General features: G+C 42.6%; 1 protein-coding gene across 1 annotated transcript; it reads right to left on the bottom strand.

Annotated features, from left to right (window-relative positions):
* Positions 1–3,891: 3,891 nt before the first annotated feature.
* On the bottom strand, positions 3,892–114,837 carry LOC136849174 (uncharacterized). The gene is made up of 9 exons (XM_067122285.1): positions 114,701–114,837; positions 89,693–91,238; positions 77,932–78,177; positions 69,781–70,330; positions 63,900–63,973; positions 50,160–50,273; positions 47,888–48,015; positions 29,631–29,886; positions 3,892–9,176 (listed from the first exon to the last, which is right to left on the bottom strand). Exons 2-9 carry the CDS (start codon positions 90,714–90,716, stop codon positions 7,792–7,794), a joined length of 3,777 nt encoding a protein of 1,258 aa, XP_066978386.1. The 5' UTR covers positions 90,717–91,238; positions 114,701–114,837; the 3' UTR covers positions 3,892–7,791.
* Positions 114,838–144,179: the final 29,342 nt, after the last annotated feature.

Consider the following 144,179-nt stretch of genomic DNA (forward strand, 5'->3'; position numbering starts at 1 on the left):
TCCAGTCTGGGTTGAGCTTTCCTTAGATGTTTTTATCTTAAGGATTCAAGGCAACAGGAGGTGGTTAAAATGGGCTCACCTGCTTCGAGGTAAAAAGTGAGCTTTCAGAAGTAAAAGAACTAAATATGGCACATAGTTCCGATAATCTTTTCCTTGTTTATTGGCCAACGTCTCATTGTAAAGGGTAAAAAGAGGACACATAAAATAACGTGAAAAGAACTTTGTTTGAAAAATTAGTACATTTCAATAACATAAAACCAGTAAAGAAAAATTTTACAACTACAAAATTGAAATTTGTAAAAATTAAGCAAACTTAAAAAGCAAGGCATAGCCCAAATTCATAGATTCAAAATAAATACACTTAAAACCAATACCATTAAATAAGTAAAATCGAGTCAGCAAAGGAGACTAAGACTAACTAACCAGCAACAGTAGAGCAGCTAAAAAGTCTTGGAAATAGTCAGTTTAGGCAATATGAGGAGACTGCAAACAATTACTCGTTGTTGCGCTCTGGTGCATGTTCAGCTAACAGACTAAAGTCAGCAGAGGAGTTATCAGGAATGGAACTAAAAATAAAATTTAGGCCAAAGGCCAAGCGCTGGGACTTATGAAGTCATTCAGTGTTGAAAAGGAAAGACAGTAAAAAGGTTTTAAAAATATAACAGGAAGAAAACCTCGTAGTTGCACATTAAACAATTGTTAGCAGAGGGTGGAGAGTAAGGTGAACAGAGGTACAGTAAAAGGAATGGAAGGGCTTGCAGCTAGAGGCCGAAAGGACGTTGCAAAGAACATAAGTAATGCCTACAGTGCACCGCGTGACGTGCACTGACGGCACTACTATTCTGCAAGGCACTGGATATATAATTATATATATGTAATTAAGAGTCTTATATGTAAGAGTGGTCAGATTTTTATGATTTGCACAAATTGATATTTAACTATTTATGCTGTTATAACTTAGTTATATTTTTGTCGTTTTGTAGAAATTTAATTTTTCACAATTAGTTCAGTATTCTTGGGTTTAAGTCCCAATACCAATTTCTTTTTATACCATTTATCTTATGACATATTTTTGTCATTCCATAAAAATTATATTTTTGGCAGTTAGTGGTGTATTCTTTGGTTCAACAGTTTCAATACAAATTTAATTTAACTTTGTCTAATTTTTTCTAGCAATTTATCTCCAGTATTTAATTTTTTTCTATATAGTTTATTAAATGGTTGATGCATAAGCATCCTTTTATATGAGTTGTCAGCTTTATTTCACTAAACTTCTCAATGTATTTATTAGGCTGTTTCTAGTCATATTCTTGTTTATAACTACAGAATTCAATAAATCATCCATTACAGTTGCTTGAGTTATGTTTTTCTGTCTCTTGTTTCTTTCTATGGATTTCTGTTGTGGTAAGTACTGCTGATGGATTGATTACATCACCCGTATTAATTTGAGCTGCAATTTGTTTTTGAGTCGACCCCTGGGATTCACAGGGGATAGGGACCAAAATCCAACCCCGCCCCCCAATGAATAGCTACAGCCCGCAAATACTTGACGCCCCTCTCAAAATGCTTATAACTGCCCATTTTAATAGTTCAAACACCAAAAACCCCCTCTAAAAATGCTTATGCCAACCTGTTTTAATAAGTTTTACCACTAAAAATATATTTAGTCACAAAGATATGAAAATACAGTAATTAGTGAATATTTCTCTATGAAAAATTCCGCAAATAATGTAGATATACGTTCGAAAAATCCATGAATCCAGAACCACAAATAGGCGGAGGTTGACTGTATATATCTTGATTTTGAGATGGAGCTTCTGTTGGTTTGTTTGTTATGTGATGTTGATGGGCTCGTTTTGTTTTGTTTCTTGATACTGGTTGTTTTTTTTCTACTTATTTTGGTTTGACAGAACAGATTGTCTCATTGTGGTCGTTGGTGCTTTGTTTCTTGGTTTTAGTAGAACAGCATATGGAATTTAGGCCTAAGGCCAAACATTTTCACTGAAAGAGAAACTGATAGTGAGGTTTGAAAGGTGTAACAGGAGAAAAACCTCACAGTTGCACAATGACTCAATTGTTAGGAGCAGGTGGAAAGTCAGATAGAAGAAACAGAATATGAATATGAGAGGTAGCAGCTTGGGGCCGAAGGGACGCTGCAAAGACCCTTAAGTAATGCCTACAGTGCACAATGTGAGGTGCACTGATGGCAATAACCCCCCTACAGGTATTTTGGATTTCTTTCTGATGGTCTTTTCTAATCTTGCAGCAATTAAGAAATAATTGTTTTTGCGGTTTTCTTCTGGTTCTTCTGTGATGATTCGGTTATTTCCTCAACTTCCATCAGTGATAGTTTATCACATGGGTTTGGGTTTTTAATGCTATATTTTTCGGGGCCTGTATTTTATTCATCTACTCTTTGTTCTAATATTTTTTAATCTTGTAATTTTTTTGTTTGTTCTGTTTTACATGATTATTGTGATTTTGGTTACCTTTTTGTGTTAGGGCTTTGTGCATAGGTTTTTGTATTGGATCACTGGACCCTCTTACTTTGTTTCAGTTAAGCTTCTCTTTTGGACATTCCAGTTCTATCTTGAAGTATTTTCAAGTCTGTTTCATACGCAACATGCACACTCTTTAGACCTTGCATGGTGAACCTGACCACAGCTTATGCATGTTGCTTCACCACAGTTCTACTTCTCTGTGTGACCATTTGATCCAAAGCATGCACATCTGGAGCTGCTATGGCTTTTTTTGCTTTGAGACCACATTTACTGCAATTTTTGCACTGTAAGGGTTTGGGTACCTATGGTATTACTTCGCTGCTCTGATATAAAATTTTGATTTTCAGAGGAAGATGATGTCCTTCAAATTTAATTTTCGCTACTTTTAAAGATGTTTCTTCGTTTTTCCCACATATCATTGGGTGTCTTGATGCTGCTGATATAAGCAGTTGGAATTTTTAGTAAAACTTGTTAAATTACTAAGAAGTACTTTTTCAAGAAAGGCTTTGCTTTTTTCAAGGAATATCATGGTAAAACATTTGACTGAATCTTAAAGATGATTTTGATATTACCCTGTATAAACTCTCCTGAGATAAATAGTTCTTGTATTTAATATGATATGCTGGTAATTACACAATTTGTGTGTATTTGCAGTCACATATGTTGGCTATATAACATTCTTCTTTACAGTTTTCATTCGCTTATAACTTGTAATAAACCCTGCGAAGCATCTTTGAGTTGTTGTCTTCCCATTAAACCTGATGTCATACCTACATAGGCTACACTCTTCAGTAATTTCAGTTATGCATTATACACACAAAAATTTACATAAATTACAATTGGCATATGTTCAAAATCACATTTATGCATCTGAGGTTGTGGGAAAGCATGCTAAAGCATGTTCCCCAAAATAAATAAACATTACGTAGCTAGTGTTACTGAACTGTTTTGATCTATAACACAATTTGTATAAACAATTTCACACACAAATAAAGAGAAGTGATAGTCACTCAAATTATAATTGCTGAAGTTGAGAAAATGGTATAGCAAAGGATTCTCTGCCAACATGAAACATTTGCTCTTTTAAAAGACTGTCAGAGGAATTATTTAACTACTTAACTACCAGCATACAAGCAAGAGGATCCTTGGAATGGAAAAACCTAACTGAAGTCACATGCAAATATATCCTGGTGCCATTTTGAAAGTTACTTCAATTTTGAAGTATCGAATACTACAATAGTTTTCTTTTTTCAATGATTTGATAAACTGTCAGTAATTAGAAATATTTACAGGGTCTACATCTAACAACAAATATTTACAGAACTCTGCTTATGGGCTAAAACACTGAAATAATATGCAGCTCAATCAATTGGAAACAAAACACCGACTCTCAATAGTCATTTTCCTTTATTAAATTGTTATACTATATACAGTAGCACACCTGACTTTTGCAAGACATAAAAAAAACACAAAATACACAGAAGTAACACAACATGACAGCTTCAATAAAAACTCACAATTGCTGGCACTTAAATGTACTTTTGATGATAAGGATTTCACTGGCAAAAGATGAAGAAACTCCCAACAAGTAATGTCCTCCATTAACATCTGTATAACTTTCCCTAGGATCGCTTGAAAGATTTAGTTTTAAATGAGAGGTAAAAGCTGGAAAAAACTAAGCTTACAAAGTTGGAAAGCTGGGCAGGAATGACCAAAGGGCCTGGATAAGGAGTACTATCTTCAGTACCATCTATGGTACACCATACATAACAATTCAGCCCCATTCTATAATCATATTGGGCTTGTATGAAGGATTCTTCTTAAAAATTAGAGCATGGAAAAGTTGAAAAAGTTGTACAGCTAAGTAGGAGGAGAAGAAGGAAATAGATGAAGATAAGCAGAATGCTATCTACTATGTGCCAAACAGGACAGTACGAGTGTGAGCCACCAGGATAAAGCACACAGTAAACAGCAACCCACTGAAACAAGAAAAAATTATCTATCACTTGAACATTTATAAATCTACACGATTAAAAGTGATATATCAAAATACTGATTAAATTCAAGGCCAATTACTGGAGTTCAGGGAGCAAAGAATTGATACCACAACTTATATGCTCTCCCTAAATCATACAGAATTTAGGAATGAGCTTTTTTTACATAATGCACTCTAAATATAAATATCAACTATCATTACTGGAAATTGTCTTGCATAGTTTCTCACCCCATGCAATATTTCTTACAGGCAATCATCTAATGCAACTTGAATAAAGCCTCATCAAATTCCTTTTCTCACTGCACATCATTAATTTTCATCATATTCAGGATTTTATGACTGATACACTAAAACAAAAACTCAGGTGTATGCATAATAACCAAAACAATATCTCAGGCCAATTTGAATTTCACAATAATTTAATTATTGAAATTCTTCACAGAATCTAAGATTCCACAAAATATAAAAAGTATTTATATATGAACGAAAATTTTTTAAAAACACTTTTTTATAACCATATAATACAGTACATAAACAGAACAATATCAAATAACAAATAGTGCTACAAAACTAAGTGAATATCAGCGCAACATTTACACCATATAAAGAGCGATGTAATTGTTACAGTGCTAACTAGTTGACATATCTGATCCCACAAGAAAACTTCCATCAGTAATGTAATGCAAGGAGTGCAATCATGAGTTTTAAATAGCTGCTCAATTTATTCTGATTTATCAATTGTGGTTCCGATTCTGGTATCAATTACTGAATTAATATCAAAATCAGGCTTGCATATGGCTAGAATAAATCTTAAAAGCTCCATTTTATAACACTTATAATTGATACCGATTAAAAACATATTCAGTGTGTTTGTCAGCTATGATTTCAAGAAAATTAGAATTGGTTTAATAATCATTTTAAGAAAGGGAGGTGGGATTAAAATCTTTGAAATATACAGTAATGCAAGGATAAAATTCTTTGGCAATGTAGAGTGAATGGGCAAGTGAGGCAATATTATCAAAATATACTGCCGTATTATTACGTATTACTAAATAATTTCGTCAAGTACTGAGGAAATGGGTGGCATGACTCAATTATACAAGTGAGACATGAAAGTAGCAGATAATGACCAGTTGGAAGGTACACAAGGTCACAAAGAAAGGATGTAAATGAAAACTTGGGCCAGCTGTGAGTTTAGGCTGAACATCTGAAAGATGAAAGAGAGTCGAGAGAGCTCATTATCCATTTAACCCCATAATGGAAAACCTAAACTTCGAACAAAATATAGCTAATGGTAGTGGTGATAATGATTAATGATAAACTTAACCAGACCATAAAGCTACGGCTCACATCTCCACTAGTGCTTGCCCAAAGGGGGTTCTTTTATCAGTAAATACATATACGTTTTCAAATTGTGTAAACAAAATACAGAAATATAGGACCATTAAATTGAATTTAAGAAATCAATACAACTCTTTGTAAAAACAAATATCCTAAAGCATTTCTGCCTATACAACAACAGTTGTTTTATACTGATAGCCACCAAGACTTTCTACTGAAAGTAATTAAAATTCTGTCAAGTTTTACAAGAATAAAAGGGTTGCTGTTTGGGTAGTTTCTTAGCTAATTCACTGTATGAAAAATCTGAGTGTTTAATTATAACTCTTTGTTAGAAAGGAATAAAATACGGTAAGTTCATTGAATTTTTTTCTTATAAATATAAGCTGTTATTGAAGACACCGTATATGTTGTCATGAGTAAAAATGTAATCAAGTTCTTGACTAATATAAAATCCATATCGTGACAGCAGCTTTTTCCACAAAGGGAAACATATTTAAGGTTTCTTTAACTAAACACGGTCTATAAAAAGAATATGGTAGAAACCTTATTACAAATCCCACCACCAGTGTATCTAACAAGTTATTTGAATTCAATATGTACAAAGAATATGTGATATGCCAGTTTGTCACTCATTCAGATGACACCTTCATTAAACACCATCTCTCATAATGTACACACAACCAAAGACCAAAATTGGTTTGACATGTAACTTTTTATGTAATTTTCACACTGGGGCTGCTGTTTGTAAGTGGTGAAAATCCTCTTGGATACTGCCGAATTCCCACAATTATGATAAATTATATACTTCAATTTTTATCATACATGCCACATCAAATACTTTACTAGTAATGGTACCACAACTTTATTTATGAATCACTATACAGAAATCTCATAAGCAGAATGGAATTAGACTATCAAATTACTGCAAAGAATTGCAGCTTGATCTGTCACATTTGCAGGCTCTCGCTGGGCTTAGCAAAAGGATTTCTTTAATTACAGGTGAAAATTAGAGAAAGCCTGAGTTAAAGGAGTTGGAAAGTAAAGGAAACAGATAAAAAGCTAGAGGCTGAAAGGAATGAATCTAGAGCAAAATAGGATGGTGCAAAAAAAATTCAATACTACCTTTAGTGTGTCAGGCAAGGCACACTGAAGGTGGCCCAACTGTGGAAAGGTGTAAACAGCATGAACATTTCTTGCAGCCTGCAAAACTCCCAAGCTCTAAATTGCATTCAATTTTTTATCAGTTCCTTTTGTAGTCTTACCACCCAGCTGCCCACCTTAAAATTTTTCTTGCTACTGAACTACAGCCACACACACTTACTAGAATGTTGGCATCATATTAATATTATGCCATGATTAACAGTAAACGTATTAATATTTACAGTAATGCCTACCTTCTGCAGTCAATTTTCAGCCATCAATTTGGTACTTATTACAATATCCCAAGTCCCTTGGTTACTCTTATTCCAAACAAATCATTTTCTTCTATACCACAATTATGGCAATACTGTAATGGTGTAAGTGCCATTTTTACATTGTATTGGCATTATTCTACTATAAACCTATTATTAGTCAGAAAAAAGTGCATTAACATTTCAAGAATCATCTCACCCTTCACTTTCAATTAACAGATCATTTGAGCCAGTTTAAAAAATTCTTTACTTTGCTACATTTTAGTGCATGTTTTTTCTAAACAAAACTGCATATATAGCTATTCTTTTAATATAAAAATTTATAACACTATTCTTTTTAGACATACTGTATACTTTAAAGAAATCTTTGGAATTCATTTAAAACCAGTGTACACTTTAGGATAGCATATTCAGCCATGCAATTTCTCCAAGTACTAATTACTTATTCCAGGATAAAAGGTAAAGAAACATAGCAAAAGATCAAAATAAGGGTAGTTACTTTTTAATATTCATTACTATACCCACATCATAACCACTTTTATTATCCATTACCATCTGTTGTTGAAAGCTCCCTGTAAAACCCAAATCCAGTGTCACCAACATTGCTATCTTTATTATTTTGAATGTTTTCTGTATTATAATGGAGACGACCAGTGCTTGCTGATAATTGTAAAGTATCAGCTTGAATTTGACAAATTCTTTGCTGAAAGCTAAGTCTAGTATTCTGAATAACAAAATTAGTACCTAATGATGGTTGTGATGTACCTTGAGTCACATGAAAAGTACTTTGCTGGGTGGGAGCCAAAGAACTTAGTGAGTTATGAGGTGGGAGGGGTTGCATTCTTGGTTGCATTATTGGTATTTGTGATGCCACAGGCAACATAGCTCTCACAGAAGCAATATCTGTATTAAAATTTGCAGGCCTTATAGTCGGATTAACTGAAGGGTAAGGCAGCAATGGCTGAGGTGAAGAAACACCAAACACAGGGGCTGAAGATCCTTGAGATACAACAACCTGTGTTCCAACTGATAATACTGGAGAATGCCAAACTGGAGCCAAGAGATCAGGCTCAGATCCTTTTAGTACTTGACTGCTATTTTGGGAACTGAAACCTAAAACAACCATTGGCTTTGGCTGTTGAGGGCATGTGTGTCCACTGCTTCTCTTGACTAAAGAATTTCCACTCCCACTGGCTCGTTGCGAAGATTTTCCTCCAAGAACTGATGAACTGCATATAGGTGTCTGCATAGGAACACTCTGAATGCTTTCACTTACGCAATTCAAATTTTTTGAGGTTCTGGGTACATCTGCAAGTTCTGAAAAACATTTAACCCTGATTCGACAAACAGATTTTTCACGAGTGGTTGATTTTGGTTCTGGTTCTGGAAACAGCCTGAGATTTAATTTTGTACCTACTGGTTTTTTCATGAGATTACTGTATTTCTTCATCCCAACTGGCATGCTGTCAAACATTTTCTTATCCGAGTTCCTTTCTCTTATAATTTTTCTTTTTTCATACTTATCTATTATATCTAACCAAGGGCTTTTTAGAACTTGTCCTCCATCCTGATGGATATTTGGGATTTTCCCTTTATTTTGGCTGTGACTTTGCACTGGGGTATTTCTAGTTTCAGTGTTAAGTCCTGTCGACAAAGCTCGTTTTCTTATTTCACCACTAGATTCTGATGTACTAGGTTTTACTGGAGGAGATCCTTTGCCATGTATGCCACTAAGAGTTGTGGCTTCCACTCCTTGCCCCTTATCAACTGAACATGATCCTGCAATTTTACTTTTTATTACAATCTTGTGCACTGGTTCAGCAGGTTTTGTCTTCTTATGTGTAGAGCTCTGGTTAGTTTGGTTACTTGTGAACCACCCTTCATAGCCTGTTGTTTCACCAACCTCATTGGTAATATCCACTTCATCTGAAATGTCAAAAGTTGACTCGTAATAATTTAAACTTACATATACAAAAAGCAGAGCAAAACACATGAACAATCAAAATTTTCACCAATGCAGGTGAAAAGGTACTGACTAACAGTGAAATAGGGTCTCAAAAAATTAAGTTATCATAATGCAAAACACTTTTCAAGCAAATTCATCAATCATATAGAGCCTAATTCATAGTTCAAATGTTCCCAGGCACTTGTTCTTATGTCTAGTAGATACAGGCTATCTAGGAGAAGAGCTAAGAGTGACTATTCACATGTGAGCTTTTGACCAGTCAGTAGGTAGTCACTAGTCTTCTTTGTTCACAATGACTGGATGTAACACAGCAAGAACAAGGGGAGGGGGGGAGGTGGGCACTTATTTTTGGATTACCAGTTTTGTATAAAAAATATTTATTTTATAAAAATTATTTTCATCACAAATCCATAAACCATCAGCACCTAATTCACAATTTACTTGGGACTGAAAAACTCAGATTTCCAGATTTTTGTGAGGGTCCAATTGATCCAATGGAGCACTTGGGGACAGTATACATCAAGAACCAAGGCTCAATACGTATTCCTGAGAGGTTACTGTATGTAGCAGAACATTCCGTGAGTAAAGCAAGAAGTGTGTGTAAAATGTACAGTCAGCGAAATAAACTAACCATTCATTCAAAATGTAGAAGTTCATAACCCTGGAAGACTACATCTTTTGTGGATGAATGAAGAGCAAACATGGGTGGTGGTTGCAACTAACGGTCCCTACAACAACCAAATCTCCTTGTGCACAGAAACTGGCAAATATAATATGACACCTCCTAACATCTCTACTGTATACAGCTATAATCTCAATGTTTCTCCTGAAGGCAAAGACAGGTGACAGGGCCCTGACCTCATGATTATACTACCCATATCATAAGAATCACCATATGCACCTGAAGGATAAATTGTCTCAGCAAGAATGGCACTGTAGTCTTGACTTTCTTCAACTGCTGCTTTGCAGATAAGAAATCTCTGGGGTAGTGGCCTATGACTGGCAATCTGAACCTTGGGGATGAAATCTGGAGCAAAGGTCAGACCCATAAAAAACCAACCTCTGATATGAGTAACTGCCCCGACAGGGTATGCAGTTCATTCAAGCCTCTGGAAGATTCAAAATCTAGCAGGAAAGGTGTTTTCAGGGTCAGGTGGTGAAGGGACAGACCTTGAAGCAGTTTACAGGAAGCCCTGGTAAGACTATGGAGGACTAGAGAAAATGATATTTTTATGATAAAATAAAGTTTGTTCATACTTACCTGGCAGATATATATATAGCTGTATTCTCCGAAAGGGACCGACAGAAATTCAAAAACTTACGGCACACGCAGTTGGGCCAGGTGATTAGTACCCATTCCCTCCGCTGGGAGGCGGGTATCAGGAACCATTCCCATTTTCTATTCAGATTTTCTAGAATCTAGAACTACTGTCTCCTGAGGGGAGGAGGGTGGGTACTATGATTATATATATCTGCCAGGTAAGTATGAACAAACTTTATTTTATCATAAAAATACCATTTTGTTCATGACACTTACCTGACAGATATATATATAGCTGAATCCACCATTGGAGGTGGGAAGAGACAGAATAGGATTTAGGAAACAAACATATGTAGGCGATTGACGCCTTGGTTCCTTACCTGTTAGCATTGCTGACTTCGTGATTACTGTCACCCAAGTCTGCTTCTGCTTTACTAGAGACTCCAGCGAGGTAGGGACCTATAAAGCTGGTGAAATCTAGATGATCTGTCAACGGGGCGACACCACAATGTGACTAGACCATATGACCTTACTGTGAGGGCAAGTGACAAACGAAACAACCACCTGACCAAGCCTAGTTACATCATGAATAAATAACATAAACTAAGGACTGGGATGACCACCACTGGTGGAGACCCAACAACCATAAAAAAACAACATTACTAATATATTAAAAAAACACATAAACAAAATTAAAGGAGAGGATGAGAGTCGCTTCCTGCCCCCAAAATCGTATTTGCGGAAACGTAAGGCCCCAGCGCACAGCAATTCTCATAGGATGTCTTTACTTCTGTAAGATAATGAGAAGCGAAGACAGAATTGCTTCGCCAAAAAGTGGCACCCAGAATGTCATTGAGAGACTGGTTTTTCTGGAAAGCCACTGAGGTAGCAATGGCTCTCACTTCGTGAGCCTTGACCTTCAAAGATCTCAAATCCTCGTCTAGCACACTGGAATGGGCGTCTATGATGGTGCTTCTTAAAAAGAACGCCAGGGCATTCTTCAAGAGAGGTATATCAGGCCTCTTAACCAAGCACCAAAGATTGTTAGAAGGACCTCTACAATCCTGGGTCCTCTGTAAGTAAAATTTCAGAGCCTGACAGGGCACAGGGTTCTCTCGGTTCTTGTCCAGTGATGTCCGTCAAGCCCTTAATTTCAAAGGACCTGGGCCAAGGGGAAGACGGGTTTTCATTCAGAGAGCAGACTGCATCAGGGCCTCTAAAACCTATAATCTTGCTGATCGCTTGAAGTTCACTAACTCTATTCGCCGTCGCCAGAGCAGTTAGGAAAATAGCTTTCTTGGTTACGTCCTTGAAGGAAGCAGAATGCAAAGGTTCAAATCTCTTGGACATCAGGAATTTTAGAACCACATCTAAATTCCACGAAGGTAACTTAGGGGCGGCTACCTTAGACGTCTCAAAAGACCTTAGAAGATCATGAAGGTCTTTGTTGTCCGATAAGTCAAGGCCTCTATGCCTAAAGACAGCTGACAGCATACTTCTGTAGCCTTTGATGGTAGGGACTGCCAGCTTTAAATCATTCCTCAAATAAAAAAGGAAGTCTGCTATCTGGGACACAGAGGTTGTGGTAGAGGAAATTCCCTTAAGTTTGCACCACTTCCTAAAAATGACCCACTTTGACTGGTACACTGCGCTGGAGGAGGCTCTCCTGGCGTTGGCGATAGCCACTGGTTTAGAAAAACCTCTCGCTCTGAGCAACTTCTCGATAGTCTGAATGCAGTCAGACTCAGAGCGGGAAGGTTTTTGTGGTACCTCTCGAAGAGGGTTGTTTGAGAAGATCTGTTCTCATAGGAAGCGTTCTTGGAAAATCCACCAAGAGAGTCATGACCTCAGTGAACCACTCTGCTGAAGGCCAAAAGGGGGCGATTAATGTCATTCTCGCCCTTCTGAAGCTACAAACTTCTGATGACTTCCCCAGAATCTTGAACGGGGAAAGGCATACAGGTCCAGACCCTTCCAGTCCCAGAGAAAGGCATCTACTGCTAGGGCCCCAAGGTCGAGCACGGGAGAGCAGTAAAGAGGCAGCCTTGTGGTCCTTGAAGTTGCAAAGATGTCCACCAGGGGACGTCCCCAAAGCTTCCAAAGCTCCTGACACACTTCCGCGTTCAGAGTCCACTCTGTTGGAAGAAGCTGATGCTGCCGACTGAGAAGGTCCGCACGTACATTCTCGACCCCTGCTACTGGCGCGTGAGAATTGTCACCTGACGAGTGTGCCCACAGCAGGATCTCTTTGGCAATCATGAACAGGGACCGAGAATGAGTACCTCCCTGTTACCTGAGGTACGCCAGGGCCGTGGTGTTGTCTGAGTTGACTTGAATCAAACGGCCTGCAACTTGATCTTCGAAGAACTGAAGAGCTAAGAAAATCGCTCCCAGTTCTTTTAGATTGATGTGCCAGGACACCTGTTCCCCTTTCCAGGTGCCTGACACTTCCATCCCCCCCAAGTGTTGCTCCCCATCCCGACATGGACGCGTCGGAAAACAACACTAGGTCGGGGTTCTGAAGAGAGAGACCCCTTCTGCCAACTTTACGGGATCGAGCCACCACCGAAGATGGTCCTTGACAGAGAGAGAGATCCTGAGAGACTCCTCTAGATCCTCCTTGTTCTTCCAGTTGTCCGCAAGGAAAAACTGGAGGGGTCTGAGATGCAACCTCCCCAGGGAAACAAACTTCTCTAGTGATGAAATGGTCCCCAGCAGACTCATCCATTCCCTCACTGAGCATGTTTCTTTCCCCAGGAAGGCCAAAACTTTTACTGAAGCAGTGCTGCTGACGTTCCTGGGATGGAAAGGCTCGAAAAACCACTGAATCCATCTGAATCCCCAGATAAAGAATGGACTGAGAGGGGATCAGATGTGATTTCTCTAAATTCACAAGAAGTCCCAGGGACTTTGTCAGCTCCAAAGTTGAATGTAAGTCCTCCAGACACCTTTCTTTCGATGAGGCTCGAATGAGCCAGTCATCCAGATGGAGCGAGATCCTTATGCCCGCAAGATGAAGCCACCGGGCAACGTTCTTCATCAGGACTGTGAACACCATAGGAGCTGTACTCAGTCTGAAACAGAGAGCTCTGAACTGGTACACTCGTCCCCCCAGGACAAACCTCAAATACTTTCTCGACCGAGGATGAATGGGGACATGAAAATAAGCGTCCTGGAGGTCCAGAGAGACCATCCAATCGCCTGGTCGCAGCGCATTGATAACAGACTGAGGCGTCTCCATTTTGAACTTTTCCTTGATGACAAAATTGTTCAGTCTGCTGACGTCCAGGACTGGTCTCCACCCCCCTGACTGTTTTGGAACCAGGAAGAGACGATTGTAGAAACCCGGAGACTCCAAATCCAGGACTCGCTCTATGGCTCTCTTCTCGATCATTTCTTCCAGCAGATCTAAAAGGATCTGTTGCTTCTCCGGACGGTAAGAGGGCGACAGATCTCTGGGAGTTGAGGACAGGGGGGGGTTTTCGAGGAACGGGATCCTGTAACCTTTCTTGATTACATTGAGGGACCAGGAATCCGCCCCTCTTACTCTCCAGGCTTCCGAAAACAGGAGAAGCCTGGCTCCTACTGGTGTCTGGAGGTGTAGAAAGTCACTTCTTGTCCCTTTGGTTAGAAGGGGCTCCGCCTCTGGAGAGGCCTCTTCCTTGAGAAAAGGATCTAGAGGAGGAAGATTTCCCACGAAAGGGCTTCTGTCTCTTAGAGGTTAGTCCCTGCGATGACGTGGATGGGACACTAGGACGTCTGGAAGACTGTGCAAGGAGGTCCTGAGTAGCCTTCTCCTTAAGGCTGGAGGCGAGATCCTTGACTAGCTGCTGGGGAAGAGATGGCTTGACAGAGGGGCGAAAAGTAATTCAGCCCTCTGAACAGGAGAAACCGACTTTGCTGCAAAATTGCAGTATAAAGCCCTCTTCTTCAGGAGGGTTGTACCAAAATGCGAAGCCAGTTCATCCGCGCCATCTCTGACGGCCTTGTCCATGCAAGACAGCACACTGGACAGCTCCCCCAGAGAGATAGAATCTGGACTACGAGTCCTCAAATCCAAGGCCCCCAAGCACCAATCCAGAAACTTAAAGACCTCCGTAGTCCTGAAAAGGCCTTTCACATGGTGGTCAGTCTCAGAAAGCGTCCAGGACACTTTCGCCGAAGAAAGGAGAGACCTCCTCGAAGCATCAACGAGACTCGCAAAGTCGCCTTGAGAGGAAGAAGGGACCCTTGAGCCAATTTCCTCTCCCCGTCTCATACCAAATTCCAGCTTTCCGCACAATCTAGACGGGGTAGAGCGAAGGAAGATTTCCTTGAGACTTCCTATCTTCCATCCAAGAGTTGACTTTCTTGAATGCTTTCCTAGTAGCAAGAGAAGTCTTCATTTGCAGGAAGCCGGCGATTTCCTCACCTTCGAAGAAGCTAACTGTGAAGGGGGAAAGAGGAGCAGAAGGCTGAAATTTATCTGGAAATAGCTCCTTCAGCATATTAGCCAAAACCTGGTAGTCGGAGAAAGACGACAAAGGGGGCTGCTCCTGCTCTGCAGAGTCCGACTCCTGAGACAAACCTCCCTCTTCGACGGGAGCGACAGGAGAGTCTTCGGGGTTTGAGGAAGACTAAGACCTTTGGGTCCGATTCGGCCAAGAGACCTCTTCTTCGTGGGAAGAAGCAGAAGAAAAGTCCGAACAACTCGCACCGGCGTCCTGCTGAGCGTCCTGCCTCACAAGCTGCCGAGCGTCCTGCCTCACAAGCTGCCGAGTGTCCTGCCTCACAAGCTGCCGAGTGTCCTGACGAGAGTCCTGACGAGTGTCCTGACGAGCTTCCTGACGAGCGTCCTGACGAGCGTCGTGCAGAGAGTCTAGACGGGAAGGAAGAGAAGCGTCCCGGTGAGTGTCCTGCCGAACGTCTAGACGAGCGCGATGAGAAGCAAGAGGAGTGTCAAGAAGAGCGTCTTGGCGCGAACTCTTACTAGTGGCTAGCCGAGCTGCAAGAGGGGCGTCCTGATCAGCCAGCGAGAAGTCAGGAACAGCAGCCTGAGGAGCGTCACGACGAGGCAAGGAAAGCCGATGATCCGACAAACGATGAGGACGACTACGAGAACCCGCAGGAGAGAGAGAGACGAACGAAGAGCAGGAGAGGGAGACCTCTTAGATCTCTTAACTGGCAGCGTCAAATCCTTACGGCGCCTACGAGGCTCCGACTCCTTAGCAGCGAGAAGGGAAGCTAACTGCCGCTGCATATCCTGGAGAAGACGCTTCGAAGGAGAGGAATCCCTCTCAGGAGAAGGGCTGCTCTTATGAGAAGAAGAGGGGGAAGGAGACATCCTTCTCCTTCTACCAAGGGCGACGACAGCTCTCTTCTTGGAGCGGCTGGGACGTTCAAAAACGTCCTCCTCAGAAGAAGTCCTGGTCCTCTTCTGCTGCGGCAAGTCGCGCAACCAGTCGGGTGAAGACTCTAAAGCACGAGAAAGAGGAGAAGAAGCGTCCTCCTCAACGAAGCTCCTCTTGAACGAACGAGAGTCCAACCGAGAACGCGACCCCTTGCGTGGAGAGGGCGCCTCGGAGGACGAGAAGCAGTCTATAAGGACCCGTGCGCGAGCACGATCCTTGGCAGCCTGGGAAACGTCAACAAGGCCTGCCGAAGGGACGCCAGATCGGTGGGGGGTCCCCGTAACCCTCTTGCGGCTTTCGACATGCCCATTCCCTAAGTCCTGGGAGTTCGGCAGAGGTCCAGGCCTAGAGGCATTATAGGGCCGATCTGACGCCCCCTCCACAACACTGGGGGGATCACTGCACTTCACTGCATTTTCAATAGCCAACACCTTACTCTCCAAAGTACGAATGGAGCTCAAAATCTGTGCAAGGCATTACCTTCCACAGACGCAATCACAGGGTTCAAAGGCGACTCTACAGGGAAAGGTGAAGCATTAGTAGGATTAACAGGAGATACATTAATACCCTGACTCCCACCAACTGACACACTCCTGGAGGAGGACCTCCTTATAAGCACGGTCACGCTCTAACTTGCGTACGTAAGAATCGTAAGCCTTCCAATCAGAATCAGGCAACGACTCACACTCCTTGCAGCGATCATCCAACAGACAGACATGCCCCCTACATCTCATGCATACTGTGTGAGGGTCTACCGAAGCTTTCGGTAGCCTCACCTTACACTCCTTCACAAAACACACCCTGAAACTAGCAGAACTAGAACCAGACATCTTGTTCAAGAAATAGCCAAAACCAAAATTAAATCAGTCCACAGAAGCGTATGCCTATCCACAAATCCAAAGTCAAAAACCAAAAGACAATCAGAATACTCAGTGGAAAAGTTTCCGAAATCCAACGGCGGAGGTATTGACAACAGGTGTTGACAATACCGGCGACAGAGAAAATCTGAATAGAAAATGGGAATGGTTCCTGATACCCGCCTCCCAGCGGCGGGAATGGGTACTAACCACCTGGCCCAACTGCGTGTGCCGTAAGTTTTTGAATTTCTGTCAGTCCCTTTCGGAGAATACAGCTATATATATATCTGTCAGGTAAGTGTCATGAACAAAAGTCCCATTTAGGTGACTATATTGCTCTACAAGGAAGCCATTTTTCAAGATGGTGAAAGTGTCTTCTCAAATCCCTGAAAACTGTCTCTTCAGTACCTAGGAGTTCTAGCATATGTGAGCAGTTCACTGTAATCTTTCACTGCATAAAACCAACAGCCTTCTCTTGGAGGCATGGATGGAGAGAGACATCTGCAATCATGGGAATAAAAGCACTGAGTACACTGATGTCCTTCTCATTACATTAACTATAAAACCATCCCACTCCACCTGGTAGAATTGATGGTCAATGAATCAGCAGGACTTTTGAGACCTGGAACTGTCCACTATAAGCCAAACAAGGTCAACAAACAAATCCTGCTATGGCTCACATGGAGCAATGAACATCTTGGTGCTCTGGGAGGTCCTGACCTTGGCGAGCACCTGCCTGATCAGGCCAGACAAAGAAAATAATCATCGAAACTGTCCCAGGCTAAGAAGACACCTAGTTTCCAGGCCACAGGTTTGTCTTTACTAAGCAATAACCTGGATGCTTGTGGTGCAGGCGTGTGAATGTGTCTACTATATGCATACCCCACACAGTTGCCATAGTCTTACAGACTTCCAGATCCAGTGCTACCTCTACAGAGACCTAATCCTGCAGTAACTGCTTAGAACAAGATTTTTCAGGGAAGACATATGCCCTATCAGAGACTACCACTGTTTGCATACAGGATTTGGCTGATGCTGGAATTCTTGGTTCACTTATGGCACTCTCCTTATTCTGTCTACTGAAGGCATAGAAGTGTTGTCAGTGTTGATCTCCAAACCCCGATAGGTTGCCTCCATGGATAAAGATAAATCTTTTGGCCCAGTTCTATGAGAGCTGAATAATTCTGATCAGTAGTTTGGTTAAACTACTAAATAATAATAATAATAATAATAATTCTAATAATAATAATAATAAGTGGAATAATTTCATAAAAGTAATAATTCTGCTTCTTTAATAATAATAACAATATGGATGGCGAATTCTGATTGGTTGCAGGTCTTATTGAAAAGATCTTCGGATTCATTCCAGCGTTCCCATTGGCCTGACTGCAACCAATCAGAATTCGCCATCCATGACCCCCGCTGAAGCCGTTTATCTTTCAGAAGGACCTATGCCAGTCTTTAGCTCCATTGGAGAATGACAGAAGAGTCAGCCGCACGCAATTCAACAATTGTATATAACTAACTGTATAGAATATATAAAGAAGCAGAATCAGATTTTGACTTTTCCCATGAAATGACAAATATAATTCTGTTAGCACGCACCTCCACTGAAGAGAAGTCCGCTCAAAATAGAAAAAGTTGGTAAATGCAGTAACTGGCTAATATTCAATATCTTTAAAAGAGGGTCTGCTGCCAAATTATAATAATAATAATAATAATAATAGGTCTTATTGAAAAGAATGGCGTTTTTATTGAAATATTAATTAAAATCCATTTTCAGGCTCAGCAATGTTGGTCAGTAACTGGCTAATCTTCATTCGGAAAAAGGGCAATTTTGGGATCTAGAAATATTAATTCTTTTTCTTCGTGGTCTCATTCGGTGGTCTAGATTCTTTTTCTATTTCGGGTTGTGGTACCGTCGACATGCTTCGACCAGCTCGATGGTCATCCTCTGGAAGAAACATGTTGACGGTACCACAACCTGAATAGAAAAAGAATCTAGACCGCTGAACAAGACCACAAACAAATCTATGGATTTTGAATAAATATTTCAATAAAATCACTTACCAAATCCCAAAATTGTCCTTTTCCAATATGAATATTGGCCAGTTGCTAACCAACATCACTGAGCCTGAAAAGTAAATTATAAGGAAAATAGAAAAGATCCTGTATAAAACAAATTCGTAAAATACAGCCATCCTTTTCAATAAGACCTGTTTGAGAGAGGGTCTACTTCCATCAAAATAATAATAATAATTATCTTGGAAGAAGACCATCTTTCAGGCAAACTTCTTTGAAAAGAATGGCGCTCTGTGTGCTGCTGAGCTTGCATTGAGCCTTATCAACTTGGCATGCAAGTTTCTTCATTTCAGCAGGTAGATCATAAAGCAGCTGTCTGAAGTTCATTTATTGTCCTGACGTTTTGATAGTCTGTGCTACCACTTACTAAGGGTGAATGGCACCAGGGGTAACCATATGGAATATTTTTAATCACAAATGGGTATATAAAGAAGGGGTGGCAATTTCTGACTGGAAGGTCATAGTCAGGAAGCCTTCCTACTGGCTGTGAGCTTGGCTGACTGGTAGAGGCACTGATTGGTTGATGCCGGGAGCTCTGCTCACCGCTTGAGGAGGAGGACAGCTAACATGTTGTTTTAGGGCACGCCTTGTTGTTCTCCTCATGGTGGCTGGGAGGAGGGGGGTTTCCTGAGCAACATTAAGTGTGGGTTTCTACCAAACAATGGCAGAGGCAGTAGTGGTCTATGTCATCATCAAGGATTGGGGTATTCCTCACAATCTACTGGTGCTGGGAAGCGTTGTCGTGTTCCCACATCCAGTGGTGGTATACCCCCTCATGTAGATTGGAACTTCAGAAGTTCAAGCAAAGATGCAAAGCATTACTACCATAATATTATTATCCTTGCATTTTAATACATTTTTATCTACATTTATTAATCTATTTTTTTCCTTTAATATGTGGGATCTCTTCTTTCTGTATTTCCCTTTACTTCCTCTTACTCCTTCCTAATGAACACCATATTCTTTGGAAGCATGAATTTCAAGTCAATGGCCCCCTTGGGCCTGTTCCATATGAATAGGTTTCATCTTCTGGATAAAAATAATAGATGGATGGCAACCCTCTGACAGAGGTCATAAAAACCACCGTCAAGAGAATGAGGCGCTTTCTTGAGATAACACAACAATCTCCCTCCTCTTCGAGCACTGAGCAGATCTCCCATAACGCCAACAAATTAGTGCTCCCTCACTATGACCATCCAATGAAAAATAACCACCCCTTCTCATATCTGCCTAGGATCTATTGAGGCAGAAGCCCAAATCCATTGGTTTTCTGTGACACTGCTGTACACACATATCCAGGAAAGGAGGACACCGTCAGCACTCTTCCCACATAAGGTGGAGCACAGAGCCTGCTACAAAGTTGTACTTAGGCTCACAAACAAAACTGGTATGATTTTACTGCCATCTGAGGGCTATCTGGAGTCCAGATGTGCAGATGATGTGATGGAACCTTTTCTTCTGCTTTTGAGCATGTCTAGAAACAGCATGCACATACTCATAGTTACTGCAAAGTAATGATATTTTTATGATAAAATAAGGATTTATATATACTTACCAAGTAATTACATAGCTACTAGCTTTCTACACGGCAGTCTAACAAAATTCAAATTTTCGCGGTGGTGCTACCATTGCTTGTGTAGGTGACAGGGCCCCACCCACATTCGGGTCTGATAGGTACAACTCAGCAGAGAGCTTCAATTCATTTGATGCCCAATGTCCACTAAGGGGAGGAGGGTGGGCTCCGATTATGTAATTACTTGGTAAGTATACATAAAACCTTATTTTATCATAAAAATATCATTTTTATATAAGTGACTTACCAAGTAATTACACAGCTGATTCCACATTGAGAGGAGGTGGGATACATGGACATATTCTACTCCAAAACATTAATAAAAGTAGTGAATTTGGAATAGAAAAGTTGCTAGCATTAGTAAAATGCTTTTTGTTCCTTACCTGGAAAGAGAGCCGCTTCAGGCGGGTACTACCACTGGTCGGCGCTCATCTTAACCTGTAGAGGACATATGCTTAAAAACTGAAGAATGCACTGACATATACCCCTTGATAGTGGAGGGAGACAACTTCCTGTCGGTCCTCAGGAAAAGTAAAAAGTCAGCTATCTGGCTTATAGAGGTTTCAGAAGATGAGATTTTATTATGTCGGCACCATCCTCTGAAAACTGACCACTTGGATTGGTACAGTCTGCTAGAAGATCTCCTGCACCTAGCAATAGCTTCTGCAGCTTGCCTCAAAAGCCTTTCCCTCTGACGAGGCTCCTGACAGTCTGAAGTGGACAATCCTTCATGGAACCTGAGGAAGTGGGGCTGTCTGAGCAGTGACTGTCTTTGTGGCAAGAGTCTTGGGAAGTTCACTAACAGTTTCAGCAGATCCGGAAATCATTCCTTCCTGGGCCAGAACAGGGTGATCAGGGTCACTGAGACGTTCTGGTGGGAGAACTTGTTGATCATCTCTCTGATCAACCTGAAAGGTCAAAATGTGTAGACATCCAGGGCCATCCAGTCCAACAGCATGGCATCCGTTGCCCATGTGAGAAGGTCGGGGACTGGGGAGCAAGAGAAGCAGACGATGATTACTTGACGTTACGAAGAGGTCTGCAGCTGGTTTGCCCCAAAGCTTCCAGAGATCATTGCACACGAGGGAGTCCAGGGTCCACTCCGTCGGCAAAACTTGATTGCAACAGCTAAATTCGTCTGTGAGGATGTTCATTTTCCCCTGAACGAAGTGAGTGATAACCTTCACTTGGTTCTGCTCCGCCCAGAGAAGGAGGTCTTTCACCGTCTCGTACAGAGTGAAGGAGTGGGTGCCCCCTTGTTTGCGGGCATAGATTGCTACTACTTTGCTGGAAACTAGAGGAGAGAAGGCCTGGAGACCCAGGTGAATGGCCTTTAGTTCCTTCACATTGATGTGGAGAGCTCTCAGATCTACTGACCACATCCCTGAGATCTTCCAACTCCCTAAAAGGGCTCCCCAACCTAGATCTGAAGCGTCAGAATAAAATTCTAGGTTAGGGTACAGAGGTAGAAGAGACTTCCCCTCTCAGTCTTTCTATGGACAACCACCATCGAAGGTCTGTCTTAATCTCTGAGGAGATGGGGAATACAAAGGAGTCTGGTTGGGATTTCCTGTTCCAGCACGCTTCCAGATAAAACTGAAAAGGCCTCATGTGAAGCCTGCCCAACTTCACAAATGGTTCTACTGAGTCCAAGTTCCCCAGCAGACTCATCCACTGAACCACTGAGCAAGTCCTGAAGTCTAGGAACTCCTGGGGAACTTGGCCTCAGTAGAACCATTTGTGAAGTTGGGCAGGCTTCACATGAGGCCTTTTCAGTTTTATCTGGAAGCGTGCTGGAGACATCCCAGACTGTCTGGAGACATGAGTCGATCCGTTTGAGAGAGAGCAAAACCCGAAAAGTCTGGGAGTTCAGAATCATCCCTAAATAGGGAATCTTCTGGGTCAGAACTAATTGCAATTTCCGAAAGTTAACCAACATGCCCAACTCCTGCATCAGGTGAAGAGTTTTGTTCAAATCCTCCACGCACTTCTCCTCCGAAGGGAAGCGGAGCAACCAATCATCGAGATAAGCAAATGTTGACATCAAGAAGGTGAAGCCATTTCCCAAGAGGAGCGAGGATCCAAGTAAACACTTGTGGGGCTGTGGACAGGCTGAAGCACAAGGCTTGAAACTGGACAAACTTTGCCCCTAAACACAAAACGCAGGAACTTTCTTGAATCTGGATGTATCGGGACATGGATATAGGTGTCCTGCATGTCCAGAGTGACCATCCAGTCACCCTGATGGAGAGGACATGACAGAGTGGTTGGTCTCCATATGAAACTTGGTTACCAGCATGAAACAGTTCAGGGCACTGACATCCAGAACTGATCTCCAGCCCCCCGATTACTTGGGGACCACAAAGAGACAGTTGTAAAATCCCTCCGAACCACGATCCAACACCTTCTCTACCACCCCTTTGCGAATAAGGGACTCGACTTCCTAGAAAGGGTGGCAAACCTCTCGGAGAGTGCTGAGTAAGCTATCAAGTTGATCTGCTACTTGGATAAGGGAGGCTTCTCTTGGGAAGGGATGGAATATCCTTTCCTCAACACTGGGACTACCCAAGGTTCTGCCCCTCTGCGGCTCCATTCCCCAAAAAGAGGTGCAGCCTGGCCCCAACCAGGGCATGAAGGACTGTGTTCTCATTTCTTAGCGGCTGGTTTAAATGGCAATTTCTTGACTGATCTAGACGGGGGCACAGATTAGTCTGAGGTCTCGGTTGAGACCTAGATCTTCCTCCTCAAAAGGGCTGAGGCTGCAGAGGAGAGAAGGGCTCGGTTCCTGTTGCTAGAGCTTCCTTTGGTCGCCTGGAAGATTCTGCCAGAACATCGGTAGTGGATTTCTTCTGTAGGTCAGACAGGATCTCCTTAACAGTGTCTTGGGGAAAAAGAAGTTAAGTATACCTTAATTTTACCAGACCACTGAGCTGATAAACAGCTCTCCTAGGGCTGGCCCGAAGGATTAGACTTATTTTACGTGGCTAAGAACCAACTGGATACTTAGCAACGGGACCTACAGCTTATTGTGGAATCCGAACCACATTACAGCGAGAAATTAATTTCTATCACCAGAAATAAATCCTCTAACTCTTCATCAGCCGGCCGGGAGAATTGAACTCCGGCCCATCAAGTGACAGTTAGCAGCTCTACCGGCTCACCCAACGAAGAGCCAGTGTCTTGGGGAAAGAGATGGGATCTGTCTAATGCAGAGAACAAGAGAGCTGACTTCAGTGTTGTGGTGACTACTTTAGTGTTGAAGGAGCACCACAGCTCTCGCTTCTTCAAGATCCCCATCAAAAACAAGGAGGCGAGCTCGGAAGAACCATCCCTGACTGCTTTGTCTGCGCAGGACAATACCCCCAACCAGTCAGAAGAGAAATCTTTGGCCAGGACTGCTAAATCCTAGATTTTCCTTGCCAAAGCCCCCACTGTCCAACTGAGGAAGCTAAAAATTTCTAAGACCTTGAACAGGTTCTTGACGAGATGATCAAGCTCAGGCGAAGAGAAGGAAATCTTGGCTGTGGCGAACGCTGGATGACGTGTAGTGTCAACCAATCCAGAGAAGTCCCCCTGGGAGGAGGCATAGACTCCCAAGGAGGGAGCTTCCCCAGTGGCGTAAAAGCGATACTTCTTCTTGAGATGTTTAGGAGGGAAGACAAAAGTAGATTTAACTTGTTCCTTCTTCATGGCCAGCCCCTCATCTACTTCCCGAAGAACTTTATTCGATGAAGAGGAAAGCACTAACTTAGGGAGGCAAGCAACGTCAGCAGTCCGTTTCCTCATAAAGAAGGTCGAGGCTGGGGAATCAGGAGTGGCAGGCTTGAATAAGTCTGTAAAACTAGCCAGGAAAAACGTCAGAAAAGACGAATAAGCACATGAAGGAGCGGTATCCTGTTCAGGTTCTTCCTCGTCAGAAGAGACGGGGGATAAGGTGTTCTTACTCTTAGAAACGACTGTCTTCTTTACAAAGTACATGAGTTTCTCAAGCTGACGCTTAATTAGGGCTAAAGCAGTCTTCCTGAGCTGATGAAGAAGAAAGAGGCGCCAAGTGTCCTATGGTTGGCGCCGAGCGCCCAGATGCTGGTGCCGAACGCTCCACAGTTGGCGATGAACACTCCACAGTTGACGCTGAGCAGCCAGAAGTTGGTGCCAAGCAGTCAGGTGCAGAAGTCTGAAGCGGCGAAGCAGGCGCCAAGTGAGCCAAAGCAGAAGGGTGCTCTGAGCTGAGAGAGCGCTTAGCAGGTGATAGTGCTTGCTCGAAGCATCTTGTCGCTTGGAGACCAAAATAGGGCGCTCGCAACTCAAAAAGGGTTCCAGACTGTCCCACAAAGGCTGAAGACAATGAGCAAAAGAAGCGGCAGGAGGCGGAACAGCGAAACTGCTGGAAGGCTGAGGACTAACACTAGCCTCACTGTACCTCTTGACAGGAGGTGGGGAGCTGTTTGCATAGAGGGAGTGTCTCTTCATTCAAAGGCCGAGAAGCAGAACAAAGCCATTGACGCTTCTTGTCGGGACAGAAGCCATCAGAATCTGACAACAGGCGATTCACACCATAGGAGACGCCTTTCCAGTGGTGCTCTGTCGCAGCCTGGGAACTTGCAACAGGCTTGATGGAGGGGGCAACTGTCCCTGGGCAAAGCCCACTGGCCTCCCTTGGACCTCCGGTATGTCTCCTCCCCAGTGCGGGGAAGCGGGACAGGGACCTTCGTCTAGGAGCACCAGTGGGACGGGCAGCCACCTCCTCAACTCACAACACTCACTAGGCACAACACTGACACTTGGAACACTGGAAGACGCTTTCATCACAAAATCCCTGAAAGAGGTACCTAACTCCATAACAGTATTAGCCAAAAATTCAAACTTATCAAATTTCACTTTGAGAATGGCAACAGTGTTGGGATCGGAAGCACGGGAACCTGGTAAAGGAGTCTAAGGTAAAGGTGCAGGAGGGCTAAGGATGGGAGAGACAGCCTGAATGGAGAAGAAACAAAGCTATCTTCTACCACATTAGGTAAAGAAGGCATCTCCTGACTAGCTCTACTTTCAGCTCTAAGGGCTGCCTTCCTTTTTCTATCTCAGTCTAATTTGTCCAAATAGAACTTCAAAGCCTTCCATTTACTATCTTCCCAATCATGACATTCTGGACATGTAAGCTGTCTACTACATTCCTGCCCCCTACACTTAACACACTTAGTGTGTGAATCACAAGTCACTTTACTTAGTCTAGTCTTACAGCCCTCAATGCAATGTTAAACGGGAGCTGGCAGAAAATTAATTGAAGCTCTCTCCTGAGTTGTACCTATCAGTCCAAACATGGGCAGGGCCCTGTCACCTACACAAGCGATGGCAGTGGCCCCAAGAAAAAATTTGAATTTTGTTAGACTGCCGTGTAGAAAGCTAGTAGCTATGTAATTACTTGGTAAGTCACTTATATAAAAGACACAATTACATTACAAATACATATGTATCTCAACTTAAGAGACAGTTCACGGGTCTGGCCTCCTGGTAAGTTTTGAAATCTATTAGTAACAAAGACAAAAGAACCTGCAGTATAGGATTACAAGGTATTCCATTTTAATCAATAAACATATTGGAAGTATATTCAAACAGAAAAACTGTAAGGCCAAATCACAATTAACAAGCTTCTAAAATAATATCATTAACCATGAGGGACAAAGAAAAAAAAGGAAAAGAGAAAATGTGTGGTGAGTATGGCTTTATGCATTGTATGTGGCTAGTGAGGGAATGATCACCCTCTACCCACACAGATCAATGCCCCTGGGAGCAGGGGGGATGTTTGCTTCTCAGGCAGATAAACTCCTTGAGAGTGAAATGGCTGGGAAGCACACCAGCATGCAATTGGCCTCAGCATAGCTGAACCTTTTGGGTGTGGGCATGCAGGCAAGATAGCTGCCTACTGTGACTGCAACGCCAAAGAAACCTTGATGGACTTTGACAGAAGAGGAACAGGCCCCAGTCCCGTGCAGCCCTTAAATAGGCAGGGGGTGCTAAGAATCTCACGGTCTCCTAATTTTTATTCATGCTAAAAATACTATCAGAATTGGCAATTGGAAAGTGAGAATGCTATATCAAGACAGCAAAATTGAAGAGTTGGTGACAGTTTTTCAAAGTTCTGAATTAGACATTTGTGCTGTAAGAGACAAGATTAACTGGATCGATAAATTGAATTTGGGGATTAATTTACGTTTATTGACATCTGGCCGATGGGATGGAATGCATTATCAGGGAGTAGGATTGCTGCTGGGATGCAAGGCAAAGAAAGCTCTATGTGAATGGGATCCTATGGACAAGTGATTGTTGTATGCACGGTTCAAGTCAAATCATGGTAACATCAGTCTGTTTGTGTGTTATGCACCCACTAATGATGCACCTGATGAAAGGCAAGACACATTTTATGGAATGCTGCAGGAAGGAATAGGAAGAATTGCTAGACATGTTTTGATTTGCATTGGAGACTTCAATGAAATAATGGGCTGCTCAAATGAGGGATTTGAGGCTTGTATGGGTAAGATGGGTGTCGGTGGTAGGGTTAATGAAAATGGAGTAAGGTTTGGGAGTTTCTGTCTAGCAAATGACTTAGTCATTGGGGGCCCACTTTTTCAGCATCACAATATACACAAGACAACATGGGTGTCACCGTGTGGAAAATATAAAAATTAGATTGATCATATTGCTGTTAGTAAAAGGCATAGAAGCTCTTTGCTAGATGTTTGTGTTAATCGGGGAGCAGATATTGGTAGTGATCATCATCTCAGCGCTGCATAAATAAGACTTATGCTAAAAAGTCAAAGTGGAAAACCTGTTGTTGATAGGTACGATACTGATATGCTTAGAAGGGAAGGAGGAAAAGGAGGAATTTAGAATAGAATGCACAAACAGGTTTTTGGTGTTGGAAACATTGGAGGAGGGAAGGAGAAGTGTAGAAGAGATGTCAGGGGATGTGAATAAAGCTTTGCAAGAGGCTGCTAGTTGTATGATCAGGAGACTCAGATAGAGGAAAAGATATAGATGTCTGGAAGTAGCAAGAACTAAGTACTTGAGTCTGGATTCATAAGTTAAAATACTAACTAAGAGAGATAAAAGATCTGTAAATGAAAAGGTTGTGGAAACTGAAAAATTAAATAATAACAATGATGGTCAGAGTCAAAGGATAGCATATAAAGCAATTGGAGAGCTGATTCACAGTGCTGGTAAGCGTAAGGATATACCAGTCAGGGATATGGAAGGTAATTTATTAACCAAAATGTTGAAACCAGAAGTAGGGGAAAAGAGTGCTGCTCAGGTAGATTTAAATATTGATGAAGGTGAGATCAGGCTAGAAGTGGTTAAAGCAATAAAACAGTTAAAAGAATTGATAGGCACCAAGAGAGGATGGTTTATTCCCAGAAATGTTTAAAGTGGAGGAGGAAAGATTAGTATTTGTCTTGAAGACATTATTCAATGTGATATGGGTGATGGGGATAATACCATTAGGTTGGAAGAATGGTGTGATCAATAAAGTTCCAAAGAAGGGAGATCTAAGTAAAAGTGGTAACTGGAGGGGAACCACTTTGTCACCTGTAGCCTTGAAAATTTTCTGTATGATGAATAGGTTGGAGCCAGTGGTTGATGGTACAGGTATTCTGAGGGATGAACAGGCTGGTTTTAGAAAGGGGCGGGGTTGCAGTGCTTAGATCTTCATAGTTAGGCATTTAATGCAGTAAGCAAATGAAATGAAAACTCCATTAATTCTTTGTTTTCTTGATTTTGAAAAGGCCTTTGATAGTATTTCGAGAAGGACTATGGGAAAAATCATGAGGCATTATGGAATACCTGAAAAATCTGTGATGGTTATCATGAACATGCATAAGGACACATCTTGTAAAGTGATGGTTGATGGGTGTTTGAGTGATCCATTTGAAGTCAAGTCTCGTGTGATTCAGGGTGGCATTCTGTCTCCTCTGTTGTTTGTACTGGTCGTAGATTAAGTTATGAGAAGGGTTAAAAGAGAAACAGATGCAGGTACACTCTGGGGAGAAAATGTGAAACTTCTTGACTTGGATTATGCTGATTATATGGTTTTGATCTGCGAGGGACCAGAAAAGATGCAGAGTGTGTTGGACTGTCTAGTGAGTGAAGGTCAAAAGGTTGGTTTGGTTATTAACCGTGGAAAAACTGAAATCATAAATATGAATATTGAAAATGCACAGGATTGTCTACTTGAAGGCTTGGTTGTAAAGCAAGTGGATAAGTTTAAATATTTAGGTATTTATTTAGGTAAGGATGGTTCTCTGAGCACAGAATTTATGGAAGTATTAAAAAAGGCTTATCAGGCAATGGGAATGCTTAAAAATATTTGGAGTAACAGCAATTTTTCTGCACATACAAAAATAAAAATTTATAAGGTAATGGTTTAGTGTATTTTGATTTATGGGCATGAGCAATGGCACAGTACAGTGACTTCAGATAATAAATTCTTAGCATTTGAAAACCAGGCACTCAGAAGAATATTAGGAATTAACTGGAGGGATAGGATATCAAATAACAGAATTAGAGAAATACGGAGGTGCACCCAGTCGATGAGTATGTTAGGTTCTCACACGGGAAGTGGCTAGACCATGAGTATAGAAGAAGGAATAGTACGAGATACACTGGGATGGGTTGCCCTTGGTAGACGAGGTAGGGGTATGCCAAAGGAGACATGGTTAAGGACAATGAGGCAGGAAGCAGGAGACAAATGTTGGGGAGATTTTGAGGAGTTCACCCAGGACAGAATGTGGTGGTGTGAGTTCATCGAGGCCCTGTGCATCCCTGTGGGTGCCACAGGAAATGATTATGTAACACTGACAACAGATAAAACTGACAAGTATTAAAAATCAAAACAATGTTACATAAACTATGACCTGGAGCTGCAAGGTTAAATTGCAGCCTTTATTAAGCCTGCAATGCCAACTTCCAAAAGAGTGCTAAAATCCTGAAAAATGAATGAAGGGTTTATGGTACTGGGCAGTACAGAATACTAACCAACGGATGTGAAAGGTTTTCCAAAAACTTAAGAGCCATATTTCTTGATCACTCTACAACTAAACCTGGTTACCAGATACTAGATGATGGACTCCTGCATCTTAAAGAAGCCTCCTTCAACAAGTAGTATACTATGAAGGAACTTGGTGATGTACTGTATCATGAACATGAAACAAAGCAAGATGGTCATATGATACTGTAAAAACTAAGTTAAAATCACTAACCATCCCAACTTTCATTCAACATTCTTGCTTGTGATTCATTCACAGTAGTTGAATGTATGTTGCCAGTAGATGTAGGTGCTGCTGGATGCAAAGTAACATTTACTGGAGCTTCCACTTTCCTTTTACGTTTTCTCTTTTGTTTTGGGCCACCTGTCAATGGTGTTAAATTCAAACTGAAACTTGCTGGAGATAACTTTAATTTCTTCATGGATGTATTTTCCTCTACAGGTGTTTCTGGGCTCAATGTATCATTCTCCTGGAATACAAATTATTACTACAATACATAAAAAACTTTATATTACTTACAACATAATGCCCAGTAGGCAGGGTTCAAGATGAACACTAAATTTTTACATGTGAATGATAAAGACCATGCAGTTCCTAGGTTTGCTCATATATCAGCTGTTCCCAAAAAATTTCTCTATTCCAACTTTCTTTTATTCCTTTCCAGCGCAGCAATTTTGTTCATTACTGATATCAGACCTCATACTTTCAATGTTGTGATAAACAATAACATAAAGTTCATGTGTTAAATATTCAATTTTCTTTTAGTGACAGAAAACTGTACTGTCCAAATCCAACTCATATTGCAAGAAAGTGGTGTTAGGGGCTTCTTTTCTTAGTGATGACAAAGCAAAATCTTACAATGAGGCATATTATATAATTCTGGAAATACAAATAAAGGTAAAGAATTCTCCACTCTGGAAATCTACCAGCATGAAGAACCAATGAAACAGTACTGGTAAGTAATTCGTAAATTTTGTGCTTTCATCCACACCCTTAGGATTTGGTCTTGCTGTGTGCATTTCCCATCTTCCCCCCGCACCCCCCAACACTTTTTTTTTTTTTGGTTTCTTGGGTTGGTGAGCCTTCTTTGACTACCACTGCCATAGATGTGTTATATTCTGTGAGAAATGGCATAACTTAATTGTAAATATTACTGGTAAGCTTAAAATTTTTGTTTTATTTTCATCATCCATCTGCAGCAGCTGCAGATGTTATCCAAGTGTTTTCTTTTGAATACTTGTAACATTACTTGTACCATTCAAGGTTTGGGATTTGGTATATTTTTCATCTGTTCCCAGCAGATGCTGGTATTTATAAAATAAATTGTTATAGTAATTAGTATTTTACCTAGAAACATAAACCACTCTTTTATGTATGAACATTCCTCAGTGTGAACTGAAATCATATTTTAAACTTGGTAACAAGGTAGTTACTGGTGGTAGGGGGTACCTGCCAGTACTAAGCACTTTTTCCTTTGGCATCAGGGACTAAGCAGGGTGGCTTAGATGGGACTATGATAAAAGGCTCTGTATACCTAAGAAAAATACAAATTATTCTAAAAATGTTTTTTCCCATGGAAATAAAAGCCACTGCCTATTATAAAGGTGACTCATTCCTATGATGGGTGGTGGACTCACTCCTTCAGTGGGTGGTGGTCTTTCAACTGACTGGCAAGTTTAATCTCCATCCAGAAAGTGGGCTGGGGAACGATAACTCTTGTAACCTCCTGTTGGTCTAGAACAAGGATCCCACAGCATTAGGGCCTGAGGCAAAGTGAGAAAAGTCTAAATTCTCGTTCAAGTAGGAAGATCTTGGCGAACCAAGTGTTGAGCACCCAATTCATGTCCAAAGGAGAAAATATCTAGGGACTTGTGGACAACATCCCTTTGAGTAGAATGAGGTAAATGTGGTTTGGTGTCTCCACACACCTGCACTCATCACCTGTGCTACTGATAAGTTACTCAAATGCCAGGGACAGTCCCACTCCCCAGGCTCTGCAGACTCTTCCCTGAACTGTACAGCTGTCCACTTCATTGGGTAAGTTGCAATGTTCAATCACAGCATGAGGCTAGAAAGAAAGGGTGTACCTGGACACCTTGTGCTTTCCAGTGCTAACAAAGAGGTGCCAACATCAGCCTTAGGGGTAATGTCCTTCTCTGGTTGTAATGGCATTATTTAGAAACATAGTTTAGCTTTGTGTATAAATATGTCTGTTTCTGATTTTGTTATTAGTATTTTATTAATATTTTTTTTAACAAGTCATTGTTCACCTTTCCACACTAATTGTGAACCTTTCTAATATCAGAAAGAAATAGTAAGCTTTTACTCCTTCAAGTTCCTTCACGTAAGAGCTCCAAATAAACATATGAAAGAGAAGCTTTGATGTATCAGACTGTTAAGAAGGAGCCAATGACTGTGATGGGAATGTCAGTTTCTAAAAAATCCTCAAGGGAGCTATATTTGAAGTGTAAGTAAGAATATACAGGAGATAGATTCCTGTGTTTTCATGCATTTTGAGGTAACAGACATTTGTCAAAATTCTTACTAACGTCTCCTGGGAGTCACAGGAAGCACAGGAGGAAGAGCAAAATGTCAGTCTTGACTACACAGTTGATCTGGAGGAAGGAGAGGAGGAGGAGGAGGAGGAGAACTTGTAAACTTTGTCACAAATTTCTAAGTCCGGCCATCGCAAGTGCCAAAGGCACCCACACAGGTAAATGACAGAGAATATGGCAAATTTTCAAAGTAATTTGTATTTTTCCTAACTATACAAACCTGAGGTCTTTACAGAAGGAATATGCTTCAGTGCAGCTGGAAACAGCCATTTAACTTTTAAACAAGGTGGTTAGCTAGTTAACTACCGTTCGACTGGTGGGAGTCCTGCCCAACCAGATGGTAAGCATTCACTTTGCCTTTTGGCCCAGGTATCAGAATGAGGGGTGGCATGAGGTTGGCATTTAACTGTAAGACCTCAAGTTTGTATAGTTTTAACTGTAAATCGTTGGTCTTTACATAAGGAAGACTTACTTACTTGGAGGGTGGAATCTGAATAAGTCTCTAAACTGACTGGTAGTTTGCTACACATGGGTCTTCTTCCTGGTCGAATAGATCAAGGAAGAGGGCCATGCCTCTGACATGTTGAATGGCATATGGAACTGCATGTTCAACTTCTGGGCCTTTTCAAATTTGTGTGTTGTAACCAACATCATTTGAAAAGGGGCTAGGTTGAATCTGAGTGTTGAGACAATAAAGCAATGTATAAGCAGTGGGTTTGTTTTGTTGCCGGACCCTCTCTCTCCTTGCTAGAGAGAGGGCAGGACTTGCTCCTATACATCTATAGTATATAGATAATAGAATGGAACTCAATTGTGAAACTCACCTACATCAGTGCCAGTTCCAGCATATGACAGCTTACCACCTACCCTCTGCCACAGAGAGAGGAAGGTTGATGAAAGAGAAAGGGAGGGAAGGCCACTCACTCACACACACACACACACTTTCTCTTTCGCAACTGAACACCTTAGGCGAGATGCTACCTGTCCTCTTTGAGGAGCCAGGTAAGCTACACAACTTGTTGACCAGCCACCATAAGACCCAGGAAAAGTGTCCAAGGACTTGTGGGCAATGTTCCAAAGGTAGAAGGTTGTGAAGGTGGTCTGGCGCGACCACACCTCTGCCTTCAGTACCTGAGGAACTGACTGATTCTTCCTGAATGCGAGGGACAGACCAATGCCCCTGACTTTGTGAGCTCTCGCTTGGAATGTACTTGTGTCCTCCTTGCCAGATGCAGAGTAAAGTCGCCTGATTGTTTCACAAAGCCAGAAAAAGACAATGTTCTTGGACACCTCTTTTTTGGTTGAGCCAGTACTAACAAAAAGTCGTCGACACTCAGGCTGGAGATGTTGAGTCCTCTTGCAATGGTACTGCAGCAAACAGTATAGAGTAACATCTCATCTGGATCATTAGCAACAAAAGCCAGGATGAAATCGAGCGTAACTGATCCCCATCCCCTTGAGTGTTTAACGTTGAAGGAAAATCCATGAAGTTCACTCACTCTCTTCGCTGATGCTAGGACAAGCAAGAAGACAGTGTTTTTTTACTTGCAGTTTGCTTGAGCGAGATAGTATTAAGATAGGCTCCCCTCCCCTTCACCTTACCCGTGTGAGCTTGAAGCTGTTACAGGATTCTTTTGGCAATTAACAAATCAGGTGAACAGCTGGAGAAGCCAAAACCAGCTGATTATGTCTGCGGAACATCACATCTTTAGCCACTGTAATCAGAAAGCACTGATGGAATAAGAGGACGAGAGATAATAATTTTCCGAAGGCTCCTCTTGTTGGGGTCTCCTTACTGAGCCATAATAGGGCTTAATACATCCTGTGACTGTTTCTCTTGAAGGGAGGAAAGAAACACTATGTATATGCTAATAGGTTCACTTGGATGTTTATATACAAGCAAACTGAGAGACATCCATCACGGGTGAAGACTGAACGATACACTGAAAATCGTGCAATGGCCAGAAGTGGGAAAATACAATGTTACCATGTCCTTGGGGCATTGTCATATTCTTAATGAAATACAGAAATATAATGTAAAGTACATACGAGGTGTATTTATTATACATCGAGACATCAATAATATTCATAGTGGGTACATAAAGGGTACATGATAATGTAATGAATACAAGAACAGTAAAATAGTACTTAATGTGCGGTCTCACAATTCGTTTATCTACACCTCCCTCCCCCCCTCACGCTCATAGTTCCATCTTGAGTGGGCTCTTTTTCATTAAGCTTCTGAGGTTTGCGTGGGACCACCGGAGGGTTAGATGCGAAAGACTTTTCCATGTCCATGCAAGGGGCCACAGGGACATGGGGAAGAGGGTCATCACCAGGGGGTGGCACTGGACGTAGAAAGCGGCGATTACGCCACTGAACTCAGTCACTAGGGAGACGCACTTCATAGTCCCTTGATCTGCCACAGCTCATAATGACACCAACCTTGTTCCAGCAGTGGGAAGTCGGATCCTGGATCCTTACTGTTTGACCGATATTCAACCTGGGAAGTGGGCAGGCATGCTGATCATACTGTAGCTTCACTTGTTCAGTGCCGGCAGCTGCACGACAGTTGCAGTCCTCCGACTTGGCCTGCAACTCCTTTGAGAAAGACTGTGGATGAGCAGGTACACGGGTACGGAGTGGATGGCCATATATGATTTGTGCTGAAGAGCAGCCTATAATGTTGGAGGTGTTACACAGTTCCTTATAGTCTATATTGCCAGAAGGTGCTGTCTTTAGGATCAAGTGCTTGACAGATTTTACAGGAGCTTCAGCATGGCCATTGGACTGTGGGTAGTGTGGTGAAGACAACACGTGGTGAACACCCCAGCATTTCAAGAAATCCTGGAAATTTTGGCTAGTGAGTTGCAGTCTGCCATCAGTCCTAAGGAGGAGAGGGACACCAACCTCCCTGAAGTAACAACAAAAAGTCCTTATGGTGTTGGAGGCAGTGGTGTCACCTTTACACGGGACAACAACAGGTCACCCGAAGAGTTGGTCAGTGACAGTGAGGAAGGATTTCCCAGCGACACCAAAAAAGTCAGCCGGGATGGACTCAAAGGGACACATAGGGATGTCATCATTCAGAAGGGGGTTCCGCTAGAGACTAGGCTGCAATACCTGACAAGACTCACAGGCTCTGATGGTACTAGTGATGTCGGAGTCGATGCCTGGCCAAAAAACAGTCTGTTTAGCACATTGCTTTGTGGCTTCCGCACCTCGATGACTGTCACAAAGACAGGTGAGAGTGTACGGCGAAAGGCGGGAGGAACCACAATTCTTGCTCCATAAAGAACAAGTCATCATCAGTTGAAAGGTTAGGGTTCTTTTTGGTGATCGTGGCAGATCAAGGTTGATGAATTTCAGGCAGGTTCTTTTTTGATGGTCATTGTACTATTAAGAGTGATACAGTAATCTAGGTTAAATTACACTTCTGTAGGTTACGGTAATAAATTAGGCTAAGGAAAGTCAGAGTTTATTTAATAACTTCCAAATCTGTTACCATCATACTGCACCAATTGTGTCCAAGAAAAAGCCCCTAAAACGGCCTTAAGGGTCAGATCCCTGTCTGACAACCCTTGTAAAGGCTCGTGCGGTGCATGAGTCAGGCTCCTAAGAACAAGTTACATCCCACTCAGGGGACCTGAGTTCTCTGGGAGGGCAAGACCATTCGAAGCTTTTCATCAGCAAAGAAACCTCTTGCAAGGAGGAGATATCCACACCTTTTAACCCTTAAACACCTACTGGACGTACCATACGTTGACTAAAATTGTCTGTTGGGTGTCAAGTGGACGTACCATACGTCGACTAAAAATGCTTTTTTTAAATATTCGCGGAAAAATAATTATAGGCCTAGTTTGCAAAAGGTTTTAAATCACGCGCCTTGAGGGATGCTGGGAGTTCACGGATCAAGCTGTTGTTTTGTTTATAAGCGTCACCCAGACGCCGCATGTGCGAAAATTCCCTCCTTCTCGCACCAGAAAGCATCAGCGCCCGCATCGTCCGAGCGATTTTTTGACGCATCCGTGTTTTGCAGAACTTTGGCGAGTGTTTGCGTATTTGTGAGGCAACAGGACGTTTGCAGAGATGTCTCAACGTCGTCAGGACCGTGAAAGGCGCATACTGCCTGTCGGTAGTGAGCGTGTGAGACGAGTTTTAGACTGGGATGCTGGAGAGGGACCAAGTACCCAAGATGACCCAGCTTCTCAACGCCGTGTTGTGCGGCCACGTGTGACGAAGGGGGACCAAGGACCACATCCGTGCCTTTTTTACTTAATTTCCCCTAGGAAGCATCGGGGTGTCCTGAGGGGCATCCGAAAGCATTTGGGAGGCCTCCAACAAAAGGACATTGACGAGTACTTGTCGGAGCTCGATCGAGAGCAGGTGGGAAGTCCTGATTTCGGTGGCAGTTGGTCATCCAGTGATGAGGACATCACGCCTGATGTTAGTGATGACGAGTACTTGCCCCCAATGTCCGTACGGGAGCCACAGGAGGAAAGTGAATTGGAATTTAGTGGTTTCAGTGCGTATGAGAGAGTCTGAGGAGGAGGAGGAGGCCCCGATTGTGGCTGGTGGGGACGAGACAGAAAGTGAGGGAGACGGACCAGCTGGGAGGGTGGGAGTGCGTAGACGTGCCCGTGCACATGCGCGAGCACAGGCCCGTAGAAGGTCGCAACGTCGCGGCAGCTTGGGTGAAGGCTGTTCGTCCGAAAGTGATGAGGGGTGGTTGGAGGACCCCACCCTACCTAACATGCACCCATTCACGGCAGTACCTGGACTGACCGTCCCTGTGCCTCTCACTGCACTGGGGTTCATTCAGCTCTTCCTGACGCGGGAATTGCTGGAATTCCTAGTTGCAGAGACCGCAGATTACGCTCGGTACTGCCGTGAGGAACTGCAGATGACGTTGTATCGCTGGCGGGGCTGCAACCTCATGGACATGGCGCATTTTTTGGGGCTCCACATTTTTTTTGGAATGATGCCTGCTGCCGACGTCAGGCAATATTGGAGGCGGAATTTTTTTTAAGCACGCCCAATGTGCCCGGCATTATGCCCCGTGATAGTTTCCTGGCGATAGACAGGTATTTCAACGCCTTCAACCGAAGGGCTGTACCCCGGAATAACCCCGACCGCCTCATCTTAGTCCGTCCAGTGTTGGAGTACATTCGTGAACGGTGCCAGTTTCTCGTGGTTCCTTCCAAGAACCTTTCTTTGGATGAGGGGGTGATGCCATACAAAGGGCATCTCAGTATAAAAGTGTACAACCCCAAGAAGCCAAAGAAATATGGTGTAAAGTTATTTTTCATTACGGAAGCTAACACTGGATACGTCATGGACTTCTCGGTGTATTCTGGGGTCTTCTCACGCTGCATGACACTGTCTTCGGTCTTGTGGATCGTTTCCGTAACCAGGGATACCACCTGTTTATGGATAATTATTATAACTCGGTATCCCTGGCCCAGGAACTGTATGAAGCAGGTGTGCGCGTCAGTGGTACCCTTCGGTTGGTGCGTGGGCCCCAATGTCCTCAAGAGGTTTGCTAGCCATCCGCAACATCTGGCAAGAGGAGAGACAGAGTGGCGGCGGAAGGGAGATGTCTTCGTCATCTGTTGGAAGGGGGTCCGACTGTGCCCATGATTACGACGAGTCATGAGCCCATCCAAGAAGAGATCATTCAGCGGAAGAAGACACGCCGGCAGGGCCGAGTTACGTATGAGGAGTTCTGTGTCCAACGCCCTACTGTCATCGGGCACTACAACAGGCACATGGGAGGAGTTGATCTCTTTGATCAACTCATCCAGTATTATCCCTTCGCCAGGAGAACCAGGAGGTGGACACAGAAGCTCACAAATACCGCCTTCAGTTGGCCCTCCAGAATGCCTACATCCTTTACTGTGGGTACAATTCTGACGCTCGGAGGTTGATCCACATCCAGTTTCTTGAGGTGGCTGGGAATGCCCTCATAAACTTCAACCCAGAGGAGTGGCCTTCCAACACTGCCCCCCTGCCCCGAGAGGAAAGGGCAAATGTCGCTAGGAGAGCCAGCCTCGGTCTTCCTGCTCCTGCCGACGCCGCCCCTGCTACCGCCGCCCTTGAAGATGCCGCCGCCGTTGATGATGCCGCCGCCCTGGATGATGCCGCCGCCCTTGGTGATGCTGCCGCCCTCCCTAACATTCCAGTGTCCCGTCGGGTAGTCGACCCTGTGTGTCGGCTGCAGGCAGGAGATCACACACTGGAGCTCCTAGAAGGGCGTAAACAGAAACGGTGTTGGGTGTGCCATATGAATGGCAGAAGGAGAGACACCCGGTACGTCTGTCGCACCTGCGAGGTTGCACTTTGCAGGTTCGAGGAGTGTAACCGCAAGTACCACACTGTGGTTATATATTGGAGTGCGCCTACCCGAGCGACACCGGAGGGCGCAGCGGGCACGCCGTGCGGCCCATCCGCAGTAATGGGCGCTGCGTCTCCCTCCTCCGCCTGTGCCTCGTCATGTCGAGAGGATAAAAATGCAAGACTCTTCAATGGAGGAGGGAGAAAACTAGAACAGAACGAAGAGTCAGGATTACGAGTGAGTATTCTGCATTGAATTTATTTTTAGTTTTATATTTATTACAAGTTTTTATATATCTGTATTTATTGGTGTTTTGTATATTATTTCGTTTTATGCAAAAACAAAGTTTTTCACAAGCATTCCTTTTAGTTATGTATCCGTACCAAAGTAAAAACAATATAATATTATATATATGTGTATGTATGAATGTGTATATATATAGATATATGTATATGTATATATATATGTATATGTATATATATATATATATATATATATATATATATATATATATATATATATATATATATATATATATATATATATATATATATATATATATATATATATATATATTTTTTATTTATTTTTTTTTTTATTTATTTGGGTCTTTTTTTAGGTAAGCAAAAATCTAATATTTTGGTGATATTCAATCCTTTACCTGCATTTTGCAACAAACGGAAAGTCTCTAGCACAATATTTCGATTTATGGTGAATTTTGAAAAAAACTTTTTTCCTTCGCTCCTTGTGGAAATCCACTGAAAATGTCAGCATTTCTTGAGTCACCTTGTCGTAATTTTTTTGCCGTTTTATATTATTCGTTACATAAAGTGTTATACATCAAAATGTGCGCAATTTCATGTAGAATACAACAAAAAATAAATCATTCTTTTAGCTCTTAACAGTTTTCAAATATTTTCATTTAAATCACGATAACTGACAAAATTTTAACATTCGGTCAACTTTGACTCGACCGAAATGCTCGAAAAACGCAATCGTAGGCCAAAATTCTTACATTCTAATAACAATCAATCATTTACCTTTATTCTGCAACAAACAGAAAGTCTCTAGCACAATATTTCGATTTATGGTGAATTTTTGAAAAAAACTTTTCCTTAAGCTCTCTGCGCGCTGACTCCACTGAAAATCCTGGCATTTCTTGAGTCATCTTGTCGTAATTTTTTCCCCATTTTATATTATTCGTTACATAATGTGTTATACATCAAAATGTGCGCAATTTCATGTAGAATACAACAAAAAATAAATCATTCTTTTAGCTCTTAACAGTTTTCAAATATTTTCATTTAAATCACAATAACTGACAAAATTTAAACGTTAGGTCAACTTTGACTCGACCGAAATGCTCGAAAAACGCAATCGTAGGCCAAAATTCTTACATTCTAGTAACAATCAATCATTTACCTTTATTCTGCAACAAACAGAAAGTCTCTAGCACAATATTTCGATTTATGGTGAATTTTTGAAAAAAACTTTTTCCTTCGCTCTGCGCGCGCTGACTCCGCTGAAAATCCTGGCATTTCTTGAGTCACCTTGTCATAATTTTTTTGCCATTTTATATTATTCGTTACATAATATGTTATACATCAAAATGTGCGCAATTTCATGTAGAATACAACAAAAAATAAATCATTCTTTTAGCTCTTAACAGTTTTCAAATATCTTCATTTAAATCACAATAACTGACAAAATTTTAACATTCGGTCAACTTTGACTCGACCGAAATGCTCGGAAAACGCAATCATAGGCCAAAATTCTTACATTCTAGTAACAATCAATCATTTACCTTTATTCTGCAACAAACAGAAAGTCTCTAGCACAATATTTCGATTTATGGTGAATTTTTGAAAAAAACTTTTTCCTTAAACTCACGCGCTGACTCCGCTGAAAATCCTGGCATTTCTTGAGTCACCTTGTCGTAATTTTTTCGCCGTTTTATATTATTCGTTACATAAAGTGTTATACATCAAAATGTGTGCAATTTCATGTAGAATACAACAAAAAATAAATCATTCTTTTAGCTCTTAACAGTTTTCAAATATTTTCATTTAAATCATGATAACTGACAAAATTTTAACATTCGGTCAACTTTGACTCGACCGAAATGCTCGAAAAACGCAATCGTAAGCCAAAATTCTTACATTCTAGTGCCAATCAAACATTTACCTTTATTCTGCAACAAATGGAAAGTCTCTAGCACAATATTTCGATTTATGGTGAATTTTTGAAAAAAACTTATTCCTTCACTCAGCACGCGTGGACTACGCTGAAAATCCTGGCATTTCTTGAGTCGCCTTTTCGTAATTTTTTCGCCGTTTTATATTATTCGTTACATAAAGTGTTATACATCAAAATGTGCGCAATTTCATGTAGAATACAACAAAAAATAAATCATGCTTTTAGCTTTTACCATTTTTGAAATATTTTCATATAAATAATGATAAATAGAAAAAAATCAACCTTCGGTCAACTTTAACTCGATCGAAATGGTAAAAAATGCAATTGTAAGCTAAAAAACTTACAGTCTAGTAATATTCAATCAATTTCCTTCATTTTGAAACAATTGGAAAGTCTCTAGCACAATATTTCGATTTATGGTGAATTTTTAAAAAAAACTTTTTTTTACGTCCGTGCGTTACGAATTCATGCATCATTTTGTGATAATATTTTCTCTGTGTTGCTTTAATCGTTTTACAATCTGTTATATACCAAAATCATCGCAATTTAGTGTGCAATACAACTAAAAAAAATTAACTCAGCTTTAACCGTTTTGCTTACAGCGCGATTTGTATACAATTATATACGAGTTTTATTTTTTTCGCTGTCATATATTCCAATATTTATATATGATAATGATATTTTTTTTCATTTCTGATGGTTGCATACTAAACTTCAGGCAATGAGAAAAAAAGGAGCCAAAAATGAACTCTTAACCTTAAAAACTAAGAGTGCTGTGATTTTTTGAAAAAAACTTTTTTTCCGCTTCAGCGCTACCTCCCGAACGCCGCCGGCATACGGGAGATGTTTTTGTAAATAGGGCTTCGGCGTTTAAGGGTTAATGTGGGACTAGGCCCAGGCCAGCCCTATAGCCCTTTAATGCTGAGACAGAGAGAAGCTTCTCTAGGCAAAGAAAGACTAGGAAGTCCTCTACCTGCTGAATAGTGACTCCAACCGGAGAGAGACCGCGTCCACGACACCAACCACAGAAGACGGCACATTTCCCCTAATACACAGCCACATAGGATTGATGGAGATATCCATACATATCTGTCGCTGTGTGGCGAGAAAACCCTCTCGTTCACAAGAGATGCTGGATAGTTTCCAGCCCTGAAGTGCAAGACCCCACCGGCCAGTGGTCCCGTTCTTTGTGCGGTTGACACAGAAGGTCGTGCCAAGGAGGAATCTCTCTCGGTGCCTCAGAAAGCAGAGCTAGCAGGTCCGATACAAAACGGCAAGTGGCCATTTGGGAGCCACCAGGATCATTCCAAGATTCAGAGTGATCATTGCCACGCTGATCAACCTGTAAATTAGACAAAACAGGGATAGGCATAAGCATCCAGATTGTCCCATGGGTGTTGGAAGGTGTCCTCTCCTGCAGCCCATGGGTCTGGCACGACTGAACAAAACGCTTGCAGCTTCCTGTTGAGCCTGGTGGCAAACAGGTTGATGGACAGAAGACCCCAAATGTCAAACAGCCTTTCTGTGATGTCCGTGTGAAGGGACCAATGTGTCCCTACCTACTTGACCCTGGCGAATGAGCTTGTCTGCCACTACATTCCTCTTGCCTGGAATGTATCTGGCCAACAGCTCTACCAAGTGTGCTACTGCCCACTCGTGCACCTGCATCGTCAGCAGTTGTAGCAAGAGACACTAAGCCCTCTCGCTTGTTGACTTATGTGGCCACTACTGTGGTGTTGTCATTCATCATCACCACTGAGTGTCCCATCACTCAATCCTGAAACTCTTGGAGAGCCAGGAAGGACGCCTTGAGTTCCAGGATATTGATGTGACGGTGATTGTCGTTTCAGTTCCACACACCTGAAACAGAAGCATCTCGGGAGGGGGAGTGTGGAGAGACACTCCTGTTACAAGGCTCCTGTCATCTTGCCACCGGGCTAAGTCTCGTCTCACTCCTTCTGAGAGAGGAATGGGAAAGGACAGGGAGTCTCATGCCAGAGACCAGAACTCCTTCATTGTCCACTGAAAGGAACGAAGGTGAAGTCACCCGTGAGGGACCAACTTCTCTAACGAAAACAGGTGACCGAGAACAACTTGCCACTGTCAGGCTGGTTGTTTCTGCAGAGACAGGAACAACTGCTGTCTTCCTGAACTTGCTGATACAGGAATCTGAGGGGAAGACTCTTGCTGCTGCCATGTTTATCAGCATGCCCAGGTACTTTATCCTCTGCTTGGGAATGAGATCAGACTTCTCGAGATTTACTACAACTCCCAGGTTACAGCAAAATTCGAGAAAGTGATCTCTGTCCTGGAGCAACTGCGATCGAGAGCTCACCAAGACAAGCCAATCAACAAGATAACTCAACAGACATATCCCGTGTGAATGGAATCTAACTGACACAAGGGTGAACACTCGCATGAGTCAAGTTAAGTATACCTTAGTTTTACCAGACCACTGAGCTGATTAACAGCTCTCCTAGGGTTGGCCCGAAGGATTAGACTTATTTTACGTGGCTAAGAACCAACTGGTTACTTAGCAACGGGACCTACAGCTTATTGTGGAATCCAAACCACATTATAGCGAGAAATGAATTTCTATCACCAGAAATAAACTCCTCTAACTCTTCATCAGCCGTCCGGAGACTTGAACTCGGGCCTAGCGAGTGCCAGTCCACAGAACACTCGCATGAACACCTGGGGAGTGGCTGAGAGCCCAAAACAAGAGTTTCCTGAACTGGAGTACCATCCCCTGAGGATAAAGCATAGATACTTGTGAGAGGACAGATGGATGGGTATTTGAAAATATGCATCCTTCAGATCCACCGTAAGCATGGGGTCATGTTCCCGACGGAAGCGAGCATTGACCATGTTGTTTCCATTGTGAACCGAGTCTGGCGAACGAATTGTTTCAAGGAGAGAGATCTATGACCAGTCTCCAACCACCCGTTGCTTTCTCTACGAGAAAGACCCAGTTGGGTCCGATCTGTCACGACTTCCACATTGTCTTTCTTCAGCATCACCTCTACCGGTGCTCGAAGGGCAAGGTCTTTGGTGACACGGGAACATGCGTTTGGAACTGAACCAGATTGTTGGTGAGGGGTGGATGAAACTTGAAGGGGAGTAGATAGCCCTCCCGAAGGACATCTACTACCCGGGTCTCGGCTCTGTGACGCTGCCATGTTGCCCAATGGCTTGACAGGTTGACAGGCACCCCCTCACCAATGGCAGCATGTGGAGGGGAACGCCACCCCTAGCATCCTCCTCTCTTCTTCTTTCCCTTGCCTCCTTTTATAGACTGGAAGGAGGTTTGAAAGGGATGTGGCTGCAAGCCTTTCTTGGTAGGGGCAGAAGAAGGCTGGGTGTTTCCTTGGGACCCCTTCAAAGCCTGGGACTTCTTAGGGGCTGAGGGAGTGCTAGCCTGACCTGAGGGTCAGGCCACAGTGGTACATAAAGGTTTGGAGGTCCAGAGGTCTTTGCCACTGGTGGACAAAATGATCATTATCTTCTACACGACGCTTGTTCACCACAGTGTCTACCTGTTCTCTAGGAAAAAGAGGCAGAGCCTAGCAGCGATCCGTTCCTTAGAGTCAATGCCGATTCAAGGCCCACGAACTTGGATACCCTAGTTAGAACAGGGTCCCTCCTCTTCAGAAACAAATTCACCCACAGGTTTGCCGTCTGGTGGACTAGGTAGGTGACTGCCCTGCCTCCAGACTGGCACAGTCTCCCAAAGGTGGAGTCCTCTCCTGGGGTTATGGAACCCAAGGAGGCTGCAATCTTGGACAATGTGAAAGACCACAGATCCAACCAGGAGACTGCCTGGAATGCAGCCATTACAGCAGATTCCAGACTCGCTGCCTCTTGTTGTGTGAGGGTGATACCCTCCACCCCAAGTAAGAGACCCGGCCCTCGACGAACCAAGGCCAGGTCAACCTGTTTCGTTAGCAGAGACCCCTCCAAGGGTGTATAGTACCACTTCTGTCGAGGCAGAGGAGGAGGAAGTAGCTTATCCGAGCAGTCAGCACAAAGTGAACTCTCCTGCCCAGAGACCTGAGAATTCACTTGTTCTAAAACCCCTTCGGTAAGCGTGGACCAAGGCAAGCCTACCAAAGCCTTGGGTTTCTTCTTCAGTCCCCAGAAGGCTTTGAGGCGCAATGGACGATCCAAAGATGTGGCCATGGCCCCTTATCTGAGATCATCGTGTTGATGGATCAGTGCAATGACCTCTGCAAACATCCTCTGTATCTCGAGGTTGTCCAAGTCCTGGGGGAGAGGACCCTCAGGTCATTCCAGGGCACAGTCCTCCCAATCTACTCTCCCTGTGGGATGGAGAACCTAGGCAGAACCTCCAGATCCCTTCTCGACAACTTGGGCACACATCTGGGATGATTTGAGGACCAAACCCAGAACATATGCCTTCATGGCAGGGTTACGCTGGGATGTGGCATCCCAACCGTCAATCCTTCTATCCGACTCATGCCTACCAGTATAACCTCAGGAGGTTGAAGGGACAGGTGAGACGGAGCGAGCACTCTTTCCTGTCTTGTTGGAGGCCGAAGCCTAGGCAGAAGAGGAAAGCCGTGGGTGACCACCAACCAACAATGGCGATGGCTACACTGGTTTAGGAGAGAGACCGCGAGCACGCAAATATGGTGGGGTGCTGTCTCATGCAGAGTGAATGGACTAACGGGAACACACACAAAGGCTGTTGTCGGGTGAGCAGGCCAGTTCACATGAACATGAACTCAGGCTGACCGGGGGAGAAAGATTGTGCACTCTCAGGCTGTCCTCATGACATGCTCCAGACTTTTTCAAGGATGGGGCCTTCTGACGGGAAGACTGTGTGGGGGACCTCCTCTCAGCTTCTCCGGGTGAGCAGACCCTCGGGTCAGCTACACCTGTGCGGAACCCTGGCTGAGTACTCAGGCAAGTACTGGCAGGGGGTGAAGAAGCACCTGCATACTTGTTCACCTTCGCTCTTACAGTGCCTGAACCGGCCCATGGAGCTGACTCCATGATACTAGCAGAGGTGACTCGAGGTTTCAGCAAAACCCGAGTACCAAGGGTGACACAGGCTTGTAGGTACGAGCACTCGAAGCTCCCATATCATGTCCAGGACAATCAACAGTTGCTTCCTCTACCCGAGTGTCAAGGGAGACCCGAGTAGAGGTAGGCATTGCCCCAGTCCTGGAAGGTAACTTCCCGGAACTGGTATCAGGTATGCAGGTCCCCTTGGAGACCTATGCACTTGATGTTCCCGAGTCATGGGATCTCGGCGAGACCCTTCTGTCTCCCATGGAGGGAGGCAGCCCCTTAGAAGCCCCAAGACGGAACTTCTTTTGGGGGAGTCTGCTGTGAGCTTTGGAAGTCGATGAGGAGGTGGCAGCAGACAACAAAGATGACACTTTGCAACTACTCTCCTTCGACTTCTTCCTTGACATCTTCGAGAGAGCTTGGAGGAGCTGATCCCCGAGGGAAGAGGGAGCAGCAGGCACAGCAGAAGGATGGGCTACCGCAGTGTAGACCATAGCAGGGGCATGCAGAGACGTATGGTCAACAACAACAAGGGTAATAAAAGGTGGAGCATGAGTTGTGACACTCATATGACCATTGCAGTCACCATAACAGTTGTTGTTGTGGCTGTTACAGTCGCATGAGTCACTGGGGGCATCATGGGAGGACGGGAAGTCCTCAGGTGACTCAGTAAGCCTGGCACTGAGGGAACATCCGAGAGGCCTAGAGAGACCCAAGCCTCCTGGAGTTCCTCGGTCTCTCCTGAGGAAGGAAAAGTCGAGTTGGGGCAGCAGTCTCCGTTTGCACTGAAGGGGATTCCTCCCCTTCTGAGCGAACAGAGACTACCGAGCAAAGATTGTCCTGTTCACCTGCCCCCAACAGCGACTTCCACTTGATGAAGCAAGAGAAGACAATGAAGGGGAGATCACTCCCGTAGGAGCGACAGCAAGGTGTGAAAGCTTCACCGCGGAAAGGAAAGAGCAAAAACGGTCAGCATCCACCGGTGTCATCAGAGGTGTGTTACCCCCGGACAAAGCCTTGGAAGCCTTCTTGTACTTCCTCCTCTGCAAAACTTCACCCATTGCACTGGAGACCAGGCATGACACTCGTCACACATTGAATCCTGGTCACAGTCATGCCCTCTGCAACTAGCAGAGAGGACATGAGGGTCTATATCAAGGAAGGAGTGGTAACAGTTACAGGGTCTTGAGGAGGTGCTGGGGCAGACACACTGGGCACTGCTCTTCCGCTCGGGCTTGGATGATTCGTGAATTTGTATATTGACTTAAATATCACAAACACAAGCAAATACATCCACAAAGAAAAGCAAAATGATCCCACCGGGAACACAGATGAAAAACAAAGCAAAACGGCAAGCAGTGCAGAGAGTACTACAGTATAACAGCAATTCATCGCTTGGCGGGCAAAAGCAAAGTGAATGCTTACCATCTGGGTGGGCGTGACTCCCACCAGTCGGATGGCAGTTAACCATCTAACCACCTTGTTTAAAAGTTAAATGGCCGTTTCGAGTTGCACTGAGGCATATTCCTTATGTAAAGACTAACGGTTTGTATTTCGTGTAGGAACAAAAGTATTTTCATAGTTTTTGGTTTGCTTTTTTTTTTCTTAGCATTTATTGAATTTCTTTCACATGTTTTTTGTGTCTCTTAAATTCTGTCTTGATATGATTGTCTTTGGACGTGACTGATTGCTGGATTCACGCATTTATTGTTTTATTTCATAATTCTGACCTTTGTAATATGTAGTCTTCTGGGAATTGTAGTACTCTATACCAAGTGTGCTGTTATCATTGTAAAAAGTAATAAATACCCTTCTTTAGCTAATTTAGTAACTGGGTTCAAATTCATATCATACTGCCTGCTCACTGCACTGCATGATCTAGGACTAACAATATGGTATATGTACTGGTCTCCCTTTCATTAGGTTTGTCTGTGAATGTTGAGCACTGTGACACATTTTATTTTATATTTTTTGAATGCAAAACCATGTGAAATGGACAGTCTTATACATGAATCTAGCTAGCACCAGATGGGAACAAGACAAAGAAGTTTAGAGTTATGAGAAAAGGAAGTACCCTGTACTGTATTATGAGAATTACAAAACTAAATATTTTATTGGAGGGAAATAAATAATCACTGAACCAAGTTTACTTCAATATTTTTTATAATCTTAATTGCTTCACAATCTATTACATTTACAAAGAGGACACCACAAACAAAAATAATAAGTGCTATGATCATATAAAATAAATATGCTATGGTGATATAATGCTGTGTACATAATCTAAGCAATTTTCAATTGATTCTTTTATATAAATAAGGATTTGACATAATTTACAAAATGTGACTCACCTTCCTTTTGAAATAATTCCTAGTTACATGTGCATCACGTATCAACTCATAAGGTGGTCCTAAACCAAGAGGAGTTTTTCCAAAACTGAAATTCTGACTGGACAACTGAGTTATTTTCTTTTCACTTACTGAAAAAAAGAAACATTGAAGAGCAATTTACAAGTTGGTTAACTTTTCATCTAACTATTCTCTCTACATATAAAAAGACATCATGGATGTAGTGACTACATTTAGAGGTAAAAGTAGCCATCAAAGAAGGCCTTAAACCACAACATGACCTTAAGTCCATATACACATGTATTCATAGAAACTTTGATGATTCTATCCGCTCTTAATTATTGTGGCTGTATTAAAGTAATGTTCATATAATATTCAAGCCAGATATTTCATTAGTAATTATTGCTCATTACGCCTATCCTAGTTTTACTTTCCTTTGTATTTCCAGAGTTGGATAATTGGCTTACTTAAAATATTTTTCATTACAAATATGTACGTACTACAGTTATGTTACTAAAGCCTTCCAGCATAATTGGCTTACTTAAAATATTTTTCATTACAAATATGTATGTACTACAGTTATGTTACTAAAGCCTTCCAGCCTACTATATTGAAGGGGGTAAAAAACTAGTCTGCTAAATACTACAATAGAGCAGATAACCAAAGACTGTACACATGCTTTAATACTGTGCTGCAATTAGCACTTGTGCTTTTCCTTTGGAACAAGCACAATACATATACAGGCAGTTCCCAGTTATCGGCAGGGGTTCCGTTCCAACAGCGTGACGGTGAGTGAATTTGGTGCTTTTTCTGTGATTTTTGGTTATCGGCACAATACATGATTATCGTTGCCGATAAGCAGAAATCTGTGTATATCAGTGCCAAAAATCACCAATTTTCATCGCTAGACAAGCGCCAAAAACTGGCTTGCCGATAAACGAGGACTGCTTGTATTTCACTTATATGAAAAAATTTTTATTATAAAAAAAATGGCAAAACAAACTCAACATGGAGAGAAAATGCCCAAGGGTATCGTTTCAGAAAAATAAAGACAAACAAAATCTAACTTTCCTCTACCTAAACTGTCTATGTTGCCTAGGATCTTTCAAGGGCCCTTGAACAGTGAGGAAACTTAGTAAAAAGTGATTAAGATGACAGAAAAGGATTGTCAACAAACTAGAGGAAGAGCTGCCCTTCTTGTGATGCCTTTTCTAGCACAACAACCACTTGGATGATTGCCACTTCACACTCTTCCCAGGAGGTGTCTCTACTACACTCTTGTCCCTGACATGAAATACAGATAATAATAATAAAAAAAAAAGTCTATGCTATCTGGGACACAAATTTACTACAGGGCTTGCCCTTGCCCACACGATGATGAAACTCTGGTTCCATGTCTTCCAACGTAGCCATGGCACACAAAGAAAGGGTGCACATACATGGGAGACACACAACACCCTTGGACACAAAGGTGGTAGACAATGTGACTCACAGAAGGACAAAGAAAGCACATACAGGGCCTGCCCTTCATAGCAAAAACAAAAACAAAAAAAGCACAACTGCTTCAATAACATACACCCTGGGCTACTAGAGGTGCAACAAACACTGGGTGGGCAGCAACCCTGCAGTAAAAATGCAAATGGGCACGAACAAATGACACACACACAACAATCTCAGCAAAAACAGGTCATAAACACAGTGACTGTGTCCGCAGGTGCAGCTGAGAACAAAATGGCTGAGTAAGGCCAGCTCAGGTCATAAGTGACTCATAGGCCTACTTGATAGGATTTTGTTTTTCTGGTTAAGTCAGTGACAGTCAAGAGGTGCCTTCTTCCAGAAACTCAATTTATGAAAGCATTGGTTCATATCCCCATCAGAACAAATAAAGATTATGACATGATCTTATCAAGATCAGTCTATCCATGGGTATCTTCTCACATCAAGCAGAATGTCATTTAGAATAGTTTGCCTATAAAATGGCTCAAAGCACTTGATTTACATCCACAGTATACATGTGTTGAAGTTTACTGCCAAACTGTGTATGCATCTGGACCCAAATTGTTCCCTTACTAAGGCAGTGTGACCTAAAACCAAAGCAAGCTGCATATCATTTAATATAAAAAAATGGAGTAATTTTTCAAAAAAGTTTTTTATATGAATAAAAATAAATCAAAACTTTCAGTAAACTAAGAAAAAATATTACAATATAAGTGTAAAAGTTATTTCTGTAATAAATGAACATGTATTCACTGAAAAACAAGATGCAAATACTTACAGTATCTTTTTATTTCAACAACTGATCGTAATTTTGGCCCAAGAGGGGGATGGTAATAAACATCGTACCGCGCGCTCTTAGAGACAGCTCGCCTTACTAATTCTCGTACCCAACCTTGAAAAAAATGTTTAATTAATGTAACCTTTTATTAGTTTGCAATTTCAAACTCATTATGTAAAATCATTCAAAATGGATGCCCCTACATAATGCAAAAATTTTCTATCTAACAATATACAGTATAGAAATTTTTTAATAATAAAATTAATTTTTTCACTACTTACCTCTATATTATGATAGCTGTATTTCCCCGTTTAGTTTGAATCATCTACTGACCTATCCCTTTCAGTTTTCCATTCAGTTTTCCTGTGTCCACATGAGTGGGGAGGTGGGGAGGAGGAGATACATAATAGAGAGGTAGGTATTTAGAAAATAAAATTTATAATAACTTATATTTTTAAAATGAATCTTACCTCTCTATTATGATACAGTAGCCAATTTCCACAATGAACCAAGGAGGTCGAAAAAGGTGCAAGGATAAAATTAACAACCCCCACAAAACTAAAAAATTCCTCCAGGAATAGGACGCTACTTACCTAATGATTAGAACCATCTGTTGGTACTGCTGCAAAGCAAGGACTTTAGTAATTCATTAGGTACCAAGACCTCTGAACTATGCTGGAGATTCCTTCCCAAAGATACCACTCTCACTCTTATGAAAGTGGGAAAAAAGTTTTGTGCCTAGGTCAGCAGAGAAACGATGGTAAAGGAATGAAGGTGTTTCCCTAATTCACAATAGGTACTTTCATATTCCAAAAATCAAACATTTCCTAAACAAATAGGAAAGGTTAGAGTACAGCTACCCTAATTGTTCAAGATATGAATCCCCCTGCCGTAATGTGGGGTAAAAGAGCTCTGCACGATTCATACAGAATCTCCACTTTTCACAGATGCTGTAGTACTAAGCATATATGGAGTTCCACCCCCTGTGCTGCACTGATAACTTTCTCTAGAGAAAGGTTCTTAAGGAAACTGATAGTAGTCACTACTGCTTCCACATCATGAAATTTTACTTTCAATAAAGGTCAATAAAAGTAAGAAAAGTACAGCAGTCTAAGTTTGCATGTACCTCCCTGACCAGAGCCTTAAACAGAAAAGTCTTGGCGTTCTTTGACAAGGGTAAGTCAGGATTCCTGGGGCTGCAAAACAAGGTTCTTGACATTTCGTCTGATTTCCCTGGTCCTTTGCAAATACACTGAAAGAGCTCTGAGTTGACACAGGGAAGTTTCTCCCCCATTTGGCATTAAACAGGACAATCTGGGGATGACTAAAGAGCGAGGCTGAGGACACAGCTTAAAGTCATTATTGACCCTCAAGAGGGGGGGAGGAAAAGGATAGAAAGGGGTAGAAAAGAAAGGTTTTTCTGCATCCATACCTCTGTGAATAACATAATTAAATTCTTTCTTTATTTGCAATACACCAGAATTTTTCAGTTCCTGCCTGTAAAGGGTATCGTTCCATGTTGGCTTCTATATTGAGGCATACTGGTCTGTGTATTTTGCCTAAGATGGATGTTAAGGAGGCCATCCACTCCTTCCAAACTGAGATTCCTAAGTCTCCAATTAAACCCCTGGGCTGGAAATTGAATGTGGTACCTAAATATTTAAGCATGCCCCCATCTGAGCCCTTGAACACAACTACCCTAAAGAATCTGACAATGAAGACTGTTTTTGTTAGCCTTGGCCTCGGCGAAAAAAGTGATTTTCAGGCTTTCTCATGCCATGTGGGCTTTACTACCCAAGCCATTTTGCTAGAGGAGCAAAGACTCGAGTGAACACCTGAGGTGCCATAGAGAGGCCAAAGCAAAGAGCCCGAAAATGGAAGACTTTGTCTTGGAAGATGAATCTCAGATACTTCCTGGAGTCCGAATGAATGGGGATGTGGAAATATGCATCCTGCATAGGTTATTATCCAATCACCCTGGTGAATGGATGAAAGGACTGCATGGTTCGTCTCCATCTTGAACTTCATCTTCTGGACAACCAGATTGAGTATATCTTAGTTTAACCAGACCACTGAGCTGATTAACAGCTCTCATAGGGCTGGCCCGAAGGATTAGATTTATTTTACATGGCTAAGAACCAACTGGTTACCTAGCAACGGGACCTACAGCTTATTGTGGGATCCGAACCACGTTATGACGAGAAATGAATTTCTATCACCAGAAATAAATTCCTCTAATTCTTCATTAGCCGGGTAGGAGAGTCAAACACTGGGCCAACAGCGTGTCAGGCGACAGCTGGGCGCTTACATCGAGGACTGGTCTCCAACCCCCCAATGTTTTGGGGACCACAGAAAGATGGTTGTCGTAGCCCTCTGTACTGATGCCCTCAACCTCTTCTATGGCCCTCTTCAGAATGAGGGAGGAGACCTCCTCCAAAAGGGACGAATGTTTCTCCGAGAAACTTGAGTAGGCCATCAATGCAATGGGAGAAGTGACTAAAGGGGGGGCGCTTCACGAACAGGATGGTGTAGCTCTCCTTCAGAACCTAGCTAATTCATGGTTCTTCTCCTCTGATCATCCACTTCTCCCAAAACCCAAGAAGTCTGGCTCCTGCTGGCGCATGAAGGACTTCCTTCTCATTTCTTGGGCAAAGACTTGGTTGAGCTCTTTTTGACGGATCTGGCTGAGAAGGGGACATTGGAGTGGGTCCTAGGCCGTGACCTGGCCTTACTTCCATGAAAGGGCTGCTGCTGGAGTGGAGAGGCTGTCCTGGGAGCAATTGCAGACAAATCCTTGGAGCATTTGGAAGACTGCAGCAGTAAATCCTGGGTAGACTTTTTTTGGAAGTCCAAAGCAATTTCCCTCAGTGTCCTGAGGGAAGAGGTGATGAGGATCCAACGGTGAAAACAAAATGGCCGATTTCTGAGTCTGAGTGACTCCTTTAGTGGTAAAGGAGCACCAAAGTTCTCTCTACTTTAATACTCCCAAAGAGAAAAGAGCAGCAAGCTTAAGAGAGCCATCCCTAATGGCCTTGTCTGGATAGGATAGGGCTCCCAGCCAGTCCGAGGCAATATCTCCCGCTAAGTCCTTGAAATCTTCGATCTTCTTGGCCAGTGATCCAACTGTCCTGTCCAAGAAACTAAAAACTTCGAACATTGAAGAGCCTTAACAAGGTGGTCTAGTTCCACTGACGAAAACATATCTTCACCGACGAGAACACAGAACGTCGGGAAGAGTTGAGGAGGCCAGAGAAGTCCCATTGGGAGGAGGCAGTGACTCTCAAAGAAGGAGCTTCCCCGGTGAAGCGGACTAAGCGCAAGGGAGGAAAGGCGAACGCTTTGCCTTGTTCCCTCTTAGCAGAAAGCCAATCCCCAATTTCCTTAGAAGCTTTCCTGGAAAATGAAGAAAGCACCATCTCGGGGAGATTAGTTCTGTCGTCTGCATGACTCCTCATCTAAAAAGGTCGAGGCAGGTGAGCCGAGCCAACTGGTGCAAAAAAGGTGGGAAAGTTTGCCAGCAGATACTGAAGAAGAGCTGCATAGGCCGGAGGAGGGGCAGTTTCTTGATCAAACTCCTCTTCTCCTGAGGAGACCAGAGACAGGGTCGTATTATGAACAGTCTTGGAGAAGCGGACAGCTTTCTTCAGTAAGCTCATTATCTCAGCCAACTGTTATTTAATGGGAGAAAATGATGGCTTGTCTTGATCTAAAGGAGGAGACCCACATCTGGAAGCGGGTGCCTGGTGCTCAGAAGCTGGTGACTGGTACTGAAGAGCTGGTGCCAGGCGCTTGTAGCTGGCACCGGGCACTCGGGAACTGGTGCTGGGCGCTCAAGAGCTGGCACCAGGTGCTCAGGAGCTGGCAAAAGGCACTCAGGAGCTGGCTCCAGGCTCTCAGGAGCTGGCACCGGGCGCTCGGAAAGTGGTGATGAGTGCAGTGTAATGGGAAAAATATGCCTTTAATTTTTTAGTGATTTGTTTAGGAATTGATTCATCATCCTCCTCTAATATCTTTACACTGCTGTTGTAAGAGTGATTGGGACTATAAAATGTTTTCATTTTTGTTGTGGACATCGAATGCATAGCAGTGTAGCCAGTCCATCGTTTTGTTTTTCTTTCACTCTAAGTATGGGAGCACTGTCCTGAATCTTTCGTCTGCATTTGGTAACACTAGCAAAACATGTAAGGATCACGAATGCTCTCGAAGGTGTGAGAAGGACGTCAACTAGTCCACCCTTCATTTTGGCTATTTTACCAAATTATTAATACAAGTTATTATCTATCCCTTGCAAGGGATCTAGTCCAGGAGTTCTGAAGACTATGTAAATTAACCAAGTCCAGGAGACTAGGCCTGAGAGAAATTTGGCATGATGTAATGAGTAATAAAGAAACGAACTGAGTACCAGGGATTTTCTTCAATACCATCGTACCTTACCACTAAAAATGGAAATCAGCACTTCAATTGCCTCATAGTGGGAAGACATCACCTGGCCTCATCAGTAATAAGACCCATACACACAAGGAATATCATGTAATAGCAGGTAGGACAGGCCTACCCTAATTCCCAGGCAGTGTAAACGTCAGTAGTCTTCATACCCACTATGTCATAGTACCATTCTCCGACACGTCTCCATGCAAGAAGACTGACAACAGTGCATCTGTATAGTAGTATTATTATTCTCGTATCCTAATGTCATGGTGGGGGAAAAATTCTCCCGTGACATTTGGTGGCAGCTGTGTTGGATCTGTAGTCCAGTGCTATTGATCCATACCCACTGTGCCTATATATTATGTAGGTCACTTATAATGTTTTGTCGTATTGTATGCTTTTCTTTATACAATATTGTTGATTTTTATCTGATTAAGGTCATGACCTATTTACATAAATATTCACTATTCCTATGGTGACGGAGTGCAGGATGTCTATTAATGTAGTTTACATTTTATTGTTTGATTATAAGTGTTTGAAATACTGTAACAATGACAACTGGTAATGATGAATCATATATTGATCTAATTCAATTAGAGCAAGAAACACAACAAACATTACAGACAGTTAAGAACTTCACTCAATCCTACCAGGACATTTGGTCTCAAGTCTATCAAATCAAATCAAAGACTTGGACCAGAAGTTGGTTGACATACAGGGGACAATACAACACTTAACACCCAAACATAATAACACTCAACCACACATAATGTCTACACCACATATGTCTCCCATTCCAAGTGATCCATTCTCATGTGACAACCTCAGTACCATAACAGGAACCCCACAATACAGACCCCCAATACCGCCTCATACAAGTACTAAGTACCCACCACAAAGCACAACTACTATCACAAGTACAGTGCCCTTAATACCCATAAATGTCTCATCAACACCACCTAACCCTGCAGTGGTAGTACAACCTCCTACGCAACCATCCACACCTATACCTAATCCATCATCAGGTAACCCTTGTCAAACCCATTCATTTTGCAGCAAGGTCAACAGACTGTAATACCCAATCCTTTCCTTGGACCACAGTCTACTTATCCCTTTAATAATACCAATCCATACTTTTATTCATTAAATACTCCAGTAGCAATTCCTCAGAGTGTACCGGCGTTAAAACTGAAAGAGGTAGCCTTTCTCAAACTTTCTGAACTCAGGGAGTTCGTACAAGAGGTGCTAGGAATATTGTGCCTCCCTCACGTCTCACTGCAGAGATATAAACTGTGAGGTGATGTACATAGACTTTTGCTGAGGGGAGAGACTTTATTTCCCCCAGTGTAGTAGAGACTCGTATTTTCTGATGTTAGTAATGATGTACAGTACTGTGATTTTGTACATTTTGTATGATCTCTTTTTACTTAGTTTAAGGTTGAGGAGTATATTTTTTTCTGTTCGCAAAGGCCAGTAATGTGAAAACTTTATAGTTTTGAGGTAATGAACAAAGGAATAATGTAAAGCATTTTGTACAAGATTTCACATAGTGCCCTAGTTGGGAATGCAATTGTGGTTTTATGGGTCTTGTCTTATAGGAAATTGTCAGTTTTGCCCTTTCTAGCCAAGAGCTCTGGTGAGTTTGATAATCATTAGGACGCCTCAATAGGAGTAAATTCTGTCTTCACATGTGGAGAACTCTTTTGTTGCAGAGTGATGTGACATCCTGTGTAAGTGGAGTCAATCCAACCCCAGTATTAGGCTAGACAAAGCTATTAGGAAAGCTGTATTGAGTGCACACCTATAGGGTAGTGTCCCCATTTAGTACTCAAGTATATCCTTGTTTTATGTTGTTGCAAGAGCCCCTTTAGTCTCTAGTTGAGATCGTTGCTTGTTTCTACTGTACAAGACCTGTTTTCCAAAGTCGCAGACCCATCTAAGGAGCTGTTTGGTTCCATTAGGAAAAGTTGTCCTTGATATTAGAGTGGACATGAATCAATTCTTCCCCAAAGGAAAAGCTTTGTAATGGGAAAAATATGCCTTTAATTATTTAGTGATTTGTTTAGAAATTGATTCATCATCCTCCTCTAACATCTTTACACTGTTGTTGTAAGTGATTGGGACTATAAAATGTTTTCATTTTTGTTGTGGACATCGAATGCATAGCAGTGTAGCCAGTCCCACGTTTTGTTTTTCTTTCACTCTAAGTATGGGAGCACTGTCCTGAATCTTTCGTCTGCATTTGGTAACACTAGCAAAACATGTAAGGATCACGAATGCTCTCGAAGGTGTGACAAGGACATCAACTGGTCCACCCTTCATTTTGACTATTTTACCAAATTATTAATACAAGTTATTATCTATCCCTTGCAAGGGATCTAGTCCAAGAGTTCTGAAGACTATGTAAATTAACCAAGTCCAGGAGACTAGGCCTGGAAGAAATTTGGCATGATGTAATGCAAATAAAGAAACGAACTGAGTACCAGGGATTTTCTTCAATACCATTGTACCTTACCACTAAAAATGGAAATCAGCACTTCAATTGCCTCACAGTGGGAAGACATCACCTGGCCTCATCAGTAATAAGACCCATACACACAAGGAATATCATATAATAGCAGGCAGGACAGGCCTACCCTAACTCCCAGGCAGCGTAAACGTCAGTAGTCTTCATACCCACCGTGTCAACTATGACACAGTACCATTTTCTGACCCGTCTCCATGCAAGACGACTGACAACAGTGCATCTGTATAGTAGTATTATTATTCTCATATCCTAATGTCATGGTGGGGGGAAAATTCTCCCGTGACAGCTGTAGAGGAGCCAGGCATTTAGACTTTGACGACAGGCGCCTGGGAGGGTTTGTTGGACACTTAGGGAGCAGGTAAGGACGCTCAACAGCTGGGTGCTCAGGAGAGAAGGCCTCAGGACTGTCCCAGGTGGAAAGTGGATGTTGTGTTGGTAGCATGAAAAATGGGTTTGTGAGACTGAATTTTTTTTTTTATATTTACTTTTTGTACAGTTATTACTGTATGATTGATTGCTCATGTATCTTTTCTCTCTTTTTTTACTTGCAGTTTGCCGAGTGTGTCAGGATAAGAGTGACTTGCTCCCATTCAACCCAATGTGTAAACGGCTTGAGAAGCTAGGATACTTCCTTAGCAGAAGCTGTTGGGGAGTAGTTATCTACTGACGGTAACTGTAGTGAAAGTCTGAGTTAGAGTTGTTGTTGGCCTACCTTGTGGCTTTAACATCTGATGAGACAGTAAGGCAGAGGTTGACGCAGTGGATTTACTTCTGAGGATTATGGAGCCTTAGGCCGGTAGGCATAATAATCAGTGTTTAAAGTGTAAGAGAACTTCCCAGGATGGAGGAAAGTTAGACAGACATAAGCCACTTTGTTCCAAATTATTTGCTGTTGATTTGATCATGAACAATCTATTGTAATTTGGGCTCTATTAGCAGTGGTCATGTACTTCTTTTCATGAGGCTATTGCATTTATGTAATTTTGCAATGTTTAAATGAACTGTTGAGTTTTTTTGGTTTTGAGCCCATTGTGCTTTTGTTACAATAGTGAAATGAAGAGTGACTTTATGGAAAACGAAGAATTGTTGTAGAAGTGTGTGTCATTATTTCTGCACCAGACTACCAATTTAATGTCTTCTGTATATACATTGTTTAGTTGATACTGTATGCAGTTGGAGTACCTTTTCTGATTTTTTTTTGTAGTCTTAAGATTGAATACAGGATAAGTTCTGATGAACTATAGTGATAAGATTAGGTAAGTTTCCATTCTGTTGATTAAGACATGAATTAGATTACAGTTCTTTTGATGTTGTAGGACTGTAGATTAAGATTCAAGTTAGGAAAAGTTTTGATGGTAGTAGTAGTATTAAATATAATCAGGGTTTTGATGGTAGTAGTAGAAGTAGTATTAATGATAATAAATTAAGGTATGGTTCTGTTTGAAGGTCTCAGACCACTATAATATTAAGGTAATAAATAGGTTAAGGAAAGTCAGAGTTTCCTTTAACAACATCCAAACCTATTCCCATCATACTGCACCAACTGTGTACTAAATGAAAAGCCCCTACAGTGTAACTGCAGGAAGGTTGTGGGCTGAGACTAGCCTTCTTATACCACTTAACAGGCAGCGGAGAACAGCAACCAACATCATCTGCATGTCTCTTCAGTGGACGTGACGAATCTAGAAAGTGTTTGCGGCACCTCCTGTTGGCGCCAGAATCCTCGGAACTAGACAACAACTGGTGAGCATCCAACAAGACACCTTTCCAACAGCTGTCTGTCACTACCTGGGAATGTGCAACAGACTCGACTGAGGGGCAGACTACCCGTGGGCAAACCCCCTCAGCCTCCCTTGGACTTCTGGTATGTCTTCTCCCAGGTTCAAAGGAGTGTGACAGGGACCGTCGTTTATGAAAACTGACAGGATGGGTAGCCACCTCCTCCATTTGCACTACACTGTCACTCGTCACTTTTTCAGCGAACACTTTATCCATAGTCACCTTCAGTGACTCTCCCAATTCTGCCAGTGTACTTACTACAAGACCTATCTTCTTATCAAACCTAGATTTGAGACTGGCAATGGTAGCACGGTCAGAAGCACGGGAGCCAGGCACGGGAGTAGGTGGATAAATCATAGGAGGGCTAGTAACATGAGAAAAGGCAGGATTAGGAGTAGAAGGAATAGCAGGACTAACTTCTGAATTAGATTTAATAGTTTCTAGGCTAAGTGGAGTTCATCTCTCGGCTCTAAAAGCTGCTCTCCTCTTCCTATCCCTTTCTAACTCGTCTAGGTGAGATCTAAGTATTTTCCACTTTTTCTCGTCCCAACCATTACATTCAGCACAAGTCTTCTACTTACTACACTCCTGTCCCCTACACTTATTGCAAACTGTATGTTAATCACAACAAGATTTAGTCAATCTGGTTTTACAAACTTCGCTGCAATAGCAAAAACTAGAAATAGAATCGGACATAATATGTAAAAAGCTAGAATCCTGATCCTAAAAGCTAGTAAGCTGATCAAAGCCCGAAGGCTATTCAAAACAAAGTGATAATACTTCACTGAAGTCCAGTAAAGACAACCAAAAAGCAAGAAAAAAGCTGCTGCAATGGCGATGATGTACAACAAACCGCATCAGAAACATGATTGAACTAACCGGCTGGTTGTTTCCTAGTGCTACGATAGTGGGCGGAGCCTGCCACCTACACAAAAATTTTTTTAAAAAGGGTGCCGCATGAGTTAGAAACCTTAGCTATGTAATTACTTAGTAAGTTACTTATATGAAAATACAGTAATTACTGTATATTGCTCGATGAAAAAATCTGTGAAGTACCAAATTTCCTGCAAATAATTTGGAGATAAGTTCCATACAAAAATCCACAAATAAGTGAAGCTGCGAATCATGAACCATGAATGGGTGAGGGTCGACTGTACTAGGACTTCCTGTTTTTTACTCAAATTTACAACTTAATACGACTTAAGGAGTCATAAGCTCACAATTTTCCAGATTTGCAATACTGTATGAATACAGTAGTGAAGATTTTGTCTATAATTGTCAATAATTTGTTAATAAAATCATAAATAATCAATTTCGAATATGGACGATTAATTTTTCAACTGTTTAATTGTCCATATTGGGAACTTATTATTTATTGGTTTATTTTAACAAATAATTGACAATTGTAGACAAAATATTCACTATTCATACAAACAGTATTTGCAAATCTAGAAAACTGCAAGAACATGACTCTTTAAGCCATATCAAGTGGTATATTTGAGTAAAAAGCATGAAGTCCTAGTTTCAAAATTAAAATTCCTTTATTTTTCATACACAATGGTTACAGAACTATCATTAATAATTCTAAAATCAATATCTAAGAAATAATTTTATATGGGTTATATTAGAAACTTCTAATGCTCTGGGATGTACTGAATTGATACTGAGTGGTATATCTTTGTTATTTAATGATAATAGATCATCTTTATATCAATATGTATTTTTATATCTAAGTCTACCTTCTGTGGGACTATTTTCATTCATAAAAATGGATATATACATTGGCAATGCTAGGGCTGCAATTAGCACCCATAAGGATACCTAATTTTTTTCTATAAATTTTGTAATTAAATTTAACGTAGTTGTTCGTAATGCTAAATTTTAGTACTTTAACAAAGTTACCAGTTGGTTGTTAGCCACGTAAAATAAATCTAATCCTTCGGGCAAGCCCTAAGAGAGCTGTTAATCAGCTCAGTGGTCTGGTTAAACTAAGATATACTTAACCCTTAAACGCCTGTTGGACGTAGCAAACGTCGACTAAAATTGTCTGTTGAATGCCGAGTGGACGTAGCAAACGTCGACTACAAAAAATTTCAACCTTCGGTCAACTTTGACTCGACCGAAATGGTAAAAAAACGCAATTGTAAGCTAAAACTCTTACATTATAGTAATATTCAATCATGTACCTTCATTTTGCAACAAATTGGAAGTCTCTAGCACAATATTTCGATTTATGGTGAATTTTTGAAAAACTTTTTCTTACGCCCGTGCAGTAACTCGGCCGAAAATTTCAGAAATTCTTTCGTCATTTTGTCGTAATTTTTGCACTGTTCTATATTAGCCGTTACATAAAGTTTTATATATGAAAATGTGCGCAATTTCATGTACAATACAACAGAAAATAACTCATGGTTGTAGCTTTTATCAGTTTTGAAATATTTTCACATAAATCATGATAACTGCCAAAATTTCAACCTTCGGTCAACTTTGACTTGACCGAAATGGTCAAAACACCCAATTGTAAGCTAAAACTCTTACATTCTAGTAATATTCAATCATTTACCTTCATTTTGCAACCAATTGGAAGTCTCTAGCACAATATTTCAATTTATAGTGAATTTTTGAAAAAACTTTTTCCTTTACGTCCACGCCAGAAATTCTTTCAAATCGTTGTCGTAATGTTTGCACTGTTTTATATTAGTCGTTACATAAAGTTTTATATATGGAAATGTGCGCAATTTCATGTAGAATACGACGGAAAATAACTCATGGTTGTAGCTTTTATCAGTTTTGAAATATTTTCATATAAATCACGATAACTGCCAAAATTTCAACCTTCGGTCAACTTTAACTCGACCAAATGGTAAAAACGCAATTATAAGCTAAAACTCTTACATTCTAGTAATATTCAATCATGTACCTTCATTTTGCAACATACTGGAAGTCTCTAGCACAATATTTCGATTTATGGTGAATTTCTGAAAAAAAAATTTTTCCTTACATCTGCGCCACGATAACTCGGCCGAACATCTCAGAAATTCTTTCGTCATGTTGTCGTAATGTTTGCATTGTTTTACATTAGTCGTTACATAAACTTTTATATATGAAAATGTGTGCAATTTCATGTAGAATACAACAGAAATTAGCTCATGGTTGTAGCTTTTATCAGTTTTGAAATATTTCCACATAAATCACGATAACTGCCAAAATTTCAACCTTCAGTCAACTTTAACTCAATCGAAATGGTAAAAAAAACGCAATTGTAAGCTAAAACTCTTACATTCTAGTAATATTCAATCGTTTACCTTCATTTTGCAATAAATTGGAAGTCTCTAGCACAATATTTTGATTTATGGTGAATTTTTTAAAAACATTTTCCTTACGCTCTGCTTGCGCTAACTCGGCCAACATCTCAGAAATTCTTTCGTCTCGTTGTCGTAATATTTGCACCATTTTATATTAGTCGTTACATAAAGTTTTATATATGAAAATGTGCGCAATTTCATTTACAATACAACAAAAAATAACTCATGGTTGTAGCTTTTATCAGTTTTGAAATATTTTCATATAAATCACGATAAATAGAAAAAATTTGACTTTCGAACAAATTTAACTCGACCGAAATGGTCGAAAACTGCAATTGTAAGCTAAAACACTTACAGTCTAGTAATAATCAATCAATTTCCTTCATTTTTCAACAAACGGGAAGTCTCTAGCACAATATTTCGATTTATGGTGAATTTAAAAAAAAAAAAAAAAAAATTTTTTACGTCCGCTGCGTTGCTTAATTCATGCATCATTTTGTGATAATATTTTCTCTGTGTTGCTTTGATCGTTTTAAAATTTGTTATATACCAAAATCATCGCAATTTAGTGTACAATACAACTAAAAAAATTAAGTCATTAGCTTTAACCGTTTTGCTTACAGCGATTTGTATACAATTATATAAGAGTTTTTTTTTTTCGCTGTCATATATTCCAATATTTATATATGATAATGATATTTTTTTTTCATTTCTCATGGTTGCATAGTAAACTTCAGGCAATGACAAAAAAAAATGAGCCAAAAATGAACTCTTAACCTTAAAAACTAAGACTGCTGTGATTTTTTGAAAAAAACTTTTTTCCCGCTTCGGTGCTAACTCACCGAACGCTGCCGGCATACGGGAGACGTTTTTGTAAATAGGGCTTCGGCGTTAAAGGGTTAACTTATTTATGAATTGCCAGTGCTTCCAGATGCATGGTAACAGACAAAATGTATTGAAGATCTAATTTGATGCATTGTGGCCATATGTATTAAATATATTCACTCAGATTCAAAGATATATTATAAAAATAAGATTACATCAAATTAGATCTTCAATACATTTTGTCTGTTACCATGCATCTGGAAGCACTGGCAATTCATAAATAAGTTAAGTATATCTTAGTTTAACCAGACCACTGAGCTGATTAACAGCTCTCTTAGGGTTGGCCCGAAGGATTAGACTTATTTTACGTGGCTAAGAACCAACTGGTTACCTAGCAACGGGACCTACAGCTTATTGTGGAATCCGAACCACATTGTAGCGAGAAATGAATTTCTATCACCAGAAATAAATTCCTCTGATTCTTCATTGGCCGGTCGGAGATTCGAACTTCCGGCCAACAGAGTGGTAGCTGAGAACGGAACCCGCTCACCCAACGAGGAACTAGCAATTCATAAATCCATCACCACTGCAATGCATCTTCATATTAACCACAGATGACTAGCCTTAACAGATTTCCTATTTTCTGTATAACCTTTGGGACTTCAGAAGCCTTGCTACAAACACTTTAAATATTTGGTGATGAAAAAGTGCATTTTATAATAGTAGAAGATGAATTAAACCTAACAATACTGAACAGCAAAATCCATAAGACACAAACTGCTTCTATCTGTGGTTTTGATTCTTACAAAATAATGCACAGATTTGTTCCAAATCAAAAATGTAATAATCTGGTATCATATACTATTGAGTACTTACCCTGAGCCATTGGAAGAAAGAAGTCATCTACAGATCCTTGAAAAGGTTTTTTTCCTCTTCCTTTTGGAGAACAACTGTTAAATAAGAAATGTAATCAAGAAACTCAGTTTACCTCCTAAACTATGATGCATTCTCAATACATATTCCCCCAAAATACAACTGAAAATCACAAGAAATATGCAATGAAATTACTGTCTTACCAGGTAAATGACTAACAGAAAACCATATATAATAATAACTGATGCAACTGGGTATGGCTATAACTCATACCATATCATAGCTCTTCAACTAGTTATAAAATAAAAAACCAACACACCAGTCATAAACTAGATTTCAAGAAATCCAAATATGCACAGTACTTCCTAATATGCTAACCAGTATCTTACTAGTGTTTTAACAAGTAAAACCAGACCAAAACAGATTGCACAAAATTAATTTAAATGATTCCTGTGAAAAGGCAAGATAATTCAGAAAGAGAAGGTAAGCCAATACTGCACTCAAAGTAACCAAACTATTTCTGTCTACAGATAAACTACATGTACTGAGCTAAAAAGCAAATCTTCCTGTAAAACACGTCTTTGTGAAATAAAAGTAAAACCTGTAGTACACAATTTATTGTTTTCACAACAAAATATCCAACATTTTACTTATACTGATTAGCACCAAGTGAATATATACCTATGTGTCCTAGTGCACATAGCAGGGAAAAGATTTACTGAGAAACTTGAATTATCTACAAACTGTAGTATCAATTCACTTTTAATGTTGAAAGGAATTAGTGTTGGACATTACAGTAAACCCGCGGATACTTAGAATCTTTCTAAAAACACTTAGAACTGCCTATTTTGATAGTTCAAACACACACAAAACAAACTAAACATGCTTATACAGGTATTATCCTGCTTACAATGGGGTTAGGTTCCAAAAAAAAAACCATTGTTTGTTGGAAAAAACGTAAGATATACCAAAACATATCTCAAACATAGCCTAGCCTACACTAGGGTATTCGGTACCATGCATACATATATGGTAACCTAGCCTACACTATAAAATATACTCTTTACATACACAGTATAATAATTATTAATAGCAGCTAATTCTGGAGGTTCATGCAAAGTGACTTATGATAATTCAATAAAAAGAGAAATTGAATAACAAACAAGAATTAGCTGCATTATACTCTACTCTATATTCACTTATCGTATTATACAAACGTCAATATAATGAATATGCATCTTTTCCATGGAACTTTTAAAATGTTATGCCTTAATTCACTGTATCCAATAATATTGTATATATTCTTATATTGCTTTTGTATTATAAATTACGATCATAGTGATCAATGTTTTGGTTTAGAAATCGTTTATGTGGTGTTTATTTCTCCATATTTAACTCAGTTCAGAGCGCTTTTCTTGCTTCTAGTTAGTGTAAATGAATCTCTAGAGTCTAGATACTTTATTTATAAGGGGCAAGGTTATTTTTCGTTATACGAAGTGTTTTTAAGTCGAAATATAACTAAAATACGTCTCGTTGTGAAATTAATTTATCTATTATTTTCGTTAATAATAGATGACGATGGCCGTTTGGGGGCGTTTGTTTTGTGTAAAAAAAATTCAAGATTCTGTTCGCTATTTTCACTTAATTTCATCATAATACGAGCTTTACGTATTTATTGTTTATCGGCGTAAAAATAACAGTAATGTGTTCTTTCATGCGCAGTGATTTGATTAACATACTTTCTCTCCCATTTTAATTACGATCGAGTTTCATCCATGTTGCCAATGCACAATAACTAACAGTATAGTCATTATCAGCTTGAGCATTGTTTTCTCAGCTTCAGCTACAACTTGCAGCTTAAATTTAGCAGTATATTTCCTTGACGATCTTTTATCCATACCGAATAAGGGTATAATGTAAAAATATATGTCCTATTCTACTTAACGTCATTTGTGCCATAAGCTACGCTAATTGTTTATTACCGTACAATGGTTGAAATACCAAGTAAACGGCTGTTGTTATCCGATTCGGTGATAAGCAAAACAACAGTTTCTTGGTTGGTTGTTTATGGCTGTACACATTTACGCAAAAGTATAACGTTACTAACAATACTTTTATCATTCTCTTTTACTTTTTTAACTAGAAGATGGGATAAAGAGATGGAGAAAAAGTTGTCTATTGTAATTTGGTCTCTCTCACTGCCTGATTATGCTACTGCCTGCGCCTGTGCGAAATTTAAAAATATTTTATAAATAATATTGTCGTATCGGTATTAACTGCTTATCCCATTGCAAAATCGAATTATCGTAAGGTGAATTTTCGTAACTCGAGCATTACCTGAGTATTTTAATAGTTTTATCACAAAAAGTGCATTTAGTCATGGAAATGAGATAAAAATACAGTATTCAGTGAATTTTCTCAGTGAAAAATACCACGAATGGGCGAATTTTCCGCGAATAATGAGTAGGTACGTTCCAAAGAAATCTGTGAATATATGAGTCAGTGAATTGTGAGACTGCAAATATGGGGGTTTACTGTATAAATACAATCTAACTGTGACACTGAGAATATTGGTGATACTGTACATCATTTTGATTCAAAAAGTTAGTTGCATTACTAACTTTAATTTGTGTAGGTGCAGAACAGACTGGCATCAACCTTTTCTTTTCTAGTGCATTCCAAGGGCCACTAGTTACAAAGATGGATCTAACCATTATACTCTCTTGAGTAATTAGCAGGCTTGACTACATAAGCAATTACAGCATCACACTATTCTTTACAAATATAATTTTTGCTAGTGAGTGTTTAGGACAATTTCAAATGAGATTCCATGTCCTTCAGGGCTAAAAATTTATTACAGTATATCTGTAAATTATTTCAAAATTTAAAAGAACTAATTCAGTAGCAGTAACCAGTACATCTTTATGAAGCACAAGCATGGGGGCTTTCAAGAAGAGAGGAGACTTTGAAAGGGTGCAATTTCATAAGATGAGATTTATGGAGTTGGAAAGATGGTGTCCAAAAGCTGGAAAATAAAACTAAAATGGCCCGGGCATATAATACGCATGGATCAAGACAAGTAAGTGAATGAAGCAGCAGATACTATACAGCATTTACATGGTCATTCATTTTTTTAGAAGAAAGTCATAATTGTCTGATGCAATAATCAATCAAAATTTGAAATCTAAAATAATGTTAATGTCTACGAAGATTAGTTGTTTTATACAAGCTAGATCTTCCCTGACATAAAATACAAACATGGCCACACAATTATTATTATTATTCTGAAGATGAAACCTATTCATATGGAACTAGCCCACAGGGCCATGACTTGAAATTCAAGCTTCCAAAGAATATGGTGCTCATTAGGAGAAAGTAAGAGGAGGCAAAGGGAAATACATAAAGAAGAGATCCCACTTATTAAAACTTATTAAAAAAGAAAAAATATATTAATAAATTAATAAACAGATAAAAACGTATTAAAATACAAGAATAGTATTAGGGTAGTAATACACTGCATCTTCACTTGAACTTCACTCAAATTCCATTTGCACCACATCCTTTGGAGGCTGTTCCACAGTCTAACAGTGAAGAATAGCGGACCACTGGAACTGAGAAGTTCGACAGTGAGGCACAGCTACTGCATATTGGTGCTGCTGTTCAGCAAATCTGGTTGTTCTCAGCAGGTAAAGGGGATCAGGGATAATTGTGAATGTGAAAGACCTCTGTTGAAATACAACTTATGAAAAGGTGACAAGAGACCATCTGTCGATGGTCCAAGGTTTCTGTTAGGAAACAGAAGCCCACCATCATGTACCACTTTAAAAGAAATAAATCTCTGGCAGAGGCAGACATCCAAACCAGAGAACAATATTCTGGTAAAGGAAGCACAAACAGCCTTAAACAGGTTGCACTGATTTTATCACTGTTGTAAATATATGAAGCCTTATGAACAATACCTAACTTTCATGCAGCATTTCCTGAAATTTTCATTATATGTTTCTCAAAAGTTGGACGAGAGTCAAAAGTTATACCTAGAATAGTTAAAGCTTCAGACTCATTCCGCAAAGTGCCATCCAACTGAAGGGGAGGATGGGGTGGGAAATCTGTAAGAGATCTGCTAATCAATAGTGTTTTCGTTTTACTGGTGTTCAGCCTCATGCTCCACTGACTACACCACTCACTGATCCTGTCCATGTCCTGACTGAGGATGAGGGCAGCTTCATTTTTCATAAGTGGAAACTTTACTACACCCATAAGTGTTGCATCAACGGTATACTGAACAATCTTGTTTTCCAGGCCAATTACCATATCACTTGTATACACAAAAAATAACAGTGGACCAAGAACACTATCCTGTGGAACTCCAGACAAAATAGGTCTTGGTTCACTAAAGATCCCATCCACAGCAACTCGCTGCTGCCTACCTGTAAGGAAATCTTAAAGTAATCCTAAAACATAACCACCCACTCCAAGATCCTGAAGTTTACAAGTAAATGCCTTGTGAATTACTAAATCAAATGCAGCACTAAAATCTATTTGAATTACTCTGCACTCAAAACCTTTATCAAGGTTCCCTAGCAGATGGCAAGTCAAGTCTAAAAGATCATCGCAGATACTTAACTGCTTTCTATATGCATATTGACTATTAGCTAACAATCCTTTAGATTCCACATACTTACACTGTACTGCACAGTGGCGTAAAGATGAGTTTTTCAGTAACTCTGAAGAGCTCAGGGAGAATAAAGATTGGCCTGTAGTTACTGCAGCCTGCTGATATGCCACTCTTTGGAACAGGCACTGTATTACTATGCTTGCACTCATTCTCAAAGATACTATGTCGGCATAAAAATCTATAGAATCTACTTATCTTGGGAGACAACACACTAGAAACTCTTTTAAAAAAGAAAAAAGGAGAAAAAACCATCAAGATCTTCTCCACCTCAGCTATCAAGATTATCCAGAATTTTCTTAACATCCCCATGGTGAAATGCAAATTTTGTGGTTCACGATGACAAGTATCAGAGAGAGGGACATCCTCAGCTGATTGCTTAGCTTTAAAAGCTCAATGACGCAGGATACAAAGGTGTGAAATACTGTACATGGGTAGGTACAAGTTTATGAATTTAGATTGCTCGAGTTCACTGAACTGGACATAAATGATATAATGGCCAAATAAACTTGAGCAGTCAAAGGGCCATGGGCCAGGAGCTTTGCTCTGCTCAAGGGCATAACTGGAATGGATGGATACAGTGCCAGCTGAAATAACAGGGCATCTTGATATATGGCAGCATTTGAGTACATGGGCAATTAGTTAAATGCTGGAATACAAGAATGCAAGTGCAACTGCGGAGGTTACATGCATAAGATTGGTCACAATTCCAGGAGTTGATGGGTACCTGAACTGGCCCATTTCTGTGAAGGCCAAAGCCAAGGGAAAGGATACATCACTTGGCAAAGAGATAATGAGAGTGAGAACAGCTACATCAGAAGCGACAGCTAACTCTTGAAGCTTCAGACTAACAATGGCAGGGAACTGTCCCTGAAGAGAAAAAGAAATTAAGAGAGTGAACAGAAATTAAAGAAATGAAACAAAAATATACAAAAATGAGTTAGGATTCTCCAAACTACCAAATAACAGCTGGGGAAGTCTACCAATAGTTTACTATCTTCACACACATGACATATTAAGGTGATAGTTACTACTACCAACTGACCATGAAGTTTCATGTGCTAGCAGTTATTCATACTGTATATGAATAACTGCCTGGAGATATTCAGACTGTGAATGAGAGCTCTATATGACTGATGGGTTTGGAATGAACAAAACACTTTTCAAAATAAATTCTATAAATAAAACCAATAAACCCAATTCTACACTTACCAGTTAATTTTAACCTTATTTTTTTTAGCTTGCTTCTCTGTTGATATGGGGCTGTCCTGCTTTACAGATGGTTCCTTGGTTACTTCATTTTCTTCTTTATTAAACAAATTTCTTATATATGAATTCACAGCTGTAGTTGCATTAACATAGGGCTGTTCTCCAGATGCAGTAGCTTGAAGATGATTTTGTTCTACACTTTTTTCAGAAAAGTTAGCAGTACTACATGTCTTTTGAGCTTCACCCAATGATGAAACAGTAGTCTGAGAAAGTTCACCTACAGAAACTGAACTTACTGTAGAATCTGATACTGACTGATCTGGCATGCACTCATCTGAATTCTCACTCTTCCTGACGTTGCTCTTCTCTGATTTAGCAACAGTACTAGAACTTTGTAGGGAAGACAATGTTTCTTGTGTTAAACCATCAGAACATTTCTCACTACTGATAACATTCTTCTCAACAGCTAGTAAGGATGAACTGTTCCCTGATGGTCTTCTTGTAACCTCTTCTGGTAACTGACCTCCTGGAGCTGATGAGGCACTACCAGTAACTGAAATGTAATAAAAATGCTGAAAATCAGTAACAGAATAAGAGGGACATGAAATAATAACATAATACAGCATTTACTCAAATTAAAAAGGACACAAAATACAAAGAAACAACATCTACAGTATAACAAAGGAAATATTATATATATCTGCACAAAAAGTTAAAATTTTAAACACAAAGTTTTCTCAATAACAGGGGGTTGCCTTGCAGTTGGGTGCCAAGTTCATAGTATAGTGCATTACAACCCAGATGGGAAAATTTAAGTTTTCATAACAAAATCTATTATTTGGATACTTACCTAGTGTTAATGATAGCTTACATTTCCTTGCCGATAGGCGAGTTGGCATTGGAGGAAAAAAAAAAAAAAAAAAAAAAAAAAAAAAAAATCAAATGGCTTCCAAGATGACTGTCTAGTACACCTGTTCTCCACCAGGTATATTTCAAATGTTTTAGCTCTTGTCAGAATTCTCCTTGACAGCCCACAAGTTGTGGGGAGGCTGGGTGAGGTCCACTTTAATAGTAGGTAAGTACCCAAATAATACATTTTTAAAAATTTATATTTGGGATGAATCTTACCTACTGTTAAAGACAGCTAATTCCCATATTAAGAAGAGGATGGTAAATAGTACAGCTAGACAAAATTCACTCAGCCAAATGAGCTAAAGGTTTCTTGCATGAAACCCAGCATATTCTTACCCGATCTGGAATCCTTTCTGGATTTGACTGTTGCTAGAAGTTGGATTCCATTCAGGGTTCAAGGCTTTTACAAAGAAAAAGGCTTCAATTCAGCCAGAATGGAACAGAAGTGGCACGAGGGGACCCCTGTGCCTCAGTCCAAATGCCCTATAAAATGGTAGTCTGCTAAAATGAAATACCTTTATGATATACAGGTACACTTCTATATATGTACCTTCATACACCCCAAAATATAAAAACCAAGGATTTAAAACAAAGAGACTAAAAGATTGCTCTTTCTTCGGTCTAGGAAGATTTTAACTGCCACTAGTAGCGGAATAAGGTCTTTACCGCTTTCAGACACGATTCTACATATAATTAAGGTGGTGAGTGGTAATATCTGAATTGCACTTCTACTGCACTGCATTAATCGCATCCTCATGCAACATACTAATCATAAAACTAAATGAAATCACGCCCACTCTCAAATTACAAATGTTTACCTTCAATAATGGTAAAAGGTATGGAGCTAGTTCTCATGCACTAGCCCACTCAAATACGTTTTGATAAAGACATTCTAGGTTTCTAAAACCACAAAACAAATGGTTAACTTTGCCTCTTCCATGCTTAACCTTTGACAAAGGCATTCTAGGTTTCTAAAACCACAAAACAAAACGTTAACCTTCACCAGGCTAACCTTTAGGCAAAGACACTCCAGGTTTTCTAAAACCACAAAACAAAAGGTTAACTGCCTATTCCAGGCTTAACCTTTGATGAAGATGTCCTGGGTTTTCTAAAACCACAAAACAAAAGGTTAACTCTGCCTCTTCTAGACTTAATCTAAGTAAATTTTAACTGCCCTAACAGGACAGAAAAGTGTTTCCTCTTCTTCCCAACCAGTGGTTAAATTGGGATTCTTACAGTTCTCAGAAAAACTTAGCCTAAGATCATTCTCAGCTGTAAGGAAAAAAGACAAAATAGCATTCCCTTTACAACAGCCTTAAGGTGAGTGCTTACATTAAACCTATTCTTTTAACTGACGATAGTGGAAACAAAAAGAGAGTTTCAAGTAAATACTTCAATGAAACTCATTCCAAAGGCTCATAAGGATCTGCAGACGAAATTTTAGAGATGCATCTAAATTCCAGAAAGAGATTGATGCTGAGTTATAGGGGCTTCAGCGTAAACTGATCTTTAGGTGCTGATCATTACCTAGATCCAATTGTACATGGAACAATAGCCTTGAAAGTTGAGAGCAAAACTCTTACTATATCTAAGAAAGCTGAGAATCTTTTATGTCTACAGGAGTACAGGTGCTGAACATTCCTCTAGAAGAGCACCTGTAGCAATACACAAACTGTTGCCTCTGATACAAGGCAACAGTTGCTTTCCACTTGATTTAGGATAGATTCCATGATACCTTTGAAAATCCCCTTACTGGGTGGAGACAGTTGACCATCTCCAAGCAGTTAAGTGTAGGATGAGGAAGTTAGTGGAGCTGCAAGGAATTTGGTAGCCTGAGCCAATTTCTCATAAATGGAAGAATATGAGACACCTACCAAGAGAGCTAGAAAGTGCAAAAATCCTTCCCTCTGAGGCTAATAAGACTATACAGGAGTCATTGAGCAATTCTCATACTCAAAATTTGTTCAATACTTTCCTTAGAGTAGATAAAGGGGTAAGGCATAAGTCTGAATCACGCCAAACTTGAAGAAACACTTTACCGCTTAAGCCTGAGGATCCTCAAAGAAGTAGTAGACTAGTCATTCCTGTTCATTCACATGTTAATAGGTCCAGATTTGAATGCTCCTCTAATTCTACAGTGACTGACAGACTTGCAGATGTAATAACCACTCTGTAAGGTTGGTTTGCCCTTCCTGAACTCTCAATCACCAAAAATGTTGTCCTTCAATAGAATGAACTAGAGAACCAATACATATTATGTTCATTTCTGACCACAGATAAACCTACTAGGAATCTTCGATGGTCATTTCCCCATCCTGACATCTCATAAGCTTAGGCAAGTGTAATGTTGACCATTCTATGATGCATTTCAATCAATGTAATGACACTAATTCTTCGTTTTGTTACAAGACGGACAAAAAAAAAAAAAAACTGGATGTAGGTTTACAAATAAAATTGTCAACTCTTAGTTTCCAAGTCCCTACTACAGAACCTGGCGCAATCATGGTCCTGAATTTACTTGAAAAGTTTAATGAATATTTGCTGTAAGTTGTAACCTGTTATGCTGAGACTGCATTGTAACTGAGCCTGATTATTCTGAAAAATTCTCCAGTGAGGCCATGTTTCCTTGCAAAGAAAGCCATTACCACCTACACAGCTTCCTTTAACCTGTTAAGCGTCCTCCCGGATGAGCTAAACGCATGAATCACGCTTTTTCTTGCAATTAGCGGTCATATCACTGATGATAGTTTTCAAAGTTAATATTGATTTTTATGCTTATAATTCGTACTGTAGTTAAGAGTAGGAATTTTATTAAATGATAGGATAAAAAACTATTACTACTACTATTATTTTATTTCATAAGACTACAAAATACTGAATGAAAAGTGTTGTACATACATGCACTATTATTCTTTGTATGCCAATCTCTAAAAAGAGGCTACACACAATCCATCTATGTACTCGTGATTGTGGAGACAAATGTTCTACATTCTCATCTAGAAACTGATTTGCAAATCTGTTTGTTTCTTTCATGAGGTAATCAATGAATCCTCAACTGAAAATTTCCTGCATCAGCAACAAAAGTAAAGGGATATCCTCTCTCTCTCTCTCTCGGAGTCAGTCACTCGGCATCTTCACTTCCACTATTGGAAGCAAAGTTTGTTTCTTCAATATCCTCATCATGGAGGATTCAGAACTAGAGCTCTCATCATCAAAATATGTCTTCAGTATCAGACACCTCATCTAGGATTTGATTTATCTCACCTGAAGACATATTCTTTGTGACATTCACTGAGAACGACGTCAATGCCGTGTTGTCTCTGAAAACGCCTTTGGCGTACTGAAAAAAAAAGTCATCTAGGCATCAAGCGACCAACTGAAAAGAGTTGCCAGGAGGAAATAAGTCATCAATTACAGCTTACGTGTTCTGAGAGTGTTACCAAAATGATGTTTCAACATTTTCCATACAAGTAAACGATTATTACGGTGCTGACAGCTTGAAAAGCAGAGTTAAAGTCTTGAACGTAATATCCCGTCGAAGGCGCTACGAGTAGATCACAGTAAACGTATTATTACGTGGGTGACGCTTAACAGGTTAAGGGCTAAAATTCTTCAAGATACAAGAACAGCTTATTTGCCTTCTGACAGAAAATCCTGCAAATTGAAAAAGTATACCATCTTCACCAGATATGAATGGACTGAGAAGGAGTTAGGGTAGTTGACTGAAAATCATAATGCATGGAGACCGAGTTAGGTGAAGCAACAGATCTTGGCCTTTGGAATACTGCTAATATAAAATAAAATGATAAATTTGTAAAGTAATTTGTATTTTTCCTAACATACAAACCTGAGGTCTCTACATTGGGGATTTACTTTCAGTGCAAGCTGGAGCCAGGCATTTAACTTAAAGCAAGGTGGATATTGGTAGCTGACTACTGATGGAAAGGGAGGAATCTCCTCCATCCGGATGGTACACGTTCACTTTACCTTTTGGCCCAGGAAGCTGAATGAGAGGCAGCTAAAGGTGGAACACTTATGTAAGGACCCCAGGTTTGTATATTAGGAAAAATAAGAATTTTTAAAGTAAAATGTATTTTCCTAACTATACAAACCTGAGGTCCTTTACATTAGGAATTACTTACGGCGAAGCTAAACATGGCCGTTAAACTCCTGAACAAAGTGGTTAAGCAGTAACTAACATCAGGTAGGCAGGAATACCCGCCTGCCCAGATGTAAACATTCCAATTTGCCTTTTGGTCCATGTCCAGATAGAGGGGTGGCATGAGGCGGACATGAAATGCAATGTAAAGGACCTCAGGTTTGTATAGTTACGAAAAAAAAAAATTTACTTTCAAAAACTGAGATTTGTTCCGACACAATATACAAACCATCGGTCCTTTACATTAGGAAGACTCACTGGTTGAAGGGAGGAATCTGAGTGAGAGTCTTGAGCTGACTGGAGTTATGCACACCTGGGCTACTCCTCCTGGTTGAAAGAGCAAGGAGGAGTACCGTGCCTCTGACATATTGATCGGAGTGTAGGAACTGCAAGATCAAATGTCAGATACTGGACCTTCAATCAAGCATTAGCCTAACTCTTTCCTCATATTTTGAAGAGGAAAGAAGGATGGAGGAATGGAAGCAGACCTCCATTCTCCACCATGGGGAAGCTTGTGCAAGATGACAGGATACCAAGATGATTAGCTCTAGCCGGGCTGGCATTTTCCCGAATCGGGAGCATGGGAGAGGAAGTGGGATGGAAGTTTGGTGAAAAGAACTGCCAAGACCCAAGAGGAATAGATACTTCTCCTGAAGGAATCCACTCCCAGGTCTCGGCAATGTCGCTGCCAGCTCCAGAGACTCTATAAGTATCATTTCATCCAGGCATCTGCAGTAGAAGAACTTCCTGGTCGATACTTCTTTCTTTCTCTCTTCCCTTCTGCCCTCCTCCCTTAAGGAAAAGAGGGTGGAAAGAGACACAGTTATGCACACTTTCCTAGAAGGGAAGAAGAGGGCTGTGTTCTGTGATCTTCTTCTGAAGCCAGGGACTTCTTAGGAATAAAACAATTGTCTCCAGCTGGCAGTCTTGACATCAAAATGGAAAAACGTGAAGCCTTTCGAAGGAAGCTCTTCAACTGCACCAGCACCCACTACCGTTATTGGTCTGAGCAAGACATAACTCCAACACCATCACCATCTCCTGCTAGAGCTAATAATTCTGAGTACACTTACCTGTGAGAGCTAGCCCTAAAGCAGAAGAACATGACTTTTTTTACTATTACACATTGGAGAATAATTAGTGCATTTATTTGTTTTGCTGTATTTACAACCAAAAATAAAGAATGTCTATGTTTTACCGTCTTCACATCCAGAAATATGTTTATTTATCTGGTACTGTATTCACAGCCGCTGAAGTAGAGGGTGTCTATTTATTTTTTTACTGTATTCACAACCAGTAATAAAGGATGTCTATTTATCTTTTTGTTTGATTTAGCACTGCATGAAACACTAGATCTACCTACTTACAGACTATACTTTTCAATAATCCGCTTCTTACCTTAGGAAAATGGCCATTCTTTCCTCAACTGAAAAGCACGTCACTAATTGGTGTTTTGCTTTCTTATGTAGGGTGCAGTCAACTCCACTAACATTTTAAATTGTTCATTTGTCATTCTGAGGAAGTCATAAAACTTCTCTGGATTGTTTATCAAGTCTGGGAATAGATTTCCACAGCTTCCAGACTCTGGCCTTTTAGCATCAATCCCATGAATCCATAATCTTTGATGCCTATGCATATCCCTTCGCCGTCTCAGCCACAGCAACACTGATATTTCAGCTTGATTCTGACTTTCTGACTAAGTCAGTGAGAACAGTGCTGATTCAAAATGACTCAAGTCATAAGACTCGTCTTGACTTGACTCGACTCGACTCAACTCGCTTGGTGTAAACACAGCCTAAGGGCATGGGTTACATAAAACACAATTACCTTAGCATATAGCCTTAAAGCTAGGTCATCATCTCATCCAGCACAGATTACTATTTCATCTAGTCCTAGGTTACATGGTCTAGGCTAACCATTTAGTCCAATGATGGGCTGTTTGGTAAAAATTTATCACTTAATATATTTAAATCATGCTTAAGTGTATAGGCTTATATTAAAGGAAATAAAAAAATTTATTAACATGTAGCCTTATAACTAGGATAAAGATTTATATTTCCCAGATATTGTTATTACCTTATCCTAGGGTCTTTGGTCTAAGCTAGGCCACTTAAGGGTACATAATCCTAGGTTATAAGCTAGGCCATTCAAGGATACGTAATCCTAAGTCATAGGCTACAAACAACATCCACTATTAATCTAGTCTAAGTTATTCTCACTTACTGCCTAGATTACTGTGGACATCGTATAATCTGAAAGGATTTTTTATATTAATAAGAAGTTGAAGAACATTTCTTTTAGTTAAAACATTTAGTTAGAATGGCAAATTAAAACAATTTGCACTTTACGAACTAACAATCAACCATGAGCAAGCGCCGACTATTGATGGCAAGAAGTGCCAGGTTTGCTTTTTACACAAATTAATTATTAATTCCAAAAGTTTAAAACTAAAATTTTAACTGGAACTTAATATTAGGAAGTTATCTTGGTATTTTTTATGTTTCCAGGATCGTCGCACATGAAATTGGAGAAAAATTTCTAATTTTTTCGGAGCACTGGTAACAATAAACTTCACTGCATTGACCAAAGAGAGTAATCCTTCTTGGTCTTTGCGTCAGGTCTGATGTTGACACGGCAGCAGACTGCGCATGCACATTAATCACTTCTTCTTCTAAGCAGGTTTTGACGATGGAAGATCCTGGGTATACAGCCTCGCTCTGTACAATATTCCATCAAGTGTTAAGTGTTTATCACTATGACACAATACCTGGCCGCATGACCAGCTATAAGAGAATGTTTTTATGTTAGTTTGGTCACCCATGGAGCTCTGGTAGACCATGGAGGGTAACTCCTTGAGGACAAAACAAGCTACTATGCTACCAAAAATGCTTTATATCTTATCATTATAGCGTAAGGAAGTAAAGCACAAACACTAATGATGGTTCTTATTCCATTTTGAAGAGTTGTTTTGTTAGTAATGCTAAGTTGTTACTGTATTTTACTGTACTTGAATCTAAAAAAGAAACACACACAGCTGATAAAATCTAATAACAAAATGCTATAAAAAAATGTATTAAACCTACCTCTTACCACCTCCTTTCTTCTTACCAAGTCCTTCAGAGTGACGAGGACCTTTTCCACCATGTCAAAACAATACGGAATATGCAAACCACTGCAAATAGATTTTGCTAACCCATCAGCAGACTTATCACTGGAGTTGGACAGAAAAAATTTTACGATTTTATATCTATCTTCCGATGAAGGGTTTAGATTTGCCCAAATTTTCCTCATGTACAAAATTCCTTGCCAGTGATTTTCTTCCTTAATTCCTGCAAGAAAAGTAAAATTCTTAATATAATTTTCAAGCTTTCACTTCACAGATTCCTCAACTTTGCCAACCAATGCAGTTGAACAATGTGTTACTTCTAATCTGCCTTACTTATTGGTATGTAATAAGTATTACCTTTGTCAGCTGAGGGGGGATACTTGCACACACCTGTTACCACAGGGGAAGGCTACCCACACTCACCAACCTGCACCACTAATCTTTCACATACATAACCCAGCAAAACTGTTACACTCAATGGGTGAAAAATACAAGATGGAAAGACAATAAAAATCAATGATCTGTACCATTAACTTTCATTATAAAAAATGTACATTCTCATACTAAAGTATAAACAATTGCATTGCATATTAAGGCGCCAATTGTCTGCCTGCTAAGTCTGGTTGACACAAGTGGTGACTAGAAAAATTGGTCACTCTTGTATCCATGTACATAAACCAATATCAAATCACATCCCAGGTTGATAATTTCTGGCATGAATCACTATGGTTACAACAACAAACAATTCCTACATTAAGACTGTAGATGTTAAAAAACTGAAGCCATCAAGAGGCATAAACGAAAGACACAGGGACACTTTTGCAAAGTTGAAATGCTGAGATTAGTACAACAAAAATCAAATTACACTCGTACTGCAAAGTGAAGCATGAGATTATTGGATCAGACAATACAATCTAGGTAATTTTGTGTTATAAGCTTTACTAACTGGAGACACATGGCATGGATTCGGCCATTGGGTACATCACTGTAGCCTTTATTGTTTTGACCTACTGAACAACCACGTAACCAGCCCTAGGACCAGTAACTTGTGAGAAGTTATTCTACACACTGTCAGGGCTTAGTAACCCCCCGGCATGTGTGCTAATACTGGCATTTGCAGTACTTGATCATATGACACAACATCAACATAGCAAACAAAAATACAAATTATAAAGAGAGAGAGAGAGAGAGAGAGAGAAACAAAAATACAAATTATAAAGAGAGAGAGAGAGAGAGAGAGAGAGAGAGAGAGAGAGAGAGAGAGAGAGAGAGAGAGAGAGAGAGAGAGAGAGCAGGAAATTATTTAAAAACTCTTTATTAAGCAATACATATTTCCAACCACATGGTCGCCATGTTGGTACATGCATTTCTTTCCACAGTACAGATCCTAATGAAAAAAAATTGATGAAATTTGTGCCATTTCAAAATCTAATGTAATGCAAAGCCAAAACCCTCTCAAGCCACTTTCAAATAAAAATTAGTGGTCTTTGATGAAATGACATAATGAAATACAAATGCTGCACATCTATAAAGAGAGAAATTATTGGAAGCGATTTTCTTAACAGATTTTCGTACAACGTATCTATGTGAAAACTTTTCAAGTATGAGAATTTTATCAAGTAATTTGTATTTTTCATAGGTATACAAACCAGGGCCTTTTATATGGGAGTACAGCGGGTCACCGCTAGACCGTGGATCAGCAATCACAGCTTCAGTTAATCACGGGTTTTTCTGTGGAACCTGTTTCCAAATACATTGCGGAAAATTCACTAATTCGCAAATTTTTCCACAGAGCAATATTCACTAATTACTGTCTTTTCATTTTATTTTCATGACTAAATACATTTTTTATTATAAAAAATGATTTACTAATTTTCAAATACAGGCAGTCTTTAGTCTGCTGCAACTGATGACTGGAAAATCTCCATAAGTTTGTATGACATTTGAGTTAAAACTAGCAAATTCTATCCTTTACAAGTAAAGAGTGGCAATGCAGTATTCAAGCATTATAGGCATTTGTCCCATATCTGGACACTCAAGAGTCTTGAGATACCCACGCAAATTCCACAAACTCATTAGATTCACTATAATTACAGATGCCAGTCATATGTATCAAATTATTTCAGCCATCATGAACTAATGATTTTGGATTTACTCTGAAGGATGCTCAGCTGTGTGCACTCTCTGCAGTTAGACTGTTATCTGGCAAAGATTTTGAAACAAAACACGAGGTGAATTAAAAAAAAAGAAAAAAAGTGCAGCAGTCAAATTTATTAAAAGAGCAATACCTCGCTGTGAGAAAAACATCAATTATTTTAAGAATATAAGTGTTAAAACAAGTGGAATCCATACCTTTTCCCTAACTAAATGAATGGAGAGTCAGATTGCAGAGTCCAATCAAAAGATATGGGGTTAAATGGGAAGGTGCCAGGCTTGCCTTCCAGATGACAAGCTCAAGGGAAGAAGAAAAAAAGTACATTATCTTGACTCAAGTGCCAGGAAAGGTACACCAAAGCAGGTAGTTCCAGTCTTTCTAAGCTTGATTCCCCAGGAACAGGGAGGAACCATCCTGATAAGAGGTGATTGTATATGAAATGAAGAAGTGGTTGTCGCAGTCATGGGCAGGCTGAACGAAAGGAACAATTATAGATCATACAATCCTGAATCGAGCTAATGTATCCAAGGGGATATAAGCAAGATATCTCATGCAAAATACATTAGTTGGATGAGAAATCTCTTTTCTCACTGAGGATAGACAACAGAAAATTATCCAAAAGGCCAGGTCATATTCATAATAACTAGCAAGAACTTCTTGTAGAAGAATACTCAACTGCAAATACTACCTGTCACAGAGGAGCCTCTGCCATGAAAGGTGACAAAAAAAAGTTCCATGTTCCATGTGGACGAAGGGAGAGCAAAAGCTTCCCCTATAAGCAAGGAAAACCCATTATTGTACCTGTAATTACCAGATTACTGAATTCTTTAACCCTAAACAGGGGCAGAGAGCAAGGTTATTGTTGAACAAGGGCGGACTGAGCACTCTGCATTCATCTCCTAAAAATCACATACAGATTCCCCTGAAAGTGAAAGATGAGGCATTCAGTAACATAGTCACCATGGGATAGCAAATCAAGCACCTTCCAAGACTCCATAACATAATTCCTCTTACAGGTCAATACTAGGTGAGGAAGTGTTGTCTCAGACTGATTATAAGCAAATAGGCAAAGAAGTTTCATAAGGTAAGGTTCCTCCAAGAAAAATGGAATGAAACTTGACAATAAGACACATCAGTTATGGAAGTGATGCTCAGAAGATAAACTCTGCCTTATTCCATTCTCAGCATTTTACTCATCTACTCTCCAGAGAATATGAGGGGTAGTCCTTGAAGGATAAGGGAACTTATAAAAAGATAGACAGTGTGAACAAGTATTGGCAACTTTCTTAATCAGTTGCAAACAAAATATGAGTGAGAGAGAGAGTGAGTTAGTTAGTTCTCAGAGTACCTGACCACTGCTTCCTCAACAGGAGGATCGTCTAAAAAATTACATCTGGTTTTGTATCCTATCTAAAGAATTAGATAGGATACAAAACCAGATGTAGGATGAAGAAACACTGCACCAGGTAAAACAAAAATATTCTTCAGGGATGGTTGGGTTTCTCAGTGACTAACAAGAAAACTAAAGTCTCACATCTAAAATATGGGATTGCTGTGACACCAGAATGTAATCAAGAAGGTTCTTTTATACAAAAGGAGAGGTATGTGGATGAAAAATGGAAAGCTCAGATTCTAACGTAATCGCCTCCCAGGGAGGAGATTGTGAGTAAGAATTTCCCAAACCAAAATGAAATGCAAAAAAAGAAATCTTTCATGGGAAGTATCTCATTGAAAACCAAGAGAAATGACCCATCACCTTCCTTAATATGAGTTGATAACCAAAACTGTAACTGACTGAAGTACGTATAGAGACTGCTAGAATATTAGGTCCAACTAGTGGTAAGCTCCCGATCAGAAGTCAGAGCATTAAGGGGCCACTAAGAAAAGGGACAGAACTGAGAAACCAGAAGAAGGCAAGTACTTATCAGAGTAAAGCATGCAGCCCTGAGCAGGTAACTGAAAAACAAGCAGATTAAATTAAAGACCAAGTGACTGAATACCCTTGATTTTGATTGTCCATAAAGCTGGGATTGTAAACTTACGACTAGTTACAAGAATGGTAAATGCATTGATTAGATGGAACACAAGCCACAACAGAGTACAGGAAGTGCTTCAACCCATGGAAATCATCCACTTCCGGAAACAGCACTGGACAAATTGGGTACTGGTGATAATTACAGGCTGAAGCTCAGCAGGGGCCAGGTCCACGCATTACGAATTCATGTATCATTTTGTGATAACATTTTCTCTGTGTTGCTTTGATCGTTTTGCAATTTTTTATACACAAAAATCATTGCAATTTAGTGTACAATGCATCGAAAAAAAAAATAACTCATTAGCTTTAACCGTTTTGCTCACAGCGCGATTTGTATACAATTATATATGAAATTTTTTTTTGCGCTGTCATATATTCCAATATTTATATATGATAATGATATTTTTTTTCATTTCTGATGGTTGCATACTAAACTTCAGGCAATAACAAAAAGAGGAGCCATAAATGAACTCTTAATCTTAAAAACTAAGCGTGCTGCGATTAAAAAAAAAAAAAAAAACTTTTTTCCGCTTCGGCGCTAACTCCCGAACGCCGCCGGTATACGACAGACACTTTTGTAAATAGAGGCTCGGCGTTTAAGGGTTAATATCAGCTAATTCTGGAGGTTCATGCAGAGTGACTTATGATAATTCAATACAAAGAGAAGCTGAATAACAAACAAGAATTTGCTTAGCCTACACTATGGTGTATCGTATACTTATAAGGTAGCCTAGCCTACATTATAATGTACTCTATATTCACATAATATCGTATTATACAAACATCAACATAACAAATATGCATCTTTTCCATGGATCTTTTAAAATACTATGCCTTAATTCACTGTATCCAATAATATTGTACTATATATATTCTTATAATGCTTTTGTATTATAAATTGCGATCACAGCGATCAATGTTTTAGTTTGGAAATCGATTATGCAGTACGTTTATTTTGCCATGTTTAACTCAGTTCAGAGAGCTTTTCTTGCTTTTAGTTAGCGTAAATGAATCTCTAGATACTTTATTTAAATGGGAGAAGGTTATTTATCGTTATACAAAGTGTTTTTAAGTCGAAATATAACTTAAATACGTCTCGTTGTGAAATTAATTCAGCTATTTTTTCATTAATAGATGATGTTGGCTGTTTGGGAGCATTTGTTTTGTGTAAAAAAAAATCAAGATTCCGTTCGCTATTTTCACTTGATTTCACCATAATACGGGCTTTATATATTTATCGTTTATCGGCGTAAAAATAGCAGTAATGTATTCTTTCATGCCCAGTAGTTTTGATTAAAATACTTTCTCTCCAATTTTAATTACAGTCGAGTTTCATCCATGTTGCCGATGCACGATAATTTATAGTCATTAGCAGCTTGAACATTGTTTTCTCAGCTTCAGCTACAACTTGCAGCTTAAATTTAGCAGTACATTTCCTTGCCGATCTTTTATCCATACTAAATAAGGGTATAATGTAAAAATATATCAGCCCTATTCTACTTAACGTCATTTGTACTAACTACGGCACTGTATTGTGTTTTAGAATAAAAAAACATACAGAACCATACTGACTTTATATCATATTGTACAGGCAGTCGCCAGTTATCGGCGGGGGTTCTGTTCTGACGGTATGATGATAACCGAAAATCGCTGATAACCAAAAACCGGTGATTTTCGGGGCTTATCAGTGCCAAAAATCACCAATTTTCGGCGCCGATAAATGGATATTGGCGATTTCTGGTGCCGAAAATTGCCAATTTTCATTGCCACACAAACCCATAAAACCAGATCGCCGATAACCAGGGACTGCCTGTACTTAAATAGGTGTGCAGACCAGCTTACAAACAATTCATGATACAAAAGGTCATTTGGAACATAAACTTGTTCGTATGTAGGGTAGTGTCTGTATTTGCACACAAGCATTGTATAAACACAAGAGTAACTCAGAAAGCAAATCACTGTAGTGGAAGGAATTCTAACTGAAGGATGGTATGGACCACAAACCCTGCAACAACAACTGAAGTTATGAATGGCAGCCAGACTTTAGAATACCCAGAACATTAAAAAATTTTTTTTTTAATCTAGAGACAAGATCCCTGACTGGACTTGCTCGTCCCACAAATCCAGAGGTATTACAAGGGATAAGCTCTTGTAACTGACCAGCAGATGGATAGAAAAACAGAACAGGAACTATTCCAAAAACTAAATATTGTGGACAATATCCATCACATTCCCACAGGGATGTTCCTCCAACTGGAGAAAGAACACTCTGCAGAAGCCCAGGAAGATCACCCAGGAGCTCCCAACCATCCCTTCCTCAGATGTCTGTATATGAAAGTGGGGATACAAATGACAGAGTAAGAACTCGCAGACAGAAGGAAGGGTGAGAGATGGAAAACATGTTCCCATTTCTCACCTGGTTGTCTCTGTTAACCAACTGATGTGATGTTGAAAACCAGTAGAACAACAGCTGAAGCAGCTGAACAGTTCATGCTGAAGCAGGGACCAAAAAAAGCTCTTGGCCAGTCTTACAACCTCCAAAAGAATCCCTAGTTTGCCTACAGCTGACTGAAGAAATGGCAAACACACTACAGGGCATGAACAACCAAGACGGAAGAGATCATGTGTGCACATCCAGTCACCATTATGGTGTCATATGAGGTGTGCAAGGGTTTCCTTGTACAGTCGACCCCCAGTATTCAAGGGGAATAGGGAACACAACCCCCAGCGAATAGCTTAAGTCCGTGAATACTTGACAACCCCTCTAAAAATGCTTATAATTGTCTATTTTAAACTTTCAAACACCAAAGACCCCCTCTCTAAAAATGATTAAAAACTGCCTATTTTAATACTGTACTTCAAACACCCAATATACCTTAAACTATCATCCTAAAACACTTAAATATAATTTCAATATTACTTTTAATATATTTTAAATCACTTTAATATTATTTCAATACCTATTACACCAGTTTAGGAGCTCAGCTACCAAAAGGGTTCGCTATATGGAGGTCCCTTGGGTACTATAAAGGGGTCCCTCCTGACTCTATAGAGGGGAGAGAACCAGTTTTTTACCAGCCAAAGCTAAAAACCTGTTTCTTTTTTCTCTCTCTCTCTCTCTCTGAGTTATTATTTAATCTTATTACATACTATTATTAAAAGTACAGTATTATTATTATTATTATTTAATCTTATCAATCTTATTATTATTATTATTATTATTATTATTTAATCTTATCAATCTTATTAATATTTGAAAATTAGTACTTATTACCTGCATTATTACAGGTACAGTATTATTATTACTATTATTATTTAATCTTATTAATCTTAATATCAATATTTGGAAATTAGTAAATTATTTTTTTATCATAAAAAATTGATTTAGCATGACAATAACATCAAAATACACTTAGTGAATATTTCTCGATGAAAAAGTCTGCGAATTTCCAAATTTATTTTGCAAATAATTTGGGGATAAGTTCCACAGAAAAATCTGCAAATCAGTGAGTCCATGAATTGCAAGACCGCGAATAGCAGGGGTTTACTGTACTCAAACACCTTCCCAGAACCAATCAGTATAAAAGAGAATCAGACAATAACAGCATCAATCCCACAGAAGGAAGAGCGAAAACAATGGCATATGCATGCTTGTGATCAGTAGAAGGGTGAGGAAAAAGCAGATAAGAGGCACTTGCAGATGCTCAGTTTCAGTAAGATCCTCTCTTAACCTCCCATAATCTTCCATGGAAGGTGAGCAAGATCAAGCAGCTCAAAGACCAGCCAAATAAGCAAGGAACTGATCTCTAACTTTCTTTAAGTCTGGCTGAAAGTTGATCACAAACATTGATGACAACATGACAAATTTTTTAAGTAGTTTGTATTTTTCATAACATACAAACCTGAGGTCTTTACATACGGGAAGTAACTCAGTGAGCTGGAAATCTGGTCATTAAACTTTTTGCAAGGTTGTTATGGTAACAGTTACCTATGGTAGGGGCAGAAGTAATACCCACCAAGTCGGTCTGCACTCATTTCTACTCAGTTTACCTTTTTGCCCATGTGAGAGAACACAGACTGGCATCTTTTCTACAGGAAAAGGGATATGCATAGGAAATATTGAAAGATAACTTCAAAGGGAAGACTACCCCAACTTCTCCAGCAGTGGGAAAACCAGCAGTACGAAAACCATGAAGGAAGAAGAGAAGAGGGAGGACAGATGTTACCCTAGTGCTCTTCTGGAGATGATAAGCATAAACAAACACACAGAACACTGCTCTACTATCCCTGACATAGTCGGCAACTATCAAACACAATACAGGCAGTCCCCCAGTTATCGGCGGAGGTTCCATTCTGATGGTGTGATGTTACCGAAAATCTGTGATATTTGGGGCTTATCAGCGCCAAAAATCACCTATTTTTGGTTATTGGAGCCTCTGTTAGGTATGTATCGGCACCAATACCTAATTATTGAAACAGAAATCAGCGGTTTTCGTCATTAGACAAGCGCCGTAAAACCGGATCGCCGATAACCGAGCCCGCCAATAACTGGGGACTGCCTGTAAAATAATAGTATTATCATAAGCTTCACAACAAGTTGAGATCAGTAACTCCATAAAAAAAAAAGTTAAGTATACCTTAGTTTTACCAGACCACTGAGCTGATTAACAACTTGACCTAACGATGACAGAAGAAAAGTTGGGTTGACTGTTAGTTGAGAGAGCAGTTCTCTTACCACTCACCTACCTACTGATAGTTACAGTACTTACCTTGTTACCACGCTTCAATAAACAAACTAGCTATCACAAAGGATACTCTTAAGGGGTGACTAACTAATTTGGGGTCAGAAAAATCAAAATTTTAAAAAACAGCTAAAGTTCCTCCCAAAGCATTCAAGAATCCATTACAACACAGAAAACACTGTAGATCAGTTTGTGGGCTGTTGGGACTCCTGGGGACATCGAGGGTGTAAGGAGCAGCTGGCCTGCTGTGTAGCAAAAACTGTCCCATTTACTCAACCATAATGTTCATTTTACCCAGTAAAAATATGTGATCATGGTAAGGAATCAGCTTTTTTGGGAACTCTGGTTGTTATGGTGACAATTGTAGGTACACAGGCAGCTACTTGGTAAATGAGACTTCAGTTGCTCTCAGAAAGAGAATGGGAGATGAGACGGCTCCGCAATTTGCTCCATACCCAGCCTTATCAAGTCTCTTGAAACTTTACAGGCAAATAATCTCAAAAGTTATTTTCGCATATTCAAATATTCATAGAAAATCCAATATGCACTCTATATTATTGAAACTTTGGTATTCTGTTAATAATGCTAAGGCAACTGAATGTTCACATTCAGATATTTCCAAACATAAAAAGAAAATGAATATAAATGCATTGTCACTGAATATTTTATGATGTCATTTTGGCTTGCATAATAACATGGCCACAATATATAACATTAGATAATTAAGGAAACACTTTTATGATGAAGCATTTTGACACTTTCAAACTATATTCACTAAAAATTAATTTATATTAGTCAAATATTCAAGCTGCTATAACAAAAATAAATATAACATTATGACGTCATAACTATGTGGCGTCATAACTCAGAACAATTAGGCCTATTCTCATACATAAAAACAACAGTAGCATGTGGTAATTTAGGAAGTTTCAACCCTTAATTCATGGAAGTTTTTTTTATAATGATTTTTTTTTTTGCATCAAAGTAACTAGACACCCCTTAAACAAATGTATTACAGAGGCCTTTATTCCCCCAGGAACAAACAAAAATCAAGTATAATAAGCAATGAAAACTTTGCGCACGATAAAAACAACCAATCACTTGAGAAAACATAGCATAAAACATAGTACCAAACTGAAATAAGTATCAAAACAATTAACCCTTTAACGCCGACTGGATGTATTTTACATCGACAAAAACTGTCTGTCGGGTGCCAAGTGGATGCAAAATACGTCGACTACAAAAAGTTTTTTTAAATATTTGCGGAAAAATACTTATAGGCCTCGTTTGCGAAAAATTTTAAATCACACGCCTTGAGGGATGCTGGGAGTTCACGGATCACACTGTTGTTTTGTTTACAAGCGTGACCCAGCTGTGCATGAGCAAATTTCTTTCTTATCCCAAAAGAAAGCATCAGCTAACTCTGCTGAAAATCTCAGAAATTCTTTAGTCACTTTGTTGTAATTTTTGTACCATTTTCTAATAGCCTTTACATAAAGTTTTATATATGAAAATGTGCGCAATTTCATGTAGAATACAACAAAAAATAACTCATGGTTGTAGCTTTATCAATTTTGACATATTTTCATATAAATCATGATAAAGTGCCAAAATTTCAACCTTCGGTCAACTTTGACTCGACCAAAATGGTGGAAAAATGCAATTGTAAGCTAAAACTCTTACATTCTAGTAATATTCAATCATTTACCTTCATTTTGCAACAAACAAGAAATCTCTAGCACAATATTTCGATTTATAGTGAATTTTTTAAAAACTTTTTTTTACGTCCGCACGTTACAAATTCATGCATCATTTTGTGATAATATTTTCTCTGTGTTTCTTTGATAATTTTACAATTTGTTATATACCAAAATCATCGCAATTTAGTGTACAATTCAAAAAAAAAAAAAATTACTCATTAGCTTTAACCGTTTTGCTCACAGCGCGATTTGTATACAATTATATATGCAATTTTTTTTTTGCACTGTCATATATTCCAATATTTATATATGATGATATTTATTTTCATTTCTGATGGTTGCATACTAAGTTTCAGGCAATGAGAAAAAAAGGAGCCAAAAATTAACTCTTAATCTTAAAAACTAAGCGTGCTGTGATTTTTTTTACAAAAACTTTTTTTCCGCTTTGGCGCTAACTCTCAAACGCCGTCGGCATACAGCACACTTTTGTAAATAGAGGCTCAGCGTTTAAGGGTTAACAACTGGTAATATACAACCATGGATACAATGACTTCAAAATGAAAAGTACAGAATGTATAACTTGGTATAATAACTGCTTACCAGTTACCAACCATCTTCCCACAAAGTTACCATCACATTTACTATAGCCTAACAACAAGAGTATAAAAATAAAACATCACCACGGAATATAAAGAAACAAGTTATGAAGTAATGAAGTGTAACAAGTCATGAATTAATGAAGTATAGGGAACATGAAATGGGCACGAAAATGGCAAGTTCCAGGAGAAAAACTAAATAATAGTGTTTGGACTGATCCCTACACTTGGAATGATTTTACTGCTGTTAGACTTGATGTGCAAATGACAAGGCATGATCTCTTCTTCTGGTGTAGGAATGTGCCTGAAGAATGAACTGGCTCACATTACAGTTACTGAAGAATGAACTGGCTCACATTACAGTTACTGTAAAGTGATGGGTTTGTGATAAAACTCAACTAGTACTAGTTTGCTTGTGATTAGCTGGTTTGATAAGCACTGTGTAATGGTTATTTCAGAATTACTACAAGTTAAAATTAAAATGTATGAGAAATTTCCACATTTACTTACCATCTTCAGCGTAGCACTTCTTCCAAACATCATTCATCTTGCGATATAGGGGACTGTATGACAAAATATACTCAAGCTCTGATAAATTAACATCCTGGGAAAGGGTAGTAACTGCCTCACACAAATTACTAAATGGAACCCCTTCCACCGAAGAGTTTTTTATCTTGTTAAATGCTACTGCAATGCAAGACTCTATTCTAACAAGCAAAACATACTCTGTAAGATTTGTGACACAAATCTGCTGATTCTTTAAACTTTTTAACCAAGAAACATGGACCTCATAGATATTTCTGTAATTTTCAACATCACAATTGTCTTTCAGTTTCCATGTATATGAATGAAAATCCCCTTTGCTGAGAGACTTTTTCTTTTTCTTCCTGCTTTTATGTGCAATGACAATTTTTTTCACAACTTTCTCCATATCTTTTGAAGATTGAATAAACTGACCAGAATCTTGTGCCATGGTGGTTCCATGATCATCACCTTCACTTGATGACTTCAAAGCAAAAGGGACAGATGTTGAATCAGCAGAATCTATACAGGATGAGAAGGATATTGAATTTTCATCTTCCTGAACATCCATTTCTCCCTGAGCTTCTTTACTGTCACCACCATCTGTGCATGAATTATCTTCGGAATTTCCTTTCTTACTATTCAACAGATGGCTCTGTACATATGACTCCTTATCTATGCATGTATCTTTCAGCTCAGTCTCAATTTTTTTGTTGTTCTCAATTTTTTTCTGCAAAGTTGTATCATGAATAAAGCCCACAATGGAGCAATTAAAATTCTGATTAGAATCACTGGAAATCAACTCGCCACCATTCTTTTGCTTTAAAATATTATTTGAAGTGTCTGCTTGCAAAATGTTATGATCCTGTGAAATACAGTCATTACCAGTATTTGGCTCAGGAAATTTGGACATACCCACAGGAACAAGATTCTCTTGTTCTGCCTTGTTGACCAAAGTATTTTCAGTAAAGTAACTGTCTTTGTTTTCAGTGCTTATTGGTCCCCTTTGCATTTTCTGGAAACTAAACAATATGCCCTTAAGATGATATCCACTTGTTCCCTCATATTATACAAAGTTCAAATTTTATAAAATTTTACATGCAAAATTTCTGGGTTTATATATGCAATCTTTGTTAATCTGCATTATCTCTGAATCACTTACAGTACAGTACTCATAAATGCTTACACAGTCACTAAAACTCTCAATGTTATCAGATTATCTACAGTTCTGTAATTAATGCCATGTTACTGCACATTCCTTCCATATTGTCACCGCCTCATGATGCTATACTGAATGATTTTCTGATCATGTCACACAACACTGACAAAAACACTTTTTCTATAAATAGATTCTTTAAGAATAGATTTCATGTTCACACATAATGCTGGTGAAGGCAATGTAAATCTCTGCAGTAGCACAATTTTAGTCATATCCCACACTGATTTCAGCTATCTATCATTGCTGCACTTCAAAATACTGTTTCATGTAAAGATGTTTTCTTGAAATTTTCAGTACTGTACCAGGTTCCTGTACCTGAAATTAATAAAATAATTATCATAATATTGATAAACATAGAAGACAGAGAAAAAGCAATTCTCTACTTTTGGGATATTTAAGATATGACAAAAGCTAGTTTATCATACTTACAGTTCACTGTCATTTCTGATTCACAAATGAAGCTACTCAAATTTATATTAGTTTTCAATCCTATGATCTGCATCTGTAAGTCGAGGATTATAAAGCATATCGCTGTATAGGGTATGTCTAATTATTATTCTTTAATTGTTAAGTGGCAACATAAGTTGCATTTCTTATCCTATCTGATAAAATATAATCTTTCTATCTTGCAATGGAACAGTTTCATGTTTGTTTACCTTTTTGAACTTGTATCAGGTATATGACTTACACACACAAATTACTCTTAAATACAGATAATCATATGTGTATGATTGGTTTGCATTCCATCATGACTAACCACAAAATGAAATATTATATGTAAAACTCTATTAAGGTATAAAGAAATACTGTACGGTTATATTCCAAGTGATCATAATCCACCCATCCTATTAGCCTGTATCAATGGAACTGAATATCCTCTGTTTCACATAAAATATCTAACAAAACCTAAATCTTCAGAAACATGACAAATTTTGAATCAATTTTTATTTTTCATAACTAACAAATCTGCAGTCTTAATGCAAGGGATAAACTCTCTAGCGCCTGCTGGAATCCAGCAAAAAATATCACAAGGAATCGGTGGCAACAGGAATCAGCCAATAGGGGAGTAGTAGGAGTAAGTAGCACGACCTGCCTTACCCCCCAACTACACATCATCATGCCAATTTCCTTCCAGCCCAGAAAAAGAATGAGGGGTAGCTTCAGGTGGGCCATATACGTTAAGACAGCAGGTTTGTTGGTTATGAAAAATACAAATTGACTTAAAATTTGTCATTTGTTCATATACAGAACAAACCTTTCGGTCTTAACATAAGGAAAGACTTACTCTTGGAGGAAGGATAAGAAAGCCTTGGAACCAACTGGAGGTTTGGCCCACCTGGGATCACTTCCTGGCCAAAGGTAGAACACAGGAAGGAGTCATAAGCCTCCGATCTGTTGAGCACAAGTCTACTGAACAGACACACATCTGGGCTAATAGACTAAGTAGATACATATCTACATTATGTCTTGGAGGATGGCAAAGAACTGTTGGACTCTGCCCCCCATCCCCAAAAGAACAGGGGCAGCAACATCAATTACAAGCTCTCCCAAACCCCCTCAAATCTTCTAAAGAAGAAATCAAAGAAGAATGAGAGGGAGAATAATCTTCATGACAAGAAGCAGTGGCAAGAGGAGATTCTGGTATAAAAGAGGTGGAAAATAAAGGAAGTGTTATGCCTGCTGCCAAGGGAGGTGAAAAGACTTCCCAAGATGGAGCCGTCGGTTTCCTCTCATATTTCCTCTTTCTAAAGAAGAAAAGTAACAAGAACAAGAGTTGTTCCCAGACCCAGGGCATCATCTCTGATGTCTGGGAGGCTTAGCTTACTCACAGGCTAGCATTTCAGTAAATTAAAAAAACACACGGAAAGCTCAATATCATACAGAAATCACACAACAAAAAAGTAAAGAAAAACCAGGCCACCGAGGCATAATGTGGGCAGGAAGTACAAAATACTGTAACTGGCTTCTTGAAAGAGAGGGTACAGTAACGTCTTGCTACGAAGGCAGTCAGAGAGAAAACTGGCATGATGATGCGCAGCAAGGGTAAGGCAGGTCTCACTGCTTCCTCCTACTCACCTATTGGCTGACTCCTGTTGCCACCAAACCCTCGATATATTTGTAGCCAGACTCCAGCAGGCGCTAGAGAATTTATCTCTTACATTAAGACCAAAAGGTTTGTTCCATATATGAACAAAAGTAGATTACAACGAAGGAAAAATAAATAAAACTAGGTTGTAAAATTTGTTGTGCCATATCTGGTGCCTAGTCTAGATGAGGTCAACAAAATCTAAAATCTAACTCCCCATCTTGTAGCAATTTATAATATAAAAAATACAATTTTTAAAGTGATTTGTATTTTTCATAGGTACACAAACCAGAGCCTTTTATATAGGAGTATCTTCGGCTTGAGCTGGAACAACCACAGACTTAGTAACAAGGTCATTAACTGGTGGTTATAAGGGTGAGTGGAGGAATACCCCCTTACTCTCCTTCTGTCACTAACTGCTTTTTCTTTGGCCATAGGGATAAAGTAGGTGGTGGTGTAATTATGATAAATACCTTTGGTTTGTATACCTGGGAAAAATGACATTTTTATGATACAATAAAGTTTTATATACTGTATAAGTAATTACATGGCTATTGGTTCCTAACCTACGGCAGCTTAAAAATTCAGATTCACATGGTGGCACTTCTATCGTTTGTGTGTACATGATAAGGTCCTGCCCAATATCCAGGCCTTAAAGGAGCAACTTAGCAGAGAGCTCAATTCATTTCATGCTCTAATGTCCATAAAAGGCTAAGACGGCGGGCTCCGCTCACGTAATTACTTACTTGGTAAGTATATATAAAACTTTATTTTATAAAAATGTCATTTTTATATAAGTAACTTACCAAGTAATTACATAGCTGATTCACATTGTTAGGAGGTGGACATATTCTACTCCCAAGCATTAAGTAAGTAATGAATTTGAAATAGAAAGGTTGCTAGCATTAAATAAATGTTTGTTGTTTCCTTACCTGTTGAGAGAGCTGCTGCAAGTAGGTACTGCCTCTGGTCAGCACTTCTCTCAACCTGTGGTGGGCGTGGCAGTGTAGCCAAGGGTCGCCCCTGCATTAGTGGGAACTTTGCAGCGGAGGAAGTACACCGTATGCTGACAAAGTTTAAATGATTCCCTTGCCCATAAGAACAACATTATCACCTACACCACAGAATTAAAACCACAACCCAAATCATTAAAAACAAAACTGTTGGGTACTCCAGGTACAAAGTACCCCCAACCCCAGGCTTCCCACAGACTCAGAACCTTAATTCAAGGCAAGTGGACAGCAAAGGAACTGAGAGTTCTCTATGCTTCCTCTCCCAACACCATGCCAGCCATGGATAAAGGTCCTAAAGTGTTACAATTTTCAAACACGGTCTCTGTCTCCTTGAGGTAGTATGAGGCGAAGATGGATTTGCATCTCCAGAACGTTGACTGCAAGATCGTAGAGAGACAAGTTATGTCTAAATGCCAGGGAAGTAGCGACCGCTCATGGGACGGACTAATTATACATCATGCAACCACCCGACCAGGCAAACTTTAAGGTTGGCCAATTTAAGAAAAAAACACATCAAAGGATAGTGGAAGATATGCAAATGCACATGGTGTACGAAAAAAAATTCTAAAAAAATTTTCCCTACCTTCCACGGGAAGTTGAAAATGACTATTTACAACCCTGTGTGTGGCCTCTTTTACAAAATAATCAAATTTTACCAAGTTATACATGTTTTTTTAATAATTTATTTTATTTTGTAAAATTATAACTACAGCTCACAAAATATCATAACAGATAAGAAATAAAATCAGTAACAAATTCAGAGTATATATGTTGTAAAATATTTATGTAAATATTTACTGAGATCGGGAGATGCAGTAACTTTTTTGGAGGTATACATGTTTTTTCTAATATTTCTTTGCACACTTTTCTTTGCAACATTACAATTATAACTGACATCATATCATAAAAGACAAGAACTAAAACCAACAGCAATTCCTGGGTATATTTATGAGCAAATAAATATAATGACACCATGGGAGAGAGTGGAGCAAGACATCCCCCCATCAAGTCAAGAACAATACTGATCTCCCTGAGATGGCCACAGATTGAGCTGAGCTGAATTCTACAGTTGCCACCATTCATTTATGGGCCACTGAAGTGATGGAAACTCTTTCCCACTCGATACAGCCAAATTGTATGGCATGTAATATTAATACAGGCAGTCGCTGGTTATTGGTGATCCAGTTTTACGGGGTTGTCTAGCAACGAAAACTGGCAATTTTTGGCATCGGATAGCAGCTATCAAGTCCGGGTACCACTCAGCATGTGGCCATTTGGGAGCCACCAGGGTCATTCTGAGGTTCGTGGTGATCATACCCCAATGATCAACTGACGAATGTCAAGAATGTCCCAAGGGTGCTGAAAGGAATCCTCCACTGCTGCCCTCCCAGAGACAAAGAGAGATCACCTGGCCCAGGACCAACTCAGAAAGCCTTGACCATGGCAACTTGATGGAAGGGGAGGATTCCTTGCAGGGTCGAACCAGTGCTTCTAGGCCCAAAGGAACAACCTTATCAGTTGCCAAAGTCTCTTCCCCTAGATTGTTGTACTGATGAATCAGCTTAACAATCTCAATGTATGACCTCTACAGCTCGAGGGTGTCCGCATCCTTGGGGAGGGGACCTTCTGGCCTTCCAAGTTGCGGTCGTCCTGAGTTGTTCTCTCTGCAGGTGAGACACCCTAATCAGAACCCCCATGACCTCTCTCTGACACCCGTGCATAAGTCTGTTCCGGTCCTAAGAATGAACCAGGGGTGTACAAAGGGCTACAATAGGAAACCATTTCCTGATCGTCAACCTGAGTCCTGTCCATTCCATGGGTCCCAGAATACCCCCAGAAGGTTGAAGGAACAGGTGAGAGGGGCCTAGCACCCTTCCCAAACCCACTGGAGGTCAAAGTCCTGGCAGGAGAGCAAGGCTGTGGATGATTGTCAATGCATGGTGACAATCGATGCACAGGTCTGGGAGAGCTCCATCCCATCACACGAAAGTGAATGGGGGCTGTCCCTGGGGGAGAACACACATTCCCGCGAATGTGCTCGGAAGCCATCCCGAGGAGAGTAGACCCGTTCACGCGAACGCAAGCAGGACCTGCCCCTAAGAGAGCAATTGCGTATCGTTGGGCAAGAGCATGGGCTGTTCCAAAGACATGCTGGAAATCTTCTCCAAGTGCGAGGCCTCTATGCACGAATACGATTGAGTGGGGGACCTCCTCCATGCTCTGTCGGGTATGTGGACTCTATAGTCGGCATCGCCGTCATGGGACCCTGACTTCCGATCAACCAAAGCATGGTTCGTAGGAGCTACATCTCAGTGCATCGGAGTTGCAGGGGTGGGAGTAGCCCCTGCATGCTGTTCGCTCACTCTCTCTGTCAGCCACGTCCTGGTCTGGAGACTGTGAACACTCACTGTAGCTGTGCGGGTCCGTGGGAACCCGGGCAGAAGAACCTTCAGTGACACGGGTCGGGGAGACCCAAGCACACGGGGTATCCAAGATATGGTGTGTGACAGCTGACGTTTCTACACAGGGGCCCATAATGCAGATGAGTTTCCAGGGCGAATCCTTGGAGCCCCACGTGGCAGTTCTTTACTAGACATAGGAGACATTTGTTGTCTGGAAATGGTGCCTTGAAAGTCGGTGAACGTGGGGGAACCACATACAAGGACTTGGCTTGTTGAAGCTGAGTCTTGGCTGGTCCAAACATGCGCTGCTTCCATGCCTCTGGGCCTTCTTACGGTTAAGAGCAGCAACCTTTTCCTTCCTCAGGTCTGTCTGCATAAAGGGACCCGTGGAAGAAGAAGTGGAGGAGGCAAAGGCAGGAGGTGACATAGACACCGATGATGAAGACAACGGCGAATGGAGTCTCTTCTCCGATGTCCTCTTGCAGTCACACTTGTGCCTCTTCAACAACTTGTCTAGGAGATCCTTGGAGTCAGGAGACATTGGAGGGGGTTAGAAATTGAAGGAACCAGGCGAACAAATGACGGAGCCTTGACCGCAGTGAAGTTCCTCTGGATCCTGTGACTGACACCGTAGCTCCAGTCACCGAAGCGGTCAAGACAGGTGGTAATTTCGAAGCACTAAGGTGCGTGATCAAGCCCCGCACCAATGGCTCCCTGGGAAGACCAAGGGAGAGCCAGAGGTCTCTAAATTCCTGAAAGGTCTTCCTGATCTCTACCAGACCTGCAAAAGATGGGTTAGTATTGGCTGCCTCCCTTTATCCAGGGGAAGATTGCTCTCCCCCTGACCAAACGGAAGAAGCCCTTGAGCGATTGTGATCGGCCTCTGTCCTCCCCCTGGAACCACTCGTTGCCAAAGCAACAGGGGAAGGCGGGGAAGTGACCTCTCCCCTAGAAGAGATAGCAGCAATGGAGAGTCACATGAGAAGAGACAGGGCGCTATCCGGTGTCCTTGGAAGAGAACATCCCTCCAAGGACGGATGGCAGCCCTCCTGGATTTTCTCTTTCCAGCAAACCGCATCCACTGCTCCAGAGACCAATTACAAAACTCCATAAAAATATTAGTAATGGAGCACACACATTTGCGACATCTTGCGCAAACAGTGTGTGAATCAACCTCAGTGGATGAAAGGAAGCAATTACAACGTCGCTTCCCTACGCCAGGGCACAGATGGGGTAAAGGCTTAGGTGATTCCTGGGTCTGCATTGCAAGGACCAAGAAAACAAGAACAGATATACCAATGTATCAATATGACAAAGCACAACACAACAGGGAAAACCGTGAAGAAGTGCAGAGAAGGGCTGGCAAACATTCGGGCAGAGGAAGACAATGAAATGTTTCCGCTCTGAACGAAGGGTATACGGCAAGTGGTTACGCAACTCAGTGAAAGGAGGTGGTGAGGGTACCCCTAGCCCCTCTCACTGGTAGTTCAACTACTGAACAACCTTGTTGTGTAGAATAGCCGGTTCCAGCTCATGCTGAAGGTACAGTCGACCCCCCGGATTCACAGGCTCATGATTTGTGGACTCAGTGATCCACAGAATTTTCTATGGAACCTATATATAAATTATTCACAGGAAAACTCACCCCTTCACGGATTTTTTCTTTTGCAGATACTTGTTATTCCCAGAATTTTTGCAGATACAGGCAGTCCCCAGTTATTGGCGATCCGCTTTTACGGGGCTTGTCTAGCAATGAAAATCTGCAATTTTTGGTGCCAAAAATCGCTGATAACTGCTTACTGACACTGATAATTGGGTATTTGTGCCGATACATACATAACAGAGGCGTTGATAACTGAAAATCGCTGATTTTCAGTTATCTGCAATTTTCGGTTATTGTCATGACATCAGAACAGAACGCCAGTCCCCGGTTATTGGCTGGGGTTCTGTTCTGATGGTGTGACGATAAGTAAAAATCGCAGACAAGCGAAAAGCGGCAATTTTCAGCACATTTTCAGTGCCGAAAATCATTCGGCTGACTTTTGGTTATCGGTGCCTCTGTTAGGTATGTATCAGTGCCTATAAGCGGAAATCAGCACATATCGGCACCGAAAATTGCTGATTTTCATCGCTAGACAAGCCTCGAAAAACCGGATCGCCGATAACCGGGGACTGCCTGTAATACAGTAATAGTAATAAAATTTAATAATAATACAGTAATACAGTATTAAATAATAAGATTAAATATAAAAATAATAATACAGGCAGTCCCCGGTTATCGGCGGGGTTCCGTTCCCGACGGCGTGATGACAACCGAAAATCGCCGCTAACCGAAAATAGGTGATAATAGCACTGATCCCCGGTTAGCGGCGCTGCTGATAAGAGGCGATCAGCGCCGTTAACCGGTTATCAGCGACAAAAATCTGGTTATCGTCGTCGCTAGACAAGCGCCATAAAACAGGATCGCCAGTAACCGAGGCTGCCGATAACGGGGACTGCCTGTAATAATATAATAATAATAATAATAATAATAATAATAATAATAATAATTATTATTATTATTATAACAATAAAATACTACTCTCTCTCTCTTTCTCCTTTCCTTTCCCAGTTTCTCTCTCCCTCTCTCTCTTACTGAGATCAGAGAATTTTGATGAATATGTAATACAGTATGTATGTTTATTTGTTTTGTATGATAAATAAATGATTTACTATTTTTCAAATATCAACATTAATTTTAATATTGCTGTTTTTCAAATATGATATTTTTATAATAAAATAAAGTTTGTTCATACTTACCTGGCAGATATATATATAGCTGTATTCTCCGAAGGACCGACAGAAATTCAAAAACTTACGGCACACGCAGTGGGGCCAGGTGGTTAGTACCCATTCCCGCCGCTGGGAGGTGGGTATCAGGAACCATTCCCATTTTCTATTCAGATTTTCTAGAGCTACTGTCTCCTGAGGGGAGGAGGATGGGTACTATGATTATATATATCTGCCAGGTAAGTATGAACAAACTTTATTTTATTATAAAAATATCATTTTGTTCATGAGACTTACCTGTCAGATATACTCGTATATATAGCTGAATCCCACCATTGGAGGTGGGAAGAGACAGAATAGGATTTAGGAAACAAACATATGTAGGCGATTGACGCCTTGGTTCCTTACCTGTTAGCATTGCTGACTTCGTGATTACTGTCACCCAAGTCTGCTTCTGCTTTACTAGAGTCTCCAGCGAGGTAGCGACCTATAAAGCTGGTGAATTCTAGATGATCTGTCAACGGGGGCGAGACCACAATGTGACTAGACCATATGACCTTACTGTGAGGGCAAACGACAAACAAAACAACCACCTGACCAAGCCTAGCTACGTCATGAAGTCATAACATAAGCTAAGGACTGGGACGACCACCCCCGGTGGCGACCCAACAACCATAAAAAAACACCATAACTAAAAATTAAAAACACACCTAACCATTAACTATACGAGAGGATGAGTGTCGCTTTCTGCCCCCAAGATCGTATTTGCGGAAACGTAAGGCCCTAGCACACAGCAATTCTCGTAGGAAGTCTTTACTTCAGTAAGGTAATGTGAAGCAAACACAGAATTGCTTCACAAAAAGTGGCACCTAGAATGTCATTGAGAGACAAGTTTTTCTGGAAAGCCACTGAGGTAGCAATGGCTCTCACTTGGTGAGCCTTGACTTTCAAAAGGCTCAAATCCTTGTCATGAACACTGGAATGGGCATCTATAATGGTGCTTCTTAAAAAGAACGCCAGAGCATTCTTAGAAAGAGGTAAATCCGGCCTCTTAACCGAGCACCACAGATTGTTAGAAGGACCTCGACAATCCTGAGTCCTCTGTAAGTAAAATTTCAGAGCCCTGACAGGGCACAGGGTTCTCTCTGGTTCTTGTCCAATGATCTCCGTCAAACCTTTAATCTCGAAGGACCTGGGCCAAGGGGAAGACGGGTTTTCATTTTTAGCAAGAAACATAGGGCTCAGAGAACATACCGCATCATGGCCTCTAAAGCCTATAATCTTGCTGATAGCCTGAAGTTCACTAACTCTCTTCGCTGTCACCAGAGCAGTTAGGAAAATAGTTTTTCTGGATACGTCCTTGAAGGATGCAGAATGTAGAGGCTCGAATCGTTTCGACATTAGGAATTTTAGGACAACATCTAAATTCCACGAAGGCAACTTTGAGTGAGCTACCTTAGAAGTTTCAAAAGACCTTAGAAGATCGTGAAGGTCTTTGTTGTCCGTTAGGTCGAGGCCTCTATGCCTAAAAACCGCTGACAGCATGCTTCTGTAACCTTTGATGGTAGGTACTGCCAGCTTTAATTCCTTCCTCAAATAAAACAGAAAGTCGGCTATCTGGGACACAGAGGTTGTGGTAGAGGAAATTCCCTTAAGCTTGCACCACTTCCTGAATATGACCCACTTCGACTGGTACACTGCATTGGAGGAGGCTCTCCTGGCGTTGGCGATCGCCTTAGCCACTGGTCTTGAAAAACTCCTCGCTCTGACCAACTTTTCGATAGTCTGAATGCAGTCAGACTCAGAGCGGGAAGGTTTTTGTGGTACCTCTCGAAGTGGGGTTGTCTGAGAAGATCTATTCTCATAGGAAGCGTCCTTGGGAAGTCCACTAGGAATGTCATGACCTCTGTGAACCACTCCGCTGAAGGGCAAAAGGGGGCGATTAATGTCATCCTCGACCCTTCTGAGGCCACAAACTTCCTGATGACTTCCCCCAGGATCTTGAATGGGGGAAAGGCATACAGGTCCAGACCCTTCCAGTCCCAAAGGAGGGCATCTACTGCTACTGCCCCTGGGTCGAGCACGGAGAGCAGTACAGAGGTAGCCTTGTCATCCTTGACGTTGCAAAAGGTCCACCAGAGGACGCCCCCAAAGCTTCCAAAGCTCCTGACTTACCTCTGCGTGCAGGATCCACTCTGTCGGAAGAAGTTGACGCTGCCGACTGAGAAGGTCCATACAGTCACGTTCTCGACCCCTGCTACGAATCGCGTGGAGAAGCGTAACTTGTCGAGAATGGGCCCACAACAGGATCTCTTTTGCAATCAGGAACAGGGACCGAGAATGAGTACCTCCATGTTTCTTGAGGTACACCAGGGCTGTGGTGTTGTCCGAGTTGATCTGAACCACCCGGCCTACAACCTGACTTTCGAAGAACTGAAGAGCTAAGAGAATCGCTCCCAACTCTTTTAGATTGATGTGCCAGGACACCTGTTCCCCCTTCCAGGTGCCTGACACTTCCTCCCCCCCTAGTGTTGCTCCCCATCCCGACGTGGACGCGTCGGAAAACAACACTAGGTCGGGGTTCTGAAGAGAGAGAGAAACCCCTTCTGCCAATTTTGCGGGATCGAGCCACCACCTTAGATGGTCCTTGGCAGAGAGAGAGATCTTGAGAGTCTCCTCTAGATCCTCCTTGTTCGTCCAGTTGTCCGCAAGGAAAAACTGGAGGGGTCTGAGATGCAACCTCCCCAGGGAAACAAACTTCTCCAGCGATGAAATGGTCCCCAGCAGACTCATCCATTCCCTCACCAAGCATGTTTCTTTCGCCAGGAAGGCCGAAACTTTTTCGAAGCAGTGCTGCTGACGTTCCTGGGATGGAAAGGCTCGAAAAGCCACTGAACCCATCTGAATCCCCAGGTAAATAATGGACTGAGAAGGGATCAGATGTGACTTCTCGAAGTTCACTAGAAGTCCCAGGGACTTCGTCAGCTCCAACGTTGAGTGCAGGTCCTCCAGACACTTTTCTTTCGACGAAGCTCGAATGAGCCAGTCGTCTAAATAGAGCGAGATCCTTATGCCCGCTAGGTGAAGCCACCGGGCAACGTTCCTCATCAGAACTGTGAAGACCATAGGAGCCGTACTCAGTCCGAAACACAGAGCCCTGAACTGGTACACTCATCCCCCCAGGACAAACCTCAAATACTTCCTTGACCGAGGATGAATGGGGACGTGAAAATAGGCGTCCTGGAGATCCAGCGAGACCATCCAATCGCCTGGTCTTAACGCACTTAAAACGGACTGAGACGTCTCCATCTTGAACTTCTCCTTGACAACAAAATGGTTCAGTCTGCTGACGTCCAGGACTGGTCTCCACCCCCCTGACTGTTTTGGAACCAAGAAGAGACGATTGTAGAATCCTGGAGAATCCAAATCCAGGACTTGCTCTATGGCTCTCTTCTCGAGCATCTGTTCAAGCAGATCGAAAAGAATCTGTTGCTTCTCTGGGCGGTAAGAGGGCGACAGATCCCTGGGTGTTGAAGACAGGGGGGGAAATTCGAGGAATGGGATCCTGTAACCTTTCCCGATTACACTGAGGGACCAGGAGTCCGCCCCTCTTACTCTCCAGGCTTCCGAAAACAAAAGAAGCCTGGCTCCTACTGGTGTCTGGAGGTCCGGTGTATCATTTCTTGCCCCTTGGGTTAGAAGGGGCTCCACCTCTGGAGAGGCCTCTTCCTCGAGGAAAGGATTTTGAGGAGGAAGCTTTGCCACGAAAGGGCTTCTGCCTCTTGGCGGCTAGTCCCTGAGAAGACGTGGACAGGACATTAGGAAGCCTGGAAGACTGCGCGAGAAGGTCTTGTGTAGCCTTCTCCTTAAGGCTGGAGGCGAGATCCTTGACTAACGGCTGGGGAAGAGATGGCTAGAAAGAGGCGAAAAGCAATTCCGCCCTCTGCACAGGAGAAACTGACTTTGCTGCAAAATTGCAGTATAAAGCCCTCTTCTTCAAGAGGGTCGTACCAAAGTGAGCAGCCAGTTCATCCACGCCATCTCTGACAGCCTTGTCCATGCACGACAGCACACTGGACAGCTCCCCCAGAGAGATAGAGTCTGGACTCCGAGTCCTCAAGTCCAAGGCCCCCAAGCACCAATCTAAAAAGTTGAAGACTTCCATAGTCCTAAAAAGCCCTTTAAGATGATGGTCAGTCTCCGAAAGCGTCCAGGTCACCTTCGCTGAAGAAAGGAGAGCCCTCCTTGGAGCGTCGACCAGACTCGCGAAGTCTCCTTGGGAAGAAGAAGGGACTCTGGAGCCAATTTCTTCTCCAGTCTCGTACCATATCCCAGCCTTCCCGCACAATCTAGACGGAGGTAGGGCAAAGGAAGACTTGCCTTGAGTTTTCCGATCCTCCATCCACGAATTAACTTTCTTGAAGGCTTTCTTGGTAGCGAGCGATGTCTTCATCTGAAGGAAGCCGGGCGATTTCCTCACCTTCGACGAAGCTAACTGCGAAGGGGGAGAGAGAGGAGCAGAAGGCTGAAATTTATCAGGAAATAATTCTCTCAGCATGCTGGCCAAAACCTGATAGCCCGATGAAGACGACAAAGGGGGCTGTTCCTGCTCTGCAGACTCCAACTCATAAGACAACTCTCCCTCTTCGACGGGAGCAACAGGAGAGTCTTCCGGAACTTGAGGAAGACTAAGACCTTGAGGCCCGATTCGGAAAAGAGACCTCTTCTTGCGTGAAAGAGCAGAAGAAAATTCTGGAGCGTCCCGCACAGAAGCGTCCTGCCGAGCGTCCTGCCTCGAATGCTGCCGAGCGTCCTGACGAGAGTCCAGACGAGAGGGGAGAGAAGCGTCTTACCGAGCGTCCTGAAGAGCGTCCTGAGAAGCCAGACGAGCGTCATGCCGAATGTCCTGCCGCGTATCCCTTCGAGCGTCTTGTCGAGCTGCAAGAGGGGCGTCCTGACCAGCAAAAGAAACGTTAGGATCAGCAGCCTGAGGAGCGTCAAGACGAGGCAAAGAAACCCGACGATCCAACGAACGATGAGGGCGACCAGGAGAACTCGCCGGAGAGAGAGAGACGAACGAAGAGCAAGAGAGGGAGACCTCTTAGACCTCTTACGGGCAGCTTCAAATCCTTGCGGCGCCTGCGAGGTTCAGACTCCTTTGCAGCAAGTAGGGAAGCCAACTGCCGCTGCATGTCCTGGAGAAGATGCTTCGAAGGAGAAGACTCCCTCTCAAGAGAAGGGCTGCTCTTGTGAGAAGAAGAAGGGGACGTCCTCTTCCTTCTACCATGGGCGACGACAGCTCTCTTCTTGGGGCGACTGGGACGCTCAAAAACGTCCTCCTCGGAAGAAGTCCTGGTCCTCTTTTGCGCCGGCAACTCGTGGAACCACTCAGGAGAAGAAACGAGTGCTCGAGAAAGAGGAGGAGAAGCGTCCTCCTCTGCAAAGCTTCTCTGGAAAGCGCGAGAGTCCAACCAAGAACACAACCCCTTGCGTGGAGAGGGCGCCTCAGAGGACGAGAAGCAATCCTTAAGGACGCGTCCGCGAGCACGATCCTTGGCAGCCTGGGAAACGACAACAGGGCCTGCCGAAGGGACGCCAGATCGGTGAGGGGTCCCCGTAACCCTCTTGTGGCTTTCGACATGCCCACTCCCTGAGTCCTGGGAGTTCAGCAGAGGTCCAGGCCTAGAGGCATTATAGGGCCGATCTGACGCCCCCTCCACAACACTAGGGGGATCACTGCACTTCACAACACTTTCAATCGCCAGCACCTTCGACTCCAAAGCACGAATGGAGTTCAAAATCTGCGCAAGGGCATTACCTTCCGCAGATGCAATCACAGGGTCCGAAGGCAACACTACTGGGATAGGTGAAGCATTAGAAGGGTTAACAGGTGACAAATTATTACCCTGACTCCCACCAGCAGACACACTCCTGGAGGAAGACCTCCTGATACGGTCACGCTCTAACTTGCGCACATAAGAGTCGTAAACCTTCCAATCGGAATCAGGCAAAGACTCACACTCCTTGCAGCGATCATCCAACAAACAGACATGCCCTCTACATCTCATGCATACTGAGTGAGGGTCTACCAAGCTTTCGGTAGCCTCACCTTACACTCCTTCACAACACACACCTGAAACTAGCAGAACTAGAACCAGACATTGTGTTCAAAGAAAAGCCAAAGCCAAAATCAAAACAGTCCCCAAAAGCGTATGCCTATCCACAAATCCAAAGTCAAAAACCAAAAGACAATCAGAATACTCAAGTGGAAAAAGTTTTCGAAATCCAATGACAGAGGTATTGACAACGGGTGTTGACAATACCGGCGACAGAGAAAATCTGAATAGAAAATGGGAATGGTTCCTGATACCCGGCTCCCAGCGGCAGGAATGGGTACTAACCACCTGGCCCCACTGCGTGTGCCGTAAGTTTTTGAATTTCTGTCGGTCCTTCGGAGAATACAGCTATATATATATCTGACAGGTAAGTCTCATGAACAAAATTAATATTAACATTAATGTTCATTTTCAAATATTCATATTAATGTAAAGAAAATAATGTATAGTGAATTAGTAAGATTTTACTTCAATATAAATTCTTCCCTCATCTTTTTTCGATAGCTTTGGAGCGAGGGGGGTGTAAGCTGTCTATGTCAAATATCTTGACATACTGACTGCAAGGGTAGAAGATATTGCCACTCGGCTGTCAAATAAATGTTGCCACTTTGTGGTCAAGTACCCTATGAAGGATACTGAAATCTATCTCTCTCTCTCACATGCCAAAGGAATGTGAGAGATAGATATATAGATAGATAGACAGATAGACCAAAAGGGAGAGTGGTTGATAGAAAGATATTCTCTCTCTCTCTCTCTCTCTCTCTGTTATTGGCTGGAAGGGTTAGCAGTAGATACATACCGTATATATTTTTAAGGGTAAAATTATTAAGATTACTTTGAAATATTAATAATATCACTTTAAAGATTAATACAATACAGGCAGTCCCCAGTTACTGGCAGGGGTAACATTCCCGACAGCGTGGCGATAACCAAAAATCGCCAATAACCAGAAATCGGCGATAATAGCGCTGATCCCCGGTTATCAGTACCAATCCAGGGATCTGTGCTGACAACTGGAGATTGGTGTCGAAAATTTGGTTATCATCATCACTAGACAAGTGCCGTAAAACCGGAACGCAGATAACCGGGGACTGCCTGTAATAGGATAACAGTTTAAGGTATATTTGATGTAGGATGCTAATTTAAGGTAAACATCTGGTATTTGAACTTTCAAGACTGGCAGTTATAAGCATTTTTAAAGGGGGTGGTTAACTATTCGTGGGAGGTTCTGGTATGCATCCCCGCGAATACGGGGGGCGACTGTAATTCCTATGTAAAGACCGATGTTTTGTATTTGTGTAGGAATAATTACCCTTTGTAAAATGATATCCTAGGGTTCTTGGCTGGCCTGTCTATCGAGTATTACCTTGGAAAATGACATTTATATGATAAAAAATAGTTCTATATATACTTACCAAGTAATTATATAGCTATAGTTTTAACTCACATGGCAGCTTAAATTTTGAAATTCATGGTAGCGCTACTTTTGTTTTGGGTAGGTGACTAGCCCCGCCCACTTTCGGGGAACGAGAGGAACAACTCAGCAAAGAGCTTCAATTTGTCTGTGCCATTATGTCCACACGAGAGGAGGAGGGAGGCTCCAATTCTGTAATTACTTGGTAAGTATATATAAAACTTTATCATAAAAATGTCATTACATAGCTGAATCCCACATTGACAGGAGGTGGGATAGATGGACATATTCTACCCCAAAACAGTAATGGTAATGAATCTGAGAACAGAAAGTTTGCTACAATTGAAACAATGCTTGTTGTTTCCTTACCTGGTAAGAGAGCTGCTGCAGGTAGATACTAACTCTGGTTGGTGCTCATCTTAACCTGTAGTGGCGTGGCAGCATAGCTGTGGAGCGCCAGCGAAGGACATTTCCAATGGCTAGCAAAGCATCAACAGTTGCTCCTGCCCTGGGAGCAGTACCACAATAAAACAACCAGACAAACAACGCTCTCACCTACAACACATAATAAAAAACCACCACCCATCCACTAAAAAACTAGTGAGTACTCCAGGTACATGGTACTCCCAGGCTCCCCTAAGACTCAACACCCTATGTCAAGGCAAAGAGAAAAAGGGATGGAAGGGATGCTTCTTATGCTTCTTCCCCCAAAACCATGCCAGCAACTGACAATGGACCAAGGGCACTGCAATTCTCATACATTGTTTCCACTTCATGCAGGTAATGCGTTGCAAAAATCGACTTACACCTCCAAATTGTAAAATGGAAGAGAGAGACAAGTTATGTTTACAAGTTAATGAGGTAGCAACCGCTCTGATCTCACGAGCTTTAACCTTAATCAAAGGCACAAAACATCCTCTCGAATCTGGAAATGCACTTCTTTAATAAGGTCCCTTAGAAAGAATGACAAGGCATTCTTAGAAAGGGGTCGGGAAGGATTTTTAACAGATCACCACAGGTTACTAACAGGTCCTCTGATTCTCTCGGTCCTATGCAGGTACAGTAGTACCTTAATGCGCTTACAGGACAAAGAGCTCTCTCTTCCTCTTCTGGGGCCAGAATCTCCATTAAGTTCTTAATGGCGAAAGAACGAGCCAGGTCTTGGGTGGGGTCTCGTTCTTGGCCAAGAAACCAAGGGTAAAAGAACAGACCTGCTTAGCAATTGCTAAAGCCACAAAAAAGAGGGTCTTTCTAGTAAGGTCCCTTAACGTCGTTGAACGAAGCAGCTTGAAAGGAGGACCAGAGAGCCATTTCAGGACTACATCCAGGTTCCAAGAGACCGCTTCTGTTCGGATGTTTCGAATGATTTATGAGATCGGACAGATCCTAGTTTGCGGATAGATCTAAACCTGTGGTGAAAAACAGAGCCCAGCATGGCCCTGTAACCTCTGATGGTAGAGGAAGACAGACCTCTAGAGGACCTCAAGTAGAGTAGAAAGTCTGTTATCTCTGCTATAGACGTCTAAGAAGAAATGCTTATGTCTTCTACACCAAGCGTGGAAGACTGTCCACTTGGCTTGGTAGATTTTGCTAGAGGATTGATGCCTATGCCTAACAATAGCTTATGCAGCTGCTTTTGAAAGTCCTCTCGCTCTAATGAGCTTCCTGACAGTTTGTATCCTGTTAGGGCCAGCATGGACAATCCTCGATGGATGCATCTGAAGTGAGGCTGTCTGAGTAGATTTGGCTTTTGAGGGAGTAACCTCAGTAGTCCAAGGAGATCAGGGAACCACTCCTTCAGAGGCCAAAACGGGGCTACTAAAGTCATCGTTACATTTGGTGGGACAGAAACTTGTTTAGAGCTTCCCTCACCATGCTGAATGGTGGGAATGCATATAGGTCCTTGTTCAACAAGTCCTGTACCTTGGTGTTCATCGCCCACGCCAGAGAGTCCGGGCTGGACAACAGAACCTAAGTCGATGATTCCTGGAGATTGCGAAGAGGTCCAGGAATGACTTTCCCCAGAGTTTCCATAGGTCTACGCAGATTAGCGGATCCAGGGTCCATTCCGTGGGAAGGACCTGTCTTTGACGACTCAGTTCATCTGCTAACACACTTGGTTTCCCTTGAATAAAATGCATAAGTATCTTGAGCTGGTTCTAGTCTGCCCAGAGGAGAAGGTCCCTCGCTGCCAAGCACAAGGAGAAAGAGTGAGTCCCTCCTTGTTTCTTGATATAAGACAGGGCAGTGGTGTTGTCTGAGTGGACTATTGTTGCAAACTCCCGATGCGAAGAATTGTAGCCCAAAATGAATAGCCTTCAGCTCCTCCTCGCCACTGATATGCCAACTTCTTTGTTCGAGGGACCATGTCCCAGAAACTTCTTTGTTCCCTAGAAGAGCTCTCCAACCTAGATCCGACGCGTCAGAGTAGAATTCTAGGTCAGGGCTCAGAGGGAAGAGAGGCTTTCCTTCCAAGTCTGTTTCCTGACTTCCACCATTGTAGGTCCCTCTTGATTTCTTGAGTCACAGGGAAAACGAATGTGTTCGGATGCGATCTCCTGTCCCAGCTGGCTCTCAGGAAGAACTGCAACATTCTCATGTGGAGTCTGCCCAGAGAGACAAACTGCTCTTTGGAAGATAGAGTCCCTAAAAGACTCATCCACTTGATGGCTGAGCAGGCTTGGAGAGAGAAATTCGTTCACCATCCGTAGGCAGGATTCTACTCTCTTGGGGGATGAAAAAGTCTGAAAACTCTGATGAGAGTTTATCATCATTCCCAAATAAAGAACCTTCTGTATCAGTGTCAGCTGGGGTTTCTGCATATTAATTAACAAACCTAAGTCTTGGCCTAGGAGAAGGGTCTTTCGAAGGTCCTCCGTACACTTCTCCCTCGACTGGGATCGAAGGAGCCAATCGTCCAAATAAAGGGAGATATTGATTCCCATAAGATGGAGACACTTCACAAGGGGGGCGAGAACCCGAGAAAACACTTGAGAAGCCGTAGAGAGGCTGAAGCACAAAGCCTGAAACTGATAGACCCTGTCCTGGAACACAAACCTGAGGTACTTCTTGGAGTCCAAATGGATAGGGACGTGGAAGTAAGCATCCTGCATATTGATGGAAATCATCCAATCTCCCTGGTGAATGGATGATAGGACCATCTGGTTCATTTCCATTCTGAATTTCATCTTCTGGATGAAGAAATTCAGGGCGCTGACATCTAGGACAGGCCTCCAACCTCCTGATGACTTGGGGACTACAAAGAGACGGTTGTAGAACCCCTGAACTGATATCTTCAACCATCTCTTGTTATATAAGAAAGCAAATTTGTACGAATGGTTTCCAGCAAAAGCGTAGAATAGTTTGACTAAATGATTGTTCAGAAACTTTAGACTCCATTTAACTGCTTGTTTCCGACTCTATCATTCAGAACCGAAGGGTGCGGAGGTCACGTCACAGCGACGGCAGAAATGGTCGAGAGTGAGAAGGTGTCTGTCTTCAGGGAAGGCCACTGGTACTTTTAGAAGATACATCGTCGGAACCGGCGTTGTGCCATAAAGCTGAAGCATTCCGTTCCCGTGTTATGTGCGTGTGGCCTGTGGATTTTGGGAATTTCAGGAATGTGGCTTTTTTCCTGGATTTTTGGTGTCCAGGCGTATCTTCGTATCAGTGGTTGAAGAAGAACCTCTCGCTCAAGAAACTGTTTCCGAATACTGCTCCTATTCAATCGGAGACCCCTTGAACTGCTTGTTTAATGTCAGATAAGTTTTGGGTTTTTATATTTATTAATTATTTTTCCATATATTACCAGAGTTCTTAGATACCGTTCAGTATCTGCAAGTTATTATTTGTTTAAGCATAAAAGTAAAGTGCTTTTGGGTAAATTCTCCTCCTCATTATTAAACCTGTTCATAAATATGTGCTATGTTTTCTTGGGTATTAATTCTCCTCCTCATTATTAAACCTGTTATTCATCAAAATTATTTCCTGGCTTGCTGTTCGGGGTTACGGCTGTTCATGGAAGAAATGTGGCCCCAAAACGGCAGAATAATCATAATTTGAAGGTTTTGATGTAAAACTCAATAATAATGCAGTTTACATCGTTTTCAATGCACCCAGAACATTAAAAGTAAGGTTTTCCTGATTTTTGAGATTTTCCGGATGGAACCCCGTCGAAACCAGGGACTGCATGTACTGCTCTCTTCCTGAAGAGGGATGAGACTTCTTCTGAGAGGGCTGAATTCCTCTCCAAGCCTACTGAGTGGGCAGTCAATATGATGGGCGTATTGACTGAGGGTGGTTTCTCCCTGGACGGGATGGAGTAGCCCTCCCTCAGGACTTTTACGATATATTGCTCCGTTCCCTTTGCACTCCACCTCTTGCAGAAATGAAGGAGTCTGGCTCCTGCTGGAGTACAGAGGTCAGTCTTCACGCTTCTTAAAGGCACGATATGAGAAGTGGACGTTGGCCTGAGGCCTAGACGGGGCCCTCTGTCTGCTGCCACGAAAGGAATGCAGCTGGAGTGGAGAGACCGACTTGGTGCCAAAGGTGACCATATCCCTGGGACATCTAGTAGACTGGGCCAAGAGGTCCTGTGTGGACTTCTTTTGAAGGTCCGATGTGATCTCATTAACTGTGGACTGCAGGAACAGATGATGGCGATCAAAGGAAGAGCAGAGGAGTGCCGACTTCTGTGAAGAAGTAACCCCTTGGTAGTGTAAGACCACCAAAGCTCTCTCTTCTTAAGTGCTCCCATAGCAAAGAGGGAGGCTAACTCCTGGGAGCCGTCTCTAATGCCCTTGTCTGTGCAAGAGAGAACACCAAGCCAGTCCGTGGAACAATCCTCAGGTAAAGCGGAACAATCTTGAATCTTCCTAGCAAGGGCTCCTGCTCAAAACTTCAAAGGCTTTGAAAATGCTCTTGAGGAGATGATCAAGCTCCATTGCAGAGAACATCACTTTGGCTGACACAAAAACTGATCTCCGGGAAGAATCCATGAGCCCAGAGAAGTCCCCTTGGGAGGGAGGAGGCAGAGACTCCCTAAGATGGAACTTTCCCTGCGTGACAGTCTGGAGGGAGGAAAACTGAAGGAGGCCTTCTCTTGCTCTCTCTTCTCTGAGAGCCAACCCTCAATTTTGTTCAGAGCCTTTCTTGCCGAGGAAGAACGCACCATCTTAGGTAGCCTGGACAAATCAACCGGCTGGCTGCTCATTAAAATGGCAGAGGCAGGCAAAGCCGGAGCTGCTGGAGAGAAGAAATCAAGAAAGCTAATGAGCCAATAGCACAGCAAGACCGCATATGCTGATGAAGTAGAGTCTTGATCTGCTTTTTCTTCCGCTGCTGATGATACTGGGAAAAAAGACAAGTCTGTTGGAGGTTTAGCTGTCAAGTTGGCACTGAATGGGTGCCAACGACAGGTCAAAAACTGCAGGCGCAGGAGTGCCTGAAGTAGGATGCTGAAGAAGAGTAGAGGGGTGCATGGAGGCTGGTGCTGAAAGGACTGGAATTGGCACCAAGCGCTCAAAAGCTGAGACTGGACACTTGGGTGCTATTGGGTGCTCAAGTGCTACTGGGGGCTTGGGAGCTAATGGGAGTTCAGGTGCTGCTGGGCGCTCGGGTGCTATCAGACGTTCGGAAGCAGTAGACGGGTGCTCAAACACTTGCGAGAGGAAGAAGTGTGCTTGGATGCTGAGTGCTGACACTCTACCGCAGGGCGCTTCAGTGAAAAGTGCTCTGGGCTGTCGCAGTAACTGCAGGCAGGATGAGGGCTGCGAGTATGTTCTCTGAACCTCTTGCAGGGTACCAGAGAAGAACATATCTCGTCTGCTGAACGCCTTTTCAGTGGCCTAGATTCGTCTGCAAAATGCCACTGGCGGCTGGGACTGTACTCCTCTGAACTAGAGGAAAGGCGACGCCCTTCCATAGAGACACCTTTCCAATGCTTGTCTGTCGCAACCTGGGACGCAACAACAGGTTCGACTGAGGGGCCAACTACCCGTGGGCAGACCCCACTGACCTCCCTTGGGCTTCCACTATGACTCCTCCCAGGTTTAGGGGAGTATGACAGAGACTTTTGCCTAGGAGAATCGGCAGGATGAGTAGCCACCTCCTCCACTAACACCTCACTGGCACTTTTTTCACTCATTTTGTCCATTAGGACTCTAATCAATGACCCTACTTGGGCCAGTGTTCACTAATAGACCGAATTTCTAGTCAATTCTTGATTCGAGGCTGGCAATGGGATCAGGTTCGGAAGCGTTGGAGCCAGGTAAAGGAGAGGGTGGCACAGTCAGAGGACTGGGAATAGGAGACACAAAAGATAAAAGAGCAGAGACAACTGGAAAATTAATATCATTAGAAGACTTCGTAGACCCCTGACTAAGTAAGGTCTTGCTATCGGCCCTAGAAGCCGCCTTCCTTTTCCTGTCTCTTTCCAATTTAGTTAAATGTGATTTTAAATTTCCCCATTTCTTGCTTGAACTTGAGTCAGACATACTCCTGCGTGCACAAGTCAACTATCCAAAAAAGTCTAATCAGTGAAAAAATTGTCTCCAATCGTGAAAAACGTCAAAAATCAGTAATAACAGTCTCCAAAAGAAAACCTAAAACTTGTTAAATGCACCAAAGGCTACCAAACGTAAGAATACTTCACCAACTGGGCGAAACATCAACCAGAAAAGTATAATAATTCCAAAATAAGCTGACTACCTACATCTGGTCTACAGTCATAAGCCAACAGAATCAAATTGAAGCTCTTTGCTGAGTTGTTCCTCTCTTTCCCCGAAAGTGGACGGGCTAGTCACCTACCCAAAACAAAAGCAGTGCTACCGCGAATTTCAAAATTTAAGTTGCCGTGCAAGTTGAAACTATAAGAATGTAATTACTTGGTAAGTTGCTTATATAAAATTGACTGTTTCTATAGTATTTTCTTTGCTTATTAACAATTTACCACTATTTTTTGTTGGGTGACTGTAATTAACATCAGAACTGATATGTTTTTATAAGCTGGCCATCCTGGAACACTATCACGCATGTGCAGTGCCATAGGGGAGCTTTTAGTAAAAAGTGGAGTTTCCTTCACCAGCGGATCAGGGGGGTAGAATCCCCCAAGGCTAAGTAACATGACCTGCTAGATTAGGTTAGGTTAGTATAGTTCCTTTCATAATAGGTTTCCTTAACCAATCCCTCCTTGAGCATATGGCTCCCTAATGACTTGTGTATTCTCAAAACCATTCCATAACAACAACATGGCAGTCTGGTCTTTCTCCCAACGATTTCCCCCAACCATGTTGGGTAGATATGAGGTTAATAATAATTAATCGAAAATAAACACCACCTCCTTCACCAGCAGCACTAAACGTACAGGAAAAATCATTTTTCCAAGGTAATAGTCCATGCAGAGTTACCCTGTAGTTTTACCCAGATTCCACTGGCACAAACGAACCTAACCTTTCTATATCCTCACCTAACCAGACCTTACCTACCTAACCTGACTAAGGGTGCTGTGACCTGACCTGGCCAGGGAGGCTTTGCCACCCTGGTCCCCCTAGGTAATACTAAAGGTAGTGTAAGAGCCTGCTCCCATCATTCTGCAAACTAACCCAAGTTTTTTAGCCTTTCCACTGGTATACACAACGCCTAGGTTCTAAAACTGCCCCATGACTGGATATTGGGCAGCCTGCCATATTGGAGTACAACATTTAGGCCAAAGGCCATGCACTGGGACCTATGAGGTTACTCAGCACTGAAAATAATCTTGAAACCCTCTACCCTCCTACGGGGCCAGCCTACCGTTGGCTGTTAAGCTAGGAGAGGGTTAGGCCAGTCTTCTTGAACAAGAAACTATAATAGCCTAGTTGGACTAATCGACTTGCTAAGCATCTAAAATTGCCTTAGCCTAATTTTCGCATACGAGAAGAAAGGAGGTAAGTGCAGACATCACACCATGGCACTAAAGATAACGAAAAATAAGCTTACCAGTTAAAAACCCACAAGATAATCTTCTACATTCAGCGATCGGGTAGGCTTTGTTTACAAATACTACCAGGTGATAGTCTACGAGGCGAGCGTACCAACCATAACATAGATATTCGATAGTAATAGAGAGGGTCTCCAAGGTCAGGAAGCATACAGGACAGAAGAGATTGAAAGAATTGATTTCTTGTTTGATTACATACAAGAAAAAGCTGGCATTAAATGATGAAATCAACTGGGATTTAAAGAACTGACCATAAATTCTTTGTCAAAGAAATTTAAGGGTAGAGAATTAAATAGATATAATGCATATTATAAAGCAATTACACATTTTGGTTTCTGTCTGTTTCAGTTGACCGTGATCATTGCTTGATGCTACTTAAATCAAGAGACTAAGCAAATGAACCACGTTTCTATTCATGATCACAGTATGTGACTCTACGCCCATCATCATCTTCGAATACTTCCAAGATGTCATCCGACAGGAGCCTATTCGAAGCTTTGCCGCACTTCGACGCCAGGCTGGGATTCGCAAGTTTATGATCCAGTGCCCTAGCTCCAATGAGGAGGCCAACTACACAGACGCAATTCTTCGAGATGTTCCTACTCGGGGCACTGCGGACCCTGAGGCCTGAGATATAACTTATCTTCTTCGTGGCAAGAACCGGGACATGACATTAGAGGATGTTTGCGACACGTCTGGGTGACTCACGTGCCGTTGAGTTCTTATAAACAGTCCAAACAGCCTGGCACAACAGACATAGTATATACAACTGGATCCATGCCCATACTGTGACAAGCGTGGACATGGCAAATTTGCGGCAGGTCGCATCCGTAAGACAGTGCCCTGCGTATGGCCATACTTGTGATTTATGTCAATGCGATTGGTGAAAGTTTGTCGAAGCAGACATAAACAAAAACGGTAATAAAGACAAACACATTCTAGAAATGACTGTGAAAATGCTGTATTCGATACCATCTGTGCTACAAACTCTTATTCAATGGATAATAAGGACACACACTTTGAGGAGTGACTATCTATTTGAGTTTGTCTGTCTACTGTCTGCAGTGTACAACATGGCCCAGCTTAATTCATCAGACGGAGCTTTCAACGCAGCACGCTCAGAGCGTTGCCCTGCGGTTTCGAAGGCATACGTTAAGTCGAACTCCAGTAACGAGCACGGGAATCTTCCGTTCTGTGGACGCATTCAGTTCAAAGCTATTGGACGAGTATCGCATCATGTTGAGAACTTGACATTGTAATGTAAAAGTGTAACCAATTATTACTGTATTATTAAATATTGAATCTTATATGCAGGCTTCGATCCTGTAGTTCTACCTCATGCAGTAGGAAATGATTCCTTGTTGTAGGCTTAGCCCCGATGCTCATATGTTTTGTATTCTGTCATTGTATATGTAAAGTCACCACATCGGCGCCAGCGAAGTGTTTCGGAGGCACCATTAATTAAGTCTCCGTTGAGCATGTTTTCTTTGGTGACTTCCCATTTTCTTCACACTCAATTAGTCACGCCTAAAACGTGCCAGGTCACGCATTTTTAACCATTTTTACCTTATACGTACTTGTACAAGTGTCACACATTATGTATCGTATGTTTCTTCATTCCCAGGCATCAAGACTATCCATATTGAAATTCTGTATGTTTTGTATTGTAAATTGTACTCGTTCACTGCATATTATTGTTAATTGTTTCGACCTCAGGTCACAGTCAATACCATTGTCTTCCGTAGTCCGGCGCCAGTCGACCGCTACATAAACTGCCTGGATCTGTAATAAAGTAGCAGTAACTTTTACCTGCTCGTTTCTTTGACACCTCTTACAGTGGTGACTCCCGGAGTATCCCGGAGCCATTAACGGACCGACATGGCGACTTAGTCTTGGCTCCAGGAGTCCTCCAAAACGCTCTTAGCGGCCTAAACACGGCGCTGTAACCAGCGTTTGAGCGTGCTGACTCTCGTCGGCGTACCCCACCAGCGTCACTAGCGGAGCCACACGGTGCATGAAAGTGCGTTCTGACGCGAGTACCCCACTCCAGTAAGAGATCAAAGGAGCGAGCATGGACGCGGGTATCCCCTCCTTCATGCAGTTAAACGCGGACCTTGCAGACTCGGAGGTTTACCTACCTCCCATCGCACCCGCGCCCGCCCCCACATCGAGGCCCTCCCGCACCTCCACACCCACACCAGCGCCCCGAACACACGATGGCCAGGCAACACAATCGCGGGCCGCCCTCACCGTAAAGCTACCGCCTTTTATACAGGGGAACCCAACGATGTGGCTGCGCAGGGTAGAGAGCCACTTCAGGGTGGCAGACCTGACAGACGAAATCTTGCAGGCCGACACAGTGCTCAACGCCCTTCCAGAGGACGTATACAGAAAACTCATCTCGCGAGTACCCGAAACACACACTCTCACATACAGCGCCACGAAAAAGTTCCTCCTCGAAGCTTGCTCCCTGCCCATCGCCGAGCGGGCCGCCCGTGCTATCGACCTTGCCATTAACCCACGCCACGACCTCAACTCAAGAGACGCATGGAGCATGGTCGTGGATCTCCTGTCACTGCCAGATTTTGATGGCACAAAGAAGCGACAGGAGATAAGCTTCGCACGGGAAATCTACCTTCGCCAACTCCTCCCGGAGGTCCGCAACCAAATTGCTCATCCCTACACCATGCCCATTGAGGACCTCATAGAGACGGCGCAACATCTCACAGACTCTGTCAAGGCTTCACAGCGGCTAAAACCGGCCACACAGTCGGTCAGCTCCGTCCAGCCGGAAGAGGGGCGTGAGCAGCCCGTCAACGCCATCGCCAACAGACGTCCACGAACCACAGCAGATAGAGGTCCCGGGCTTCTGTCGCTACCACAAGTGGTTCAGAAAGGACACCCGAAACTGCCTGCCGCCCTGCTCGTTCGCCCATTCAAAAAACAGGGGTGGCGGCGGCCAGCAGGACAAACCGCCATGGCAACCGAAAAATCCAGGGGCTCAGAAACAGTAGGTTTTTACGTCCGCAACACCGTCTCCGGCAGGATGATGCTGGTCGACACAGGGGCCTTTAAATCGATCTTCCCGGCATCCAGAGAGGACCGCAACCAGACACCAGACCCGGCCGCCTTCCTGACGGCCGCCAACGGATCCCCCATCCTCTCCTACGGCACCAGGCCCCTGTCGATCTCCATCCTTGGCCAGAGCTACTCCTGGGACTTCATCGTCGCGGACGTAGGAACCCCACTCCTGGGGGCCGATTTCCTGGCACACTTCGGCCTGCTAGTCGACATGAGGCGTAAGCGCCTCCTCGATACCGACTCTTGCCGGTCTCTCCCGTTAACAGCGGGACCCAGACCCACCATTAGCGCCGTTGCCCCCCACCAATATGCACACCTGCTGTCAGAGTTCCCTGAGGTATTCAAGCCCAAGCTTCGCCAAGTCCCCGGGACCCCAGCCAAGCACGGCATATACCACCATATAGCAACTAAAGGGCCCCCGACACATGCGAAGTTCAGTAGGCTTCCCCCTCCTATCAGCGCCTTCAGGAGGCGAAAAAAGCATTCGCGGAGATGGAGCGGATGGGAATCTGCAGGAAAGCCTCCAGTCCATGGGCCTCCCCCTCCACATGGTGCAGAAACCGGACGGCTCCTGGAGACCTATTTTTCAAAATGGCGACTACAGGCGGCTCAACATTGCAACGGAGCCCGACCACTACCCTCTGCCCAACATGCAGGACCTCACGGCCTCCTCCTTTCACGGGGCCAAGGTATTCACTAAATTGGACCTTCTTAAATCATATTTTCAGGTACCTGTCGCACCAGAGGACATACCAAAGACAGCCATCATCACGCCCGTTCGGGTCCTATGTGTTTTTTCCACCTTTCAGGCTGAGGAACGCCGGGCCACCTTCCAGCGGCTCATGGACAGCATCCTGGGGACCTAAAATTCTTTTCTGCTGAAATGATGACATCCTCATATTTTCCAGTTCTCACAGTGAACACCAAAGACACATCAGGGCAGTCCTGCAGCGCCTCCAAGAGAACGGCCTCGTCGTCCGTTTTGACAAATGCACCTTAAGGCGTCCAGAAAGCAGAGTTCCTGGGCTCACGCTAGTTATCTCGGAAGGCGTCCGCCCTCTTACATCAAAAGTGGCAGCAGCTGTAACCAGGTTCCCGACCCCCACCTCCGTCAAGGCCGTCCAGGAGTTCCTCGGGATGGTAAACTTCTTCAGGCGGTTCATCCCTGGGATCACGTTGGTTGGCCCCCTGACGGAAGTCCTCAAAGCCAACCAAAGTCCCTGTCTTGGGGACCCAGCCAGCAGGCCTTCTCCTGACTGTGGCTGACACTGGGCAACCGCCTTGGCACACCAGGATCCCAAGGCCCCCTCCAGCTGGGTGGACGGATGCCAGTAACGCCGCCTGCGGTGCTGTTCTGGAGCAAATCATCAACGGCCCCCCAGCCCATCGCCTTCTTCAGCAAGAAGTTCAATCCCAAAGACCCGCTCAGCACCTTCGACAGGGAACTCTGCGCCATGTACTGCGCATGAGTTCGGCACTTCAAGTTCCTCCTGGAGGGGACGCCCTTCACAATCTTCACAGACCACCAGCCACTGGTTCACGCCTTCACGAAACAGGGGATGCATGGTCTCTGGGCAGACAGCGCCATCCATCTCAGCCATGCCGACGGACCTGTTCCGTCAGGTACCAATGGCCCGCAAGAAAAATCCTTTAGCAGACGCCTCTCCAGAGTCGAGTTGAGCCATTGCAGAACTGCAGCTGGTGTAGATTACCAGGACCTCGCCAGAGAACAGGCCGCTGACCCAGAAAACCCCAGCATACCAACGCATATCACGTCCCTGAAGTGGCGGACGTGACCCTATCGCCCCCGAAGGCCCAAGCCTGAGGACAACATCAGCACAGGCCAGCCCCGCCTTTGGTTCCAGCCTCACGCCGCCAGATATTCGACATAATTCACGGCCTCTCACCCTCCGGCAGGACCACAGCCAAACTGCTCTCAAAAATTTGTCTGGCACGGGTGCAAAGGACGCCATCCTGGGCAAAACAGTGCCTGCAGTGCCAGACCAGCAAGGTGGGTCGTCACACGCCAGTCCAGGGTAGGCGAGTTCCTGCAGCCAGGAAGCGCCGCTGCCACATCCATATTGAAGCGTCGTCGGACCTTCCCCATCAGGCGGATCCAGATACCTCCTGACGGTGGTAGACCGTTCCAAGAGATGGCCCGGCCACACCCTCAAGAAGCACACCACCAGCGTGTGCGCCAGAGGCCCTGTCTTTCCAGTTGGGTTAGCGCCACTGCCCGGATCCATCACAACCCGACAGGGGCCCGCTGATCAGCTCCGATTATGGGGTCTGGCCCTGGCTCAGAAAATGCAGGGAACCACGCACTCACACCACCACAGCGTACAACCCAGCGAGCCTGATCACGCGGCCTGGTCGAAATGACATTTCACAGGTCCCTGAAGGGCATCCTCATTGGCCGTGATGCTGCACGCGAGGACTGGAAACATCAGCTGCCGTGGGTCCTCCTCGGGTTGAGGACCGCCCAGAGCCGCGGCACCCCGTCTGCAGCCAAACAAACCTATGGGGAACCCCTTGTGGTACTGGGAGTGTTTGTGACAGATGAACGCCACTTTGTTTGCAGAGGCTCCGGTGAGATGTTTGGCAAGTTCGCCCCTTGCAGGCGCAGGCACCGACAAATCAACCACCTTCATGCCGCCACAGCTGTCATCCACCACCCAGTGTTCTCAGAGTCGGTGCCCGTCCGTCCACCACTAACCAAGCCCTGGAGGGGCCCTTCCGTGCTGGAGCGGAACAGCAAAGGCAGTTCCAGTCTGGCACTCCCAGGGAAGTGACGACTGGGTTTCAATGACCGCTAAAGCCCGCCTTTCCTGTCGGAGAGTCACCGACCACACCCTCACCCTTCCGCCCAACCGCACTCCAGCACGCCCTCACCCCGCAGAGACGCCAGGGCTCTGTCATAAGGAAGGGGCCATACTGACCAGCAGCCTCAACCAGGTTTCCTCCGTTATCTTCAGGAACCGCGGCACCCTTCAGCGTCCCAGTAAACAGATTAGTCAGACGTTTCCCCTGTCTTGGAGAGTATTTGTAAAGTCACCACATCGGCGCCAGGGTAGTGTTTCGGAGGCTGCCATTAATTAAGTCTCCGCTGAGCATGTTTTCTTTGGTGACTTCCCATTTTCTTCACACTCAATTAGTCACGCCTAAAACGTGCCAGGTCACGCATTTTTAACCATTTTTACTTTATGGTATTTGTACAAGTGTCACACATTATGTATCGTATGTTTCTTCATTCCAGGCATCAAGACTGTATCCATATTGAAATTCTGTATGTTTTGTATTGTAAATTGTACTCGTTCACTGCATATTATTGTTAATTGTTTCGACCTCAGGTCACATCAATACCATTGTCTTCCGTCAGTCCGGCGCCAGTCGACCGCTATATAAACTGCCTGGATCTGTAATAAAGTAGCAGTAACTTTTACCTGCTCGTTTCTTTGACACCTCTTACATATGACTCCGTATACCAAATTACATGTATTGTTGGCCAATAACGGACCGACATGGCGACTTAGTCATGGCTCCAGTGACTACATCAACAAATCAAAGGATGCGGCCTAAACAATGGAAAAGAGAACATGACTGAACAACTATCATCTTATCTGATTCTGACTCAGAGGAAACAACAAATGAAAGGCTCCTCCCCTAGGACCCCACTTCTAAAAGATCAAGGTGTCAGGCATGGTTGCCTAGCTCCTGTGCAATGTGATTAAAAGTCTTGGTCTTGCAAAACCTGATCTATCCCCAATGATCTCCCCAAAATTACACTGCTGTTTTCCAAGGAATCAAGATTCTTGGGGCTACTATGCCTATGGCTTTAAGATGCAAAAGAAACGCCAGCCCTCACAGTAAATGCAACTTCATTTATTACTGGTTCAGGCAGTTTTGCAAGACTAGTCTCAATGTTGCTGGTCTGGTCAATTGACATTGGCGTGACCTGTGGTTAAACAACAAAATAACAGTTATGGTAACAAGTGCAACGCCAATACAAAACGTATAGAGCTTCATATCATCAAACTTGCTGATAAATTAACATGGCATACATTAATTTCACTGACATTGGACAAATTCATATAAAGTTGAAATGGTACCAAATGCTCCTGGCATGTTCGCCGACGAATGGAGTGTGAAGAAGTCGACCTTGCACATTTTGCTCACGCCCGACCTCAACTCAACGAGACACATGGACTCGAGTTTGTGGATCTTTCTGTCACTGCCAGAATTTGATGGCACAAAGAAGCTGATGATTTCATTTTGATTAAATCTGCAGGGTTATCCTTTCCTCCTTTCCGCAAATGGAAATTGCTCATCCCTACACCCATTCAACTGGGTTGATCTCCTCACCTGGGACATCATTCATGTGCCATTTCACAGACTCTGTCTGGCACTGCCGGCTAAAACCGGCCATCATGCAGGAAGCCCCCAATCATTACCCCCAGAGGTTCCTCCCGGAACGCCAGCACATCCTGTCCATTCCACAGCAGGCTATCCCGAACTATAGCTGGTCTGGGGCTGGTTCAGAAAGGACACACACTAAACTGAAAACTATGCTCAACGCCTAGTCAAAAAAAGGATTAGTGGCTGGCCAGCAGGCACTGGCCCCATGAAGGTGGCTGACCTGCAATGATGTCACCAGTGGCCCTAGGTTTCGTGCAGTTCTACACTCTTTTACAGGATGATGCTGGTTCAAAATTGGGAGTTTATTCGATCTTCCATCCAGAGGACCAAAACCACAGACACCAAGATCCGGCCGCCTTCCTGGCGATAATGTTGAACGGCATTATTTCTCATTATAATTACCAGGCCCCTGTTCTCCATTCTTACATCAGCTACTCCTGGGACTTCATTTAAAGGTAAACGACTTATAAATGGGGGATGCCTTTAACCTGATTTCCTGGAACCGATTCGGCCTGCTAGTCGATGGAAGCGCCTTCGATACCATACTCTTGCTGGTCAAATCCAGCCTGCATTAACAGTGAAAAATTAGCCACCATCTGTCGATACTGTTGCCCCCATCTTGGAACCTGCTGTTAAATTTTTGAGGTGGTCCAGCCCAAGCCAGTTCTGATAGAGCTGGAAAGCAAGGCCTGGCATACTTTTCATGCTTGTAGTCACTAAGGGCTTGAACGATTCTTATTCATATGCAACCTATCTGCTGCAGTATCAGCGCCTTCAGGAGGCGAAAAAAAGCTCTGCGGAGATGGAGGGATGGGAATCTGCAGGAAAGCCTCCAGTCTATGGGCCTCCCCCTCCACATGGTGCAGAAACCGGACGGCTCCTGGAGACCTTCGCGGCGACTACAGGGCGGCTCAACATTGTCTGGCACCCGACCACTACCCTCTGCCCAACATGCAGGACCTCCACGGCCTCCTTTCACCTGGGCCAAGGTATTCACTAAATTGGACCTTCTTAAATCATATTTTTCAGGTACCTGTCGCACCAGAGGACATACAAAGACAGCCATCATCTGCCGTTCGGGTCCTATGTGTTTCGCCTTCTCCACTTTCACAGGCTGAGAACTGCCTCCGGGGCGACCATTCCAGCGGCTCATGGACAATCCTGGGGACATAAAGTTCTGCGTCTGCTACGTCGATGACATCCTCATATTTTCCAGTTCTCTGATGAACACCAAAAGGCACATCAGGGCAGTCCTCGGCGCCTCCAAGAAGAAATTGCCGCCTCGTTCCTTTTGACAAGTGCACCTTCGGCGTCAGAAAGCAGAGTTCCTGGGTCAGAGGTGTCTCCGGCGAATTCCGCCCTCTTACATCAAAAGTGCAGGCGTAACCAGGTTCCTGGTGGTCCGTCAAGGCCGTCCAGGAGTTCCTCGGGATGGTAACTTCTTCAGTGCCGGTTCATCCCTGGGATCAACCACCAGGCCCCCTGGGAGTCCAAAGGCCAACAAAGTCCCTGTCTTGGGGACCCAGCCAGCAAAGAGCCTTCTCCCTGACGAGGCCGCCCTGTTGATGACAACTGCTCTTGGCAGCACCACAGATCCCAAGGCCCCCTCCAGCTGGAGGCGGATGCCAGTAACATGGTGTGCCTGCGGTGCTGTCCTGGAGCAAATCATCAGGAGCGCCCCCTGCCCCCATCGCCTTCTTCAGCAAAACAACCCGCAGGACCGCTTGGCACTTCTGACAGGGGCTCTGCGCGATGTACCATGCGCGTTCGGCACTTGAAGTTCCTCCTGGAGGAACGCCCTTCACAATCTTCACAGACCATCAGCCACTGGTTCCGCCTTCATCTTTGACAAGGGGGCATGGTCTTCCAGGTAACCTCCACCTCTCAGCCATAGCCGATTTTCCTGTTCCGTCAGGTACCTCACCGGCAAGAAAAATCCCGTAGCAGGCGCCCTCTCCAGAGTCGAGTTTGAGCAACTCACTGCTTTACCTGTGTAATTACCAGGACCTCGCCAGAGAACAGGCCGCTGACCCAGAAACCCCAGCATACCACACGCTATCCACGTCCCTGAAGTGGCGGGGCGTGACCCTCCTCAATCCCAAGGCCCAAGCCTGCTCTGCGACATCAACGCGTTATCAGCCCGCCCTTTGGTTCCAGCCTCACGTCGCAACAGATATTCGACATAATTCATGATTCTCAAGACCCCTCCGGCAGGACCACAGCCAAACTGCTCTCAAAAAGTTTGTCTGGCCTGCATGTGCAAAGGACACCGGGCCTGGGCAAACAGTGCCTGCAGTGCCAGACCAGCAAGGTGGGTCGTCTGCACCATGTCCAGGGTAGGCTTCCGCAGCCAGGCGCCTTTCTGCCACATCCATATTGGCGTCGTCGGACCCCTTCCCCATCAGGCAGATCCAGATACCTCCTGACGGTGGTAGACCGTTCGATGTGTGGCCACCACACCCATGTGAAGCCACCGCCAGCGTGTGCGCCGAGGCCCTGGACTTTCCAGTTGGGTTAGAAAAAAAAACAGACTCCGGATCACATCACAACCGACTGGCATAACCTCTCCGAGTTGTGGTCGCCCTGGCTCAGCTGCTGGGAACCACGCAGTCACCACCACAGCGTACAACCCAGCGACCAAACCTGGTCGAAGCGTTTTCCCCAGGTCCCTGAAGACATCCCCTCATGGCCCGCTGCACGCCGAGGACTGGAAACATCAGCTGCCGTGGGTCCTCCTGGAGATTGAGGACCGCCCCAGAGCCGGCGGCACCCGTCTGCAGCCAAACAAACCTAAGGAACCCCTTGTGGTACTGGGAGAGCTCGTGACAGATGAACGCCACGCCCCATCACTGCAGAGGCTCTGACGTGGCGACAAGTTCATCCTGCGGAGCACGTGCACCGACAAATCAACCACCTTCATGCCGCCACAGCTGTCATCCACCACCCATGTCTTCGTCAGTCCGGCGCCGTCCGTCCACCACTAACCAAGCCCTGGGGCCCCTTCCGCGTGCTGGGCGGAACAGGCAAGGCGTTCGTCTGGCACTCCCTGGGAACCACGACTGGGTTTCAATGAGGCCGTTTAAAGCCCGCCTTCCTGTCGGAGGACACCTCCTGGCGCGCGCGCACCCCCAGACCGCTTCTGGCTCCAGCAGCCCTCACCCCCGCTGGCAGCGGGCGCTTTTAGCGGCCCTGCCCCAGGGAGGACCGCCCGGCCAGCAGGTCGTCGCGGGAGATCCCTCCGTTGTCTTCAAGGAACGGGTGCACCCTTCAGCGTCCCAGCAGATATAAAGATTAGTCATCTCCCCCGTCTTGGAGGCTTATTTGTAAAGTCACCACATGGCGCCAGCGAAATGTTTCGGCAGCGCCATTAATTAAGTCTCTGCTGAGCATGTTTTCTTTGGTGACTTCCCATTTTCTTCACACTCAATTAGTCATGCCTAAAACGTGCCAGGTCACGCATTTTTAACCATTTTACTTTATACGTATTTGTACAAGTGTCACACGTTATGTATCGTATGTTTCTTCATTCACCCGGCATCAAGACTGTATCCATATTGAAATTCTGTGTTTTGTATTGTAAATTGTACTCGTTCACTGCATATTATTGTTAATTGTTTCGACCTCAGGTCACAGTCAGTACCATTGTCTTCTCTTGCCCCGGCGCCAGTCGGTCCACTATATAAACTGCCTGGATCTGTAATAAAGTAGCAGTAACTTTTACCTGCTCGTTTCTTTGACACCTCTTACATATACGCTTGTATACTATGTTACGGTATGTCTGTACAATAAAAGACAGCTTGGAGTACATCTCATATTTAACCCGACTACATCAACAAATCGCGATCGCCGAAGACGATGGAAAAAGAGAACATACTAACAACAATCATCTTATCCTCTCTCACAGGTAAGAGGAAACAACAAATGACACCATACTCCACCCCCTATCATTGTCTCTGCCAAGGCCACACAGGGTGTCACAGTTGCCTAGCTAGCATCAAGGTGATTAAAAGTCTTGGTCTTCATAAACCTGATCTATTACCAATGATGAGGAAAATGTACACTGCTAACAACCAAGGAATCAAGATTCTTGGGGCTACCATGCTTATGGCTTGTAAGAGGTGCAAAAGAAACGAGCAGGTAAAAGTTACTGCTGCTTTATTACAGATTCAGGCAGTTTATATAGCGACCGACTGGCGCCGAACGGCGGAAGACAATGACATTGAGCGTGACCTGAGGTAAAAAACAATTAACAATAATATTCGGCGAACAAGTACAATTTACAATACAAAAACGTATAGAGCTTCAATATGGATACAGTCTTAATGCCTGCGAATAAAGAAACATACGATACATGATTTATGACAGTTGGACAAATACATATAAAGTTGAAATGGTAGAAAATGCGTGACCTGGCATGTTAGGCGTGACGAATTGAGTGTGAAGAAAGTGGGAAGTCACCAAAGAAAACTTGCTCAGCGGAGACTTAATTAATGACGCCTTTGAAGCACTCCGCTGACGTCGATGTGGTGACTTTACAAATACTCCCCCCACAAGACGTGGGACACGTCTGACTAATCTGAGTATCTGCTGGGGCGCTGAAGGGTACCACGGCTTCTCGAAGACAATGGAGGGGCCACCCGCGCATGAGGGTGCTGGGTTGCTGGTGCGGGCGGGCCCTTCCTGGGGACAGCAGCGCGCGCCTGCCGTTCTGGGGGGCCTGGGCGTGGCGGGGCGCTGGGCGGGGAAGGTGTGCGGTGACGCCAGGTGCCCTCCTGCAGGAAGGCGGGCTTTAAGCGGTCTATTACCCCCAGTCGTTCCTCCCAGGGAGTGCCAGCAGGAACGCCTTGCTGTTCCGCTCCAGCACGCGGAAGGGGCCCCTGTAGGGCCTGGTCAGTGGTGGGCGGACGGCGTCGACTCTGACGAAGATGTGGGAGGCGGATGACAGCTCTGGCGGTGTGAAGGTGGCTGACCTGCCGGTGTACGTGCGCTTGCAAGGGGCAAACTTGCCGGCCACGTCGCAGAGCCTCTGCAGTGATGGGGTGTGGCGATCTTCTGTCACAAGCTCGCCCGGTACCACAAGGGGCTCCCCGTAGGTTTTTTCGGCTGCGGACGGGGTGCCATCGGCTCTGGGGGCGGTTCTCAAACCGAGGAGGACCCACGGCAGCTGATGTTTCCAGTCCTCGGCGGTGCAGCAGGCCATGAGGGATGCTTTTAGGGACCTGTGGAACCGTTCGACCAGGCCGTTGGCCGCCAGGGTTGTACGCCGTGGTGGTGTGATGCGTGGTCCCCAGTAGCTGAGCCAGGGCGGACCATAATTCGGACAGGAAGGCGGGGCTCCTGTCATTTGTGATGTGGTCCGAGACGCCGAAGCGGCTAACCCAGCTGGAAAGCAGGGCCTCGGCACACGCGCTGGTGGTGGCTTCTTGCATAGGTGTGGCTTCGGGCCACCTTGTCGAATGGTCTACCACCGTCAGGAGGTATCTGGACCTGCCTGATGGGGGAAGGGGCCCGACGACGTCGACGTGAATGTGGCCGAAGCGGCGCTCTGGCTGCGGGAACTCGCCTACCCTGGACTGCGTGTGACGCCCCACCTTGCTGGTCTGGCACTGCAGGCACTGTTTCGCCCAGGACGTGGCGTCCTTCTCCACCCTGTGCCAGACAAACTTTTTTGAGAGCAGTTTGGCCGTAGTTCTGCCAGAAGGATGTGAGAGGCCGTGAATTATGTCGAATATCTGGCGGCGGCGTGAGGCTGGAACCAAGGGGCGGGGCTGGCCCGTACTGATGTCACACAGGAGATTTGGGCCTCCGGGGGCGAGGGTCACGTCCCGCCACTTATGGGACGTGATGGCGGTGCGGTAGGCTGGGGTTTCTGGGTCAGCGGCCTGTTCTCTGGCGAGGTCTTGGTAGTTTACTCCGAGCTGCACTGCATTCAACTCGACTCTGGAGAGGGCGTCCGCTACAGGGTTTTTTCTGCCGGGGAGGTACCTGATGGAGCAGGTGAATTCGGCTATGGCTGAGAGGTGGCGCTGCTGCCTGGAAGACCATGCGTCCCCCTGCTTCGTGAAGGCATGAACCAATGGCTGGTGGTCCGTGAAGATTGTGAAGGGCGTTCCCTCCAGGAGGAACTTGAAGTGCCGGACTGCGCGGTACATCGCGCAGAGTTCCCTGTCGAAGGTGCTGTAGCGGGTCTCTGCGGGATTAAATTTCTTGCTGAAGAAGGCGATGGGCTGGAGGGTGCCGTTGATGACCTGCTCCAGGACAGCACCACAGATGAAGTTACTGGCATCCGTCATCAGCTGGAGAGGGGCCTTGGGATCCTGGTGTGCCAAGGCGGTTGCCTTGGCGAGGGCGGCCTTCGTCAGGGAGAAGGCCTGCTGCTGGCTGGGTCCCCAAGACAGGGACTTTGGTTGGCCTTTGAGAACTTCTGTCAGGGGGGCCGTGGTGTGTGCGATCCCGGGGATGAACCGCCTGTAGAAGTTTACCATCCTGAGGAACTCCTGGACGGCCTTGACGGAGGTGGGCGTCGGGAACCTGGTTACGGCTGCTATCTTTGACATTAGTGGGCGGACGCCTGCCCGGGATACCTCGTGGCCCAGGAAGTCTGCTTTCTGGACGCCGAAGGTGCACTTGTCAAAACGGACGACGAGGCCGTTCTCTTGGAGGTGCCGCAGGACTGCCCTGATGTGCCTTTGGTGTTCACTGAGAGACCTGGAAAATATGAGGATGTCATCAACATAGCAGACGCAGAATTTCAGGTCCCCGAGGATGCTGTCCATGAGCCGTTGGAAGGTCGCCCGGCGTTCCTCAATCGAAGGTGGAGAAGGCGAACATAGGGACCCGAACGGGCGTGATGATGGCAGTCTTTGGTATATCCTCTGGTGCAACAGGTACCTGAAAGTATGATTTAAGAAGGTCCAATTTAGTGAATACCTTGGCTCCGTGAAAGGAGGCCATGAGGTCCTGCATGTTGGGCAAAGGGTAGTGGTCGGGCTCCGTTGCAATGTTGAGACGTCTGTAGTCGCCGCAAGGTCTCCAGGAGCCGTCCGGTTTCTGCACCATGTGGAGAGGGGAGGCTCACGGGCTGGAGGCCTTTCTGCAGATTCCCATCCGCTCCATCTCTGCGAATGCCTTTTTCGCCTCCTGCAGGCACTGTGGGGGAAGCCTACTGAACTTCGCATGTGTCGGGGGGCCTTTAGTTGTTATGTGATGGTATATGCCATGTTTGGCTGGGGCCCCGGGGACTTGTCGAAGTTCGGGCTTGAAAACTTCGGGGAACTCCGTCAGCAGGTGTGCATACTGGTGGGGGGGCGACGGAGCTGATGGTGGGTGCCTTGGGTCCCGCTGTTAATGGGAGAGACCGGCAGGAGTCAGTATCGAGGAGGCACTTACGCCTCACGTCGACTAGCAGGCCGAAGTGCGCCAGGAAGTCGGCCCCCAGGAGCGGGGTTCCTACGTCCGCGACGATGAAGTCCCAGGAGTAATTTTGGCCAAGGATGGAGATTGACAGGGGCTTGGTGCCATAGGAGAGGATGGGGGATCTGTTGGCGGCCGTCAGGAAGGTGGCCGGGTCTGATTTCTGGCTGCGGTCCTCCCTGGATGCCGGGAAGATCGATCTGAAGGCCCCTGTGTCGACCAGCATCATCCTGCCGGAGACGGTGTCGCGGACATAGAAGCCTACTGGTTGTGGGCCCCTGGGTTTTTCGGTTGCCATGGCGGTTTGTCCTGCTGGCCGCCGCCACCCCTGTTTTTTGAACGGGCGAACGAGCAGGGCGGCAGGCAGTTTCGGGCGTCCTTGCCGAACCACTTGTGGTAGCGACAGAGGCCCGGGGAACTCCATTTGTTGTGGGTCGGTGGACATCTCCTGGCGACGGCGTTGACGCCCTGCTCCACTTCTTCTTCTGGCTGGAAGGAGCTGACCGGCTGTGTGGGCGCTTTTAGCCGCTGTGTGGCCTGCACGCAGTCCGTGAGGTACTGCGCCGTTTCGATGAGGTCGTCGAGAGGCATGGTGTAGGGGTGAGGAATCTGGGTGCAGACCTCCGGGAGGAGCTGGCGAAGGTAGATCTCCCGCGACAGGCTTATTTCCTGTCGCTTTTTCGTGCCATCGAAATCTGGCAGTGACAGAAGGTCCACGACCATGCTCCGTGCATCTCTTGCGTTGAGGTCGTGCCATGGGTTGACAGCGAGGTCGATAGCATGGGCGGCCCGCTTGGCGATAGGTAGGGAGCACGTTTCGAGGAGGATCTGCGCAACGTTGTATGTGAGGGTTTGTGTCTCAGGCACCCGCGAGACGAGTTTTCTGTACACGTCCTCTGGGAGGGCGTTAAGCACCGTGTCGGCCTGCAGGATTTCGTCCGTCAGGTGCGCCACCCTGAAGTGGCTCTTGACCCTGCGCAGCCACATCGTTGGGTTCCCCTGTATGAAAGGTGGCAACTTTATGGTGAGGGCGGCCCGCGAATGTGTTGCCGGGCCATGGAGTGTTCGGGGCGCTGGCGTGGGTGTGGAGGTGCGGGAGGGCCTCGGTGCGGGGACAGGCGCGGGTGAGATGGAAGGAAAGTAGACCTCCGAGTCCGCGAGGTCCGCGGTTAAGTGCACGAAGGATGGGATACCCGTGTCCATGCTCGCTCCTTTGCCCTGTTACTGGGTGGGCATTCGCGTCAGAACGCACTTTTTCGTGCGCCCGTGTGGAGTGGGTCCGCTAGTGGCGCTGGTGGGGTTTGCCGACGAGTCAGCATACTCAAACGCTGGTTACAGCGCCATGTTTAGGCCGCTAAGAGCGTTGGAGGGTTCCTGGAGCCAAGACTGAGTCGCCATGTCGGTCCGCTAATGGCTCCGGGATACTCCGGGGGGTCACCACTGTAAGAGGTGCAAAAGAAACGAGCAGGTAAAAGTTACTGCTGCTTTATTACAGATTCAGGCAGTTTACGGCCGACTGGCGCCGAACAGCGGAAGACAATGACATTGAGTGTGACCTGAGGTAAAAAACAATTAACAATAGTATTCGGCGAACAAGTACAATTTACAATACAAAAACGTATAGAGCTTCAATATGGATACAGTCTTGATGCCTGCGAATAAAGAAACATACGATACATGATTTATGACAGTTGGACAAATACATATAAAGTTGAAATGGTAGAAAATGCGTGACCTGGCACGTTAGGCATGACGAATTGAGTGTGAAGAAAGCGGGAAGTCACCAAAGAAAACTTGCTCAGCGGAGACTTAATTAATGACGCCTTCGAAGCACTCCGCTGACGTCGATGTGGTGACTTTACAGGCTCAGTCACAATTTTGTGATTCAAGGACACATTTGCAATTCGAGGAAGCACAATGTGTGACTACCGAAATTTTGCTGATTATGACGTCACTACGCAATAATTACGACAAAATCGTCAACAATCACCATAATCATTACCGCGTCGCCAAGTTTGGCAACGTGCAAGTGATGGCAGATGTTTTAATGGATGGTGCATGTCACAACTGCGAGTTACGATTTGCACAATCTAACTGCAACAAATGGTGACGCCATTGCGTCAGTGGCGACACCATTGCATCAGTGTTGCCTAGTGCCCAGCAACATGACGGCTGGCGCGACCAGACCGCATATGTTGTACAGTCTTAAAGATTCACCATCACTTGGTGTACAGCGCCAAACTCAGCAACACATTAACGATTCATGGCAATTGTTGGTAATTTGGTCATAACTACATCGTAATGATATTGTAATTAGCAAATTTTCGGCAGTTACACACTGCATGTCCTTGAATCGCAAATACGTGACAGAGGCATTAGCCTATCTGGAAAAAACAAACATGGTGTAATTGTTGATACAAGACAAATGATGTATGTAACTGACTCTTCAGACAAACTTCTCCTGAGTCGTGGAGCATGTGTTGCTCTTGGAATCATCCCAGAAAGCTTTCTCACAGTTGGACTGATTAAGTGTGACCATGCAAACAGACAAGGCTTTGCTCCCCAAGACAGTGCCAAACGATTCCGACAAAATCTCGTGGTTGCCCAGAATGACAATGTCTTCCACCACCACCGACTCGGCTTCCATTTCCTGCAACAGAAAGTAACGAGAAAAACTGCGACAGTTTTTATTGGACACTTACCCATCAAGCACTTTTAACACATGAACATCAGCCTTTGCCCATGATGGATGGTCCCCCACTTAAGTTGATGATCCCAAGCTGAACCAGTAGTTTATCATACACCAGTCCCAGTACCCTTTTACTGGCAGGACAAAGTAAATGCTGACCTTGACTGTGGTGCTGCGTTGGGAGTTATTGAATCAGTCCCCGTTGGAGAACCAGTCACCTGGTGCCACTGCATGGCTGTTTGTGCAAAGAAAAACGGAGAACCAAGACGCACAGTGGACTTTCAGCCATTAAATGCCTAGCAACAAGGGAAACCCACCACGCACCTTCCCCATTTCATCAACTGAGAGCTGTTCCACAGGGCATGAAGATGGTTTTTGATGCATGGAATGGTTATCACAGAATGCCTATTCGTGCTGAGGACTGCCATCTCACCACCTTCATCACCCCATGGGGCAGATATCAATACAGAACAGCCCTTCATGGGTACATTGTGTCTGAAGATGGTTACACCAGGAGATACAAGAGATAGCATCTGACGTACTCAACAAAACGAAATGTGTTGATGATACACTGCTCTGGTCCGGCAACCTTGAAGACAGTTCCGTGGTGAGACATTTGCAGTTGTCGTCAAAAATTACTGCGCAGAATTTTTGTCATCATAAAACTCTCATCTGGTCGTTTTAAACATTGTCCAGTACTCATGGGAGCCAAATCATTCACGCCATATACATGTCCCTCAGACACACATTTGACACGCAGTTTGGAATGACGTGGATGACACGAAATTTTTCAACTGACCATTTTGATATTATGTACAGTATTTTGCTTTGTACCCTTAGTAAATTCTGTAACATGCAACAATAGTTGCACTATTAATCTAGAATACCTTCTCTGATCGCCGTTCAGGAAAAATTATTTTTGTAACTCAAGGATGATGGAAAATGTTCTAGAAGCGTCACTAGACACGACTATAAAAGATGATGTCGACCAGCTATCATCCCTCTTTCCTAGCTGGTCCCTATACAGGAACACACTGCAGGTGTGATATAAGAGAACTGGTGCACTGGAGAGACACACTGTGGCAAAGTCCAGCGCTACTTCCTAATCAAGTTGTATCTAAGAAATCCTGGAAATTAGAAGGACACCGAGTGTGTCAGATAAATGGGTGGTCAGGGAAGGTAGCCTAGAATTCTGTTTCAAGCAAGCAAGTAAGTGTTATTTACTGCAATTTACAAACTTTAGTGAAACTTGTCTATGTTTAGAAGTGATAAACTGCTGCAAGTTTTGCCTGTGAAATATTATGTATATGTGTTTCCTTTGGCCATGAGGCCAACTTGTTAGCATGGCTGTTGCTAGTTTGTGTTAGTTTCGTTGTTATTAGATGTAAAGTAAATGTACACAGCCAAGGCATTAGTAAGAGTTTAATTTTTGTAATAAAATTGTAAAAATTCACCTGAATCTTAGGTTTGTAGTCGTGTCTTTAGAACTGTGCATCCCAAGCCTCCAACATCCAAGCTAAGAACCAGAAAAATCATACAGCCCACTAAATATTGTAAAAATTTCTCGACAGCGGTCGCCATGGCATTGTGCTCAACCCAGATTTCCCTCCACCAAAAAAAATACATCACTGATATGCATTCTTGGTTTGGATTGGGCAATCAAGTCTCCTACACATCCAGCATGGCTGACAGAATGATACCATTTTGAGATCTACTGAAACCAGGAACCAAATTTCAGTGGAATGAATGCCTTCAGGAACTCTTTGAAGAGTCAAAAACTACAATCGAGAGGGAGACTGAGTTAGGCGTTAAAATTTTTATCCAGAAAAACCAACATGCTTGGCTACAGACTGGTCCAAGACAGGCATAGGACTCTGGCTTCTCCAGAAATATTGTAATTGTGCAGGAACAGCTCCTTTCTGCTTCAAAACGAGATGGAAAGTGACACTGATCGGCAGTAGGTTCACTCATGCCATGGAAACCAGACACGCACCCATTGAGGGGGAAAACCTAGCTGTTGCAGATGCATTGGACAAATCACAGTATTTTGTCTTGGGGTGCAAGGATCTTGTTATTGCTGTAAATCATAAGCCATTGTTGAAAGTGTTTGGTGACTGCTCATAACAAGACGTCTCGAACACTCGCCTACACAATCTGAAGGAAAAAACACTGCAGTACAGATTTTGCATGGTCCACATCCCAGGTATTTGCCATCGAGCCGCTGACTGCATATCACAGCACCCAACCAGGTCTCCCCAACCCATGAATCTCTCAGATGCTGTGGCTGCTACCAAAGACAATAATCCTGTTGGCGATCAAGACGACATGGAGGAGCCTCTAATCACTTCTGCTTCTTCCTCACTTTGTGCCCTGCAGTTGAAGTCAGTTGCCTGGGACATGGTCAGAACAGCCATAGTCAGTGACTTGGACATGCGTCTTCTCTCCAAAACCATTAAACATGGTTTCCCTGACACTCATCAAGGGATGCCAAACTCAATCCGTGACTTCTTCCAACTTCATGACGACTTTACACTATCAATGGCGTTGTGATGTACAAGAACAGAATTGTGATTCCCCCATCCCTCAGGAGTGAAGTCCTAGCTGCGTTGCACAGTGCTCACCAGGGGTCACAACCATAACCACTCGTGCTGAATCTTCAGTGTTTTGGCCAGGTATAACACCAGTGATTACAGTCATGTGACCAAGGTGCAGCGCATGTAATCACATTGCTCCTTCGAACCCCAGTGCACCGCCCACACCCTTGATTGCTCCAGACTATCCATTTCAGTGTCTTTGTGCAGGCTATTTCTACTACAAAGGAACAAACTATTTGGTTATGGTGGACAGGTACTCTAATTGGCCTATCATGGTAAAATCTGCTGCTGGATCCTCAGGGTTGATTTCTGCTTTTAAAAGAACTTTTGTCACTTTTGGCATTCTGGAGGAGCTTGCTTCAGATGGCGGACCTGAATTCACATCTCATTCTACCAGACAATTCCTGCAGGACTGGGGTGTTTATCATGGATTGTCATCAGTCACATTCCCTTGTTGTAACTGCAGAACTGAGATGGCTGTGAAAATTGTTAAGCGAACGTTTGCTGAGAATACTGGCCCTGTTGGTAAACTAGACACTGATGCTTTCCAAAGAGCTGTGCTACAGTACCGTAACACACCTGATTGGGATACACAACTTCCCCTGCCATGCGTGCATTTGGTAGACCCATCCGCGACTTCATCCCAGTGTTGCCTGGATGCTACAGACCACATGATACCTGACGCAGATCCCTTGCTGCAAGAGAAGAGGCTCTCAAAACTCGACTTGTGTATTTCAGAGTAGCTCTCAAAGCGCACAAAGTGGCTACCCCCACTTGTTGTTGGTGACCACATCCTGGTGCAGAATCAAGTTGGGCCACACCCTCTTAAATGGGACAAAACTAGCATTGTCATTGAAGTGCGGTAGTTCGATCAATGTTGTTAAGATCGATGGTTCAGGCAGGGTTACATTGCAAAATCGGAAATTCCTGCGCAAATACCGCCCTATCCAAACACCTAACAAGAAACACAATCACATCAGACATTGAACTTGAGAGATGGAGATCTAATGGGTATGATACCGCCTGACAGAGTCATCCTTACCTGTCCAACTGCATGGCGTAATACCACCTACTGTCAGCTCGGCCCCGAGGCACACATATACACTGAACTAGCCCACTAGGGAGACCTATTTAGCGCGTGAGGTGACTTCAGTTAAACCCTCACCTGGTGCTGATACACCTCAACAAGAGGGTGGCACATTTAAATCCACACCCTCCCTAAGTGCACAGCATGCTGACGGTTCATCCCTACCGAAAGCTGTCAGCCCATCGCGATTGTCCCCTCATCGCCTGTTCACCAGTGTCCACAACTCCTTGACCCCAACCTCGACAGTTTCAATGCCTGTGGTTGTACCACCCAAACTCACTATCGATCACCAGACTTCACCTGCCAGCCGAGGGCCATCAACAACCAATATAAGCTGCAGACCGAAAATCCACCTTTTTTTCCCTTAGACCAGTGGTTCTCAAGCTTTTTTTTTTTTTTTACTGATGGTCATTACCGTGGCACCCCTTCTTCACCATCCCACCATATCGCATGAATTAACTTCTTATTTAATGAATAAAATTATTATTCTTACTCAAACCAAAATCAGCACACCATACATGCAGAAATATACTGTACAAACAAAAAGTATATAACAAGAATTAGATAAACGTAGAGTAGACATACTGATAATAATTATATGAAGACTTCTGCAAACTTTTTTTTTTACAGATGTTCATTGAGATAACCTAGCCAAGACAAAATTCATGACAATCTTGCAGCACCCCTATGCACTGTCTGTGGCACCCCGGGGTGCCACGGCACCAGGTTGAGAATCACTGCCTTAGACTGTCATCCAGGGCCACTACAAAACCCACTTGGCATTCTGATTATGTTATGTAATCTAGAAACTGGACTATTAAGAATTTAAGTATTACGCAAGTGACCAATTCCGTTGTGTTCACACTTCTTTAGTGAACATAATTTGCTCTAGTTGCAGCCTCCATGTCATTGTATAACCTTCAGAAAATATTTTTTGTTATGATGAGTGTTTTATGTACAAGATGTACCAGTCTATGCATTCTACAAGCATAGGTCATGAAAGACAAAGGGTGGGGAGATGAGAATTATATAGTTAAAATGCAAATTATCGTGTTGCAAAGCAATTACTTATTTTGGTGTCTGTCTGTTTCAGTTGACCGTGATCATTGCTTGATGCTACTTAAATAAAGAGACTACTGTAAGCAAATGAACCACGTTTCTATTTAAAGAGGATTAGTATCCCATCCATTTTACAGAAGGCATCAATGGTAGCCACTTACACACTCAGTATTTTTGAGGTGATATTTTGCATCAGGGATTCATTCGGTTGAACCTTTCAAGAAACTCTCTGAAATGAAAGGGATTGTCACGGTTTCATCAATTTATAGTGTTTTATCAGTATTGGTTCTGACCTAATGCTGAAGGATTCCAAGCTCTTGGCGCTCATTGTTTTGTCTGAAATCAGGGACAGATTGAGAGTTTACAGGATTATTGAGACACTAAAATATTTACGTTATTTTCAGCTTACTAACAGTTGTTTTATATGTTAATGGTCAACTCACTTCTCTTTGTGAAGTCCCTTTGGTTGGTCCTAAGAATCAGTTCTTCGTCTAAACTTTGCTGTTGCCTTCTTTAAACAGTTACTTTCTCGCCTCTTATAATCCAAAGCCTGTAAAGCAATGTATCCTGTACCTACCTCTATGAATGATTATTTCACAACTTACAACACCATCATCGCAGACTTCACACTTCCTCCAACAAAGGATGCAAAAACCTCTTGCTTTCTTGTGATGCACTCCTAAAGACTCACCATTTTGAAATATTTAGTGTGTCCTCCATCCTAGAATTCACACGAGACTTATTATCTTTGAGGTGGTCTTTAGTTTGGCCTAATACTTAATTCCATTTTGTATGACTTATAAATTTTATACTTCATATCTTTTCATTCGAAAGATTTTTGTGCATCTGAACCTCTTCCCTTCCAGTTTGAAGGATTTATTCTGTATTGGCTTTATTTTCTCTTGTCGTAAGGGTTTATTTTGTGTTTATGAGCAGAAATCCTATCAAAATTTACCTTCCCTTGGATGAACAATTCATATTTCATTCCTGATATTTTTCTCTCTGTTCTAAATCCATCATGGATTTCCTTCTTATTCCTGATATTTTCCTGTCTGTCCTAAAGGACTTGTTTTACACTTGCTCCTCTGTAAATCCATCATGGATTTCCTTCTGTTCTTTGTAACCGATCTGGAAATCCCTGCTTTATTAAATCCAATTTAAAACCAGCCAAAGTCTGCCGGTAAAATGTTAAATATTCTCTTTCATTATCAGGTTTAATTTTCTGTGCACACAGCTCCTCCAAATCTGCCTGGACATAACCCTCTCCTTCTGCTGTTTTTCCCATTTCTTTGGAAGATCTCTGTAACCCCGTTTGTCCTTACTGACACTTTAGTCGGAAGGTTACTGCCCTTTCTCAAGTGTTTCTTTTCGTGTTGCTGTCATTAGGTGTTCAGCTGTGAAATGGTCCACTCTCATTTAGTAAAACCCACCAGACTTGTCAGCTCTAGATGCAGAATGGAAGCTGTGATTCAAGCATCGGCTGAGATTAGTCTTCTGTTATAACATTTATGTGAACGTTTGTTTTCTTGTTTTTTTCAGATCTTGTAAATTTCCCTTGTTTAAGAGGTTATTTTGACATAATTTCCTCTTAATAAAATCCATTGAATTGTTTCAGTATATTGCCGACGAAACTAATAATAATTCAAGACAAAAGATAAACCTAAAACGTCCTCTGGAGCAATATTCCATTTGGCACGATTGGAAAGACGTAGCAGCCAAGGAAATCATGTCGTTTCATGGAATCCTTGTCCACATCGGTCTGCTACGTAACATTTCATTAAATGGTGTGTTCAGCACAATAAAAGTGGATTCTAGGGATTTTACAAAATCTGTGTTCAGCAAGAAACGCTTTTGACAAATTTTCTGGGCCCTATACGTTTCTCCATCAAACAACTCTAAGGATATTTTGGAAGGACGTAGGTCAAAGGTTCGACAAGTTACAGATTGTCACCCCTGATTTGTTCAGTATTACCATCCGGGACCTAATTTGTCTGTCGATCAGTCTACCGTGCCATTCAAAGGTCGCGTTGGATTCAAAGTCTGCAACCCTATGCCCCGTAAGGGGGGTAGTGCCGTCAGTGCACCTCACGCACGGTGCACTGTAGGCATTACTTAAGGTTCTTTGCAGCGTCCCTTCGGCCCCCATCTGCAAATCCTTTTAACCTTTTTCCTGTAGCTCCATTCATATTCTTTCTTCCATCTTACTTTCCACCCTCTTCTAACAATTGCTTCATAGAGCAACTGCGAGGTTTTCCTCCTGTTACACCTTTGCAACCTTTTACTCTCAATTTTCCTTTCAGAGCTGAATGACCTTACAGGTCCCAGCGCTTGGCCTTTGGCCTAAATTGTATATTCTGTTCAATTCTACAACCCTATGAAGCCTACAAAATGGGGTCTACAAGTGTATGGCATAGCATGTTCTTCGACTGGTTATGTTTTGGCTGTGATTCCTTATTATGGCAAAGCAACAACAAACGTTCTTGGCAATTCCGATAAAAAATTCAACACCAGAATCATATTGGACTTAGTTGACATTATTATCATAAACGCAACAAAATGCAGTGGATACCATGTATTTACAGATAGACTGTGTACTAACCTTGATTTATAGAAAGAATTATTGCAGTAAAAAATTCATTTGACCGGGACTATCCAAGCAAATCGAGCTGGGCTTCCAAATAATACAAAAAATGGAAAGATAAAATTATCCCCTGGAAAACATGTTTCATATTGCACAAGTAACTGATACCATGTTTTAAGTTGGCGTGATAAGCGTAATGTAACAATGCTAACTAAACTGTTCGCCAGAGGCTATCAGTGAATATACAGCCAATATGGGTGATGTTGATAAGGCCGATCAGTAGTTCTTCGTATGCCTTTAGCCAAAAGACAGTGAGATGGTGGCGAAAGCTGTATTTCTTTATCTCCGAGGTGGCTATTGTCAACCGTTTTCTATGATATAAAATGCACATGGACACACTAAACCTGAAAAAACTCAGTCACCTTAATGATAGAAAGTTGTGTGAGCAACTTGTTGGTGATTTTCGAGTCAAGTTGAAAGTAACACGACCGCTTGTTAACATGAAATGCCAGAAAGATTGAGAAATGATGAATTGCATATGATAAGCAGTATACCAGATAATAGTGTTCGAGACTGAGCTGTTTGCGGCGACAGGTATGGGCCGAGGGGTCGTAAGGAGCAGCCTACTATTGTCTGACTTGCCCCGGCATCATTTTCCCCAGATGTAACCGAGTACCGAGACCTTTCCCCGAAAAAAAGCGGGCCGCCATATCTTAAAAACTAACCATAGAATTTCCTTGAAAATAATCTCATTATGTTTCCCACCCCAAATTACCCACAATTACTGACCTAACCTATCCTAACCCAACCCAACCTAACCTAGGGGCATGGCAAAAAAAAAAAAAAAAAAAAAAAACCGGGCTGGTGCAATACTATAGTACGACCATTTTAGGAAGAGACTTTGCCCCTCTGACAGAGACAGTGCGGTGTTGCCTCTTCTTCGATGTCCTTTCAATCCTACATCTTTCAAGAGAAGCCGATTACCTTTGGGAATACCTAATCTCGTCTTAAATTGACTTTGTAAATCCTGGATTAACCTTCGGACTTCAAGCTCTTTGTTTGCGCCTGTTATCAAGCACGTGTACTATATTAGAAAGTTGTGAATGAACTTTTGTTGTCCCACTTAAATTTTAGATAAAAAAATTTTTCAATATATGAAAATGGTCAATGCAAGAAAATTGGAAACCTATATTTCGATTAGATGTGCTTTCATTTTCAGTTTCGTTTATTTGGATTCTGTACTGAGCAATGTTTTTGAGTTACGTCATCTATTATAGTTTTTTTTATTACTGTTCCTTTGCTGTTATCGAAGTCATATAATTGATATAGTTTGGTATCATTTTGAGTCGCCCAAGTTTCATCGACATAAATCAAGGATTTATATCCATCCTCTCGAACTTTTTCATTGTCCGTAGAAATTTCGTCCGAGCACTGACCACATCTGTTCGTTCCATGAGAAAATTTCTTCCATTCACCTTTCCCTATCTAAACCCAATTTGTTTTAATATTTTCCGTAATGATTCCTTGCATCCACTGAATCCTATATTTTCTTTAAATGCAAACAAAATTTTTTCGAGTGTGGAATTTCCTCTCTGAGGTAGAAATTTAGCACTGTCCTTCGTAAAAAAAACACACTTATCAAAGTCATCTAAGTTTGTCACCGGTTTTGATCTTAAGCGTGTTTTCTGTGGGAAAACAGGAGTTTCATATTCTTCCGTCTCTTCAGCTTCTTTAACAATACAATGAATAGTCGATTTACTTAGCTTCGTTGCTTTTGAAACGTCGTGTAAGGGACCGTTGTTCTTTTTTCCGTGATGAAGTACTTGTAAACGTTCCAAGCTACTTCTCCAGGATGCTCCAGGCAGAACTCATCTTTAAGAGAATAATCCTTCATTATTTCTCGGATTAAACGGCTTAACCATCCCGAAAATGACCTGCTTTAAGCTGACAGGAATTACTGGCAGGCCTGTAAAAACATATGTCACGTTTCTAAATTACATTAACATCGACCATGATTTATGAACGAAATAAATTTCAGCGGGAGAGTATACATGTCCGAAAATACCTAACACTATTCTTATCGCAATAAACACAATCGTTTTCTTTTGACAGGTTTAGAATTAAAAGAACGTCGAAGTGGCATCAACGTACTGTCTCTGTCAGTGGGGAAAAGTCTCTTCCTAAAATGGTCGCACTTTTTTTTTTATAGCATACATCTCAGGAACCTGCGCCCCGTCAACCCGGCACTCCATCCAAAGGATCGTTTCATTCTGTACCATACGAAAGTTGACTATATAGTTAAATATGCATAGTTTTTGTTGTTGTTGTTGAAATATTCCAGTCAAATGTAAAGAAAACGAAAAAAGGCATTTTCAATTAAATTATTTCTATATTTTTCAGTCATTTTTGACACTAGAGGTATCATTATTTCATATTTTATCTTGATAAGCTTTTAATTATACTACATCAGCAATGAGTTTTCTTAAATATATATTGATTATTATTGTAAAAAAAATATTCTGTTGAAAATGATGGCTGCATTGTGCGAATTGATTTTATATTGCGTTTTTTTCAATTTTTCTTATAATTCGCCTTTCTTGCACGTCAAAATTTTTGGTCAATAATTGGCCAATGTTCATATTTCGGTGGAATTAAGCAGCGTTTCTACAGCAGAATTTTATTGTAAAAAGGAGCAGGTTACTGTGGTACTGCAAAAAAAGTACCAAGGAAACCCAGAATCCATCTACTGGTAGAAACAAAGACGTCCAAGATAGGACACCGTGGAACTCTACGGATTTACAACACCAGATTTCAGTAACCTGCTCTTTTTAGAATAAAATTCTGCTGTAGGAACGCTGTTTAAATCCACCGAAATATGAACATTGCCCAACTATTGACCAATGCTGACGTGCAAGAAAGGCGAATTATAAGTAAAATTGAAAAAACGCAATACAAAATCAATTCGCACAATGCAGCCATCATTTTCAATAAAACGTGCTTGAAAGGTCTTCCTTCAGGTAAAAATATTGTTATTCACCCTTACGATTTTTTTGAAGTGATTTTTTGTGCATTGTTGTGATCCACTTTACATTACTGATACATTGACAATGTTTGTTTCGCCTTAAATATAAGCTATGTTGAATTTACTTTGATAAAAAACAATGTTTTCTTGATTAATTTTCAAGCAAAGTTATTTGTCTGATAGTATACGTGACTTATTTTATATTTTGTCATGAATCCTTCTTAATTATATTTTTACACATTAGTAATGGGTATTTTTTTCCTTAATTCTCCTTAAATGCTCCCAAAGAGAGGAAGGTTACAGCAAAAGAATATTTAATAGCACCAGGAAGACGTTCAAGTGACTGAAAATCAGACTATTTGAGTAAAAGCAGTGTTCATGAACAGAATAATAATTTAACATTAGTTCATAAAAAATGATCTAGGATGATTTACAGTCATCTGACGTCCTAACACATTCTGTTGCTTTTCTGAGGATGAGCAGTGGAATCAATTGATTTTGTGACTAGAGGAAATCATTTTGATTTAACTCTCAGAAGAAAAATTTTTCAAAAGAAACGAGTGGGTGAAACATGCTCCTGTAAAGAAACTCAATCCATTGCATTCTTATTGTATGGTAGAAAAGTGATTAGCAGCACGCTGTTGGCCCAGCGTTCGACTCTCCGACCGGCCAATGAAGAATTAGAGGAATTTATTTCTGGGGATAGAAATTCATTTCTCGTCATAATGTGGTTCGGATTCCACAATAAGCTGTAGGTCCCGTTGCTAGGTAACCAGTTGGTTCTTTGCCACGTAAAATAAATGTAATCCTTCGGGCCAGCCCTAGGAGAGCTGTTAACGAGCTCAGTGGTCTGGTTAAACTAAGATATACTTAACTTTTTTCGCGCGAGCAAGAAAAGAAAAGGGAAGGGGTCTCCGCTCATTCTACCGCCATCCTCATCTGTTTATCTTTAGGCAATCCGTAAACTGCCCTGTGTAGATAATACCATTTGGAGGGACAACGCCTGATCCCTTTTATAGCCCATGAAAAGGTAATCAACGAACATAAAAACAGTGCGGAAATTACCTATACTGCTTAGGCCGAAAGTATCAAAACAATTCAACAATTTCAGTTTTCAAACGTATAATCTCAAGAGTAATCTTCATTGTAAATGAAAAACTCATGCGGGAAAAAATTGTTTCCTTTTATGCTTCAATTTGGCAGTAGATGCGCTAAAAAGAAAAACTACTGGCCGTTGTTCTTACTTACCGTTTGCTTCTCTCTCTCTCTCTCAGTGCATATTTTCACGGATGGCCCGAGGTCTAGACCAGTGGTTCTCAACCGGGGTCCACATGGACCCTGGTGGTTCATGTAGCATTACTGGGGGTCCACAAACAAAAATAACGAATTGGGGTCCACGGTGATATTTTTGTGGTCCATAGAGCAATTCTACTTCAGAACAGTTGTTATTACTGAGAAGGAATTTCTACAGTAATCTACGCCACATTAAAATACTAAAAGTAGGAAATATTCATGTAACTTTGAATTTTTATGGCA

This window comes from Macrobrachium rosenbergii, chromosome 20, assembly GCF_040412425.1.
Source record: "Macrobrachium rosenbergii isolate ZJJX-2024 chromosome 20, ASM4041242v1, whole genome shotgun sequence".
Classification (NCBI taxonomy): Eukaryota; Metazoa; Arthropoda; class Malacostraca; order Decapoda; family Palaemonidae; genus Macrobrachium; species Macrobrachium rosenbergii.

Excerpts from the sequence above, each read along its gene's own strand:
- LOC136849174 (XM_067122285.1), bottom strand. The coding sequence starts at position 90,716 with ATGCAAAGGGGACCAATAAGCACTGAAAACAAAGACAGTTACTTTACT. Across the intron at positions 63,974-69,780 it reads AATAAGGTTAAAATTAACTG|TTGTTCTCCAAAAGGAAGAG; the intron begins GTAAGTGTAGAA and ends CTTATTTAACAG. Across the intron at positions 50,274-63,899 it reads CTTTCTTCCAATGGCTCAGG|GTTGGGTACGAGAATTAGTA; the intron begins GTAAGTACTCAA and ends ATTTTTTTCAAG.